The sequence below is a fragment of the Ambystoma mexicanum genome, chromosome 5p, assembly GCF_040938575.1.
Source record: "Ambystoma mexicanum isolate Mex_15411 chromosome 5p, UKY_AmexF1_1, whole genome shotgun sequence".
Classification (NCBI taxonomy): Eukaryota; Metazoa; Chordata; class Amphibia; order Caudata; family Ambystomatidae; genus Ambystoma; species Ambystoma mexicanum.
In genome coordinates, this window is record NC_090930.1 from 989,110,523 (window position 1) to 989,254,701 (window position 144,179).

Sequence of the window (144,179 nt, forward strand, 5' to 3'; positions counted from 1 at the left end):
AGGGTTGTAAAAGGTGAGTGACAAAGAGTGGAAGAAAGAGAGAGGAGTGGGATTTAGAGAGAGTGAGAGTGACAACAAGAGTGTATGGAAGGAGGGTGTGGAGAGAGTGCAACACAGTAGTGGAAGTAAGGGTGAGGCTGGTGTGAATCAGGAGGGGCAGTTGGAAGAGATAGGGAGATATAGAGAGCATGGAAATATTAGGGCATAGAGGCATAGATAGGGGATTCGGAGTAGTAGAGAGAGGATGAGGGGAGAAGAGAAGGAGAGTGGGGATCATAGAGAGAGACATGAGAAGAGATTCGGAGCAGAATGAACGCAGCTAGACAGAAAGAGAGAAGAAGCAGAGAGAAGAGAGGTGTAGGTAGTGCGAGGGTGGTGGAAAAGAAGGCATACGAGAAGGAGAGGGGAGCAGATAGGAGAGGGGAATAAAAAGAAGTGAGGGGAGAAGAAAAGAGGTATAGGGAGAGAGAAGTGAGAGAAAGGGAGAGAGAGAGAAGTGAGAGAGAGAGACGAGGATGATCATGGATGAAGGTGACAGGAGATAGAAGTAGGGAGAGAGACAAAGACTGAGAGGGAGATAAAGTGAGTGAGAAGGGGAGAGACTAGAAGAAGAGACCTGGTGATATTGGGAATTTCAAAAGACAAGCGTTATCCCATACAATTTCCCAGAGGCTGATAGGTAGAAAAGGCCACAGTCTTAAGGTTTTCCAGTCTAGACATGAGAAACTAAGATAGTAGGGGTTACCTTGCTTTAGAGTACGTCTGTGAGATTCTGTGAGACCATGGAGACATTGAGAGAGCCAAACAGACCCCCTTAGATTCAACTGTGCCAGTCTTCTCAGACCAATTGGTCATAACTTTAATGAGACTCCTTGTATCTACTGTCTTTGTGGGTTTGTCCATGTTACATTGGGTTTTCCAGCCTCTGCTGGGAGCCTGGCTTGAGGATATCGTTGGTCTCGAGGACTTGGGGATGTCACCTCCAGGTCCATGCGATGATGGCCTTGAGGTCACTTTGTCACAAGTCGCTTCCACTCTTGCACTCTCTTCAACAATTTCGACTGATTGGTGTTCTTATTTCAGCATCCTAGCACAACACATTGAATGTCTATGTAGCTCCGGGATTCAGGACAGACCTTATTTACACAATGACCGGGAAGCCCGTACTTGTTCTCCACATGTGTCTGGTTCTAGGGGATACCTCAAATCCTGGAATGTACGTTCACAGTAAAAATCCCTGGATATTTCACGTTATCACATGGTTGTTGGACTGCCTTTTGTTCTAATGAAGTTGGTAATTTCCCCCAGTACAGAGGACAATTAAAATATTCACTTTTCAAAATGGTCAGCAGAGCATGATGTCTCAATACCTTTTGCTCAGCCTACCCACGTCTGGATTATTTTAGATTCTGTAACATATTTTCTGAGGTAGTTTAGTAGGTTGCCACACGATCTGTGTGATACCTAAATCCACAGGCCTGAATCTGTACAAGGCTAAATCAGCCTTTCAACCCTCTGAAGTTGCTGAGATCAGTACCTCAAAATCTCTAATAGTAGGAACTGCCATTTGTATTGCAATTACATTGCAAGATTGTGGCCACTGAGTAGCTACTCAATTAAGATGTATGAATAGAGTTGTACCCCTTTTGTTTTGCAACTGTGCCTAGGGCTAATGCCCAGGCCAAGCACTCGCGAGGCTTGTGGACCAACCCAATACAAGTTAAACTAGTATCCCCCCACCAAGAAAGGAGGCCCCTCCAGTGGTGCTGACATTGTTGGGGTGGGAGGTTTTGCCCTCCACTGGACTATGGCAACTACAGTGCCCTTAAGCTGAGAGTGGCTGCACTCCAGGTACTACGGCCAGGGATTGCTTGTTTGGTCTAGTCAGTGATTTAAGCGCTGCAGTCATTAAAGCACAAATCAGCGAATGAGATGAGAGGCCATTTTCACCTTTAAACGAGGTAGTGCATTGTTGCCAGATAGGCTACCTCGAAATATCGAGAAGGATCCTGTGCGTTTTACTATTTATTTTTTAAACCAAAAAGCTGCACTGTTTATCTTTCCAACATCTCCATTAGAGGTTACAACTATTTTCGCAAATTGAAAATCACTAGTTGATTTCTGCAAGTTATGCATGTTTAGGTTTTGTGAGAATGGAACTTTCATTCACATCATGCAGAATAAGATTGATCACTGGATCAATCCATGAATATCAGCAGGTGATGTTAACACTGATGTATAAGCCAGGGGAGAGATTAAAGACAGCTTGAGTTGGCCCATGCCAGCGATATGCTCAGACAGTCCAGGCTTTTAGACTCCCACCATATTGAACAGTGGTATTTATGTCTTTATAGTGAGAAAATGAAACAATATATATATTAAATGTGTCTGTGGGTTTGTGGCAGGATTTGTGGGTTTTTGGCTTGGCGAAGGGTTTGTCCTTATACAATTCCACACTGTTTCATCAATCTACACCACATTTGGATAGTTAGCTGTCTGGCTACATGACATTTTGACACCCCACCCTGTTCCCCAGATTTCAGGCCAAGTCAACATATGTTGGTGGGTTTGTGGCTTGGCGGTAACATTCTAGAAGTTTCCACATTTTTGCTACATCAGATGAAATTACTTTTCCAGAAGATTTTTGCGAGATGGTGCCTACCGATGAAGCTGTAAACCATGTTCACGGGAAGGAAAACAAAAAATATTGTTTCTAAACAAGCTTTACAATGCCGTAAACCATGTTTACCGGGAAGGGAAACAAAACTGTTTGCAGCATCAGGTGAAATTACTTTTCCAGAGGTTTTTTGCGAGATTGTGCCTGCCGACAAAGCCGTAAACCATGTACACCAGGAAGGGAAACAAAAAAGAATGTTTCTCAACCGGACCGACGCGAGGAACAAAACTCGAGGTCCCACATCAAAAACCACGTTTCAAGGCCCTGGGATGAACGGTTACTGAGATATTTGCAATGCACTACAAAAAATGGCACCCCGCCAGAGTGAGGCGGAACAGCACCTACAGGATCATTCATTTTCAACAATTGATGAGAGTGTTATCATGCCTGTCTACAGAACCGTTCGGAGAATGGGTACTTCTGCTAGTAAATACTAATACAGAATGACATGAGCTACAGATGCTCCGTGTTATCAAAACATCCTGAACCTTGCCCAGACCAACCTGAGAGCTTCTTTTCTCATATTTTTGTAAAACTTGGTGTAAGCAAGCAGAGCTTTCAGAGGGTTGGCCCTTTGTTGACATTCTTACAGAGTTTTGGAATATTTGGGAAGGCAGGATGGAGAACCATAGAATATATTTATTTCAAGTACAAAAAAAGGACTCATTTGAAATCCAGGCACACGTTGTTCCCATGCCCTTTACGGCTGCATTTAAATGTTTGACGCCGACCCTCCTGTCCTGTGATGCCACTTGCACCTCAGAAAAAGGTTGTGCTTTAGGACAAAGCCCCCTCTGCCTAATACAGAACATCTACAAGTTGGCCCCCATACACAGAGCACTGGCATAATTCTTGCCAAACCACTATGTATGTAACAATGCATGTTGATACAAATCTAACGATCGACCATTTGTAATCTGAAGCCTACAAAATGTCTGCTATTAGAAAACCTGTGCTCGCAGCCACACCTCAACACTTGGCCAGTCACTGACAAGTGATTCTGCTGGGTGTGCACTGTACAGCATACCTCATTCATACTTGGTTTAATAGACTACAGTGTTGGCCCCACATACAATAACAATAATATTGATAATTTACATATTACACCCCCTAGGCAGAATTGTCCCTTACTTTGATAATTGCTCATGGCACCATCACATGTGAGCCATGGTCCTCTTCTAGCAGGAAAGTGAAATAAATAATGTTATGCTATTGAGTATTAGTCAATACTCCTCTGCCATTGGATGGTCTGGTGGCGCTATGATAGTTTATAAAATAGGCAGGCTGGGTTTGATTGGAATGGATAGAAGGAAAATCCAAGATGGCTTCACTGTTGCCTTGGTGCCTTCAGGTTGGAAGTAGCCGAGTTCTGCTTGTAGGTGTGTTTCTAAGAGGTTTGTGCCGTACGTGCTTGAGGTGTCTATTTCCAAAGGGGAGCCTTGTGTGCCCACAGTGCCAGTGTGGATTGGTTTGAACTGTGTAAACAAAGTTCATGGAAGAAGTGTAGTGCCGGTATTTTTGTGTGCGTTTTGGAAAAGGCGATTCATTGCTGTTTGTGGGTGGCTTAGTCGGTCTGCCTATTATGAGGTGGAAAGTAGAATTTTTGCGTGTTAGGGAGGGGAGCAGGAAGTGGAGGCCCCGATGGGCATGTGAAGTATCGTATCCGGTGTACACATACAGACGTTTTAGTAGTGGTGCCCCTTGAGAGTCACAGAGCTCCCTGCAGTGGGTGCAAATAGCATTGCTGGCAGGACCTAAAGCACAATCACAATCGAGCAAAACAATGGTGTATGAGATCCAGGAACAAGCAATAACGGGGTTCCCCAGGAACAAATCACAGTGGAACAAAATAACGGTGGGTAAATACAGGGTTGTACTAATGTATTATGTAGACAAGGGGCTTGCATGGGGTATGAGACATGACTGTGTAGAGAGTCTGCAAGCATAGTTACTGTTACTTACCCCTCCTTTTGCCTAGGCCATGTGGGGGTGTTTGCCACCTGCCATACATTTTCTCCTCTTTCTGCCACCACCCAGGACATGTGGCGCCCACTACTGCTCCCACCTTTGCCTGATGGAGACTCACAAAAGTTCCCCCAGGTATTAAACCCACTAGCAGCTCCATTTGCTGCTCCCACCGGCACCCAAAGATAGGAAGGCATGAGCCATCTCAATGTTACTCATTTTGTCAAAATGATGCAATTGATGTTTGCTGGCACATCCAAGATACAAACTAGTTAACTGAAGCTTGCTTACAGATATCTGCAACAGGTGCTTCAACAAACTGCGGAATCTTACAAATTACATTCAAAGTATATATTCGGGAATTTACCTAATGAAGTATCAGTGAACAGAATAAAGTTGGCACAGGAAAATGTAATTTGGGAGGAGAGAGTGGAGTAAAATAAAAAGTTGATGACTGCAAGGCTTTGAATTAATCATTACCACAAGCAATCCTCTGGGCAGCCTTCCATGCCATACGCCTTTAGCCCGTCAGTTCTGTTATAGAAGATGACTCCCCATAGGCAAATACGTCTTGGTCCTTGCACCAAGAGGTGTACCTTAGCCTAAACTGCTTAGCTACATTCCCGCTACGGTGGAGCACAAGCCACACCAACAATTGTTAGGCCTTGTTATCTAGCAGTTTGGGCAGGACCACTCACATTAGTGACAGGACCAAGATTGATTTGTAAACAATGGTATGGAAGGCTGCCCAAAGCAGTGCCAGTGGTCCTGATTGATAGAAAGCCTTACATCCATCCCTTTTTGGTTTTAGTTTGTCTACTTAAGTAATGGTTTACATGTTTGTATGTGGACATCTTGCTTGCTATGTCTCGAGAATCAATCTGGGCCTCACTAAGTAGGTCCAACAAGAATGGGATGGCAAGTATGAATGAACCCCTTTCAGCTTGTGACATTAAGCCGCTATGTGTAGTAACGTACGGCAAACATGACACAAGGATGCTAATGAAAGACCCTACCCTTCTGGAGGTCATTATGCAGGCAGCCAGCCTCCCACAATGTATGAGTAGCACAGGAGGCAATTGTCTCCTTGCATGCAGGTGCGGCGCTGCTATTCAGTCATCCCACCAGCAGGCCGGAGACGACTGAAGTCTAGCTGAAGCAAGTAACCTCTCAGCATAGTGGAGTGCATCACCCGCTTGGAGAGGGTGATTAAGGAGCAATCTAGGCCCACAAGAAAGGTAAGTGGGCCCAAAACAAATGACAAAAAATCCCATAAAAACGAAAAAACAAACTGTTGTCTGGTGCTCTGTTCAGTTTGAGTACTGGTGCGGCACGTGCCTGACTGAGATCATATGCGACTATGTCCCATCTCAGAAGTTAATTGACTGGTGGATGAAGATACAAGCTCATTATCCACTTCGTCAATGGTAACATGAAACAGTCACAAGGCACAGCTACACTATGGAAGTGGTAGGACACATACAGCCATTGCAACCCTTCCACAGCTCTGCTGTACCAGAATGTGATGTTTCAGGGCCTCCGTACACATTGTGTCCTCAGTGGGCATTGCAGAGAGAGTGTTTTGTTGCTGTAGGTGTTGCAGATGACAACCCACAAAGCGACCTTCCTCATGGTAATGGACCCTAAACTGACACAGGCCTAACTATTTCACCCCATGGTGAATATTGATTATGAAAGATTCCAGTTTAGACAGGGCCAACAGAATCCAACAGAATCTCTTGATGCTTTTTACACAAGGCGTATGCATCTAGCATGTGCCTTTCCAGATGTATAAGGGAAAATAAGAGGCCAAAGTATACACAAAAATGTTTCCTCACAATTGCAGTAGCAAATATTTCAAGAACCAGATCTGTAGTGAATACTGTAGTTGCAGATTAACAAGGGGGGTCCTGGGAGTCCCTCTGCCAGACATTAGTCCTGGTTACGAGAGACTTACCCAGAGTCTTTAGCTCACTATCTTTCACAAAGAAGAAATATCCCAGACATATCAGTCTTTGTCCTGCCCTGGGGCAGTCCAGCACCGAAATGCTAGGCAATTCTCCTCTGAACAAGAGTACCAACAGAAACCCCAGACACGTGTTTCGGTCTGGTTGGACCTCATCAGTAGGGTGGATCTGTGCCTCTCTAAGAATAGTGAGCAAGGGGTCCACGTCTGGATTCCCCTAGTAACTTAGGGTGAGACCCAAAGTTACTTAAATATGCAGATTAACAAGGGGGGTCCTGGGAGTCCCTCTGCCAGACATTAGTCCTGGTTACGAGAGACTTACCCAGAGTCTTTAGCTCACTATCTTTCACAAAGAAGAAATATCCCAGACATATCAGTCTTTGTCCTGCCCTGGGGCAGTCCAGCACCGAAATGCTAGGCAATTCTCCTCTGAACAAGAGTACCAACAGAAACCCCAGACACGTGTTTCGGTCTGGTTGGACCTCATCAGTAGGGTGGATCTGTGCCTCTCTAAGAATAGTGAGCAAGGGGTCCACGTCTGGATTCCCCTAGTAACTTAGGGTGAGACCCAAAGTTACTTAAATATGCAGATTAACAAGGGGGGTCCTGGGAGTCCCTCTGCCAGACATTAGTCCTGGTTACGAGAGACTTACCCAGAGTCTTTAGCTCACTATCTTTCACAAAGAAGAAATATCCCAGACATATCAGTCTTTGTCCTGCCCTGGGGCAGTCCAGCACCGAAATGCTAGGCAATTCTCCTCTGAACAAGAGTACCAACAGAAACCCCAGACACGTGTTTCGGTCTGGTTGGACCTCATCAGTAGGGTGGATCTGTGCCTCTCTAAGAATAGTGAGCAAGGGGTCCACGTCTGGATTCCCCTAGTAACTTAGGGTGAGACCCAAAGTTACTTAAATATGCAGATTAACAAGGGGGGTCCTGGGAGTCCCTCTGCCAGACATTAGTCCTGGTTACGAGAGACTTACCCAGAGTCTTTAGCTCACTATCTTTCACAAAGAAGAAATATCCCAGACATATCAGTCTTTGTCCTGCCCTGGGGCAGTCCAGCACCGAAATGCTAGGCAATTCTCCTCTGAACAAGAGTACCAACAGAAACCCCAGACACGTGTTTCGGTCTGGTTGGACCTCATCAGTAGGGTGGATCTGTGCCTCTCTAAGAATAGTGAGCAAGGGGTCCACGTCTGGATTCCCCTAGTAATTTAGGGTGAGACCCAAAGTTACTTAAATATGCAGATTAACAAGGGGGGTCCTGGGAGTCCCTCTGCCAGACATTAGTCCTGGTTACGAGAGACTTACCCAGAGTCTTTAGCTCACTATCTTTCACAAAGAAGAAATATCCCAGACATATCAGTCTTTGTCCTGCCCTGGGGCAGTCCAGCACCGAAATGCTAGGCAATTCTCCTCTGAACAAGAGTACCAACAGAAACCCCAGACACGTGTTTCGGTCTGGTTGGACCTCATCAGTAGGGTGGATCTGTGCCTCTCTAAGAATAGTGAGCAAGGGGTCCACGTCTGGATTCCCCTAGTAACTTAGGGTGAGACCCAAAGTTACTTAAATATGCAGATTAACAAGGGGGGTCCTGGGAGTCCCTCTGCCAGACATTAGTCCTGGTTACGAGAGACTTACCCAGAGTCTTTAGCTCACTATATTTCACAAAGAAGAAATATCCCAGACATATCAGTCTTTGTCCTGCCCTGGGGCAGTCCAGCACCGAAATGCTAGGCAATTCTCCTCTGAACAAGAGTACCAACAGAAACCCCAGACACGTGTTTCGGTCTGGTTGGACCTCATCAGTAGGGTGGATCTGTGCCTCTCTAAGAATAGTGAGCAAGGGGTCCACGTCTGGATTCCCCTAGTAACTTAGGGTGAGACCCAAAGTTACTTAAATATGCAGATTAACAAGGGGGGTCCTGGGAGTCCCTCTGCCAGACATTAGTCCTGGTTACGAGAGACTTACCCAGAGTCTTTAGCTCACTATCTTTCACAAAGAAGAAATATCCCAGACATATCAGTCTTTGTCCTGCCCTGGGGCAGTCCAGCACCGAAATGCTAGGCAATTCTCCTCTGAACAAGAGTACCAACAGAATCCCCAGACACGTGTTTCGGTCTGGTTGGACCTCATCAGTAGGGTGGATCTGTGCCTCTCTAAGAATAGTGAGCAAGGGGTCCACGTCTGGATTCCCCTAGTAACTTAGGGTGAGACCCAAAGTTACTTAAATATGCAGATTAACAAGGGGGGTCCTGGGAGTCCCTCTGCCAGACATTAGTCCTGGTTACGAGAGACTTACCCAGAGTCTTTAGCTCACTATCTTTCACAAAGAAGAAATATCCCAGACATATCAGTCTTTGTCCTGCCCTGGGGCAGTCCAGCACCGAAATGCTAGGCAATTCTCCTCTGAACAAGAGTACCAACAGAAACCCCAGACACGTGTTTCGGTCTGGTTGGACCTCATCAGTAGGGTGGATCTGTGCCTCTCTAAGAATAGTGAGCAAGAGGTCCACGTCTGGATTCCCCTAGTAACTTAGGGTGAGACCCAAAGTTACTTAAATATGCAGATTAACAAGGGGGGTCCTGGGAGTCCCTCTGCCAGACATTAGTCCTGGTTACGAGAGACTTACCCAGAGTCTTTAGCTCACTATCTTTCACAAAGAAGAAATATCCCAGACATATCAGTCTTTGTCCTGCCCTGGGGCAGTCCAGCACCGAAATGCTAGGCAATTCTCCTCTGAACAAGAGTACCAACAAAAACCCCAGACACGTGTTTCGGTCTGGTTGGACCTCATCAGTAGGGTAGAGTTGGGCAGAGCTCATGAATTGTCAAGCTCAGTTGCCACCCACACGAAAGAATCTATGAATGGCTTCGAACTATAAGAAACCCATGCTACTAGAACAGGCCTCCGAGACGCTCACGCAACAAAGACCGAACAAGAGGTGGCATTGTGGATTAACATCGGCAAGAACCAACAAAGAACCTGTGTGAACTCTGTGGTGGTACACTTCCTCACTCTCATGGCTGTCCAGCTGTGAGCCGGCAGTGTGGCTGATGTGGAACATTAAACCATTTTGTTAGTGTCTGCAGAGTGGTTTGGCCTCTGTAGTCATTTCAGAGACAACCTTCCCAATCCAGAGGTCGCCCAGCCACGGTGGCGGTAGTGACTCAAGATACACTAAACATTGACACTAGACTGGGAGAAGCCTTTGACACTGCAGATGTATTTTTCATTTCGGCTATAACTCCTAGGACTCAAGGAAAATGAAGACAAACTGTTACATTTCTATCAGCCAGGGCACCATTGTAAATAGACACAGGGGCATCAGTGAATATGATGCTTTCAGCACAGTTCCACAGATTAGAGCCTATGCCTCGTTTGGCAATGCCCACCAATTTGCATATTCACATACGGGGAAAACAACCCCTGCCACTGAAAGAAGTGTTCCATATGCATGTAATGCCTGAATATATATCAACACTAGCTATATTCTATGTCACCAATGAAGCAAAGGATATGATGCTCAGTTGCAACACAGCAGAGGATTTAGGGCCGGTCTACTTTGCATTCAACGTCAACGAGACAGACATTGAAGGATTGCGGGTTCAATATCAAGACCTCTACCATGGTGTGGGTTCCCCACAAGATCAAGAAGTCCTGTTCCACATAGATCCCTCTATACAGCTCACATCATTGGGACATTGCTGCATCCCGTTCCAACAGAGGAAGAAGGTGAAAGAAGAACTAAACAGCTTGGAACTGGCAGATATAATTGAAAGGGTCAAGTGCCCTATAATGTGGCTCTGCCCAATTGTAATTGCAACAAAACAGCCTGGTGAAGTCTGCATCTGTGTGGACAGGCATATCCCCAGCCGGACTATCCAAAGAGAACATCACCTAACACTGGCATTGGATGTCATTCTGGCTGACCTCTAATATGCAACAATATTCTCCCACATTGATCTACATTCTGGCTATCATCAGTTCTCTCTACGTTTGGACTCCCACAATCCAATGACCTATGTTCTCACATAGGCCTGTTGTGCTGCAAGAGGCTCAGCTTTGGATTGTCATTAGTGGCTGGGGATTTCCAGCACGCAGTGAGGGGTGTACTATTGGGCCTAGATGGAGTCATCAATGTAAGTGGTAATGTTTAGATATACTCTAAAACAGAAGTGTTCCAATGCCTGTGAGAAATGTCCTGGCCTCTGCCCTGGCCTCAAATGTTAAACAATGTTGTTTTCTTCAATGGAAGGTATAGTTCTTCAGTTTTGTATTTCAAGGCACAGGTATTTCAGCGGATCCTCAGAAGATATCACACATCAAGGACTTTCCTCCTACTTCCCTGGCAGAGGTAAGAATCTTTCGTTCTGGTGATGATCAACTTCTGTGGGAGATTCACCCCAAACCTGGCCATGATCACTGAGCCGCTATGCAATCTCATTTCGAAAAGAGGGAGTGGGAGTGGAATGAAATCACTAAAAAGGCATTCGAATACTCTAAAGCTGCACTTTCAGAAGACACCACAATGGCATTCCTCAACTCACACAGACAATCAGAAATCCTAGTGGAAGCCAGCCTGGTTAGCCTGAGAGCAGTGTTTGTACAACTGGATGAGGAAGGTGTATGGGGCCCCATGGCTTTCGTGAGTAAAGGGTTGACTCAGACGGAAAGGGAATACTCCCAAATCTAGTGAGAAGTGCTTGCAGTATTATGGGGATGCCGGGAATTTCACCTGCATATATTCAGCCATTCCATCACGATCATCAACACTGATGCAGAGAGTGATCAACAGAGTGCACTTGGGGCATCAAGGCAGTAAACAAAACAAAAGCCTAATTGAGGGAGAAGGTGTGGCTTTCCGAACTGGAACAGAAAGTTGACTCAATGTTGGCCAGCTTTCAATGGTGCCAGACAACAGGAGAACTAATGAGACCACCCCAAATCGAATCTCCCATCAGAGCATATGTCCCCTGACAGGCTGTGAACATGTATTTTGGGACACTCCACAAAAATAAACTCTTTCTGGTGCTGCTAGACGAATACTCCAGGTATCCTTAAGAAAATGGTGCTGCCAATCATTAAAGACATATTTGCAGCTCATGGCCTGATGCAGACTCTACATACCGACCGCAGACCACCATTCCAGAGCAAAGACTTTGAAGGATTCATGTCTTTTCATGACATTAAGCACTGCCACATCACTCCGGCTGGCAACGAATAAATAGTGATGTGGAGAGATTCATACCAACCCTGAATAAGGCTTTCTGCATTGCCTACGAAAAAGGGACACCTATGGAAACAGCACCGTCTGCATTTTGAATAGCCTACAGAACAACACCACACACTGCTACTTGAATGGTCCTGGTTGAAGCGTTCCTCAGACAGAAAGTCAGATTGCTATTGCCAGAACATGTCTAAAGACAGAAACAGAACATTGATATAAAGCTAGTATTGCATAAATAAGTTGTCAACAATGACAATCAATCATCCAGAGATGACGGCTGCCACCTTCAATACAAACAGACGATGAGACACTCATACGCAACAGGAAACCTAGCCATAAATTGTGCATGCTGCATGAATTATGCCGCATGAATCACCTCCATGGACTGTCACAGAGAGAAAGGCATTGATGGTCATTGCAACTAGACAGGGTAACGAAGTTACCAGAAATTGCAAGTGATTCAGAAAGTTGTCATTAACGGAATCAGATGGACATTAACAGAGGGAGGAGGCTGAAAAGAATAGGCAAACTGACAAAGGCCAGTAACTCACTGATAATCTAAGACTTGTTTGTTTGTTTGTTTATTTATTTGTATGGCGCACCCAACCAGGAGGTATCTGGGCGCCTTTCAAAAAAGATTAAAAGTATACTTTCAGCTTAGTTACAGTAGATACAGTAGACACAGTGAATTATACAAGAAAAGGCGAGGGAGGAAATATATACATAAAGTGCAGGTACAGTAGCGAATACATTGGTAGTCAGGGAAGAGGTTACTTAGCAGAATCAGGAAGTCAGATATCCTCGTATGTACTGGAATAGAACTATCCAGATGTGTCCTTAGTAGCAAGCCAGTTTATAGTGTTACGCCTGAACATGAAAAAAGGTTGGATGGCTCTCTGTGAGGGAGGTAAGGCGTTCCATGCTTGCGCTGCCAACAGGGCAGCTACTTCCCGTGCTTTTTTGAGTTTAAATCTAGGCACGACCTGACAAGATGAATTGACTGTCCTTGTGGGTCCTGAGGTGGATTTATTAATGATTCTCTCAGAGAGGTAGTTAGGGGCTGCTTGATTAAGGCATTCATACGTTAGAGAGAGAGTTTTAGCATAGTTTTGTCCTTAGTGGAGAGCCATTTGTTCTGTCTCCTCAAGTGCTAGATGTGTTCTCTCTTTGGTGTGCCATGAGCTGCTCTGAGAGCATTGTTTTGCAGAATTTGGATTTTATTATTGATGTATTTTCTCACCCCCAAGTACAAACCATTACAATAATCCAGTTTAGAGAGGATAAGTGCTCTGGCAAGGATCGTACAACTTTCTTTGGACAGAAATGGTTTGTAGGCCCTAATCGGTTTACTGGTATATGCTGTAGAGGATGCCATGACGTTGACTTGTTTATTGAGTGTAAAGGCAGAGTCGAGGTAAAAACCTAAGGTTTTTACTTCTTTTACCACTTTAATGGTGTTTCCATCAATGTTGAAGGAGGTATAATTTGAGCTCAGTTTGTTGAGGTTAGCTGTGGTTCAGAGTATTAAGAGCTCAGTCTTATCATCATTCAGGCATAGCCCGTGTGCGGCCATCCATGCCTGGATGATAAGGTATATTTTATTCATTAGGCCAGATCCTTGTCATACTCTCCTGTAAGAGGTATGAGGATCTGGGTGTCATCTGCATAGTTAGTGTAGGTGACACCCAGATGGTCTAGGTCATCGAACAATGGCTTTGTGAATATATTATACATTGTTGGAGAGACACAAGAACCTTGTGGCATACCACAGGTTAATGAGATCGGATCAGCAGCCACTAGTGGAGAGAAGTCTCTCATATACTGTTGTTCAGAAAGGATTTAATCCAGGTGATAGCGTCTTGTGAAAAGTACGCCACAGAGGCAAGGTGTTTACAAAGTACTTGTTGATCCACCAGATCGAAGGTGGCAGAAATATCAAGGAGCAGTAGCAAGGCTGTTTATCTTTAAGTTCATCGATCTGAGTTTTTAGATCTATTAATGCCGTCTCAGTACCACAACGTGGTCTAAAGCCAGATTGGCGGACTCCAAGTGGATGGTTGGTCTCTCGGTACGCTTGTTTATCATGGATCTTGAGTAAGAATGATACGGTAGTGATTGGCCTGTAGTTGGTAGGGATTGAAGGGCCCAGTGATTGTTTTTCAGGAGGGATAAGACCCAGACTCCTTTAAGTTACTGGGGACAGTGCCAGATGTGAATGAAGCATTAATTAGTTTAGAGATAAATGGCGCCAGGTCTCTGGAGGTGTCTTTAATTATCTGCGCTGGGCAGCTGTCTCCTTGACTCCTTGATGGTTTGATGGAGGAAATTATTTTTTCTACTTCATGGGTGGAGACTTGGGAGAAGCTGAATGTGGAGGTTTGCTGAAAGAGGCTGTGGCTGTGCCATGGTTGCCTATGATAGGTTGGTTAGCTTTTTTATTTGCAATCTTACTCTGGAGGAGAAACATTTTATTCACTAGGGTGTTCTGGATATTCGTGCACCACAGTTTGTCCTTCAGACACTCGTCTGTCTGGGGTATAGGTGCTTCCATTTCCCTTAGAATGGTAAAAAGTTCCTTGGTGCTTGAGTTAGCTTTATTAATCCTATCATTCTAGGTATCCTGTTTGGTGCATATTATTTCCTTTTTGAAGAGGGAAGCTAGGTTGATCAGGTTAGTTTTGTTTTCCTCTGTGTGAAGGAGTCTCCACAGAGTTTCGAGTTTTCTTTTTTCAGTTCTCAAGGATTTTAGGTAGGGGGTGAACCATGAGTTCAGATGAGCTTTAGGTTTGCTTTGCCATATTTTGAGTGGAGCAATAGCATCTAATGCTTTAGTCATGGTAGCGTTATAGGCATCTACTAGACTATCTGGGCTGCTTGAGTAAGGCAGTGAATTGAGAGTGGGCGTGATAAGTGGTATAAGCTTATCTGCGGTAATGTTCCTTTTCTACCTCGTAGGGAGGGGAGGTGCTATAGGATTGACCTTGGAGTTGGAGGTATTAGCTGAGAGGGTAAAGGAGATCAAGAAGTGATCTGTCCAGGTTTGAGGGGTAATAGATGTGATAGATGCTACGCAATTGAAGTCCGCCACCCAGTCTAGGGTTCTCCCTTTGTCATGGGTGGTTTGGGACTCTCTTTGGCTGAACCCCAATTCTGTTAGTACATTGGAGATTGCTAGAGTGTGATGGTCGTTAGGATCATTAAAGCCTAAGTTGAAATCTCCTAGCAGGAGTATTTGAGAGGTCAGTTTGGTATCATCAGGAAATATTACAGAGAGTTCTTCTTCGAATGAGCCAATCGGTCCTGGTGGTCTATATATTAAGTATATTGGGAAGGTACCAGAATTAGAGGTTGGTCACTTAACTGTGAGTAGTTCACAGGAGTTAACATCAGGAGAAGGGGCTATTCTCATAGCTAGGTCAGATTTGGCATTGAAAGCAATGCCTCTGCCTCTAGAGTCAGCTCTGTTTGTTCTTATAATATCGTAGTTATCAGGTACTGTTAGTAGGAGGGCAGGGCCTGCAGCAGCGGGAAGCCACGAGACAGTTATAGCGAGGAAGTCGAGATTGTGAGCTGGGATCAGATCCGCTATTTCTGTAGCGTGCTCCAACAAGGATCTGGAGTTGGTTAAAGCACCCTTGATATTAGGGTGATTAGTGCAATTAGTCGCAACATGAGGTTTACTCTGGCACGTTTTGAGGTGTGAACCTGGAGTGGTAGTTAAGGCAGATTTTATATTTCTGTCATGGATTTTGGTTTTAGTGTTGTTCCCCATAATAGTGGGATTTATTTTATTGAGAGTATTGGTTGGTAGTTCATGGAGTCTAGTTAGTCTAGCCCAAAGTCTAGAGTTTCTGGCTATAGGAGAGCATGGTACATTAGTTTTACTAATAGGGTAGTAAGTCTTTAGATTGGTGGGTGTCAGGTGGTTAGAACCCATGCCACTGGAATGTTCTGGAAGAGTAGGCTGAGTAACGGAATTCGAAGATGGTAAAGAACTAGGGTGTTGGATGGTTAATGGGAGATTGTCACATTCAAGCTGAGGGCGGGATGTAGGAGATTTAGTTACTGTAAGAGTTTTGTTGTCCTTGATAGCCATAGAGGTATTATGGTAGTCGAGGTAGTATAGGGCTAGTACATTCACTTGTAAGCCTACAGCCAATGAGGCGAACAGTAGTTTTAACAGCAGAACATTTGAAACATTCATAATGCTAGTGGTATGGCACATTAGATGACTACGGCATGGTAGTGAAATAAGTAATCAACACCAGTACTAGGTTGCAATGCCAAGTGGTAGGTGGAGATAATATAATGGTTATAAACGGGGTGGACAGTAGTGTTACAATCTCAACAGTGGAGGCAGAGATAGGGTAAGGGTAATAGTAGATAGTATCACATCAAGTCTAATACAGAAGGGATTCACAGCTTACATCCGGCAATGAATTGGTAATATTAGTGGTGTCATGAGAACAAATCACAATCACAATGTGCTAGATATAGCAACGCATAACACACTAAAGTAAAAAACTAGCTGGCACGGCTGAAAGTACAATAAGAGGAAGTAGCAAATTATCGAGCGATGATCACAATAGGTTAGGCGTAACGTGGCACTTAGAGCAAACTGCGTGGGAATATGAAAGCAATTACACGAGTACAATACATAAAAGGTTGCAGCATTCCTAACTAGCGTGCGAGTCGTTAACAGTTTACCCAGAACTAAGTAAAAGATATATGTGTGGAACGCTACGTGCAGTGCTTACAGTGAATAATGATTTGATTTGATTTATAAGGTGCATGCCTTACAAACTTAATCCTATATATACACCTCACACTCATGATAACTGCCTAAACCGTGAGACAAGAATTGTCCATAGCCTAGATATGTATCAACAGGTGACCACCTGAGGGTCCCACCTCATTACTGCTCTAGCTCTGATATGGACCATGTATATGTCTACCATGAACCTGCTGTAACGCTCACCTGGTATTCACAGGGACGTCACTCAGCCTGTTCTGACCTCTTACGACCTCGAACCCTTCCCTGGAGGCTATTCGACTGGAGACTGGGCCCGAAACACAGGATTGGTAGAGTTTAACTCCCTTTAGTCTCTGTGTGCTTGAACCCCTTCTTCCCCGGGGTCCAACCTTCCCTTTGATCCACAGCTCACCTTGTTTTCTTGGATAGGGTGCTCTCCATCCTGCTTTCAGTGCAGGGGCGCATTGATTGATGCAGGCTCGTTGCTGCCTAGTTACTTCACTGGCAAGAGTCCGACAGGTAAGTGTAATGAGTCTTTTGAACAGTTCTCTAACTTTGTTCCTTTCCTTCCTTAGATGATGGCCGGCGTCCGGGGATGGCGGCGTGCTGCTGAGATGAGTAGCGCTGAAGGTTAGTGAGAGCGCGATGCGCGATGCACCCCTTTCGTATTTGTATTGAACTGAGTTCTTTTTCTGTGTATTTTAGGTGCCGCAACGTTTTCAGCGTGAATGCCGGTTATGAAGAACAAATGTGGTGGGTAAGCGTGGGTATGCCGCACCTCTAGATGTTTCCACGCTAACCTGGAGTGTCTTTTCCCTCTTGCAGATGGATGATAATTTCCGGAGACAGAGTTTCCCCAGAGCGGCTGGGATTTAGGTAAGCGTTTGAAGCTTGTACAGTATTTAAAAATAAGCGAAGATCTGCAGAATGCTTACTAATGCCTTTTTTCTGTTCTTTTGCCTTTTTCTTAGGAAGCGGCGTGCCGGGATGGGAATGACACCGCTGAAGATGCCCGCAGAACAGAAGGAGCGATGAATGATGGGCAGAAGCTCAGCAAGGTAAGGCTGTTCCTAACGGTGTTCTTGTTCTTGCAAGAGCTGAGCGCAGAAGAAAGATGCAGGCCTACTGGAGACCGATCTGAACACGGTGAGTGTCACGCTGCAGGTGCAGAAACGCAAAGCATGTTTCTCAGCCTGGGTGTGGCTTAAATAGTCTCTGGGTATCCCAGGTGTCTCTGGGCTGAACCACACCCAAAAGATTAGACCGCACATGCAGTTCTGGGAACCGAAATATGTGGGGGCATCCATCTTGTCCCCATCAATGCACTACAAGTCCAATCCCCAATGTTATCCTATGGGAGTGAGTGAGTCTGGTGCCACAAGCGCCAAGTCTGACTCTAAGTGGGTCTTTTGACGGATGGTGAGGCCCTTGAGGGACATGTAGGTGATCGTGGCCTGCCTCCAGCCTGACATCTTGGAGGGCTGGGGACATGAGGGGCAGGAATCATGACAGCACTCCCCCCCAAGGCCCCTCTCAAGGTGGCTCTTCTGTCTGCTCCTGGTTTGGTTGGATGGTTTTGATGAAATCGTCTAAGCAAGCGAGGTGCATGGATGTATGATATGATATGATATTTTATTTGTATCGCGCTCGTACACAAGTGTTTCAGAGCGCGACTAGGCAAGGGAGGGGAACAAGGGAGAACACAGCACAACATAAAAACGATCTTACTAGGCCCAGTGACATTGAGAACGCGCAAGTGCATGGGAAAGGGAAAAAGTGCATGTAAGGGGGAGAGTGGAAAGTGCAGAAGCCGAGGAGCGCAGATAAATAAAATAAATAGAAATTTGAGGCAAACTGTGGTAGTGCAGCCAGCAAGTGGCAAGTGCTGTGTTTAAGGCAGCAGACTGGGTAAGTCTGAATAAGTGCAGAAAAAGAAGAAAAATGGGGGGGCTGTATGGGTACAGATACAGTCCCCAGTGCAAGGGGTGGCCAGGAGGCAGTGCAGGAAGGTGGCAGGGTGAGCAGGTACCTGGGCCCAGGGAACAGAGGGTGGCCAGGTGCACAGTGCCAAGAGAGCAGATCAGCGGGGGAGAAGGGGAGCGAAGGCAGAAGCAAAGAGGAAGGTTTTGAGGTGCTTCCAGAACCAGAGATGGTTCTCCTCAAGTTTTAGAGTGGCAGGGAGGCTGTTCCAGAGGGAGGCCCCAGCCGAAGATAGAGATCTACCCCCAACTCGTTTCTTTGAAATACGACTGACCGTGAGGGAGTTCGAGGTAGAGGAGCGAAGAGCTCGAGAGGGGAGGTATTTGCGGAGGGATAGCTGAAGGTATTTTGGACCCAGACCCCAGAAAGCCTTGTGGACAATGCAGAGGGTTTTGAATTTAATCCTTGCATTCACTGGGAGCCAATGGAGAGATTTCAAAGCTGGAGAGATACGATCCCAGGGCTTGAGGCCAAGGACAAATCTCGCAGTCCTGTTCTGGATAAGTTGTAGAGGGCGGAGAGTAGAGGTAGGTAGATTTAGAAAGAGGCTGTTACAATAGTCCAAGCTAGAGAGAACCAGAGCTTTGGATATCATGAGCTTCTGGGGGAAGGAGAGGAAAGGCAGAATACCTCTGAGGAGGTGCAGTCGGAAGTTTGACTGTTTAGAGACATCAGAGATATGGGCCGAGAAGGAAAGTGTGGAGTCAAAGATGACGCCAAGGTTCTTAGCCTCACAGGTAGGGGTAGGAGGAGGGCCAAGGGAGGCCGGCCAGAGAGTGAGGGAAAAGGATGGAGATGGTGTGCCGATGAGGAGGATCTCCGTCTTGCTGGCATTCAGACAAAGATCATTGGCGGCACACCAATTTTGAATAGCAGTTAGGCAGTCAGAGATGAGAGAGTGAGAGGAGGTGGCCGAGGGCAGCCGGAAAATGAGTTGAGTGTCATCAGCGTAGCACTGGAAATTTGAGCAGAAAATGGCAGTGCAGTTAGCGAGAGTTGACAGGTATTGGTTGAAAAGCCAGGGTGAGAGGATAGACCCCAGGGGAACCCCACAGGTGGAGAGGAAGATAGATGATAGGAAAGACCCCAGTTGGACCTGGAAGGGTCGATCAGAGAGGAAAGAGGTCAGCCAGACCAGAGCCTGATCAGTGATACCCAGATTATCACGGAGACGGTTGAGGAGGATGGTGTGGTTGACCGTGTCGAAGGCAGAAGAGAGATCAAGAAGGATGAGGACAGAGGGAATGCTAGAGTCAAGGTTGGAGAGCAGGTGCTGACGGATGTTCAGGAGAGAAGTTTCCGTGCTTCTGCCAGCTCTGAAGCCAGACTGATGGTCATGGATACAGCCAACAGAATCGGAATGAAGGTTAAACTGAGAGATGGCCAGCTTTTCTAGGAGTTTGCCTAGAAAGGGGGTAATGGAAATTGGACGATAGTTTGCCGGACAGGAAGGATCAGCTGTGGGTTTCTTGAGAAGAGGATGCACAAGGGAGTGCTTCAGAGGGGAGGGGAAGGATCCTGAGGCAAACGAGTGGTTGCAAAAATCAGCAAGGGCAGGAGTGAGGGTCTCAATGTGGTCCTTGATGGTTTTGGAGGAACAGGGATGAACTTGTTTTGACGAGGCTTTCATAGATCGGACTTGTCTAGCGACCTCGTCAGGGGAGAAAATAGGAAAGGAAGAGAAGGATGGTGATGGGGTGCTTAAAGGGGGGTCTCCAAGCACAGACTGAGAGGGAATAGGAGGGGGAGGGGAGGCGAGGGTGGACAGGATGTCCTGGGTTTTTAGAGATAAAGTGCGAGGCAATGGCATTGCAGAGAGCCTGGGAGGCAAGAGGAGGGGAGGAGACTGCTGCAGGGTTGGCAAGCTCCTTGCAGATTTTAAAGTGTTTGACTGAGTTGTTGGATGCCGCAGAGACACAGGCTTGAATGTGGGCTCTCTTCTTAGTGCGGACAGAGAGTCGGTATTGCCTTTGGAGCAGGCGACAGGCCAGTTTGTCAGAGGATGAGCAAGAAGACCTCCATTTCCTCTGAGCCACCCTAAACTTACGTTTAAATGTAGCTAGGTCAGAATCATACCAGGAATTGCACTTGGCTTTGGACTTCAAGCGGATCCTCATGACAGGGGCAAGAGCATCAAGAGTATCAGAGATGGAAGAGTAGAGAAGGGACAGGGTTGTGTCGGGGTGTGAGTCAGCCAGGGGAGGAGGAGGGTGTTACACCTTTCCGTCATCGCTCCTTTTACATTTGCATAAGTGGAGACTGTGCAGTTCCGCGCTTTGTTGTACGGCAGCGCTGTCTATTCCTGTCAATGCTAACAGTCTCAGCGGTACTGTTGTTCCGCGTTGCCAGCGCACGTCAAGAATAGGTCACATGATTCTTCCACGCAACCAGCTGACTCTTACGACAAGTCATGTGACACTATTTCAGAACCGAAGGCTTTCGCCCTCTCGCGTCGCTACTGTCTTACATGACGCTCCGTAAGTTCGAATTCTAGGTACTTCTTACTCCTTACTCTCGTGTATCCAAGCTATCCTGACTGTGACTATTTATTCCTTGTTTTCTCCTACCGTTTAGTGTTCCCCTACAGCGCTCCCTTCCAGCTAATACTACCTTTCAGCCTGCATTTCCGGGAACCCGTTCGCGATCCTATCCCAAGCCTTCATTACAGAGTGAAAACAACGGAATCCCAAGTCTTCCTGACTCGGTTAGTTCCTTCCCCGGTCCTCCGTTTCTTCTCCGTTCCTGGTTAGTTAATTACCCGTTCTTTCCCGCTCCTGTTTAGTAATCTTTCCTCTCATTACTACAGAAGTTTCTGAAGGAACTAGAACTCCAGTCATTACCTCCCTTTCTCTCCGAGAGACCTCCACCTCTCATCAACCGCTAGAATCTACCAACAACATCCGTAAGAACATACTCACCTGTAATTATTCTGTTCTTCTATTCCGGTTTCCTCCTATATTTACCTGTTATTTTCTCCCGATAGAACCTGTGATACCGCCATCGAGTCAGGAGTTCTGTGCCTTGGATAGCCATCTTTCTGCAAGGATCTCCGACAACGCGTCCAGGGTTTTTTTCCTCCTTTGGGGGTTTCCCTGGGGGTCCTGCCTCTCCCTGTTGAGGTTTTCTTTCCTCCTGAAGGGGTAGAGGGCTCAGGATTCTCAGGGAGGCTCTTCATTTCCGCCGTTGCTGTCCCGGTTCCGACGTTCTGACCAGGTTGGTGGAAACTTGTTTATACATTCACCCGCTTTTTGGGTTATGTAGTTGATTTTCCGGATCAGATTGTAATAGTTAGCGACGCCCGAAAGTTCATTAACCTGGTCGGAGCGGTAGTGCTGGGATGGAACAGCAAATGCAGCAATTGATGGCTGCTATGCAGTCCATGTCTCATGAAATGCAGAGTCTTAAACAGGACAATGCACAGTTGAAGCAACAGTTTGCTCGGGCCTTTTCTGAAACCCCTCCCGTTACCCTCTCAACGGGCAAATATGATGGTGACCCTCATAGGTTAAAAGAATTCCTTGACAGTTGCACCATCCAGTTTACGTTTAAATCTCGATTCTTCCCCACTGATAAGGACAAAGTGGGCTTTCTTATTTCACACCTAACGGGCCCCGCTCTTGCTTGGGCTACTCCGTTAGTCACTTCCGGAAACGCTATATTGGATTCCTACCCAGCGTTCTCCAACAGTCTCAGGTCCATGTTTGGTCGGCAAGAGATTTCAGTAGCCACGCAGGAAAGGCTTTTAGATCTGAGGCAAGGTAATAAGGACCTTATGTCTTACATTACCCAATTCAAACAGTTATCTTCCGAAACCGGTTGGCCTGATGACGGACTACTCACCCTCTTTCGACGAGGACTTGCTGAGGATTTGAAGGATGAGGTGTCCAAGATTCCACGGCCTGCAAACCTGGCTGAGATGATATCCTTGACTATGCAAATAGACTACCGTCTCCAAGAGCGTTCATTAGAAAGAAAGAAGGGGAAAGGCCCTCGTCTTAACCCAGATCTCATGACCCTTCCACATAAGACCATTCCTTCTGAGGAACCCATGCAGATAGGATCAGTTAGGGGTCCTATTTCAGCAATAGAGAGAGAACGAAGGAAAGCCTTAAATTTGTGTATGTATTGTGGGTCTTCTTCCCATTTGTTGCGAGATTGTCCAGTCGTTCCTCCTCGCAGATCCAGACCTTTGCCGTCGGGAAACGCCAAGCCCCTACCGTAAGGGGAACCACGGTAGGAGTCCAGCTTCAGGGTTCCCCGACCGAAGATGAGTCCACTCTTGGACCGTTGGCTCATAACCCTTCCATGATTGTACTTTCATTAACCATCTTGTTGCCTGACCGGAATTTGATGGGTATACCGGCTCTGCTCGACTGCGGAGCCGCTGGAAACTTCATTGACGATAAATGGGCAGCCAAGAATGGGATAGACAGAACTCCTAAGTCCTTTACTACACCCATCCTAGGAGTAGATGGAAGTCCCTTAAGCTCGGGACCTATACGAGAACAAACCAAGCAGCTAACTTGTTTGATCGCCTCTCATAAAGAGACATTGGTGTTTGATTTAATCAGAGCGGCTCACTTCCCCATAATTCTTGGTCTGCCTTGGCTGCGGTTACACAACCCCTACATAAACTGGAAGGCAGGAACACTTTTTCTGGGTTCAGAGTACTGTGTCGCTCATTGTCTTTCACACAATTCAGTAGGCATCTATATTCCATCTGAGCCTCCTCCTGCCACCGAGTTGCCTTCCATCGGTCACTTGGGGCTGATTCCCGAATGTCACCAGCACTTTCTCAGGGTTTTCTCTACTCCCCGGTTTCCAACACTCCCACCTCATCGAAGAGATGATTGTCATATAGACCTGCTTCCAGATCAACCGGTTCCGTTTGGACGCATGTACGTGTTGTCCCAACGTGAGAAGAGTGCCCTTCGAGAATACCTACATGCTAATCTCCAGAACGGTCTCATTACCGAATCTAAATCTCCTGCTGGAGCTTCCTTATTTTTTATTCCAAAGAAAGATACAGAAGAATTGAGACCGTGCATCGATTACAGAGGACTTAATAAGATCACTATTCCTGACAAGTATCCAATGCCATTGATTAAAGACATTCTCGAAGCCGTCCGTGGAGCGGCACTTTACTCTAAATTGGACCTTAGGGGGGCCTACCACCTCATTCGAATCGCTCCTAATGACGAATGGAAGACGGCCTTTCGAACACCTTTCGGACACTTCCAATACCAAGTCATGCCCTTTGGTCTAGTTAATGCGCCTGCTGTGTTTCAGCGGTTTATGGATCACCTTTTCGCCGATTTGCTTCTCCACTGTGTCGTCATCTACCTCGATGACATTTTGATATTCTCACCTACGCTTGAAGACCACATCCAACACGTCAACCTAGTCCTGAGTCGCTTACAGACGAATCATTTGTACTGTAAGGCGGAGAAGTGTGAGTTCCATCAAACTCAGATAACCTACCTAGGATTTGTCCTGTCAGCAAACGGGATCTCCATGGATCCAAGAAAAGTTTCTGCTGTGCTGGATTGGCCAGCACCTTCCACAGTAAAGGAGGTTCAGCGATTCCTCGGATTCGCAAATTTCTATCGGAAATTCATTCCCTGTTACTCTGAGACTATCCTACCTATTACTCGTCTACTCAAGAAGGGGATCGCCTTCTCTTGGAACCCTTCAGCCCAACAAGCCTTTGAGACTTTAAAGGGTTTATTCATCTCTGCCAGGGTTTTACTTAATCCGGATCAATCTCGTCAGTTCATCATTGAGACGGACGCTTCTCACCATGCTCTAGGAGCCGTCCTTCTACAAACAACAGATTCAGGGGAGGAGAGACCGGTGGCCTATTTGTCAAAAACGTTTAGCTCCTCGGAACTCCACTACTCGGTACTTGAAAAAGAGTTATTGGCCATTAAGAAGGCCTTCGAAGAATGGAGACATCTTCTACTAGGCTCTCCCCATGCCATAGTGGTCCGAACGGATCATCAGAACTTGAAAGTACTACAACAGGCTCAAACCACAAATAGTAGACAAGCACGGTGGGCGTATTTTTTTTTGCCTTATCGGATCGAATTCACTTTTCTCCCAGGAAGCCAGAACCTAAGAGCCGATGCCTTATCCCGAAAGACACCACATGTTTCTCAATTCTGTTCAGAGAAGTTGTTTCCTCAAGCAAGATTTGTGGCAGTCATTTCCGACTTTCTCCATTTACTAAAGCAGGATACAATTAAGAATCAAACCAGATGTGAAAATCTTCTTTCTACTCACCATCTTACAAGAGACCGAGGATTATATTTCAATGCAGAACAAGTTCTAATTCCTTCCAGCGTTCTTCAATCTGAGGTCCTTCGGATGTGTATTGACTCTAGAGCGGCAGGGCACCGGGGAATACAGACTACTCTGGATTTGATAAAACGATATTTCTGGTGGCCAACTCTTCAGGTCGATGTTCATGATTATGTAAACTCTTGTGCAACATGTATTCAGTCTAAATCTTCACGAACTCCTCCTTTTGGTTTACTTACCCGCATGCCTATACCAGAGAAACCTTGGCAAATCATCTCCACCGACTTTATAGTGGATCTTCCGCCTTCCTCAGGTTATACAACCATAATGGTCACCATAGACTACTTGACCAAGATGGCACACTTCATTCCCTTGGGCAAATTGCCAGGGGCAGCCCAAATGGCAAGGATCTTCATTTCTGAAGTGTTTTCCAGACACGGACTACCTGAAGTCATAGTCTCTGACAGAGGGCCCCAATATACTTCACAATATTGGAAGGGAGTCTGTCACTTTTTAGGCATTAAGAGGGCACTCAGTTCGGGATATCATCCCCAGACCAATGGGCAGACGGAACGTCTTAATCAAACGTTGGAGGGATACCTACGTTGTTACGTCTCCGCAGCTCAAGATAATTGGGCTGAGCTATTATCAATGGCAGAGTTTGCTTACAATAATGCCAAACACACAGCTCTTAAGACTAGCCCCTTCTTCTGTTCATACGGATTTCACCCCTCTTTTGTTCCTACTACTACTCCTTCCTCCTCTAAACTACCAGGGGTAGACTGTCTGATAGACAACATCCAGTCTGGCCAAAGGAAGGCTCGTTTGGCTCTTCAAGAAGCCCAGGATCGAGCCAAGCAATATGCAGACCAACATCAACGCAAATTTCCAGAACTACAAGTAGGAGACAAGGTTTGGTTGGCCTCTCGGTTTCTTCCAAGACACTTAGTCCCTTCTAAGTTATCTCCTAAGTTTTATGGTCCTTTCAAGTTGTTATCCAAAGTGGGCTCGGCAGCGGTTCGACTGGCTCTCCCAGCTACCTGGTCCCGCATTCATCCTGTTTTTCATCTATCTCAAGTGAAACCTACTGTAGCCGATCGTTTCCGACGCTCTACTAAGACCATTCCACCTCCGGTAATCACTGATACCGGGACAGAATATGAGGTGGCCGGTATCTGTGATTCCCGCTACCACAGGGGTAAGCTACAATTTCTCATTGTTTGGAAGGGGTATTCTCCGGCTGAAAGAACATGGGAACCTGCTTCTGGGGTTCACTCTCCTCTTTTGGTTCGAAGTTTTTTCCGTCTACACCCCGGGAAGCCTGGATCACCCCCCAGGAGGAGAGGGCATACTGTTACACCTTTCCGTCATCGCTGCTTTTTACATTTGCATAAGTGGAGACTGTGCAGTTCCGCGCTTTGTTGTACGGCAGCGCTGTCTATTCCTGTCAATGCTAACAGTCTCAGCGGTACTGTTGTTCCGCGTTGCCAGCGCACGTTAAGAATAGGTCACATGATTCTTCCACGCAACCAGCTGACTCTTACGACAAGTCATGTGACACTATTTCAGAACCGAAGGCTTTCGCCCTCTCGCGTCGCTACTGTCTTACATGACGCTCCGTAAGTTCGAATTCTAGGTACTTCTTACTCCTTACTCTCGTGTATCCAAGCTATCCTGACTGTGACTATTTATTCCTTGTTTTCTCCTACCGTTTAGTGTTCCCCTACAGCGCTCCCTTCCAGCTAATACTACCTTTCAGCCTGCATTTCCGGGAACCCGTTCGCGATCCTATCCCAAGCCTTCATTACAGAGTGAAAACAACGGAATCCCAAGTCTTCCTGACTCCGTTAGTTCCTTCCCCGGTCCTCCGTTTCTTCTCCGTTCCTGGTTAGTTAATTACCCGTTCTTTCCCGCTCCTGTTTAGTAATCTTTCCTCTCATTACTACAGAAGTTTCTGAAGGAACTAGAACTCCAGTCATTACCTCCCTTTCTCTCCGAGAGACCTCCACCTCTCATCAACCGCTAGAATCTACCAACAACATCCGTAAGAACATACTCACCTGTAATTATTCTGTTCTTCTATTCCGGTTTCCTCCTATATTTACCTGTTATTTTCTCCCGATAGAACCTGTGATACCGCCATCGAGTCAGGAGTTCTGTGCCTTGGATAGCCATCTTTCTGCAAGGATCTCCGACAACGCGTCCAGGGTTTTTTTCCTCCTTTGGGGGTTTCCCTGGGGGTCCTGCCTCTCCCTGTTGAGGTTTTCTTTCCTCCTGAAGGGGTAGAGGGCTCAGGATTCTCAGGGAGGCTCTTCATTTCCGCCGTTGCTGTCCCGGTTCCGACGTTCTGACCAGGTTGGTGGAAACTTGTTTATACATTCACCCGCTTTTTGGGTTATGTAGTTGATTTTCCGGATCAGATTGTAATAGAGGGAGAGGGAAGGTTGCAGCAAAAGCCTCAGCTGACACACGCTTCATAGGTCGGATGTCAGAGAAGGTAAGTGGAAGTGTTGGGGTGTGGTTGGCTTGGGGAGAAGAGAGTGAGAGATGGGAGGAGAGGAGGCAGTGGTCCCTCCAGGAGAGAGGAGTGGTCAGAGGAATAGAAAGGGGGAGGCCAGGGGAGATCAAGACATCAAGTGTGTGTCCTGCAGAGTGCAACGGGCCTGAGGGGAGGCTAGAGAGGGAGAGTGTATCGCAGAGGTTGCGAAAGAGCAGCGATGAGGGACAGTGAGAATCGAGGTGAATGTTGAGGTCACCAAGGAGGAGGAGTTGAGTGGTTGAGGCCAGGGGGGAGGAGGAGAGGTCGGCCCACTCAGAGAGAAAAGAGGTGATTTGCCCGGGGGGCCGGTAAAGAGTAGCAACAGTAAGAGAGTGGCTAGGAGAGAGTGAGAGCCTGCAGACAAGAATGGGAATGATAGTGGCAGGCATCCACTCAGGAAAGATCAGGGTACTCACAAGGCTCCCATGTCCTGTCTTGTGGACCATACCCCTTCCAGTCTACTAAGTAGTATAATTTGGATCTGACGTACTTTGAATCTAGGATGTCCTTGACTTCGAATTCTGGCTCCCCAGCGACTACTACTGGCTGAAGTGGTGTTGCTACCCGGGTCCCAGGTTGAACAGGTTTAAGGAGAGACACAAGGATGAATCTGCATGTTTGACGACAAAGCTAGTCTGACCGCCACAGGATTTATCATGGAGGTGACGGTGAATGGACCCAGGTATCTTGGACGGAAAGTTCGGGTTCCTTTAATGGACACGTGTTTAGACGCCAGCCAGACTTTGTCTCCCACTTGGTAGTTGGGGGCCTTTGCTCGGTGTTGATCAGCAAACCTCTTTTGGCGATTCTTAGCTTGAAGTAGGCGTTCAGCTGCCCTTTTAAAGGTTTGAGAAATGGTTGTGTGCAAGGTTTTAACTGCTGGCATTTCCAGGGTTGTAGGAACGTCCAACTCAGAAGTACGTGGGTGCCTGCCATACATGGTATAACAGGGTGTCTGCCCAGTGCTGGTGTGTAGGGAATTATTATAAGCATATTCAGCTATCCATAATAGGTCGAACCAGCTTCCTTCAGCTTGGTGTAACATGCAACGCAGATACTGCTCGAGTGTCTGATTTGTCCTCTCAGTTTGACCATCCGTTTGGGGATGGTGACTGGTGGATAGCCGGATGTCTATCTGGGCCCTAGAGCAGCATTTTATCCAGAAGTTAGATACGAATTGAGTACCTCAGTCTGAGACCAAAACTGAAGGAAACCCATGGAGCCGTATAATGCCTTCAAGAAATACCTTTGCCAGAGTGGAAGCATTTGGGAGCCCCTTAAGAGGAATGAAATGTGCCATTTTTGAAAATAGGTCCACGACCACAAGAATAGTGTTAAACCCTTGACTGGGTGGTAAGTCAGTAATAAAATCGAGGGACAACGTGTTCCAGGGTGCTGGTGGGATTTCCAATGGTTGTAATAGCCCAGCCGGTTTCTGCTTGGATGACTTGTTTTGAGCACACACTCCACAAGATAGGATGAATTGGATAATGTCTTTACACCACGTGGGCCACCAATAATTTCGTTTTACCTTGGCTAGGGTTTTAGCGATTCCGGGGTGGCCCTCGATCAAGGAATCATGATAACCGGATATGACTTGTTCTCGTAGTTTTTGGTTTGGTAAGAATAAACGATTCCTGAAGTAGGGCAACTGATCTTTTATCATGTAATGTTCTCCTTGTGCACTCCACGCTTGTAATTGCTCCAGACTCATCAGGTTTTGGATTTCTTCATGTAATTCTTTCTGAGTTATGGTTGCTGTGATTCCTAGGAGCTTGTCACTCGGGATGATTGCTATTGGGTCAGGGGTCTGATACCCTTGCTCTTCTACCCCCATACGGGAAAGGGCATCAGCCTTCCTGTTTTTCACCCCTGGTCGGAATGTAATCACGTAGTCATATTCAGAAAAAAAAAGAACCCAACGTAGTTGTCGTGAGGATTGGGCCTTTGCCGTTTTTAGGTACTGGAGGTTCCGGTGGTCAGTTATTACGGTGATTCTGTGCCTGGCGCCCAAGAGGTAGTTCCGCCATGCCCTAAAGGCTGACTTAATGGCCAGTAGTTCTTTGTCTGTGATAGCGTAATTGAGTTCAGGGGGTGTGAATTTATGCGACCAGAAGGCAACAGGGTGTAACTGGCCCGTTTCGGGGTCCTTTTGTGAGAGGATGGCTCCCATGGCCATACTTGATGCGTCCGTTTCCCCCAGGTATGGGAGATCAGGGCGAGGGTGGCGTAAGATTGGGGCAGATGTGAATCTTGCTTTGAGTTCCTGGAAAGCCTCCTCGGCTTCTGTTTTCAACTGGAACTTTTTGTTGATTTTCCTTAGTAATGACGTGATGGGATGCACGATTTGCGAAAATCCTGGGATGAACCGGCGGTAGAAGTTTGCAAAACCCAGCATACTTTCAACCTCCTTGAATGAATTTGGGGATGGCCAGTTCAGGATAGCATCTACCTTGTGTACATCCATTTGAACTCCATTCGGGCTGAGAATAAAGCCCAGGAATTCCACCTCTCAGACGTGGAATGAGCACTTTTCGAGCTTGGCGTAGAGCTGGTGTTGACAGAGTTTCTCCAATACGGATCGGATGTGTTTAATGTGGTCCTTCTTTGATGCGGAATATACTAGCATATCGTCGATGTACACTAGAGCACAGACATCAATCAATTCCCGTAGGACATCGTTCATGAAGTATTGAAATGCAGCAGGTGCGTTGCAAAGGCCAAAGGGCATTACTTGATATTCGTACAAGCCGTATTTGGTGCGAAAAGCGGTTTTCCATTTGTCCCCCTGTTTTACGCGAACAAGCTGATATGCCCCCCTCAGGTCCAGTTTTGTGTAGATTTGGGCATCTTCGACTTGATCAAGCAATTCAGGGATCAGTGGCAGGGGGTAGCGATTTTTTACGGTAATCTGGTTCAGTGCGCCATAGTCGATGCACATTCTCAAGTCCCCCTCCTTTTTCGGTATGAAGAATAGAGGACTGGCTGCTGGAGACTTCGAGGGACAGATGAACCCATTGGCCAGGTATTGATCAAGATAGGCCTTCAGGTGCTGGTTTTCTGGTTCCGTGAGTGCATAAATTCGCCCACAAGGGATTGGTGCGCCGGGTCTCAGGTCGATTTGGCAATCTTATGGTCTATGCGGTGGCAGGGTATTAGCCTGTTCTTTCTGAAAGACATCTTGAAAGTCCTGGTATTCACTTGGTAGGGTGTCGATTGTCACAGTCGCAAGCGTGGAGGTTCTGGTGTCTATTGGTTGTTTCTCTTGGCGATAACATGTGTGGGCGCAAGTCTTGGGAAAGGCCGATTCTTTTGCTCGCCAATCGATTCGAGGATTGTGAGCTACCAACCATGGCATTCCCAATATCAACCGGAACTGTGGTGCCTTAATCAGGTCGAAAACGATAGATTCTTGGTGTCCATCCTGGCACAGAAGGGTTAAAGCTGCAGTGCATTGGGATACTGGACCAGAAGCTATTTCCGTGCCGTCGACAGTGGTAACAGTGTCGGTGGTTGATTTAGGGCGTAACGGAAGCCCCATCTTTGCCGAAAGATGCTGGTCGATGTAATTCCCAATGGCTCCACTGTCTATGTACGCTCTTACTCCGTGCATCCGAGATGGGTGTTGGTGATTGATCAAGACCACAGATAGTGCAAAATGGGAGGTCTGTAGTTCACTTTCTTCGCTCGACACGTGGACCCCTACACTTGCCGGGCTGGGGAGTTTTCCGATTCCGTGATGGTATCTTCCTTGTCCGTGGCCCCTACCGTCCTCCTCGGTGGCTTCACAGGGCACTCTTTAAGGAAATTACCTGACCTTCCACAGTACAGACATAACTGCTGCTGTCTCCTTTTATCCCTTTCCGCTTTAGTCAAGGGGGATCTGACCCCCCCGATTTGCATTGGTTCTCCTGAACCTTCTGTTGTTCGGGCAGTATTGTCCTTTGAACGCACATACATAGGGCGAGGGTCCGGTCAGGTTCGATCTGCTCTTCGGTCCTGCAACCTATGATCCAGTTGAACAACAAGGTCAATGAATTCTGAGCAGTCTTTCGGGGGGTTCACTACTTGTGCGAGAACATCCTTGAGCTCCCCCCGCAACCCCTGATGAAATAACGTGGTTCTCTTCTCCGCTGGCTATTCTGCTTCAACTACGAGTCTATTGAACGTGGCTATGTATGTTAATAGGTATTGATTCCCTTGGCGTAGGGACAGAAGTTTGTTGTTTAATGCCTGCCCATGAGAACGACGGGCGAACAGCTTTTCCATCTCCTGCTGAAAACCCCTGAAGTCATCCAGCAAAGGATCGTCTTGGGCCTCAAAGAATACAGACCTGCCCGCGGTGCTACCACTCAGGTAGGATAGCACAAAAGCGACCCGTGATTGGTAATTCGGAAAGGCCCCTGGCCTACAAAGGAAGTGCAGGTGGCACTGGTTCATGAATGTTGCAAACCTCTTGGGATCCCCCGTAAATCGTTCGGGCGGGGCCAAGGGAACTGCCCCAGGAAGGGTTATCTGAACGGGATTGGCTGATGGTGCTGGCATTGAGGGCACGCTTCCCGGCAATGGTGCATGCCCTGCTTGTGACTGGAGAAGTTGCCAGCTTAAATCTTCAGTGCGTTCTTTGGCTACTATCAGCTCTCTCCTCAGGGTGTTGGTCTCCTGCCTGGCTGAATGTACTTCGGAACGTAGCTGCCCCAACATGTGGGCTAACTGGTCGGTTTCTGACGTTTCCATGACGCCCAGGTGGATTTTGATGTGAGGCTTTGCGTTCTGTAACGCTCTCCTGGTATCCACGGGGACGTCACTCAGCCTGTTCTGACCTCTTACGACCTCAAACCCTTCCCCGGAGGCTATTCAACTGGAGACTGGGCCTGAAACACAGGATTGGTAGAGTTTAACTCCCTATTGTTCTGTGTGCTTGAACCCCTTCTTCCCCGGGGTCCAACCCTTCCCTTTGATCCACAGCTCACCTTGTTTTCTTGGATAGGGTGCTCTCCGTCCTGCTTTCAGCACAGGGGCGCATTGATTGATGCGGGCTCGTTGCTGCCTAGTTACTTCACTGGAAAGAGTCCGACAGGTAAGTATAATGAGTCTTTTGAACAGTTCTCTAACTTCGTTCCTTTCCTTCCTCAGATGATGGCCGGTATCCGGGGAGGGTGGCGTGCTGCTGAGATGAGTAGCGCTGAAGGTGAGTGAGAGCGCGATGCGCGATGCACCCCTTTCGTATTTGTATTGAACTGAGTTCTTTTTCTGTGTCTTTTAGGTGCCGCAATGTTTTCAGCGTGGATGCCGGTTATGAAAAACAAATGCGGTGGGTAAGCACGGTATGCAGCGCCTCTAGATGTTTCCATGTTAACCTGGAGTGTCTTTTCCCTCTTACAGATGGATGAGAAGTTCCGGAGACAGAGTTCCCCCAGAGCGGCTGGGATTCAGGTAAGCGTTTGAAGCTCGTACAGTATTTAAAAATAAGCGAAGATTTGCAGAATGCCTTTTTTCTGTTCTTTTCGCTTTTCCTTAGGCGAGGCGTGCCGGGATGGGAATGACACCGCTGAAGATGCCCGCAGAACAGAAGGAGCGATGAATGATGGGCAGAAGCACCGCAAGGTAGGGCTGTTCCTAACGGTGTTCTTGTTCTTGCAAGAGCTGTGCAAGAAGAAAGATGCAGGCCTACTAGAGACCGATCTGAACACGGTGAGTGTCACGCTGCAGGTGCAGAAAACACAAAGCATGTTTCTCAGCCTGGGTGTGGCTTAAATAGTCTCTGGGTATCCCAGGCATCTCTGTGCTGAACCACACCCAAAAGACTAGACCGCACATGCAGTTCTGGGAACCGAAATATGTGGGGGTATCCATCTTGTCCACATCAATGCACTACAAGTCCAATCCCCAATGTTATCCTATGGGATGAGTGAGCCAAGTCTGACTCCAAGTAGGTCTTTGGAGGGATGGAGAGGCCCTTGAGGGCCATGTAGGTGATCGTGGCCTGGCTCCAGCCTGAAATCTTGGAGGGCTGGGGACATGAGGAGCAGGAATCATGACACCTGCAACTTGATTTGTTATACAAGTCAAGGAGCTCTTGCTCGGCACTGCACTTGCTGCCACCTTTCTCTACATCTATCCTGGTAACCTATTTATTAGCTAAAACACCACCTGCACTGGATAAGAATATTACCTATGTTTGAACTACAACTCCTTTGCATCTGCAATGAAGTGACATGATCTGTAACACAAATCCAGCACCTGGTTCTGCACCGCACTTTGTACTACACCTCTTGTCTTCATCTATCATTATAATTTTATTTCAGTGTTTTTTTGTAACCATTGTTTTACACTCATGTTAAAGCGCCCAGATACCTCTGGGTTTGGCGCGCTATATAAGTAAATAAACTAAACTAAAATATTTGGGCACAGATGACTCATCAAACTATTACTACAGCACATAACCATCAAGGTTTAGCCCCTATACCATATACAAGAAGGGATGAATACATCCTCACTACACAGTAAAGTTTTTCAGAAGAGACTGCGTGATTTAGCTGCTTGAATCTCTATGCGTAATCTGTTCCAAATTCTCGATCCATAGACCGAAAAACTCCAGTCACCTCTGGACACACAGGAGGATGATGGAATACTCAACAGCAGTTTATCCTCATCCCGGAGCGAGTGAGTTAGACCATATCTGTGTATTTTTCTGACAAGTAGGATTGAGCTAGTTTGTTTAGGCAGTTAAAAACAAGACACAGAACTTTAAATCAATTCTGTCCTTCAGGGCTAACCAGTGCAGGGAGCTTCGAAATCCTGAAATATGATCGAACTTCTTTGTCCTCACCAACAATCTTACTGCTGCAGTCGGTGGCATTGCTTTGCTGGAATTCCTGCAAGCAGACTGTTACAATAGTCTAATTAAGCATTTACCAATACTCTAACCGCTACCGCCTGCTTGTCTGATGGTACATAGGATGAAACTTGATGCAGCAGCTGCGGGTTACAGTAGACCAGTGGTCTTCAAACCATTTTGGCCTGGGCCCCCCCTGAGCAAAATTTGGGCAGACCAGGCCCCCCCAAAAATGCCAAATGGAAAGTATGTACAAATGGCTATGAACTATTGCACGCTGTCACCGCACCCTACTTCCAGTATAGTCCCTGGGCTCCCTCACCTGCTCCGATTACAGCTCGCTAATCCCACTCCAACCCAGTCCCTGGGCTCTCCCCACCCCATCTCATACCCTCGGCTCTCCCCATGCTGCTCGCACCACTATCCCAGTCCTCCCACCCATTCTGCTCCCACTACAGTCCCTGGTCTCCTCCCACCTCATTCCCAACACAGTCTGAGGGCCAGTGGGAGCTGTTGAGTTTTTTTTAAATGGAGGGGCATAAACATTTCCCACAGAAATGACATAGCGACCGAGCGCATAGAGGGAGCCCAAACCACTCAAGAAGGGTTCAGGGGGGTTTCACCCTGTGAATTGTTTTTAAACAATGGGTTAAAATGTTGCATTTTAGAGCATACTAGGTAAAAGGCCAAACAGTTTGCAATTGGCACTGGGGGGCCAAAGGGGAAAGCATGGTATTTTTGACTGAACATCTATTATAGATATCCAGTATAAAAAAAAGCATACCATCCTTGTCCCCTTGGCTCCACAGTGCCTCAGAAGGAGAGCTGATTTTGGCAGGTGGGTAGGGGGATTGTGCAACAAAGGCATTTTTAAAATGCCTTTGTTGTACAATCCTTCTTCCTCCTCTACCCCCCACTCGCCAAAATCAGCTCAACGGTCCAAAACAAACACACACACACAGCAATCACTTTCTCATTCATACAAGCGCCATTACCAGATCACTCATAACACAAGCATACACGCATCCATACACATATTTAAATAAAAAATAAATTAACATTTACTTACCTTCTGCAGGGGCCTGCGTGTGGGTGCTGAAATGCCCCGCTCCAGGTTGCTCTGTCCGTATGTGCGAGGAGGTGCAGGAGCTCCCCCTCGCACATACAGACATGCAGTGCCCCAGCCAGAATTTCCAATGAGCTATGCAAAGATGGCAAAAACTCCCCAGCCTTGCATGGCTCAGTGAGCATGTGCGACTGGGGAACTGAACTGTCAAAGGGAAACATTGTTTCCCTTTGACTGTTCAGCCAGCCCAGGACCACTCCCTCAGCTGGAAGAAGCATCTGAGGGAGTGCTCAGTGTTTCACTGGGCTGGCTCCTCAGCTCCTCCATAATGGGTGAGGCGGCCACTGGGTGGAGCCCTCTTGCCCATTATGGATGAGCCGCCAGGTTTGAACTGGCATATAGGACAATAGGGCATGCCTGTACCAAAAATGCAAAATGCTAGTGTAGGCCAGTCAAAATGGGCCACTTTTCTGGCCAACGTGGGCCAGTTTGATAAGTTACGACACTGTGCAGATAGTAGTTTTGACTATTGTTGCTGAATAAATATTCTTTAAATATCACCATTTGCTTACATTTTAACAAAAAACACCCCCTTGGGTACTATTCAAACAGTCTGTGACTAAAGGAATGAATATCCATTTGCAGCTGCGGGACGCTTTTTCATTGGTGCCTGAGACAGTTTTACGGTCCAGTCCTATCATGTGATCCGCCCCTGCCCATTTCTTACAATCTAAAAAAAAAAGGTTTTGCACTTTTTTTTACACATTTTATGCTGGGCTCTTGCACCGCCCTGGGATGCGGCTGCGTCCCCCTGGTGGGGCGCACCCCACAGTTCAAAAACCTCTGCAGTAGACAGACTGTACCTTGGCACTCACATGAGCCTCACTGTTCAGATTCCCTGCCCAGATGCAGCCCAAATTCTTAATCTTAGCGGCTAGTGGAAGATCCGTTCCCAGGAAGTGGGGTATTTGAGGACAGTTACCTGCTTCCAAAAGATGTATTGGGCCAAACGGGGCCACCTCCGTTTTCTTGGCATTGAGCTGAAGCCAGCTAGCTGACATCCAGCTACTAACCTCTGCCAAACAACCCTCCACTCTAAGCAAGGACTCTTCCACGTTGCCTATATTGACATATAACTGGGTATCATCAGCATAAGACGGAAAGTTAACACTATCCATCAGTGGGCTTAGGTATAAATTAAATCAAATGATGATGCCCAGATGAGGACCCCGATTACGTCACGTCCCTGAAATGAAAATGAACCTGAAGGATGTCCATGAAGCTGAAGTAGTACACACTGGAGAAGTAAGCAAAATACTCCTTGATGCAAAAGTGAGAAGTGATGATACCAGTGGTTATGAACTCTGTTAAGATTTAAATATACTTGGTTATTAGTACGTTACTTAAACATTGTTTCTTTGTTTATGGTGAAGGATGGGTGTTGTAAAGTCAAGCCGTCACTTGTAGTAACGTGCAGAAGATATGATGGTCGGACACTAATAAAAGGTCCTGCCCTTCCGGAAGTGGACGGGCATTGGAACACCTCCACCATTACTGAGTTTGTATTTATTGAAGCAAGGTCACCCCGTGCTTATCAATACAACACAGTGGGCCTCATTACGACCCAGGCGTTAAGGGGTTAAAGGTTGCAGCACCGTTAACCCCTTAACGCCTTACTACGAGGTCCCTTTGCGGCTCCCGACCTTAACGGCTGGTCTGTACCAGCCGTTAAGGTAGGGACCCGCAAAGGGACCTTGAAGGTAATTACGGTACCGCAATTTGCGGTACCGTAATTACCGCCTTCCCCATTCCCATTGAGCCCTATGGGGCAAAAATGGGAATGGGGAAGGGCCAATGGTAAATGGGGAATTACCGCCCCGCCAACCTTGGAATGGGGTGGTAATTCCCCATTTCACCATGGCGGATTTGGTAAGTTAACGGCGTTAACCATGACGCTAACAGCACCATTGCTTAATGCCAGGGTCGTAATGAGGCCCAGTGTATGTCTGTCTGTGTGGAAGCCTGCTCTGCCAGAAGTTTTCATGGTTCGGATTAGTAAGTAATGACGTGGTAACCTCATTTTGTTTCAATAACTGTTAACAGAGCCTGTGTGAAACAGAATGTATATTGGGGGACATGTTTGGGAAACCTATATCATGTAGTCTTGGGGGTTTAGGCTACTCATGCACCCACATCCAATGCAAACTGCGTCCCCCTGATTGCAACCCTGCCTCAATCACATAAAAAATACTCTGACGGGCCTGCTAGTACCACTATAGCGTCTAGTTGACACTGTCAGCGTGTGCAGGTTTATCGCTGTCACATGCGAACGCGAGAACGCAGTTAGTCCGCGAACATTTCGCGGCAAATGTGACTTGAGAGTGGTATGGGAGAAAAGCAGCAGGGTCCTCCGCAGGGCCGGCCTTAGGGGCAGCAGCGCCCTGGGCAAATAGGCGCCCCTCTTCCCCCGCGCGCCCCTGGTCAACAGAGGGTGGGGCCAGGAAGTGCCACTGTATAGGGTGCATCAGCGCCCTGTTGTTGTTGAATGCCCGCCGCCACCGCGGGTGCATTTGGTAACATATAGGCGCCTGCCACGCCTTCGCCCACTATGCCAGATCAGGGGAGCCCTTGAAAGACTTCCCTGAGCTGGCGTGGTGGGGGGCTAATGGCGCCTTTTGTTGTTGAAGGCAGCCGTGGCAGAGGGGCGCATTTTGTGACAATGGGGTGATGAGCACCCTATTGTCATTGAATGCGCCCGCCTGCCGCGCCTTCTCCCGCTACGCCAGCTCGGGGGAGCCCTTGAAAGACTCCCCCGAGCTGGCGTGGCGGGGGCTAATGGCGCCCCCCCCCACCAAGGCCGGGCCTGGTCCTCCACGCTCCCAGCACCGCTGCTATGCTGCTCACATAATTAAGCTGATACAAACCGAATAATGTCAGTACATCGCAGGAAACAAATATTTGCACTGGCGCTTTAATATGTTAATGTTAAGGTATTTGTAATGCGCAACGTCACCAATGGAATTGGTCCCCAGGTGCTCTATGAAAAATAATCCTTAACAACCTTATTCTGATATTGGCACAGGCTAGGGCCTAGGTAATTTAATTGGCAGGAACCATCTTGCGGGATCCAGTGATACGCAAGGCTGAAGTTTGATTACTGGAAGTCGGAGCATTGCGACGGGTAATCCTCAGAACTCGCCAGAGAGGCTTGCTGCTGAACCAGGATTTATTGCGCAGACTGAGTTCACATGCCAGAGAGCGCAGGGCCTCGGCAGGATGGATCAGGCTCCAGAGAGACACAGATTGTATAATGTGACCGCTGTTTCGCTCTGCGCCACTGGAATATCGGCTACACTTTGAGAGCCACACTTCATAGTTCAAGGAGCTCCTCCGGCGCCTGTCCTGTCAGGGCGAACAGTGTCAACAGATGGGAAAGGAGAACTTCCTCTCACGAGTATCTGCAGCGCGCTGTGCTGATAGAGCGCCACGGGCAAGGCTGCGCGAGCCTGGCTGGCAGGTGGCCGACATGTTTTTTTCTATGCCGCAGCTTGAACGTGTTTTCACCTACCCTAAAATTGCTTCATACTGGCCTTAAAAACAACGCACCTGCGTATAAACAGCTAAGATAAAATAAAAGGTCTTTGAGAGAGATCGAGTCCTTTGGAGTTCTGCTTTTATTGGTAAACTGGGCTTTGAACACTGAACAAAAATGAACGTTCGCGTCAATAGATAAGGTGCCGTCCGTGCGTTATATTGGCAGATTCACGTGTCATGGTTGCACAACTATTCAGATGTGGTCAAATGGCAGCGTGTGTTGGACCTTTGTGCTGGCCGTGCGCACCGATGACGTACAAAGATAAAAAAAGTTTAGCCATCTCACATTTCTCATTTAGTTCAGTCCTCGTATCAGAACACAAAACGAAACGCCTTCACTCGTGTGATCAACATCTTGTATGAATTTGGGCGCCATAAATTTGACTACATCACAGCAGTTCCACCCAGTCAGTCTCTGGTGTTAGAAATGTATAGCTATTTTAGTCATTATTACAGACAATGTGCATGTATGTATGTACGTATGTATATGTATGTAGGAATGCATTTATTTATTCTATTGTGGAACATAGTGCTTGGACCAGTAGTAGCACGTTACGTGTTTGTTTACAGTGCTTATCTAGAAGGTCCAAGTGAAAGTCAACGCATTCCCATTCCTGGGAGCTTTGCCTAGCACCTGCTGTAGATGATACATACGGAGAGGCGGAGGGGACAGCATGTGGGAACAGAACAGAAGGACATTACTTGGATCCATGGAAACTGCAATATTGACGGATATATACAAAAGCAAAGACTTGTTTGTGGGTCATTGGCTGTAGGGTGTAGATGAGCCCACCACATGTTGCTGGGCTGCGTTCCAGAGAGACCAGTTGCTTCTGCCACAAGAAGAATATTATATAGATTACTCGTTATCTTCACCATTACGTTCACCTACACTATCAGCAGTGTCCACCACAAGTATTGTTCCCCTGACACAATTACTCTTAGACCAACTTTCTGCTGCATTTTTCAAGCTTGCTTGTGATTTATTTATTTATTTAGGCATTTGTATAGCGATGTGGGCATCAAGCTGCTGATAAAGCCTTCTTTACATTCAGCCGCCACTTTCTTTCCCCATATTTCTATTGCATGTAGCATTTGCTCCTCCACATCCCTAGGCTGGGGTTGGCTCAGCTTTTTGTGGTGTAGACTGAACTTTCTTGTGTTGTGTGGGGATAGCATGAGCAGCAGGGCTAGCATCCCTGCCATTTATGGTGCTACAAACTTCCCTTGCTTCCACTCCTCTGCATATTTAAGAATCTATAGTTTCCTGTGGAAACCCAGCACAAAAGAGAATGTATTATTATTAGGGTCTTTATTTCACGTAAACTTAGCTTCAGGAATCAACAGAGCGCTTTCTAATCCTAGGCGGAAGAGCCCGGGGGAAGGGAGTAGAGAAACAGGAAGCAGAAGCTAGCAACAGGGGAGGAGGAGGATGGCAATTTGGCTGCAAGGGATCTGCAAGAAACCATTGGAGGATCAGTGGGGAGCAGATCACCCAGTCTCGAGTAGGGTGGGGAGTTGAGGCTGTTTGGAGCAAGGTGTAAGAGAAGGAGCCATACCTTTAAGGGGAGGGTCTTGAGCTCCTTCTTGACGTGTAAAGGCAGTGGGGCAAGTCTGATGTTGATGGGGAGGAGGATCCAGAATCTTGGGGCATAAACAGAGAATGTTTGCCCTCTGGTTCTTTTGTTACTGCACCAGCAGAGTTCAAGTCTGCACATTTTCTTACTTCTGGTGGATCACAGGCCTCCAGAAATGCTGAATTATTCAGTGTGAACCGGGACAGCCGACCCAGCCCTTTAAGAAGAGTTAGCAATACCCTGGAGATGAATGGGGATGCAGAAGATACACAAACAGCAATAATCAAAACAACTCAGGAAGTTGGCAAAGATTACTATTTTAATGTCAATTGTCTAAAACAGGGAGTACAACCGGCATCAACGGACGTCTCACAGCATGGTCTCAAAGCAAGTTATAAAAAATGTCATCTTTATAGGAAAAGGTATTTAAAGCTGATGTTAACCTACGTATTTGCTAACATCATCCTACGTGGTAAACTACAAAAACCTAGTGGCAAATGTGATAGGCTTAAGGGGAACATTTAGGTATAAGTTCCATACTAGTCTGAGAAAGTGATAGGCTCCTTAACGTCAGGTGGGACTACTAAGCCCACCCTTGAAACAGGTCACTATGAACGTCACTAAATACACAATGTCTCATTGGCTACACAAACTATAGGGCTCTTAATTACGTGCCCTCCTACAATTGGTTGGCACTCTTACATCCTTCAGTACTTTTCCACCCACGTTAGCAGCATGCAGGCTGGACTTCCAGGTGCTGGTGAGCTGGTCATAACCATAGCTTCCCACCAATTAGCATATCATCACCTCAGTGGTCTGCATGTCAATTAAAGCTTTGAACCTGGCCTTGGAAATGTTCTTTGCTCTGGAGAATACAGGGGAGTAGAGGCACGCTCTGCCTCTCTGCGTAGGTGTGGTTCGTCATGTTTGTCCAGTTCCATCCATCCACGTGACTGAAGACCACATATGTGAGCTGTGGTGCATTTAAAATACTACTACTTAATGAACCTCTGACGTCTTCCTTGTTTTCAGTAATGTCTTCTGAATGGGAGTTTCATTCTTTCACACAAGTGTAACTAATTTCTGCTCATCCCTGTCCGAGAAGACTTTGGCTTCTTGGGGCTGATTCAGCCTCGCCTTTCTGAGATTAATTTCTCTAATTCAATTGTTTCTCAACTGTGACACACTGAAAAAGACCTTCCTTCTCTGGACCAGTTCTGCTATAATACGTAGTGGAATCATTCATTATTTATTTACTCTCTCTCTCTCTCTCTCTCTCCCTATATATATATATATATATATATATATATATATATATATATACATTGGCGCATGCCGCAATCTATCTACTACATATCTAGTCTCAAGAATACTTTGTTTGCTTGCGTTTCTTTGCTTCTGTAGATGTGTAAAATAACTTGATATCTTCATCGTTTCTGTAGCATAAGCCTTTTCATCTCGAGCCCGAGATGTCACTTATCTTTGATACTTTCTTGATGCGTTATAGACTATCTTCACTTTCGTGTCCCTGCATCTCGTCTAGGTGCGTCAGTTTTACTTCGTGCGACGTCACCAATCTGCTCTCTTGTTCTTTTTTCATGCTTCTTCTGGGATTTCATTCAAATGGCCATCATACTGTCTTGTATGCAGGTATGGCTTTCTCAATGGGAGCCCTCCTTCCAGGATCCTCCTTGGTATCTGTATTTTCAGTGGTGCTGCACGTGTTTCACACTCTGGCTCCCAACATATAGGCAATATGGGCAACTGCTTGAGGTGGGGGTACTTAGCTCCTTTTCCACAAGTGAGGTAGCTTGGGGGCTTCAGGGTGACAGCGTTGTAGATGACACAGCAGGATTTGAATATAAAGAATGTGTTTAGGTTTTGCAAAATTCCACAGCACTTAAATGCTTGAATGATGAAGTGGATGGTGACGGGGTATGAACGGTGAAGTAAACATTGATAGCGATGTGGGTAGTGGTGTAGAGGTGAGTTTTCTTGTGGGTTTGGATGTGCATGTGGGTGTTGACCTGGATGCAGGCAAATATGTGTGGATGCAAGTATAGACTTGGGTGTGGACATGGAGGTGGTTAGGAATGGTGATGTGGATGGTGGTACTGATAGCAACGTGGAAGGTGATGTGGTGACTGATAGGGGTGTGATTGGGGATGGTGATGTGGATAGTGATGGGTATGTGGTGAGCTATGTAATCAGTCATTTGGGTGGTGAGGTGGAAAGAAATGTAGACAGTGATGTGTGTCAGGAGTGTTGCGGTGATGTGGATGGTGAAAGTAATGTGGACGTTGCTGTCCTTAATCCAACCAGGTAATCATAGGACGGGTGTGAATGTTTCTTTGAAAGAGCAGGCACACACGTGCAATTGCTTTGTATGCTTAACTACACCTGTACTCTGTGTGTTGTCAAGAAGCAAATGAACATTGGGGCATTTAAATGATTTGATCAAGTTAAAACATGTAATTGTTAATATCATTATTAAGATGAGTCACATTTTCAAGTTTCACCTACGATCTGATTATATTTTCGGAGGCCTCATCAGTCCTACACTACACTGGCCAATGTGCTGACTTAAAGCTATGCTCAGGATAGTTTGCTTCCCAGTGGAAGGAGCTATGTTCATTCTGGTCCACAAAATGGATTCCATGTGATGTTGATGGCGATATCAGATCCCCTTGTTCTGTGTGAATGTATTCCTCTTCTGTGCCCAACTAGCATGATTATCTCAACGCATACTCAGCAAAATATCCAAGCCCAGTTTACTTAAACAACCACTATAACCTTCTAGCCTCACTGTTTTGTGAAATGAAGGCTGTAACAAGTTTTTATTCCACTGTTGGAACTCTGCGAAATTCCTAAATTTACAAAAATACAGGTTTGACGTTCTGCAAAAAATGTATTCAATTTGTATTACGCCTATAGTAATGTTTTATGTACATATATGTATGCATACATATATATAAATAATTTGTATAAGCATTATATGCACATAGTAAGACTTTTCTACACAAAGTAGCCACTCGGGAGCCTCCCAGTTTATGTTGAATGGATTTGGAAGCGACAATGAGTGAGATGTAGTGGACAGAAAAATATGGGTTAAGGTGCGGCAGCACAGCTCAGTCTCTCTTCCCATGTAAATGGGTCGTGGAACTGTGGAGAAAGGTCTGTGCTCCATCTGCTGGACTGAAGAAACGTGCACATGGTGGCTTAGGGGCCTCTGATGGTCTGCTTCCTCTGCTGTTCTGGACATTGAAGCATAGGAGGCCGCTACAAAAAAAAGGGGTTGGCAGTGGTGGCTGGTGAATCTTTTAATTGGAGAGGCATAAATATTTTCCACAAATATGCCAGAGTGAGCGTAGCTAGGGAGCCCAAACCAACTATGGGGAGTTCATGGGGGTTGCCCCTGCCCACCGAGATCATGTTTTGAATAATGTGTTAAAAATATGCATTGCATAGCACACTTTCTGTAAATAAATGGGAAAAAGACATACAGTTTGCAATTGGTTTTGTAGTGGGACTCCATTCTATACATGTAATAGATGCAAGTCACCAACAGTGTGCAGGAGCATTTCACAACATATGATGCCTTTGCCCACAATATATGCCAGTATACAAACATTTTCACATTGGCTGTGCTCATACATTTCCATGCTGGCTGCACCAATATATACCTGTATCCCCCACCTAAGAACATACTCTTGTTCGCTTTGCCTTTAAAAATACAATGCACAATAAGAAAACATGCCCACACTGGCTGCCCAATTAATGTAGGGCAGTCTAGACAAGTAATACAACTTATCATGCCTGTTGTATTAAAGATGCCCAGAAAAAAGTCATACCACACAAAGAAATGACTTGAGTCCTGCCAACTAGTAACACTTAACATGCTTACTTTATGATAGATGCCCTGAATAAAATGTCATACCAAAGTAAGGAATGGCTAGACTGGCTGCCCCAAAATGCCAGCCCAGTCATGCAATAACACCTAAAAGGCTTGCTTTATCATAGATGCCCAGACATAAATGTCATGTCACAGTAAGAAATGGCTAGGCTGGCTGCACCAAAATATCAATCTAGCCACATAATAAACACAACATGTTAACTTAATCGTAGATGCCCAGAAATAAAGGCCATGCCACAGTAAAAAATGGCTAGCCTGGCTGCCCCAAAATGCCAATCCAGTCATGCAATAACACCTAAAATTCTTGTTTTATCATAGATGCCCAGACATAAATGTCATGTCACAGTAAGAAATGGCTAGGCTGGCTGCACCAAAATGTCAATCTAGCCACATAATAAACACATAACATGCTAATTTTATCGTAGATGCCCAGAAATAAAGGTCATGCCACAGTAAGAAATGGCTAGAGTGGCTGCCCCAAAATGCCAGTCTAGCCATGTAATAACACTTAACATGCTTTATTTATCATAAATGCCCATGTTCCGATAGATCAAGAATTAAACACTTTTGTTAATAAATCGGTATTCCTAAAACCATTTTGTAAGCATAGACACGATCCCCAGGTACAAGAAAAGAAAAGAGAATTAGGAAGTGCCCTGAAGGTTTTAAATAGAGGTAATATGGTAGCTTCAGTAAATGAGCAGAGGAACTGAAACTTAAGTTCAAAAACACTGGTTAAGGGGCTACAAAGTCCATTTAATTCAGAAAGATGCTGAGTCCATGTTGGCGGCTCTCGCCTCTAACGAACTGCTGAAATTGGAAAATTAATTAAAAGTTATGATTTAGATCAGGCAGCATTACAAATTAACCCAGTACCTGAAGAGGCTTGGGTCCGACACTTTACAAATGTGTTTGAAGATATTAAGTGGAGAAAAGGTGTAAAGTTGATCTCGTTGGTAGAAGAGTGGCCTCTAACTTTTGAAAAAAATGACATAGTTTGAGCGCATCTTAAAATGTAGTAGTTCAAGAGCCCGTGGCTTGGATGGACTCTCAAATTTTATATTAACAATGTTTCCAGAGACGTGGGCTAAGGTTCTGTTCAGAGTGTTTAAGTCAGTTATGATAAATAAACAGATTCCAGCCACATGGACTTCCGCTATATTTACACGATTTTTAAAATCAGAGTGCGGACAAGCCCAGCTAATGATCAACTTAGAACGCTGTTGGATGCTCCGGGGAAGCTTTTTGCTTCCCTAGTCCTTGAGAACCTGAGACAGTGGATAAAAAGAACCTTGACAATTGATGTAAATCAAGCTGGATTCATGAAACTGCTCTCAATGGGTCAATTATTTGAAGGTAAGAGCACAGAGATTGGGTACTCCCACCTATTTGGCATTCATTGTCTTTGCGGTTGCATTTGACAGTGTTGACATAAATCTTCTATGGGCTAAGTTAAGAGCTTAGGGCTGCCTGATGGGGGTTTTAGAGATCATAGTCCAACTGTACAGCGATACATCCCTTTAAGTTAGATTGAACCAGCACAGCACTTTTTTTTTGGGGAGAATATACACATAAAGAGGGCTAATGAAGGGGTGTATTCTTGCCCCAGCTTTGTTCAATTTGTTTGTATCAGACCTAAAATAAACCTTGATAACAGCCCAAGCGTTTACACCTAAACTAAAGGTCCAACCAATTCATTGGTTATTGTGCGCAGACAATCTAGTGCTTTGTGATGAAACATCGAAAGGTCTGCAGAGGTTGTTAAATGCTTTACAACATGATGCCTTACAAATACCCTCATGATAAATGTTGCTAAATCAAATATCATGATTCAGAAGTCGTCAGAGAAAAAAACGGAAGTGAACTTTAAAAGGTGCTTGAACAAAATCATTTTTGGAAAAGTGAATTATTACTGCTACTTGGGATTTAACATGTATAACGATACGAGAGACCGGGTGAACAGTAAGTTGCTAAGAATTAAGGCTGAGGTGCTAGGGGCCCAGGGTTTAATACTACTTCGCAGGTATTGTACATTTTCTCTGTGCCCACTTATTCAATTTTGCAAAATGTAATTAGTTACTACGTTGACATATGGAGCTTAAACAGCATTATGCACCCCAATACATATTTGGAATGTTTTAGAAGGGGTATTTTGGAACAGGGTGTTTGGTCTTCCGAAAAGTACTCCAATCCAATTAGTCCACTCAAATTGTGTCTGTTGTCATTGTGTATAATGGGCCAATGGTAAACAATGACTTTTTATCGTAAATATCTGATTGCGGAGGACAACATCCTTTTCCCTATCTTAAAACTGGCTATAACTACAGATACAGATGATATTCTTTTCAGATGGGAAAGAACCGTTCAAGAACTATTGGTGGAAGCTGGTGACGATAAGGCTGTTTTGATTGTCAATCCGCAAGTAACAAAGAAGAAAGTATGACTGCATGATTGGATAAATACCCTATAACAATGTAAATCTTATAAGGCTGTTGCTAATTTTAAAAAGGAGGCTACAGATTTAAATCAATTGCCAATGTATTTGTTGAAACCTCTGACTGCATCTTTTAGAAACGCATTCATAAAGGTTATATGTGCAAGAGCTAAATGGGATACACAATTGTGTAGTTGTAGATTATGTGGCCCAACTCTAGAGTTAGAGATAATAAGGCATGTTCTAGTAGAGTGTAGAGTAGGAGGTACCTGTCTTCTCCAAAGTTCCTGCCCCCTTACCACCATCATATTGGGATGACAGACGAAGAGCCATGATGGGGAACCCATGCCTGAATCCTTGCAATGATGCTACATCTTGTCGAGTATATGAGAGACGATATGCACTCAGCCAATCCTTCAGAGTGTACCCGCAAGCTGACATAGTGGAGGAAAGTTACTAAGAAGGATGTACTTTGCCAATCTGTCGAAATGCAGCCATGAACAAAATGGATGTGTGTTAAAACAAAGTCTGATGACAGCAAAAGAATGTTATAAAGAATTTATGAGAACCTATGCTGAAACAATATGAAAATACTTAAGAACGACGATGTAACTGTAGCACTAAGAGAAACATCTACTCCATACGATGCAGTGCTTATGAACACGAAGAAGAATGAAGTGACTCATTGGTCAATAACTGTAAATATGCTGAAACACAATGTAGAAAGAATACATAGAAGCTTGCGTATGAGAGGTACGACCATTAGAAGAAAATGGACAACGGCTTATGTCAATCAACCCAGCTATCTCAAAATACGAGCCCAGGATTTTAAAGTGGAAAGATGATGAAGAAGCTGTTTTCCCCTTGCAAAATAGAGGAATACATTGGTTTGGAACCAATAATGCTGTTTCGAGAGATGAAGGAAAAGAACAAAGGGAGAGTAACCAGCAGACCATGCTTGAGGACATATTTCCCAAAGATTAGGAGGAACAAGAACATTTACAGATGCCAAATATTGGACAATTAAAAGGGCATGAAGTTTATATGGGATAGAGTGAGCACATTTCTAAAAGCCAAGAAGAGCAACTGCACCCAGCACAATTGAATCAAATGGTGCGAAAGGCACCATCGATATGAACAATTTCATGGTCTCATAACACGTGACAAAGAGCTCGCAAACAAGGGCTATTCATTAAGTCTGAAGCTAAGATAATGGTGTGCCTACACTCCCTCAAATGCCCATAGACAGTGCTGACTGGCCAGGTCTGCCTTCAAACAGAAGACACTGGCATGAGGCCTACCAATGAGAGAGTGTAGATGAATTGGGAAAACAAGGGGAGAGCTGACGTATCCCCAACCACCTGGGTTTCGTTTCAATGTATGTGCTGCTAGTAAGCCAAATGTCCAAGGTTGGATTTCGGTTGCCAACCAATTAGAACAGCCTTGCCATGAATGTTTGCATACACTATTGCAAAGTATTATTCCACTGCCATATTCTCTGCCATGGCAAGAGCCTTACATCACGTGTATAGAAGTAGCACAGGGTGTGTCTCACAGACAACAGACCGCCAATGAGGGACTAACACGCATATTTTCTATATGTATACATGTTCCATTAATCCAATCCCACCCCTCGATAGGTTTTGCGTTGTGCCACATAGGATGACTTCATAGATGCCGCATCTAGCATTATATTAGCATAATAATTGAAAAGACAGTGTGATTCTGCATGAATTGATTTGATGAGTGTGTATTCACCTTGCTTTACTTCTTTGAGATTAAAATAAGTATTTTACCATCTTCTTTGAGTCTGTGCGGTTATTTGGTCTGAGCATTTTATTGGTAATTCCATCTAGCACACCGATGCCTCAAGGCGCGAGAGCACATTTGGTAGCAGTGCGGATGATTCAGTTCTAATCAACCTAGAACCCAGACCAAGAACTTAGACCTAGATTCCTGGATGCTCGACAGCTCCCGCCACAAGCCAGACGAGTGGATAGTTTCTTGTGGTGAGCAGTGCACAAGAAGTATCACGTGATCAACATATAGTCGAAAGGTCCCCCTTTTTGAAATTCCTGTCCGGTCCCCGCAAGTGCCCCGCGGACGAAAGGCAAACTGGTCGATTGCGGGAAAGTCGATGCTGGGGGACTCAAGCTGAGTGCAAGACTTAAGCAGACCATTGCAGTTGGCAAACACATAAGGGGAAGGGATTGTAATAGTGCTATGTTGTAAATAAAAGACACATAAAGAGTAACTGGATTTTTGGGGATTATAAAAGGAAGAGATAAGGATACCTCAAATTCACGGGCTCAAGAGAGACAGAAAGGGTACACGCTGAAGGGGGCGTGGCCTAGGCTCATGCGATAAGGACGCAACTTGCTTGAGCTCCAGCTTCGATGCTACTAATTGATACTGAATTGGGCGCTCTTTGACTGGCTGGGGAGATCTGCTGATACGGTTGTTGAGCTAAACTCCGGGAACTTGGTCTGGGTGCTGCTCCCAGGATTATCTGTGCTCGAAAGCTGGAGCAAAGATACAGAGGAGAGCATTGAGTGCGGCATCCAAAGATGGCAACCGCGGCAGTCCCACAATGATGTGGGACTCGCTCAAGGCACAGCATCGGTTGGGCTACACTGATCTGGCTTCATGATCCTATCGCTACCGGGGAGCTCGGCGAGGCGCAGGGGCACCTCACTGAGGCTGACGAGACCTGTCGACTGAGTCGGTGCCTTTGCTTGCGACACGCTCTCAGACGGGAGACGGAGGAGTGGAGGCGGGCCGGAGCGGCTCCCCGGTGAGACAAAGAGGAGCGAGAGACCTGAAAGTTGGAGAGGGTGCGGGTCCCCCCCGAGCAAGCAGGGCAACATTCTATTGCTAAGACCCCATCAGGAGTGGGAGGACTACCTGCTGTGTGCACAAGTGGCAAGCGAAGGGGTTGCCGGAGCAGGAGTACAGAACCCTGGACATCAGCTTGGTGGTGGCGCGAGGGAAGCCCCCAAACACTGACGGAGTTGGGGTGCCAAAACGGGGGCTCACAACCCGCGGCCCTGGCATGGTAAGTGCATGACCCCATTCTCTCTCCTCCACACCAGGGGCTGCACTCGCCTCTGGGAATACCGAGGTGAAATCTATCGCAGCCCCCACAAGGACCACAGGTCGGGGTGGAGATTTCTGAGGGGGCATAATGCTGTGCGGGCACTGCGGCAAGCAAATCAGTGTAGCCGACCTGGGACTGAGCGTAGCAAGTGAAGGGTCTCCGAGTGGACTGCCACAGTGTTCCTTCCTGGTGAGAAGCAAGAGCTCGGCCTACACTGAGGCGCCATGAGGCGGTGCAGATACCAATACTGATATGCATCCAATCACCCCTGAGTGAGGATCACTGAAGGGGGAGAAGGTACTGGACACATACATTTCGGTTACTGCCATAAGGGAGTGAAGATACCGCCTGCTACTCTGAGTGCTGGGCTGGGGTCCGGGTGAGACAAATTGCACGTAGGACTAAAGTGCACAATCCCACAACTGAGCAATAGACCAGGGGCGGCTGACGGTAGGGAGGAGAGAAGCAGAGGCAGCCACGAATGGGAGTTAGATTGCTCCTCAGCAGTTGGTTGGACACAGGGAAGGCACCTGAGGCACTGCTACTTTGTGAAAACTGCTGAGACACAAGGTCCGCGGCTAAGCCCAGACACACAGTGGGGGGGAGGTGCTTAAGAATACTTGACTAAACTCATTGAAACAGAGCTCTGCAACTTGCGCATTGGCATGCCCTGCTGGACCCCGAACAGACGGTGGTGCATGTGGACACCACAAAAGAAAACAGCATGAAAGCGGTGGGCCAGGCTGTCGACTGCACAGGACTGGGGGTTTCCCCTCAGTGTCGCTGTAGAGCGGGTACCAGGCAACCATGCATGCCTGACAGAGACAACGCTACCAGTTACTTGACAAGTGCCGGAAGGGGAAAGCCAGGCAGACCATCATGGAGGCCTATGTGCAGAAGGACAGGAGCAGCCTGCCGCAGCAGGGCGAGGGGGTGAAGGCTGCTCCGGCGCCACAGGTGGACGTGCAAGCTGGAGGACCAAAACTGCGGCCATAGCTGAGTTAAAACGCTGCTGGAGTTCAAGATTGATGCAGTCATTGTGGACGTGGGGTTGCTCCGCCAAGATGTGCGTACAACGGTAGACCGCCTGGGCATGGCGGAATAACAAGTATGGGACAATACAGGAAACATTGCTAGTGATTAGACTTAGATCGCAGAATTGTTGGACAGAGTGAAGATCCTGGAACACCATACAGAAGATGCAGAGAGGAGGGCCCACGGAAACAACGTCAGGATACTGGGACTTCCTAAGGGGATGGAGGTAACAGACCCTGTGACATACATTGAGAACATGCTGCTGCAGGAGGTGGGTCAGGCACGCTGACCCAGGAATTCACGGTAGAGAGGGCACATAGATTGCTGAGGAAGAGACCACTGCCCGGCATCCCGCCAAGACTGCTGATTGCAAATATTTTAAACTACAAGGACAGAGAGCGGATCCTGCATTTCTCTAGAGAAGTGGGGGCTATCACAAGAGGTTCCCGAAACTGGTAATATATCTTGACTACACAGCACTGGTCCAGAAGCAAAGGGCACTGTTTGGACTTACCAAAGAATGGTTGTGAAGAGAGAACTTGCGCTACATGCTGATATACCCAGGCAGGTTGAAGATCCTATATAATGGGAGTTCACACTTCTTTGAAAACACGGCAGAGGCACAATCTTGGATGGATGCACAAGGGATACCTCAGCTCCAGGGCAGGAACAATAATGGTCCATAACATGAGGGCTCCGACGTGACCTGGGAGTACAGCCTCAGAGTCTCCCACTTTCACGGGGTATCTACCCATATAAATGCCAAAACATTAATTGAACACAAGCAGGAGCTCATGAAAGCACAACACAGAGCAGAGGGGGGAAGCCTTAAGCGGCAGTTGTGAAGAGCAGGCGCCATGAGCCCTGTATTTAGTTACAGATGCCAGTTCTAAGGCATCAAGCTGCTGCACGCAATCCGGGAGGGGGTGGTGGGTGTGAGAGAAGCGGCTTGGCCCAAGCAGGGGACTTATTGTTGAGCCACTGTTTCGTTGTGTGGACTGTTATTTGGTGGCTCCAATGGTTGTTGGAGGGAGGGTGGTGGGTGGAACGGGTAAGCAAGGGGTCGGGGGTATGTTGCGTTATTTGACTGGTTGAACTGCACCAATTGGACAGATGGTTGGTAATGCATTAACAATGGACAAAGGTCATATATTGAGTGTGCAGGGGGCGATGATACATATGTACATGTGGGAGGGGTGGCCTGCGATGAGGGCCGTGGGAAAGAACGCCCCTCGCCTGCTGCAGGAGGCCTGGCAGCGCAGGGTGGCTTGCCAAGGCAGTGAGAACAGAGGAGCTTGATCCTTTATACATATGTTGAAGTATAGTGGGATGAGTGTAAGTACCTGAATTGTACGGGACCTCAATAACTATGTGAAAAGACTATGCATACATACCTACCTGAATAAAAAGGGCATTCAAGTGGTGATGCTGCAAGAAACACTTTTAACAGCTGTAGCCAAGAAATGGGGAGGCAGGATGTATGAATCACATTTCTCTGCGTACGCCAGGGGTGTCATTTATTTATTTATTTTACATTTATAAAGCGCTCACACAGCCCGCAGGCATCGAGGCGCTGTTACAGGAATTGTTGTTTTTTTTTCTTAGTTGTGTAATTTTGTTTTTGTCTTAGTTACGTATTTATAACGCGCTTAAACATCCAGAGGTTTAAGCACGGACCCGGGGATCGAACCTGTTGTTTGCTTCGTGTTGTCTTGCTTGCAAGACGCGCACGCTGCCCCTGAGCTATCCTCCGTCATCCGTCATCATTTGGATCGCTCCAGCTGCCCCCTTCCAACTGATAGAATCCTAGAGAGATGAGGGTAGAATGGTGGTGGTGCACGGGCTATGGGAAATCAGGGAAGTCTGTTTCATAAACCTATATGCCCTGAACCGTAATGCTGCAGTATTCTTTGGAACACTGTATTCACAACTGGCTACATATAGAGAAGCGGCATGGGTCTGTGGGGAGACTTTAATTGTACCCTTAACCCTAGGTTGGACAGGTCTGACATAAAATGTACCAACCTGTAACGCTGGCTTGGGCCCTGCGCTCCCTCTTGTGGAACTTGAGGCTCGCATACATATGGAGGGAAACACACAGTGAAACGCAAGGCTGTTCATTTTTTTACAGCCCCCCACGCTGTGCACACAAGGATCAATTACCTTTTTACAGAGAGGGAAACCCTAGGAGAATTCATGCACATTCATGCAATGGATATAGGGCTAGAATTTTCTCTGACCACACGCCGCTTATGGCGATATGGCAAGTTACCCAGAGTATCCACCTGGTGGCTGAGGTCGGAAGCACTATAAGATGAAGCATTTAACGAATACCTGAGGTTACAGATAGGGGAGTACTTTGAAACTAGCAAAGACAGTGGAGAAAAGACAAGTATACTGTGGGAGGCATTCAAAGTGGTCATTAGGGGGGCGTCGATGGGGAAGATGTGGGGTTCTAAAGCAGGAGATATTGAGGGCCCTGGAGGACATTGGAAATAAAATAGAACACGTGGAGACCAAGGAGGCTGTGGCACCTGGGGGATCCAGGGATCTGTTGGGGCTGCAACAAAAATGCATGGCAGAATGGGATAGACTGGGGTGATTAGCCTTTGCAACGTACACCAGAAGGCTATACAACCAGGGTGAGAAGCAAGGAAGACTGCTTGCATGGCTGTTTAAATGCGAGGAGCCAAGGGACATGATTATTGTTATCACTGATGCCAATGGGGAGTTAGTCAGGACCCAGCGCGAGATCAATGAGGTGTTGTCAAGCTTCTACGAATCAATATACTCTGAAGACACTGTTGTTGTGATGAAACGGTTGTAGACGTACTCAAATTGACTTACCAAGGCTGACAACGGAACAGGTGGACATGGTTGACGCTCCATAGACACAGGAGGAAATAGAAGGAGTGATAAGAGTACTCCCGTCCGCCTAGGCACCAGGACCGGATGGGCTCCGGGGAGTTTTATAAAGCTTACACTGAAATACTGGCACCCAGAATGCTGCTAATCTTCACGGAAGCATACAATGTGGGAAAATTGCCCGACAGCCTGCAGGAGGTAATCAAGGATGTCTGCGGGCTCTGGCGCGATACAAACTGACAAACAAATCAAAATAGTGCCCATCCTTAAGCCAGGCAAGCCTCGACAGAACTGTGGGTTGTACAGACCCCTCTCAATGGTGAACCAAGACTGCAAAATATTGACAACAGTACTAGCGGGCAGGCTAAAGAAGGTAATTGGAGAACTGGTTCACACGGGCCAGACGGGATATGTCCCAGGGCGCAGCACCATCTGGAACCTGCAGAGTTTGCACCATGTTATAGACAGTACCAACCTGTCAGGGAGAGACTTCGGGGTGGCCTCACTAGACAGAGTAAAGGCCTTTGGCTCAGTTAGATGGGAATGAAGGCTGCGAACCTGGTAAAATTTGGGATTGGTAAGGGCTTTATGCGATGGGTGAAGCTGATCTACACGACACCTGTGGCACAGGTGAAGATGATAAGACAAATCTCTGAAGCATGGGGGGTGCACAAAGGTACTAAGCAGGGCTGCCCACTGTCGCTGATGCTGTACATTTTAGCATTAGAATTGCTGGCAGTGTTCCTAAGAAAAGAGTATATGGAAGCAGGTATCGAAATAGATGGGGTAACACATCCGGTCTCCCTATATGTGGATGACATGTTGCTGTACGTTAGCTGACCAGAGGACAACCGGCCGCACTTATTAGACGTTATAGACCAATTCGGCACCTTCTCAGGCATTAAGGTGAATTGGGAAAATCCTGCTTGTTTCCACTCGTGGGGCTCATGGGCTTCAGTGCGCAGCAACTGCAGAGACTGGGCCTACAATGGGAAAGCGATACGTTTTGCCATCTTGGTGTTAATGTGTGGCATGATCCAGCAGATGCGGACAACACATTAAAGGCCCTAAAGGGGGTGGGCAACTCCATGGGATTCTGGAAGAAACTTCCCCTGAGAGTGCCGGGCAGAGCTGCACTCCTGAAGATAGTTGTACTCCCACGACCATTGTATTATTTTGTTAACATACCCCACAACATACCAGTTACTTTCTTTTGCCAATTGAATTCAATAGCAAGAGCATTCCAGTGCGTAGGGGGAAGGAACAGAGTCGCTTTGTGCACACTGCAGAGATATTGAAGGCAGAATGAGGATACCCAATTTCGAATAGTACTATTTGGCAGGGCAAGAACAATTCACAGTAAAATGGCTGGGAGACAAAGATACGCAGGAAACCCTGTTATTGCAGCCCAGGATAGGGCGATAATCTTTAAAGGAATTGTTGTGGGCTATTGAACTCACCCCAGAAAGTCCTTCCGGATTACTAAAACTTGGTAAGGAAATATGGAATAGGGCCTGGAGGCACCTGGGAGCGCTTGGCCCTTGTTCTGAGCATGTCTCGTTAGCTGGTGTCCTAGGAGAACAACAGCGAGCTGTGGGACGATATAGGAGGCACTGGAAAGTAAAGGGATAGCCACGGTAGGTGACCTGCTAGCAGAAGGCAAAGTGTTGGACTTCCAAACCCTAGTGGGCTAATATGCAATTCATGATGGGCAATATTTACTATATTTAGGTATGGCCAGGAGGATAGGAGAGAGATGATCGGGATCGCAGGATGAGGCGGTGACCAATACGACGCTCGATACTATGTATGACGTAGCAGAATGGGGACACGTGGTCTATAGAATATATTACTTGTTTCTGAGCAGCTCTGCCATAGCGCAACTAAAGGCACGTGGAAACTGGGAGACAGACGTGGGGAGAACTTTCACGGATTGCGAATATAAGAGGGCACTACTGTACACCAAGCAAGTTTTTCTCGAATTGCCGGGTTCAGGTTAACCCAACTATATGTCACACATAGGGCGTACATGACCCACATAGACTATTACATGGCTGTGGGATTGAACCACACGTGCCCGAGATGTGCGCAAGAAGGCGCAGACATGATACACATGTTTTGGACATGCCCAGTAATTGGGAGGTTCTGGGGGAAAATGGTGGAGAGAGTGGCAAGAGGGGGTGTTCAGCTGCAGGCTTGGCACCCAGAGTTTTTCTTGCTAGGGTTGTTCCAGAGGGGAAGGAGGAGCGAAGCACACCTCGCTAAAATGAAGGACTTGATCTGCATGTTGGCAAAACACAGTTAGCCATGGCTTAGAAGAAGGCAGAGGGTCCCAATCTTGAGATAGTCATTAGCAGAGACAGCAGTGTGGTAGAGAGCGCTGAGGCAAGGAATGCATGAGGCCAATGGAGGCGTCATGGCCTGGAATGCACTGACACAGGCCATGTTTACTACTGAACTGGAGGAGTTGAGCTCACGGAATAGGACTGTTGAGAGGGAGAGGAGAGGGAGTGTTGGAGGCCTTGATCATGAACTGGAAGGTCACTCACTAGCAAATGGACAATTCTGTGACACATGATGGGGTTTGGTGGGGAGGTGATAATAAACAACTACAAGGTATATGGACTTATACACAACTTATACTGATTGATGCTCGAAATATGTACCGTCATGACAAAACCTGTCTTTGTGTTTATTTGGTTGTATGTTAAATGCAATAAAAACTTTTTTTTTTAAAAGATAGGGTACAAGCTATTGTTCCATATCAGAGCATTAAGGATTCCTAAGGGCAGAGCCTATTAGAAGAGCATGTATCAAACTTCCAGAGGGAGTCATAAAAAGAGAGGAGAATACATCCACTAAAGCAGTGGAGAAAGACGTACGTAAAGGGGAATATATATATATATATATACATATATATATATATATATATATTCAGTAAAAAAACGTTGTTAAAGGGACGTTATGGTTAAGTTACGCTACTAAAAACCTATGAAATTCAGTGAAAAAACTTTGTTAATGGGACGTTATGGTTCAAAGTAAAACCGAAAAACCCCTGAAATTCGGCAGTTATGGTAACATAAGCAACCATAACTCGCGCCACCGTGCACTGCTAACACTAACACCCAGGACATCAAAGATGACATCACAAATGTCATTGATGACATCACTGATGACATCACATGTGCATTTACTTTTCATAAAAACTCTGTACAAGGGATTCTTATAATGCTGACCAAAAACTGTCAAGGATAATTGGGATAAATATCATGAGCTAATTAGTGCATTAAGCAATGCATTGATATAAATAGCATTCTATTATGAAGTTCTATCCAGTATACTAAGCTACTCATGCAGAAACATAGGCAGTGTGTGCAGCATACATGATGAAGGTGCCATATTCATAATCTTGCCATGTTGAATACTGAAATGATAACTGCTTTCTTATTAGAGTTTTGCGTACTGTGAAACATGTAATAAGTAGATAATAAAACCCATTTAATACATAATTATTACAGACAAAACACAAAGAGACAACAACACATACAAATATGAGTATATACAGGGACAGTGAAGTAAACAAAAAAGCAGAAGTAGTAGCAGAAAGAGTTCATAACCTAACTGATTGTCTTTATGCAGAGAAACTATTGCTCTGTTTCAAAGCTGCTACTTACCATATGTATGTGCATCACATGATGTGACTGCACCCAAAGGAAAGGAGAGTGAGTATAATGTATACAAATATGAGCATATACAGGGAAGGTAGAGTAATAAAAATAAAACTATGAGAAAGTGCTGATAACCCTAATGATTATCTTCATGCACAGAAAGGATTGCTCTCTTTCAAGCCTGTGTCTTCCGCTATGTATATGTTTCATATGATGTGACTTGACCCTAAGTCTACAAATATAGTACCTTTTCAATTTTTACTTCCTGACTGTTACTGAAGAAAACTATGTGGCTTCGATATGTCAGTAAAGGATAAAAAGGGAGAGCCAGCCATGTGATGTCATCAGTGATGTCATCAATGACATTTGTGATGTCATCTTTGATGTCCTGGGTGTTAGTGTTAGCAGTGCACGGTGGCGCAAGTTATGGTTGCTTATGTTACCATAACTGCCGAATTTCAGGGGTTTTTTCGGTTTTACTTTGAACCATAACGTCCCTTTAACAAAGTTTTTTCACTGAATTTCATAGGTTTTTAGTAGCGCAACTTAACCATAACGTCCCTTTAACAAAGATTTTTTACTGAATTTCATAGGTTTTTAGTAGCGCAACTTAACCATAATATCCCTGACTTAATATACATGTAACATAGAACATACTAACCCCCTCGTAGTGATTTTCATGTCCGCGGACTACCGCCATGTCCGCGGACATATCGAAAATCTGAGCATGGTGAATGTAAATTTAAATAGTGTGCCCCATTTCCCCTTTGAAGTTGGCTCTGAAAAGAGCCGTTTTTTTTGTTTTTTTTACAGATGCTTGACAGACACCTGTTATTTTGTATTTTTTTTCTTGTTTTTTTTCTTACTTTACTCCTAAAATCTTCACATAACCTTCTCCAAAGCAACCCTTACATTCCAAAATAGAAAGGCATTTCCCGTAAAAGATAAAGAAATGCCATCTTCTTTAAAATTAACAGCATTACTGGCATCAATATTCTCATTGTTACAGAAGAACATACCAGACTAAGCATAAAGGCACACATGCCTCGGTTGATGACACATCTAGCAATGTTTTGCTGAGGACAACAAACTGAACTATTATCCCATATTGCCCTAGGTAGTAATCCAGAAAAAATTACTTTCGCATTTGGAAGGATCTTCATTACGGCTTGAACCAAGCATTCCAAATCAGCCTACAAAGTAGGGGCACTGACGTTGCCCAAATGGAAAGCACCATAGTGCAAGACTACCACATGCGGACTGTTCATCGTGGCCATATCCTCACAAACCTGTACAATTCCCTGTACATTGCAATCAGGCACAGTGCTCCACACCACCTCCACTCCTTTCACATCAAAGTTCTTTGCAACATGCCTGCATTGAGCGTACTGTTGTAAACCATACACAAACATATCTCCAAGCACCAACCCCCTGACTTTCTCTACTTCTGCCATCTTCACCACACACAGTCTCTTTGAACACAAATCCACAACCTCGACATCTGATTGGCTGATCCGTACAGTCTTCTTTCCATGTTGGATTTCCTGGAAAAACCCGGATGTAGCACGCCCTGTCCACGAACAGCCGCGGTGTCCGCGGACGGCGTCCACTTTACTCTCTGTGCCATTCCCTCATTGCATACAGCTAAGCAATCACACAATACGAATAACGTCCTCAGAACACCCCCATTTTGTGAATTTTCGAACATTTCAGGACAATTATCATTTCATTATTCAACATATTTACATTACAAATATTGTACTTTCATCTTGTACTCTGCACACAATGCTATGTTTCTCCATTAGTAGCTCAGTATACTAGATAGAATCCCATAATACAATGCTATTTATATCAATGCATCGTTCAAAGCACTAATAACGGTATGATATTTATTGCAATATCCTTGACACTTTTTTCGCAACATTATAATAAAAATCCCTAGTACACAAATTCCATGAAAAGTACATACACATGTGATGTCATCAGTGATTTTAGCAATGACATTTACGATGTCATTTTTGATGTCCTGGGTGTTAGTCTTAGCAGTGCACGGTGGTGGCGCGAGTTATTTTTCATAGCTTAACATAACTTGCGATTTTCAGGGGTCTTTCGGCTGTACTTAGAACCATAACGTCCCTTAAACAAACTTTTTTTAATATCACGCAAACAATATACAAACATGGCGTGCAAAAACCAACTTCTCACAGATAGCTTTACACATAATGTTGCAAAGTAAGAATTTATGCTCGTTCACAGTGAAGGTCAGCTGCTTCCATTTTTTTTCTCGGGCCCCGGAGAGGCTCACAAAGCGGACTATAAGGTTATATTGTGTTTTGACCTTGACAGACAGATATTGTGATGACTTCTCTCGAAGGAGTGTTGCTAAAACGTAAGAGAAGATAAGGATGAAATTCCTGAAACGAAACCACTTTTATATATTATATCACTATGCGAAAGATCGTTCGCACACGCGGAGTCGTATTTTGGGACTGCACTACTCGTAGACAATGGAAAGTGCAATTGTACTGTAAGTAACCCTTTAGATTATTTTATCCCAAATATAATTACAATAGCGTAGCATTAAAGACCGCTCAAGTTGAACTTGTTCGTTGAAAGTGGCATACATTTTTCTACCGCGCACTATCACCGTGCTCTGAAGGGCTCTGAAAAAGGCAGACGACACAGGGTGGGTTAATAGAAAAAATGTAACCAGTCTATAGGCGGTCAAGTGCTCTACTCGCTGTGCCACTTCACTGTAGCCTGTCAAGTGGCACAGCGAGTACAACGCTCGCTTTGACATCCGTGCACAGCTTGCTAACGCAAGTTTGAATCCCGGCAAGGCCAAACTCAGCCTTTCATCCTTCCGTGGTCGATAAATGAGCACCACACACCGTGGTTAATAATAAGCACCGCTTAGATACCTCACGGTTCTTAGCGCTATATGAATGGAAAAATATTATTATTTTATTAATAACATACTCCGTTGCACTATCTTCGATAGCAAATAGTTTCACGCCCTAATAAATAAAATGATGATTTTTAATGAAGATCGGCTGGTGAGACTAATTTATGTTTTTTAAAACAGGTATGTGGCCCCATTTTGCCTATGTCACGATTTACAGACTCCAGCGGATGGTGTCTTCAACTGCCAGGTGCAGGTCCAAATATGCAACTTCATGACCCTCACCATTTTATGGGACAATCGCCAAGGACCAATATGCCCTTACGCAGTACTAGCGGCTACAAACAACATACCAACCAATAGGGTGGTCTAATGGCTCGTTGTTGGAGCATCCTTCCGATTATCAGAGCGACCATTTACTGCTTTTATCATAAACCAACAGCCTATCTACCACAAAGGAACAACGCGTGGCTCAAAATAAACTTTTGCTGATCGACAGCAGAGACAATAGCAAATCGCTGAATATTCACTAAACATTTCATGTGAAATAAATGTACTTTACCAAATGTACAATCCTGCTGTTTACTTTTAAACCACAGTTTCATATTCCGAATTGTGGCGCACTGAGTTGTAAGCTGATCTAACACCCTCTGTACCGCAAAGGAACATCGCGTGCTTCAACATGAACTTTTGCGGATCGACAACAAGGACAAATGCAAATTGCTGAATATTCTCTAAACATTTTATGTCAAATAAATGTACTTTACAAAATTTACAATCTTGCTGTTTGCTTTTAAATCACTGTTTCATATTCCGAATTGTGGCGCGCTGTGTTGTGACATAATATGTGTTGTCTTCCGGGTTCTGTGTAAAGTCACTTAGGACTGCAGAGGACTGGGCGCGTTTGATGACGCACCCTGTAACGTCACGCAGAGAGGCGGGGAATATGAATGCTTTGATAATATCAGGCTTAGGGGCGGGAGATATGATTTAGTGTCGCAAAAGCAAGTCAGCCAGGTCAATAGCGCCAGTCATAGGATTATCACATAATGTCGGCGCACACCAGCCAGATTTATCGTTTCTTTAGTGGACAAAAAGTTGGTTGACGCCCATAGGAAATTGTACTATTAGTGGACAAAAGGAGTGGTCTTAAAACACTTTCACCCTGACAATGAACAATACAAACAACGTTCTCAGAACACCCCCATTTTGTGTAATTGCAACCATTTCGGGACACCGCGAGTGTTCTTAGAACACATTCAACTAGACAAATTACAATACGGACAGGGTCCTGAGGACACCCCCAGTTTGTGTATTTACGAACAATTAAGTACACCGTGAGTGTTCATAGCTCATTTTTACCTTCCTTGCGAACAAAAATGACACATACGCCGTCCTCTAAACACCCCACCATTTAGTTTATTTACAAAATGTCAGAACAGCCGTGTTCTCCGCGGACAAATCAAACGCAACAAAAACGTCTAGCACATAAAAAAACAAAACATTGAACCTATCTCATACTCCCCCACGCTCCCCAAACATTCTTACACACCAACACACGGCACTAAATACAATTTTTTATCCACGTTTCACTGCGCTGTATGCGGTCGACGGCGAATACAAGATCGCGGGCGCCACAGAAAATCTGACGCGCTCCACGCCCCTCGCCGTCCAATCAGCGAACACGTTGCATGTCCGCGGACATGACGCAAGGCCATGGGCCAATCGGGGTGCTGTCCGCGGAGCGAACAGGGAAGTCCGTCCGCGTAGCGAACACAGATATCACTAATTTTTTTGCCTTACGTTTTGGTCATTTTATAAAAAACTACTGGACGGATTTACACCAAATTTGCAAAAGCACGCTTTCGGGACCAAGCCCCCGCTCCTGCCGCAAATGTGGTGTAAATCCGTCCAGCGGTTTGGCCTGTGGCCGTGCGCAAAGTTTTTTCCCATTATGTCTATGGGAAAAAAAAAAGTTTTGGGACCCCCCCTATAACTTTGCCCTCCCTGGACGAATCCTCACCAAACTTTGCAAAAAAATTCAGAGTGACCCAAATACCTTTTTTTGCAAAGTATGGTGAGGATTCGTCCAGGGAGAGCGAAGTTATAAGCCGCCCAAAAAGTGCTCTTCCTATGGAAACACCAACTTAACCATAACTACATGGCCACTACCGTGGCCATGTAATATATATATCTACAAGCAGACACATCCATCATAATAAGATCATCAGACAAAGGTGGTAATGTTGTAGTTCTCAACACTAAGGACTATCAAAGAGAAGCGGAAAGACAACTAAATGACATCAGTAATTACGTCAAACTATCCTGTGACCCGTATCCAGAATACAAAGTACAATACGATACAATGTTGGATAAGTGGTATAATTTGGAACTCATCTCAATTAAAGAGAAACAATATCTAACCAAAAACCATCCTAAGATTCCAGTTATACACTTTATACCCAAAATTCATAAATCGATGACCAGACCCCCGGGGAAGCCTATTGTGGCATCAATAGATTCCCTATTGGAGAATACCTCGAAATTTGTAGACAATTTTCTGTTCCCCTTTGTGGAAACTTTACCATCCTATATCAAAAATACAACTGCATTTCTGAATCAAATAGCACACATCCCTTGGCAACCTAATTTTCTTCTAGTCACGCTGGATGTAGTGTCTTTATATACTTGTATCACACATTCTAAAGGCATACAAGCAGTAAAAAGGTTTTTGTCCACCAGATCTTTAAGCTATCGAGAACATTCACTTATGCTTTTGGACATGCTTTCGTTCATTTTGACCCATAACACCTTTATGTTTGATTCTAAGTATTACAATCAAATTTGTGGAACGGCAATGGGCACAGCAGTAGCTCCTACCTTTGCAAATCTATATATGGGTGCATGGGAGGAAGAACTTTTTTCAAATGACAATCAGAAAGAACACACAGATAAAGTCATTATGTGGCAGAGGTACATTGATGATTTATTCATCATCTGGAACGGGACGGCTATGGAATGGACAAGTTTCTTTCATACTCTGAATCAAAATGAACAGAACTTGCAATTTACAGAACATCATAGCAAGACAGAAATAGTCTATTTAGACATAAAGGTGAAAGTTATTGAAAATAACATCAGTACAGAATTACACAGAAAAGAAACAAGTACCAATACACTGTTACATGCTACAAGTGCACATCCACAGTGTCTCAAAAACAGTATCCCGTATGGTGAATTTTTACGTATCAAGAGAAATTGCAGCGAAAACGAAGTATGGGAGACCAATGCTAAAAAGACAGCAGCCAGATTTGTAAAGAGAGGCTATAAGAAAAGAACTATAAATAAAGCCTATGATCGCAGCTGTAACAAAACCCGGGAGATGATTTTGGCCAAAAACAGCAAGTCTAAAGAACAGACCAAAGATCCACTAAATGAAGATTGTTCACTTAGGTTCATTACCACATTCAATTCTGGAGCTAAAGAAACCAAAAAGATTTTGAACAAATATTGGTATCTTTTGAAACGAGATTCTGACATTAGCCCGCATTTGTCGTCCCATGCCACTGTAACGTATAGAAAACCATCATCTATACAAACTAAACTATCTCCCAGCATGTTTCAATCACCCAAACCAAGCATTAACACCTGGCTGACTACCAAACCATCAGGTTTTTATACCTGTGCCAAATGCAAAGCGTGCCGCTGCGGAATAAACACCAAAGCTTTTTTTACATCCTCGAACTAGGAAAGAAGTTAAGATTAAACAAGATCTGAGGTGTTCCACTCAATTTGTCATTTATGTTATTACTTGTGCATGCAATCTATGGTATATTGGCAGCACCAAACTGGAAGCCAGATTACGAATACTACAACATTTACGTGCAATCAAGAATCACGACATGTCCTACCCACTTGCCAAACATTTTGAAGATGCCCACCAAAATGACATTTGCACATTCAAGTATTTCATCATTGACTCCATCCGAGAGGAGGGGACAGATTGCGAACTTTGAGACAAATGGAATCAAGATACATAGTTGATTTTAACACCAAACACCCGGGAGGTCACAACCGTGATGAAGAATTATATGCATTCCTGGGGTCTTAAATTTGTGTTTTTCATGATTGCCATACTATGTTGTCGTGCATTTTCTCCTATTTTTGACCAAGCCCTTTTAAATGTGATAATTTCCTGACCTAAAATTTCCTGATCATCTTCTTGTTCTTTGTATATATTGTGCAACAATATGAAAGGTGAAGTTACTTAGTACACTAGGTACGATTTGGACGCCTACTCAGCAGAAAGCAGTTTTCTGCATCTATATCTTATTGACTTTTCCGATAAGTATATTTTTATCAGAGTTTTATATATGCACCTTTTTTTTGCAGAAAATAGGAGAGAAGGGTAAGCAGTTATAGACATGGTGCCCTGCTGTAAATAGTGCATAATTTGTATTAGTGTTAAATATAGGTGATCTCTATGGGAAACAATTTTTAAGAATACAATTATATAGTAAAGAGCCCTCCACAATGACCAATGAGACTAAAAAAAAAAATAAAAAAAAGGGACAATGTGATAAACAATCTCGATGCCTAAACACTGACATTTCAATGCTTTAAACATACAGATTTTATAATTGTACTATTTAACATCTTGTATCTTAATCTGTAACCCCAGTTGTTTTTAATCATCTACCAAGTTTATTTGTAAAACTGTGGGCTATTCATTTTAATATGTTTGTGGCTTCATTATGAAATATCATTCTCTTATAAATAATATTATGCAGTCGTTTATACCAGATATGGCACTTCAATATTAGGAGGGGGTAACACATGGTCACAGTACCTATTACGGTTGCCCCTCTTCCTTTTAATTACGGTTTTATATTTTTCTTTAAACTATAAGTGTGATTTTATGTCAGTGTTTGATCAGAGCCAGACACCTGCATGGACAACAAACTGTATACGTTTAGTTTGTGGCAAAATATCTTAATTCTCCACTTGTTCCTTCTCTTTTGTTGTATTTAGAAAGTTGCATAGGTGGGTTAATTTATATTGTAGAGGCACCCGCAAGGGCAACATACAGCCTCCATTGTTCTAACAAAACTACTTAGGTCTTAATAATAGCCCAAGTTTCCGATTATGGCACAATATTACCAATTTCCCTGCCACTGTTCAAAAGTACTTACTTAGGCAGGTTAATCTTTACTGTAGAGGCACCCGTGAGGGCAACATGCAGCCTCCATAGAACCATGAGAATCGTCTGGGCCCTAAGATTCTCAAAAATCTTTTAAATATCTTTTAGTATTCTGAATATTTTTAAGCCCACACAATACACACTTAGACCATAGAGGCACCCGCAAGGGCAACACACAGCCTCCCAGGTCTATGTACGAATCACGTATATATTTTTCTAACATGCAATGATAGCACATAGCACTTTATTACTGAATAGTCCATCCAGGTTTATATAGCACACAACACTTTAGCATTGAACAGTTCATCTGTGTTTACATAGCACGCAGCACTTTAATATGTATTGAGGTATATCAATACACATGAATCGCCCACAGTTTTACAACATGTATGTTGACAAGTATCCATTATCTTGATGTATTATGCAGCACTCAGTTATAAAATTACCCACTTGGGAAGACAAACAATAATCAAAATCACAATATTAAATAATTTAATAATTTTAACAAACAGTGAAATAATTATTTAAACATCATCAAGCTCAAACCCACTTGGGATAATTATATTCTGGGTTGATTCTATGCACAGTCATAATAGTGAACTGCTATTATTCTACACAAACACAGACATTAACAAAGAACAGAAGCAATGTTCACTTTGTTTCAATATGGCTGCCTGTTTGTTTATTTATTTACTGAGTGCTTTTCAGTCAACTCACTTAAGTGTAAAACACTGAAGATGGACTTACACATGATTGTCTATAACACTGCAGTCCTCTCTCCATGTCACATACCAGACGAAGCCCGAGCAGGGTGAAACGCGTCGTTCTCTTTTTTGTTTTAAACTTCTGCTGCCTTCTTTTGTCCATGTACTTTTATTAATAAAGGACGCTTTTGGCTGCACTGAAAAACATTGATTGGTGTCGGATTTATGAAGAAGAGTGATGTTTTTCCTCCTGAGCATAGCCTGAGTGCCGTTTCTCCCAGGATTGGATTCCAGTCCCTTTCTTTTTTCAAATATATATATATATATATATATATATATTGTAGAAACAAGAGGAGAAAGGGGAGACCGCACTCTCCGCGGATCCTGAGGCAAAAATCCACACAAAAAATACATGAGCGCAACTCACATGAGGAAGTTCATAGAAAAGTATTCAATGAGATAAACACAAAATAGTGTAAAAATACGGCTGGGAAAGCAGCAGAAACAGAGGCAGGACGCCTGTGAGCACGACCTGCTTACAACGCGTTTCACGCTCAACTGAGCGCTTGGTCACGTAAAGGAAAAAAGGACCAAAGCCTAGATATACAAACATGTAGCCCTTTTACTGTATCAGTGGAAGTAAGGGTGCATGAGGGCATGGATTCAATGGCAGCCATGTTGGAATAGAGAAACAAATACATATACCCATAATGGAACCAGGGAAGTTAAGCACAAATAAGCCGACCAAGGAAGAAAATAGGGAAAATAGGCGAATGAATGAGGTGCGAAGTGCACACAATGCAAGGACAGCACTGGAATCATAAATACAGGGGTAACCAGGCAAGGAGTCTAGGCCACATAAACCATGCCGAATGCACCGCAGCTTCCACTGTGAATTACTGGTCAAAGTAAGAAGGTACACAAAAAATGAGCACATAGTGCAATGCAAAGGTGGTTAAAATGAGGGTACCACATAAGGTAAAATGAAATACATTAATGTTGGTAAAAAACCATAATGTGTCCAATCTATGTCAGACTAAAAGACAATAGAATCATGTATAAAAAAGGTTAAAAGCCAGATGGTGGATCATACTGAGGCCACATTTGAAAAGAATAAAGTGCAATTGCATGCCAAAAATAGCAACATGAGCTTGTGCAAATAAGCAAAACAACTGTAGCAGCCAAGAATAGCAACAAGGTTTTGTGCAAATAAGCAAAACCACAATAGCAGCATAGACATGTGCAAAATTGCAAAAGACATCGCTGACAGTAAAATACATGGCGACAGCAAAATCCACACATAAGCCAGATAGTATGTCATACTGAGACAAAAGATGGAAGGAATAAAGTGCAAGTGCAAGCCAAAAATAGCAGCATGAGCTTGTGCAAATAAGTAAAACCTCAATGGCAGCCAAAAGTAGCAGCAAGAGCTAGTGCAAATGAGCAGAGCCACAATAGCAACATACACATATGCAAAATTCCAAAATGCATCGCTAGCAGTAAAGTACATAGCATCAGCGAACATCTGCAAAAGAGCAAAGCCAAAATAGCAATAGCTACAAGTGCAAACTTGGCAAAATACAGTTATGACCATACAGTATATACATGGTAACTATAGAAAAAAAGATGAAAAAATAAGCCTGACAAAACAACTGAAAAAAAGAATAACAGTCTCAAAAGTACCAACCAAAGTTTGGAAAATGTGCATGTGCAAATGTACACTATCAATGAAATTCTACCATATAATCACAGCAAAGAGTAAATAATACATCAAAATTATGAGAACCAAGGACTACAAAAATTGTTTAAAAATAAAGCTGGTTTCCTACAAAATCGTGACAGCAGCAGCCAAGGAATGAGACCAATGCCGGTCTCAAGCAGGTTGAAATGATAAAAACACCCGTAAAATGAGGTGATAAAATAATACTACATACAGACCAAGGAAATGACAGTGAAAGAACGATCAGGAGATGAAAGGGAAAAAGACAAATCTGAGGAAACAATGAATTCAAACAAGTAGGCAAACCCATCTATAAGGATGAGCCTCAAGTACCCAAAAATGTATAGAGCTCCTCGTCAAGGTTGTGACCATTGGGGAACTTGGTATCGAAGTCCAAAATAAACCTCGTCTCCAATTGTCTGAGCTTTAAAACCCAGTCGCCACCCCTTGGGTGGATTGGAATGTGTGCCACTGTGAAGAATTTAAGCAGAGTCGAGTCATTCTCATGTTCCTGCATGAAGTGTTTGGCCATGGGGTATGCGGGATTTGAATTTTTATCGCCCTAAGGTTCTGTAAGATTCTTAATTTTAGCTTGCATGTGGTACTCCCGACATACCACTTCATGCAGGGACATGAGAGAACATAAACTACAAAGGCAGTATCACAGTTTATGGAATACTTAATAATCTGATTGTAGTTGGTGACCGGATGTATAAAAGATTTGCACACAGTGGCATGAGCACAAGCTTTACATTTAGAACATTTAGTAAAGCCTGTGGGGGAGACCGCCAGCAATTGGTGAGAGAAGGACTTTTGTTGATGGGTGCCAAAAAGCTAGATACTAGCTTATCTCTAAGTGAGGGTATTCTTTTGTATGTGATGGTGGGACGTTTGGAGAGCAGAGGGCATACATCTTTGTCTAGGATGAGAACACGCCAATGGCGTTCAATGATTTTGCGGACATGATTAGAGGCATTATCAAATGAAACAATTAGTCTAGGTTCATCATCAATGGTAGTCCTGTCAGACTTGATGCCATACAATAATTGATCCCTGCATAGTCCACAGGCCTTGGTATAGGCCATTTCTATAGTTCTTCGCTCATAGCCTTGTTTCACAAAATTCAAAGCCGCCTGGGCACAATGATGGTCGAAAGATGCCAAGTCTGTGCAGTTCCTTCTGTAGCAGATGAATTCACTGTACGGAATACTACGTTTGCATGATGTCGGATGGCAACTAGTGGCATGCAACGGTAGACCGGTGTTAGAAGGTTTTTTGCGTAGTGCTGTGTGAAAACCAGATCTTTCAAGGCTGACAACAACATCCAGGTAGACGATTTCGGTGGTACTGTGAGATTCAGTAAAGCGTAGATTGACCATGTTGGTATTTATATGTTTCACAAACAATTGCCAATCGGCTTCAGTTCCCTTCCATATAACAAAAACATTGTCAATATTTCGCCACCAAGCGACAATTTGTGTAGAAAAGCTGGATGCGAGGTAATCACTAAGAAAAGTAACCTCCCTCCATCCCATTGTTAGGTTTGCATATGATGGGGCAAAGGTACTACCCAATGCAGTCCCCCTCACCTGCCAGAAAAAGGAACCCTCAAACAAGATCACATTGTTGGTCAAACAAAAGGACAGCATTTCCAGAATCATAGAACTATGGCCATAATGATTCAATGAGCGGGTATCTAAAAAATATTTGCAGGCTCCCATTCCCACTTGATGATCAATGGAAGTGTACAGAGAAACAACATCGAGGGTCGCCAAAACAAGACCGTCCTCCCAAGCTGTATTGGTGATGTGTTGCAAGTAATCCTTAGTGTCCCGCAAATAAGAAGGCAAAACTGAAACAAAAGGAAACAAGGTTTCATCAATAAACTGGGCCAAGTGCTCCAGCAAAGAACCACATAAAGTAACAATGGGTCTACCGGGTGGATGAGTAAGAGATTTGTGGGTTTTAGGTAGAAAATAAATGGTGGGTACGGTATGGCAGGAGGGAACAAGAAATTTAACTGTATCATCATCGATAAGGCCAATATGAACCCACTTAGTGCAAAGGCTATTAAGCTCAGACTGTATGTCACCAAAAGGATTTTTTGGTAATTGAGCATAACAGAGGCAATCCTTGAGTTGACGATTGGCCTCAGTGACATAATGGACTCTGTCCTGAACCACAATATTCGAGCCCTTATCGGCCTGCTTGATAACAATGTTCGACAAACTTTGTAGTTCGCCGATGGCCTTAAGTTGGGAAGTGGTGAGATTATGTTTTTTACTGATAGCACACCTCCGTAATTTTCTGAGATCACTAACACACAAATCATAAAATGCTTCAATACATCCACCAACTGGAAACTGTGGATTAAATTTAGATTTATCCTTGAGCTTGGTATGTATATCCCAGTTGGGATTGATATCAAAATCAGTGAGATCGGCATTAGAGGGATCAAAATCAAAATCTTCAAGGCAGGCCAAGTCCATAAGAGATGGAATATCAGAAATCAAAAGGTTGGTACGGCCTGTAAGAGGTACCGAGGGCTTGGTCACAGTGGGATTTATGGAAAAAAACGTCTTCAGTTTAATCTTACGGACAAACGTGTCTAAATCTAGACGTGCCTGTACATAGTCAAAAGCCTTGGTGGGACAGAAGTTGAGGCCAAGGGAGAGGACCGAAGTTTGGGCCTTAGTGAGAACATGAGAAGACAAATTGATGATTTGACAAAGCTTCATGTTGTTGATGGTTATTTTTTGGCTCCAGAGCGCATTGATCTGCTCTCTTGACACGCTCCTGAGCCGTTTCCCACGCCGGCCTCGGCGAGTTGTATTCCTCCTCGTGATTTCTGTCCTTTTCCTCTTCCTTTTCCCTTGCCTCGACCTTTGCCATGTTTTTGATTCTTCCCGTCTTGGCATAACAGCCGCATCTCGTCTAAAAAATTAAGCCTAACAAGAGGCTCATCATTCTCAGAAGCTGAGACATATATATTGGAAGTGCCTATATGTAAAGGCTATAATATGATTGTATAAAAGATAACATGTTTAAAAAATGAAAAACAAAAAACTAAGAATGAATAGCATAGATAAATACATAAATAAATACAAATGTCTTTCCCTACACTTTTTTGACAAAGGACCAGTTTAAAGATACTGAAAAACCAAGAACGATATACAAATAATTAATGGAAAGTGTAAACAAAGGAGCTAGAATAATAGTGTCAAATACATTTTGTTTTAAAAAAATAATAAACGAAGGTAGGAAAAATATTCCGATCTCCTGGAATACGAGTGGCGATTGATGGTGCCTACTCAAATATATTGAAATTATATATTTAATTAATTTGAAAGTAAGAGGAAAATTGAGTAAGTATTGACAGTCTGAATTGGCTTGCCATATTGTAGGAAACACCTCTCACACACTTATGCAGAACACTGCCAAGATATACAGCCAAGATTATGCAGTACCATTCCGAATGGCTTAAGGGCACGACCAATAAGACATTTATGCCCTGGCCTCCACGATGCTCCTTGTCAAATACAGTATTACAAAGCCTGACAGCATATTTACATGCCACACATAAGGGAAAGAAGCTAGAGAAAAGATTGGCAGTACTAGAGCTTTGGAAAATGTAATAGAATGAGAAAGAAGACCCAGTCTATAGGGAGTGGATGCTTAGTCAGCATAAAGGGGAAGACGTAACGCCTTCAGCACCTCTTTCCCCTCCTGAGAAACAAGACATAGAAGGTAAAGAGAAGGGATTTTACCCTCTAAAGGAACTGAAAGCAGCATCAGGGTAAATTAATCCACCATATGATCCCTTTGCCTATACTAGTGAAGAGGCAGAGGAAGAGAGCAAAAGTGGGGAACACAAATGTATACAGACACGCGATCAAAGAAAACAGCGTGATGAGAAAAAGGATAGACAGAACAAACAGATAAAGATAGAAGTAGAGGCAGAGAAACAAAGAAGAATAACAGATGTTGCTAAGGGTACGATAATAGTACAGAACAAACGGATGGGAGGAAAAATATCGCTCAAACTAGATGACAAAGGTATTGGTGGAGTTCAAGAAAGAGAGGAAAGAGAAGAGCAAGATGAGAAAGCGAAAGAGAAGGAAGAAGAGAGGCTATATAAACAAGAAATAGAAAAGGAATGTAAGCGAAGGGAAGATTGAAGAAAATATGTGGCAAAAAGAGAGAAGGAGAGTTTGGAAGAAGAGAAATGAGATGAAATAGAAGCCCAAAGTTTGAAAGCACATAGGTTACAAAGAAGGTGAGAGAAAGAGGAATTAAGGTAAACAAGGAGAATGGAGGAAGAAATTAACAGAAATAGAGGATTTAAAGATGATGCGATTTAATATTTATGCCGTAGAAGCATGATACCAATAGAAACGCAAGAGCGAACTGAAGAGGAGAGAGGGTCACAACCGTTTCGAGGAGGGTGGTGAGGACCATTAGATATGCCAACATGGAGAGAAGAAGATACAGAGAGCATAGGAACAAGAATGGGAAACAATACAGACAAATGAGGGATAAGGAAGGGTTTAGAACTCAAGAGGGCAAACAAGGAGCATCCTTTGGGCGAACAGGAGGAAGCTTGGATGATGGCATAGTAGACGATCATAGAACTATATGCTTAAGTGGGTTAGATCTTGAGGACTCAGAAGAAGACAATAGTCATACAAGTTGGGGCATAATAATGTCAGATGAGGAAAGGAAACAAAATGAAAAGACAAGAGAAGAAGGTGCATATGGATTTTCAAGAGAATCAAGCATAGACAAAGGGGTAAAATGGTTAGATCTAGAGGACCCTATAAGAAAAACACCAGAACCAATACCATATACTGAATACCACAAGTACGATCACACAGTACAGGGGATGCATCCCCGCCCTATGTAAGCAGACTAAGGGAATTGCCAGGGAGAAAACAAGCAGGCAATGATAATGCTGCTTGGAAGACAAGGAGTGTAGGTGGGTATGACAAAGGATCAGGGTTTTTACAGTTCCCACTCTTGGAGAAAGGAGGGAGACAACAACAATATATACCATGGCCCCAGATAGATATGGATAATTTAAAATGCACAATGCCGAGTTTCACTTCCGGTGCAGCAAAATGGATTAAGGAATTAGAGAAATGCACGTCAAGAATGACGTTAGCTATAGGCAATATAAAAGGCCTAATATCAGCCATCCTAGGGGAGAGATCTGATGACATTTGGTATCCAACAGTAACTGCGCAAAACACAGTGCACAATGAAGTGTTTTTTATTAACTACCTCAACCACTCAACTCCTTCTTTGAGACTTTAGCATCCACCTGGATGCTTCCTGTCCTTCCTCTGGACTATTTCACAACCTTTGCGATTCTCTCTCACTCTCTATTCTCCACTCTGGCCTGACTCACTCTGCAGGGCACACTCTGAAAGTTCTGATCTCCTCAGACCTTCCCCTTTTGATCCCTCTCACCACTGCTCTCTCCTGGAGTGATCACTTTCTCCTTTCCTCCCAGCTCACCCTCTCCACCGCTCAGGCCAAGCCAACTGCAGCACTGCCACCTACATTCTCGGTTATCCGACCCATGAGGTATGTGTCAGTTGAGGCTTTCGCCACCACTTTCTCCCCCCCTCGATCCTCCCTTGGCTGACTCACACCCTGACTCAGCCCTCTCCATGCTCCACTCTGCTATATCTGATACTCTCGATGTTCTTCCCCCTGTCATGAGGATCCACTTGAAGCCCAAAGCCGCAAGTGCAAGGTGACTGAGGGGAAATGGCAGACTTTCGGTGCATCCTCTGACAAACTGGCCTGCCGCCTGCTCCAAAGGCAATACCGGCTCTGTGTCTGCACCAATATGAGAGCCCACATCCAAGCCCGCGTCTCGGCGGCATCAAACAACTCGGCCAAACTCTTTAAAATCTGCAAGGAACTGGCCAATCCTGCTGCAGACTCTACCTCTCCTGTACCCTTCCAGGCCCTCTGCACAGCCCTGGCTTCTCATTTCATCTCTGTGGGCCTCATCACGAGTTTGGAGGTAGCCATGCGGCTATTAGCGCCATGGCTGCCTCCAAACTCGGGTCCGGGTTCCTTCAATGAGGAATTACTGGGCCATTCCAACCTTGGAGGATCCGGTAATTCCTCATTGAAGGAACCCATCCCCATTCCCACTTGAGCCCCCATAGGACTCAAAGGGAATGGGGAGGGAGCTAATAACGGGCCCGTTAATAATGGGCCCGTTATTAGCTCCCTGGTCCCCTAGTGTGACCCGCAAAGGACGTCTGGTCTGACCAGACGTTCTGAGCGGGTCCCGCTAGGGAACCTCGTAATAGGGCGTAATGGGTTTACCAGCACCAACACCATTACCAGCGCCGTTAAACCCATTCCGCCCACCTTGTAATGAGGCCCTAAATCTCAGGACATCCTGTCCTCCCTCTCGTCCTCTTGCCCTCCTCCCTCTACTCCCTCAACCTCTGGCCCTTCTTCAGCCACCTCTCCTCCCTCCTTTTCTGCCTTTCCCCTGTTCTCCTCAGATGAGGTTTCCAGACAAGTCAGATCTATGAAATTCTCATCAAAACAGGTTCACCTCTGTTCCTCCAAAACCATCAAGGACCACATTGACACCCTGGCTCCTGCTCTGGCTGACTTCTTAAATCACTCCTTCGCCACTGGAATCTTCCCTTCCCCTCTGAAGCACTCCCTTGTGCACCCTCTTCTTAAGAAACCCTCTGCTGACCCTTCCTGCCCGGCTAACTATCTCCCAATCTCCATCACTCATTTCCTGGGCAAACTCCTGGAAAAGCTGGCCATCTCCCAGCTTAATCTTCACACTGAATCTGTTGGTTGTCTCCATGACCATCAGTATGGATTCAGAGATGCCAGAAGCACGGAAACTGCTCTCCTGAACATCTGTAAAGACCTGCTCTCTGACCTTGGTTACAACACTCCTGTGTCCTCCTCTTACTTGATCTCTCTTCTGCCTTTGACACGATCAACCACGCCATCCTGCTCAACCATCTCCATGATAACCTGGGAATCACTGATCAGGCCCTGGCTTGGCTGACTTCTTTCCTCTCTGATTGACCCCCCCCAGGTCCAATTTGGGTCCTTGCTCTCCTTTATCTCTGTCTCTACCTGTGGTGTTCCCCAGTGGTATAACCTCTCTTCCTGGCCGTTCAACCAATACCTGGCACTTCTTGCTCACTGGATTGCCACTCTCTGCCCCAACTTTCAGTGCTATGCAGATGACACTCAACTCATGTTCAGGCTCCCTTCCACCACCTCATCTTCTTCTCTCATCTGTGACTGTCTGTCTGCTATCCAGGAGTGGTGTGCCACCAATGATCTCTGCCTTAATGTCAGTAAGATTCTCCTCGTCGGCACACCTGCTCCCTCCTTTCCTGTTACTCTCTGGCCGGCCTCTCTTGGCCCTCTTCCTACTCCCACCTGTGAGGCTAAAAATCTTGCAGTCATCTTCGATTCCACACTCTCCTTCTCTCCTCAAATCTCTGACATCTCTAAGAAGTCACACTACCAGCTGCACCTCCTCATAGCTATTCTTCCTTTCCTCTCCTTCCCCCAGAAGCTCAGTGTCTCCAGTTCTCTAGTTCTCTCTAGGCTGGACTACTGCAACAGCCTCTTTTGAAATCTGCCTGCCTGTACTCTTCGCTCTCTGCAACTCATCCAAAACAGGATTGCGTGACTTATCCCTGGCCATATCCAGGGATGGTATCTCTCCAGGACTGAAATCACTGCACTGGCTCCCTGTTGCAGCGAGGATTAAGTTCTAAACACTCTGCATTGTCCATAAGGCCTTCTGGGGTTTGGGGCCTCAATACCTTCAACTCTCTCTTCCTAAATATCTTCCTTCTCAAGCTCTTCGCTCATCCACCTCCAAATCCCTCAGGGTAAGTCGCTTCTCCAAGAAACAGGTTGGCGGCAGATCTCTTTCTTCTGTTGGGGCCTCCCTCTGGAACAGCCTCCCTGCCTCTCTGAAACTTGAGGATAACCATCTCTGGTTCCGGAAGCACCTCAAGACCTTCCTCTTTGCTTCTGCTTTCTCTCCCCTGCTCCCTTGCTGATCTCCTGATTGAAACTGAAACTGCTCTGGTTTACCTGGCTACCCTCTGATCTTGGGCCCAGGTCCCCTCGCCGCCAGTTGCACACCTGCACTGCCCCCTGGCAACCCTCACACTTGGGGACTGTTCCTGTATCCATATAGCCCCCTACCAGCACTTGACACCAGCTGGCCGAACTTGCCACCAGCTGGCTGCGCATTTTATTTATTTATTCATTTATCTTTATTTATTTGTTATGGTTATTTTATGTACTGCACTGCCCCCTCCCCTTAACCCCATGGACTTCTCCCCTTCTTTCCCACTCCCCTGCACTTGCACAATCTCAATGTCACCTGACCTAGTAAGATCGCTGTCTCTGTCTTCCCTCTATTCCCCCTCCCTTGCCTCATCGCTCCTTGAAACACTTGTGTATAGGCGTGTTATAAATGCCATATCATATCATATCACTGTAGAGCAGACCTATGGCGAGCGCTTAGAGTACAATATCCAGATACATCGGATCTTGGGGCAATAATGACTAGGAAGATGAGGGAGAATGAAGACCCCATTGCTTTTATTTAGGATATTTAGGATTGGTGGAGTGCGGAGGCGCATGAACCGTGGGATAAAACAGTAGCATTATTTTACCATATATTATGTCAGGGACTGCCAGAACTAGTACAGAAGCAGTTAATGAAACAGGTGGGAATGGAAGCAAAACCATGGCCAGAGATACAATTGGCAATCGTGCATTATTGCAGAATGCTAAAACCGAAATAAAAGAAGAAAGTTGAGGGTAGAAAGCAAGAAGAGGCGAAGTTTAATAATGATCAATGTTCGCCATAGAGGGAGCAGTGTTGACAAGTAATGAGGGAAGCATGGCGCAAATAGTGCAGTTCCCACAGCAAAATAACATTCCCAGTGCCCAAGATCAGAATGGGTATAATTACATGCCAAAAGGCAGAGGGAATGGGCCCTGAGGTGGAGAACGAGTAGGATTTCAAAAGAGGAGGATTTCAAAAGAGGAGGATTTAATGGTGGACAGCTCTGGACATGTTGGAATTGTGGAAATATAGAACATGTGGCTAGAATTTGCAGAAGTAGAGGAAGCATGCGACAACAGAATTGGCAATCTCCAAGAGGGGGGATAGGATGCGTCACAATATAATACAGATTCACAAGGATATTATGCCCAAGATCACACACAATTCCAACAAGCACCAATGCAGACACAGTCTTTACAGGGGCAGTAACAGCAAACACCTATGCAAATGCAATAGGCACCCACTCAACAAATACAATATATCCCAATGCAATGAACAGGTGCATCACAATGGCAAATGGACACACAACTATGTATGAAGATGATTAAAAGATTTGAAGAAAGTGGCAGGGTGATGAATGTTGGTTAAAGAAGGATTTAATATGATGTACATTGTACAGTTAATTTACATACAAGGATGAGCATCACAAGAAAAAAAGGAACCATGGAAAAAGCAGGGGGTTCTTTATCCCCCAATAAGGCAATTTGGAGATAGGACAGTACAGGAAAGCTGGTTATACCTCTAGCATTGTTGAGAAAAGCATTGAAGCAGCTCCACTATCCAGCACATGTGACTCGAGAGAGTCTAGCTGCTACAATAGCAGAAGACTGGTTTATACCGAACCTCAGAGAACATGTGACACAGTTCATTGTAAACTGTTTGTGTGCCATAAATGTACAGCGTGGGTAAACCCTGCAAACGGTAAAATGAGTTATCCCCAAACCTAATGGAACCTTCCAACATCTGCATATAGATTATGTGGATATGTTGCAAACATGTAATGGTTACTGATACATTATAGTTGTAGTTTGTCCCTTTTCCAGATGGATTGAAGCAGGTCAGTGCACGCATCCTGATGCTGCATGCGCTGAAAAGTCTTTAGTCCACAAAGTATTTCCAAGATGGTCTGTATGTGAAGCTTTGCGATCCGATAATGGTGCCCATTTTGTGAATTAACTCTTTGAAAATGTAGTCTCACTTTTAGGCATCAAGCATAAGTTTGCCTCGGCCTATTGCCCGCAAGCCAATGAGGGATGTGAGAAATTGAATGGTATTCTGAAGGAATTAATAGCAAAGCCTAACATGACATTGAAGAAGGGGTGGCTGCATAGACTACCCCTTGCATTATATGCACTGTGTAATCAACCTGGTTCAGATCACCATTTAATGCCCCATGTGGCAGTGACTGGATGCTGAATAAGAACTCCTCTTACCCACCCAACAAGGGGAAATGCATACGTCCACAGTGTAGCGAGGGCACTAGGTAATGAGATGCATGATTATTTAGAAATGATGACTCATAGTATTTTATTTCTCAACAGATCAAACACCAACAGGATGGGTCAAAAGTGAGTGAATCAAACTATTTTCCTAATAGTTTTGAAGACTCATTAAAACCTCCAATATTATACTCAGGGCACAAGGTTCTAGTACGTCAGTTTGCACGCACCTGGAATACACCATGATTCAATGGTCCTTTTCGAGGTGGAAGAAATAAATACTTCTGCCGCAAAGCTCAAAGGCAGACAGGCGTGGATCCATGTGCATGATATCAAGCCCTATAAAGGTGCAGCATTGACCTCTCCTGCACCCATCCACAGTGAAGCAAGTGCTCACAGTGAAGTAAGAGAAGGGCGACAAAGAATGACTATGCGATCAATGGCCAAGAAGCTGGATAAAGAAAGTGAAACGTTTTTAGATTAGGGTTGACTTATGCACTAATTCATTTGCATTAATCATGGAATATTTTCCCTAAGAATAAATAATAATGTTAAAGGAACAATAAGAGAAGAGCTCGACCTATGAAAGAAAAGAAAAGAAGAAAACCATGTTCTAATCGTCACCTATGATACATGTCATTACATTAGTATATACATTCTTAGTTATCCTTGTGTCTTACATTTCTGAACCCTATCCAGCTTTGATCCAAAGAAATGTAAATATTGCCACATTCCTGGAGAATCCCAACAATAGTTGGCTTGTTGGGAGAGTGATCATAGAGACAATACTCCAATTTCTGATATAAAAAGGATTATAAAAGAGGTAATACATTTGCATATTCATACAATGGAGAAGCTTCAACAGATTAGAAATTCATTGCCTTTCAAGAAATCGATAGGCTTTTATGTAGTATTAGCAGTAATCTCTATCAGTATTATGATCTGTGTTTTCATCCTTATTATAATGGCATGTAGAAATGTTATAAAAGATGATAGCATAATGAATGATACAGAAACATCTACTATTGTCCCTGCCGAAGATACAATGGCTAGATTTCATAATATAACAATGCACCTGTTTTGACATAAAAGAAAAATTGGTGAGGATCATGAAACTATAAACTCTTATTTAGATAATGTGGTGCACTTAAAGAATAACCTATGGTATCAAAACATGAAAGAAGTGGGAAGGAGGCTTTCAGACGAAAATTTCTGCGTATGGTCCTTGATCCCACACACCATAAGTGCAACAAGACCTTTTATTGCAAAAGAAATGTCACCATATGATGCCAAATGTCTCATTCATCTGGCAGAATGCACAACCAGAGGACAATTTGAAGGAACATGGGCGATGTTGCAATGGAGAATGTTAAGATGAATTTCTAAACTCTGACCTGGTGGGCAGAAGTTTAGGAGGCCACCCTAGTTTAGTGGAACATGGCAACCTTCTGGAAAAACCAGACCAATCTACGGTAGCTTGGCAGGCGGTCAAGACTAAGTGTAAGGAGGGGTGAGAGTGATCGGAAACCCATAAACTCCACAGATTACTCTTAGACAGATGTATATCAAAAAATACATTTATTATAGGCCTTTATAATAAAACACGATTAAACCACAGTATCAATAAAACAGTTACCACACATGCTTATCCACTATGTAACATGAACACAAAATGCGTTTAGCCTAATGCTGATGAAAGGAGAGAACATAACCACGACCTGCAACCGAATGGAGTAAGTTAAAACACAGATATCACATTAGGCAGTTCTTTGAAGTCAATCCCTAGCTTATGCACTCCAGCCCTAAGAAGTGCAGAGCCTTATGCTCAAAGTACAGCAGAGCATTAACAACGCGTAGTTGTGCGTAAAGCGGGTTCTCTTCAGAGCTGTAGCTATTCAGGAAGGGGGTTGCGGTGATGAAGAATGAAGCCATAATCCTTGAGAAGCGTCTACCCTTGCTGATAGCATAACCTTTGGGGTTCAGGAATAGCTGGGGTGCGCAGGCTAGCACAGGTAAGGTGAATATCTTTTAAGGGATTCTTGTGCGTAAAAACAGATGGATGCTCCAGGGGGCCACCGGTAAGTGATGAAAGTACTCACCGACCCTCAACACAGTCTGAATCAAACTTTGCGAGTTTAGTCCAATTTGCTAGTATGTTTTACCTCTGCTGTTACAGGATGCTTCAGCTCTCCACGGCTGCGTGACGGGACGATCATCCGTGGTGGGACAGTAGCCTTTTCTCAGCTCTGGAGGGAAAGGAGAACAATAGTTCTGGTGCAGCACGTCTCAGGACATGGTGGGGCAGGTCTGCAGGCGCTTACAGTTACCACAGCAGGGCGAGACAGGGACCGCAAATGCTTGCGGCATGGTGCACTCTCATAAATCATGACACATAGGAGCTAGAACAATGAGAGTGGGCCCAGGACCACAACCAAGTGATTCCCAAAGTCCCGAGTCTCAACTCGGGATGGCAGCGTTCCTGTGCAGTATCCTGGGTTCGAGCTGGTCAGTTCACTGGATGGCCCAGGAACACTTCCGTAGAGGCTCTTTCCAAGGGTAAGTAAGAGTTGCAGAGTGTAGTTATTCTCACTACTCCAAAGGGTCAAAGCGCCCTTGCAGGCCTTCTTGGTATGATGCAAAAGCCAGAGCCTGATGGGACAGCAGCAGGGTCTGGGTGCCAAACCTTCCTAGCACGTCTCCGGCAGTTCCTCAAGTCTGCTCTTTTGTTAAGGATACATGGCTCCTTCTGTAGTTCGGTGTGAACTTCAGGTGATCAACCTGGAATGGATGCAGTGCCCCTTCTCTTATCGAAGATTCATTTTGCACCCTAATCTTAGACAGTCAATGGAAAATGTGCTCTCTCGCATGCATGCCAGGCGTGGGCCAATCGTGGCCCACAGTTGTTCCAGTTATTCAGGCCTACTAGACATACTGGCACAGTAGTGTGAATTGGGGCCAGACAGTCCCAACCCTCTTCCTGGGCACTAGCACACATGACATGCAGGCACGCACACAAGATGCGGTTTTCGTGGGGGACTGCATGCCCAAACAAGGAATACCCAGGTCTCTGTACTTGGGGGATGACAAAGGGACAAAATGGCCAAAGGACAGAACAAAAGACTTTGTGGCATGGCGGCCATTTTTGGCACTGGCCACAGTCTTGGGCCAAATGCAGTAAATGCGGTATGGTCCATAACAATGAAGCTAGAAAACTTTAAAAGTAAACTGCTGCCACCAGTTTGTCCTAGGCACACTTGTACAAACACAAAAAGGGTGGCTAGGGCCATAAAACAAAAGGACCCCTATGTGCGGTACTGTCAGGTACTTGGCACATTCATAAAAAGTTACCAAGAAATGGCAACATAGTTGAAGACCAAGGGAACCATAATGACCCAGTACTGACAGCCTGATGGACATGTCAGTGTCCTCATAACAAATGAGTGAAAGCCCAGAGGAGTGCATCTGAAGGCTATGCTCCACTGGGAAAAGTCAGGTTAGGTAAGCCAAACAAAAGCAAAACATTTGGGGGGGTTCATAAATGGAAGGAAAATTGCACATAAGGGAAATCTTTCCTAATAATGAACAAAAGTGGCATTCCCATATGAAGATACCAATGTGAAGACAAGAAAGATTGAAAATGGATTATGATGGACAACCAAGAAGCTCATGCATCCATCCCAGATAGGAGAATTAATAAGAGTTGTCCAGATGGATAAGTTGCATTTCTCAGACATCATTGACAAACCAGGAGTGCCAAGATGTGGAGAAAAACTCAGCTGGTGGTATATGGACGTGTTCTCACTAGTACTGGATGGGAAGACGGGCTATTGGCTTGCCCTGCACATCTATTGAAGGATGAATCAGCCAGTATAGTGAAGATAGTGAGTGACAACTGTCTGGAATCATGGGCCAAGTACTAAAAGTTACTCACATGGGACGAAAATGAAGCAGGACTAGTTACTATAATACCACAAAAAGATGCAACAACGTGCTTCAGGAACAATGGCCTTATCCTGGTTGGGACAAATAAAGGATGTACACATATAATTGAAGTCCCAGGAATGGATGGAGGAACTGCAGTATTAATGGATCGATATTGGGCCTGTGGATCCAGAGCCTATAGCCTATATGCAGTTGCCTAAAAACTTGGCAGGAATATGCTCCATAGTGATAATACATGTACCCGCATTGGTGATACCACAAAGTGATCTCCATATTGACGAGTTTCCAAAAATGAATGACCATTTAAGAAAGAGGAGATCACCTGAATTTCGTCGATTGAGGAGAAGTAATTACTTTTCAGCAAAATCAATGGAGGCTTATGACAATATTCCAGATGAGCATACATTGTTCAGGAAGACGGCAATGATAATTACATCTATATTCTTGCCAGGACTTCAAACTGCAGTAAATGCTAAATGGCTCCAGATTACCAGATGGCAGCTGTTGCAGAAAATCTACTCAACAATAAAAGGACTCAATGCAATTAGAGAAGAATTGATAGCCATTCGGCTGATGACTCTACAGAATAGGTATGTCCTGAATTTGATTACAACATTGGAAGGAGGTGTGTGCGCCAAGGTCAGACCTTCTTGCTGACCTTCTCATGATGCCAAAAATTGAACCTTAACTGAAGCAATAACCACATTAACGACCCTGCACATGAAGATAATGGAGGAAGTAGATGAAATAGAAGATGATAATTGGCTTTACATCTCTGTTTTCATGGATTCCAACTTAGCTAGCAAACGCTTTCTAGGTGTTTGGCGCAATACTAGTGTTCGTATTGCTAGGATTCTGTCTCATAACAATCATCGTGGGACAATACAAGAAGACAGCCAAGAAAGATTCTGGAATGAAGATAATGGTTGATATCAACACTGCAACAATTGAGCAAACTGAACCAGCACCCGAGAGCACATAAACAAAACCCTTGCACCTCCAGGAATTAAGTATCATTATCCCAAGGATCGGAAGAAGTATGTGGGATGATGGGTATTCTGTTCACCAACAGGAGATTGCACATTCATGACCTGGAGTGTGGATGAACAAATACAAAAGGCTGCCAACCTGAGGGGGTTGATGAAGATATGGGTTCAGAAAAAAAGAAAATATCATGAAATGGTAGAAGAAGACATAGCAGGAGTGGCAGAAGAAGAAGCAAAGAGTTTGGTCGAGAACTCAACCATAGGGGGGAATGTAGAGGAGGAGGTGCCTGTCTTCTCCCTAGTTCCTGCCCCCTTGACACCATCATATTGGGATGATAGATGAAGAATCATAATGGGGAACTGTGGGATGTTTTTACCCATGCATCCGAGCCCTACCTCAAAAACTGTGCAGTACTGGCATTGAAAACATCATGATGGCCAGAACTTCCCAGAAAATGCACAGGGAAAGGCATGAAGAATAGGCTGCCACCGATTTTTGCCGATGTTATGGGCACAGAAGGGCACTGCCTAAAACCACCATTGGACTACCCACACAGTAGCCTGAAACCATTGGGAATGGCAATGCTGATTGCCAAAAGCAACCTAGAATTGTGGGGAATTCATTTTCTTAAATCCCAAAAATGGGTGCATTACCAGTACTCACCACTATCAGAAAGCCGGCGTTTTAAAACAACACCAGACTTTTTTGTGTTAAACGGAATAAATTACCCCAAAGCAGGCCAAAGAAAGACTTACTGAGAGGTGGATACAATGTAAAGTTATATTCTGAAGTGACTTGAAGGTTTATAACAAGACTGGCTGAGCTGTAGATTTCAGCAGTTTAAGTAAATTTGGACTGAAAGACACTAAAAATCTAAATGTTTAAAAGAAATGAGTGACCTACTTTGAGTGTCACATAGGTTGCAATTGTTTAAATGTCATAGTTTTAAACTTAGAATCAGCATTCTAGCTGCATATGTAAAAATTGTTAGTTTTATTTGAATGCAGAAAACCAGGTAACTAAAAGTGACATTAGCTGGGGCCTGGCTTAAGGAACTGAATTCTGCCCACCAGCTACCCCCGACAGGAGTTGAGACTTGCACAACAGCTGTGTTCCCAGGCCTAGCTGCCTTTTGCTGTTCCCACCAAAAGGGATATGACACTTCTCTGATTGAATTACCAAGGGACTGCTAGAGACTAAACATAGGACCCAGGCAGAGGGTTTATTGGGGGGAGGCCATAAATGGCTTCCTCTTGAACAATGGGTCTTCCAGGACCCAGGCAGATGCTTTATTGGGGGGACCGTAAAACAGCTTTATCTTGGCAGAAGCTGGGAGGGGCAGGGTCTCTGAGCTTGGCAGAACTGGAAAAACCAGAAATTCAACCTTGTGCTGGGGGGAAACCACACCCCTTTGGGGCCAGAACATAACTCTAAAAAGATGGATCATTCATAGAGCGGACTTGTGAAAATTATTTAAATGATACCATAATTCTTGTGATTTTTCTGCCTACATTTTAAGAGGTTTTTACAACCGGTGGTATGATCTGGGGGCAAGCTAGCAGTTAAGAGGGTATTACTTAAAATGTATGCATGTTACAAATCTGACACTTCATCAATTAATGTCCATACTCCTTACTCACATGTGTGTAAATTTGGGTTAATGTCCGATATTGCAAAACCAGTTAAAAAGTGCAAATGTTGCCATTTCTCAATGCAAGCTCTCAGCAAGAGCAGATTTGGACAGGGTATACCTCCTGTGATATGTGATGGGTGCATGTAATTTTAAACAAATGTGTACCTGTGCAAATATGTCTTTTGGGTCAAAATATAGATTGTGTGTAATTTGACAGGGGTGGGTTCTCTGTATCATAAACAGACCTCATCATGATGACACTTCATTTCATTCCCCCAATCAAGGGGAAGAGGATGAAGTGGCCAATGACAAGTGGAGAGGGGTAGGGTCTAGAAAGCTAGCCTTTCCACCCACTTTCAAAACACATAAAAGCTGACAGTCAGGACAGATAGGGACATTCAATTCCATTTGCTGCAACGCGCTCTGCCGGACCACAGAACATCCAGAAGATACTAGATTCAACACTTAGACTTTAAAACTCCAAAGAACTTGATTCAGAACTCAAAGCAAGGGCCTAAACCCACAAACTGAGAACTCTTCTCAGTGGGCCTCAGCATCCAGCAAACCTAACAGCGATAGCAGCATCCAGGAGCCGTGCAGATCAGCGCTGGGTCCAGAGAAAGCTGTGCAGAAAGATCCAGAAGCAGTGCTGTACCCAGAGAAAGCAGAGCAGTATCCAGAACCAGAGGCAGAGCAGAGCTGACCCAGACCGCTGTTCGCAGAACCAGAGAGCTGACCCAGACCGCTGTGCGCAGAGACCGTCCGTGGCGAGTGAAGAAAACCTGACCAGATCCGTGGCGAGGCCCATTCTATTTCTAAATATATTGTGAGTACCTAGCAGAACTGTGCAGAACCAATCTCTTAGTTAAAATAATATAATTCAATCTATTTTAATCTAACCAGAACTGTCTCCTAACTGTCACCTGTCATTTGCAAAGCTGTCACCTGTCATTTCTAGTTGCTAGCTGTAACTTGTCACTTTGAACTTTTAAAATTTCAAGTCTGGAAAACGACCTTTACCATATCGCTCATATCTCTGTGACCGTTTGTCTTAGAGACTTTGTCTTAGAGACTTGCAGTAACTTTCCTCTGAAAGCTGGGAATCCTGGCTTTTCAACGAACCTAGAACCGCATTCCTATTCCTATATACTTTTGCCGCAATCGCGAAAAACGCACTCGCGAATTTTACCGGGATTTGCAAATTTCTCCACGTGTGAAAACAGCAGCTTCCTTGCTTTCATTTGCCAAAAATTCGTTTAACCTGCCAATCATTCCTAGAACATTGCTAAAGTAAGCCTGAACTTATTTAAACCAACTAATCCTCAACCTGAACCTCCAGAGGGAATTAAAATCATTTTAGCACATTTTCCAATATATTGCTATCACATTTTAAAGCATTTTGAGCCTGTGTAAAACTCATATCTATTCTCCTCTAAGCTTGCTGGGAAACTGGAACTCTGTATTACATTGTGATTGTATACCTGAACTGTGTGCTCTTCCTTCCATTTCCTTACATTGTATAGGGGGGGGGGAATTGCCACAAAGGGAAAGTGATTACCTTGTCTTTTGTGAAACCATATCAGTTTATCTTCTATACTGCATTTCATTAATTCAACATTGCATTTCCTTGAACCCTATAAAGCATTCTCTACCACATTATTCTTCTGTCCCTATTTACCAGTGTGCTACCTTATCCATTTCATGTCAACTCCTTAGTGATTATAAAGAAGTGTGCTAGTGCCAGATTCTCCGTTGTTAATCTTTATCATATCAGATTAAGTGTGATATTCAATTATTAATTTATTATAAAGTGTGATATATATATATATATATATTGTTTAAATTCTCAAACCTTTTAACTTGCAAAACAGAACTACTTCTTGGCTCAGTGGGGTCAGGGGGATTCCAAGAGAGGGGTGTTATATAGGGGTAGTCATCCAGAACGCATGAACTGGACATAAAGATATATCAATAAGGGTTTCCATTCAGTATCCCAGACTAGGCATTGACTTAGCTGTAGTGTTGAATTGAATCCTCTTACAAATTGGGGGCTCGTAGCCGGGGATTCCGGATTAGATCTATCACTTGTGCAGATTAATACAGTGTGCCAGCTGACCAGATACACATATCCGGTCGGATCACCACGCTGTGTTACGCTGTAAAGCACTCCTCAAAGGAACGCTCTAAGGAAAAGGTCTGTTTTGCAAAAATAAAATACAAACTTCTGTAAGTCAGGAAGGAACTCAAATTCCAGAATGACGACCTTGGTAGATATGAAAATAGCCAGAGAGCACTTCTTACATAAGCTATTTGTGAGAGGTGAGTGGACTCATCAGGACCAGACGGTCTGGTTGCAAGCAATCGCACCCCAGATCACGGAAACAGGGTCAGATATATGGAGAGACCAGGGCCCCCTTACATGTGGCCCTGAGTGAACTATATATGTCCTCTAAGGCCAGGGATGAGCACAACAAGATTGCCAGGGTAGCGGCATATTTATATTTACATATGGGAGCCATGCAGGACAAATGTGCTGAAGGCCAAGATCTGGCGAGTAGGCAACTGCTGGCTTTACAGAAGGCCCAATCTGATCTGGACTCTTCTGAGCAGAGGCTGCAGAGGAGCCAGGAGTCAGAAAATGATAGTAGGCAGTATATCATTAAAATAAAAGAGGACATGGATATACTGCAACAGGAAAAGGCTGACCAGGATACTAGACTTCTGGCCCTGCAGAAGGAGCACCAAGACAGTTTGGACTCCTTACTGCAGAGCCAGAAAAAGCTGGAGCAACAATTAGACTTTAACAGGGCATGCACGGAGCAGGTATCCACCCTGCAAAGTCATCTAGATAGAGTGAAGGCAGAGAGCAACAAGCTGATTTTGAAAGTCCTGGATACCCAGGCAGAGTTTGATGAAGAACACCAGAAAGCTGGTGCCTTTCAAAGGCAGAGGGACGATCTGGCGGCACAAATGCAGGCTCTTAGTCAGGAAAGAGACGCCTTAGGCCAGGAAGTCTGCCATTTAAAAAGAAAAACAGAAGAAAATCACTTGGCCCTCCAGGGGCTGGGTGACCTCCAAAAAGAACACCAGAACTTGTTAGAACACACCAGGAGGGTGGAGGATGCTCTGGCAAGAAAGGAGCAGGCCAATAGGGACACAGCTCAGGAGGTAACCCTCCTGCAGCAAAAACTGGCCCAGTGCTCCAGGACCAATCAGGAGGCACAGAGAGAGAATGAGGCTCTCTGCCAGCACAATGATAGACTCCAACAACAGGTAGCGATGCAGGAGAGACTGATAGAGTCTAGTAAGGCCTTAACTGAGGAACTGAAGGCGCAGGCTCTTGCATTGCAACAGGGAGCAGGGGCGGATAGAGATGAGGTTCGCTGGGAAAGAGAAACTCCTGAGCATAACCCCAGGAGCCCTAGTACCAGAGGCCTTTATCTCTCTCAGTCCCTGGACTCTGCCACCCCCATGTCCCCTGGCGCACATGAGCACAGGGCCACAGGGATGGCAGATTACTATCCAGCCAGAAGCATGGGGCTCATAGGCCAGTATCACCCAGGAATGGAGGGGCGGGCATCCGGGTATGGGCACCCAAGCACAGTGCAATTTAATGGGGAACCCCAGGAGAGTAGGCCCATTAAGGGCATCCTGAAAACCTCTGCCCAGTTAGGTCAGTGGGGGGGGTACCCATCAAATCCTGGCAGCAAGGAGGGATCTGAAGACTCCTCTGAGCGGTACAGGACACAGGAGACCAGGTCCCCACATTTTGCCAGCCATTCCCAGGCTCGCAGAATCCGGGAAAACCTGGAAGAACAGACGGGAACCTCTGGGAGCAGTGCCTCTGAGTCAGAAGATGAATGGACCAGGGTTACCCGGACCAAAAGGGCCAATAAGACAAAAAGGGCCTTGCTTAAGGACCCCTTAAAGCAGATTAAGGCAATCAGGAGCGTCATCACGCCTTATCATAAGAACGCCGAGTATTCTGTTTGGGAGCACTTAGAGTTGTTTGAGAGTTGTTTGAGCAAATGATGGAGACTTTCCATTTGAAGGACAGCCAAAGCTGTATTCAATATGTAAAGTGGACCTTCTCCCCGGAATACTCCAGTTTCTTTGCGGGGCTGGAGGACCAAAATCATTTAAGATGGTCCACCTATAAGGCGGCCATCTTGAAACATTTTTCTACTCATAGAAATCCTCAAGAGGCTCGCAAGGAAGCCTACAATTTACAATGTGGGGAGGATCAGGCCCCACAAGAATTTGTGCAGGAGTTAAAGCGTGCTTTTGCACAGACCACAAGAAGGGTGCGCACGGATAGCAGAGAAATTATTAATACGTTTTTCCATGCCTTGCCCAAATACATAATGACCCAGCTCGTGAGGGATTTTCACGAGAAAAGATCTTTAGACTGGGTCATTGAACAGGCGACACGGATCTATGAGGTGCAGAAGCCAATAGAAAATAAAAATAATGCGCCCAAAAACCCCAAAGCCAACAACACCCCTGCTGCTGCCAAGGTGGCAGAGGTAAAGGTCACCCCCGTTTTAGATTTGGAGATGGGGGGGCCTAAAAACCTACCTGCACCTAATAATGCTAGGCCCAGAAGGTCCTCGGGCCAGTCACAGACAGGGAGTGAAAAAGGTAGTCCCACAAATGGGGTCCCTCGCTCTCCTGACTATGTAAGTCCCCGTTACAAGGGAAATCGACCCATCCTGGGTTATGTGTGGACTCCTCCAGCCCAAGGGGGGGGATCCAGCCAAGCACCTGACCCGGGGAACTTCCCTCCTAACTTCCCCCAGGAGGGCAGAAATTCTCCAAATCCTGGGCAGAACTTTTTCCCCAGGTATCCACCCAATTTCCAGCCTCAAAATCATCCATCCTTCTTTCCCCAATTCCCTGAGCCCAGACAACCTAATCCGGGAGAGGGGAGGCCAAGGGTGGAGGGGTACCAAAATCTTCCCAACCAGGGGTACTACCAGAGAAGGGATAGCTACCCTTCCCGGGATCAACCCAGGGGAGAAAACAGGGCCCCGTATCAGCCTGAGCGGGTTTCCCAGTTAGAGCGCCAGGTTCAAAACATGGCGCGGGATCTGGGTCACATACTGAGGGCTCAGCAGAACCCTCAGATCGGCATGCCGGCGCAGAACGCACCCAACTCTGGACCTGGTGCTACAGAACAATGACGGGGGCAGCACCCCGATAACTCACCGGTTCCCAGGGAGGAGGCACAAAGGGAAGGGGGGTGTAAAGCCTTGGAGGAAGCTTCCTTCCTCACTTGTAAACAGCCCCTGGAAACCCAGGAACCGGAAACAAAATCTCTTGCCCCTGAAAGTCTGCCTCCTAAGGAGCAGAGGGGGGGTAGGAGAAACAAAAGACCCAAACAGACTCAGTTTGAGGAGGAGGTACAGATCTTCCAATTTGAGGGAGAGGGATCCTCAGAGGATCCTGGGAAAAGGATCTTCTCCTTCAGAGAGGTGGGAACTCCTCCCAAAGAAAAATGGGTCCCTAGGGATGCAAATCCAGACTGGGGAGATGTGAAGACTGAGCTACCGCCGCCCACCATCTCATCCCAGAACCAACAGCAAGAAAATCCCCTGGTTCAAACCCATCCTGGTGACTGCCTCCAAAAAGGGGGGGGCGGCCCGGAACCGGAGCCAGGGGAACCCACAATGGCTCTGATCTCCAGTTGCCAATTTTTTCTTTCAGATTCCCAAGGCTCTCCACAGAATTCTGCCCAAATCTCTTCGCTAGCGATGTCCAAAACCAGAAAGTTAGCCAACCAGTTGTCCAAAAATGTGCATTATCTGTGTCCCCTTGAGGAGAAGGAGGGAAGATACTATGCCCCGGTACAAGTACAGGGGCAGGGTACAATTTTGGCACTGGTGGACACTGGATCTCAAGCTACCCTTCTGTCCAGAAGGGCCTTTGACAAACTGAATGCAGGAAGGGGAGAGAATTACCAAATTCCTCTCACCTCTCTTCCTGGACAACTGCAGAACTTTGACGGGAAGGAAATTCCCGTTGAGGGGACTGCAGACTTGGACATTAAGATCGGGCGACACAAGGTGAAACACCCGGTCATAGTAGTGACTCCAGAGGGCACCCCTTGTTTACTGGGGAATGACCTCCTGAGGAGGTTGTCACCCTTAATAGATTGCATAAACAAGGTCCTCTGGACAAAGACTAGCCGACCAATAAAATTAAAACAGAGTGTCAACCATGTTAGTTTAAACGGCACCTGCCACATGGTTGAACAAAAATCTGACCAAGTAGAATTTCACTTCCAGAACAACCAAATTCCAGACGTGACAGTAATAGCAGTAGGACAACAGACTGGTGATGGGGGGTCCTCTCTATTTCTGAAAATCAACCTTCCTTCCAGTTTAAGGTGGTATTCCACACTGGAAGGAAACACCCTGAAATTCTTTACTAATCCACAATCAGAAACTCCCACTCCTATAGTCCAGAAAGATGTGAAATCAGCGCAGAGCCTGGCTGATATTCAGCAAATTGGAGAGCAGTTGTTCATCCCTGTTCAGTTAAATGATGGGAAGGACTCTGTTCTCGCTCGAGTGTGCGTGAACAATGGTAAGAGCTTCATCAGCGAAGCCATGTTTCGCCAACTCCCAAAAGATCCAGCCATTCCCACCTTCAAACTGATAGACAAATGGGAAATGGACCTGGAAGCACCTAATTCCAAACATCTCCTGCCAAGCAGGTGTATGCTCAAAATCTCCATTGGCAACAAGAGCATAGTCCACAATTGTTGGGTCGTGCGAGACGTCCCTGCCGCCTTTTACTTAGGCAGTGACATTCTCAATCGCTTTGCCATTAGTTTGGACCTAATAAACTTCAAAGCTTGGTCCCGATTAGCGGATAATCCCATGGGCTTTGATGATCCAGAAAAAGCATTTAGGTCAGCTCAATTGCTACCTTATGCAGTTGAAATTCAGATCAAAGAGGAAGTCACCATCCCAGAAAGGACCTGACAATTCTCCCTGGAAGTGAAAGCTAAAAGAGGACAATATTTGCAAAACCCTGATGCTTACATACGTCTAAATGCTTCTCTCCAACAGCAAGGGTTAGAGGTAAACCCAACACCAGTAGTCAACATAGAACATGACACCATTCTAATAGAGGTGGATAACAGCGACTTAAAGAGTATTACTCTAGCCGCAGGCACCATTATTGGAATGGCGGTTGATGACCGACATTTTTCCATTGATTTAGGTAATGAACTGTTAGGGCCAATCCCCAAGGACTGCGTTGACAGTGACAGTGAGGACAATACAACACCAGACAGGATTTTTACCCGGCATGGGGGGAACTTCCTGGTGTACACTTCCTGCCCCTATGGTAAAGAAGATGTGACTTGTGACTTCAGGAGGGATGAGGTGATTTTCCAGGTCCATGAGGGCTGCCTTTCCCACCTGAAGCCTCCGGTCCAAATCAGCACTCTGACCAGGGACTTCTCCACCCAGCTGGAGGAGGCCGCGGAGATAGCCAAACCAGAAGTCTTTCCAGGCTTCAGGCAGATGGTGGAAGATAGAGTCAACCTAGCTGATGCCTGTGTGACTCTGGAACAAAAGCAAAAGTTGAAACAAGTTTTCTTGGATTTCCAAGATCTCTTTGCGGTAGACTCATATGACTATGGTCACGCTGACATCCACACAACAACAATCCCCACGGACCCTGGCATGACTCCTGTGTTTGTGAAGCAATATCGCTTGCCTCTCGCATCAATGGAGTCCCTTACTGAAATAATTAAGAACCTTGAGTCCCGGGGAATAATCCGTCCAGTCCACAGCACCTTCAATAATCCGGTGCTGGGAATATTGAAGCCAAACGGCCAGTGGAGACTCTGCGCCGACCTCAGGGAGCTCAACAAACGGGTCCATACTTCCCGATGGCCTCTGCCCTACATTGACCAAGGGCTGGCCCAGATCCAGGGGTCACAGGTATTCACTGCAAAAGACCTGACCAATGGATACTGGACCGTGCCGGTCAGTAGGGAGGACCAATACAAGCTGGCTTTTACCTTTGGGAGCCAGCAGTATACATGGACCCGGACTCCCTTCGGATACCTTAACTCCGGTAATGAGTTCAATATTTTCCTACATAAGGCCATGCCCGACCTGGGTGCGAGGGGTAACCTGGCTCATGTAGATGATGTCCTCATCAAAAGTTCATCTGTGGAGGAACACATAGCGGAGATCCGTTATGTTCTGACGCAGTTGAGGGCCGCCGGAGCAAAACTTTCCTTTCAGAAAGCACAGTGGTGTAGAACCCGTGTTAATTTCTTGGGGCATGAGATTACTCCTCAGGGTCTCCGTCCCCAGGAAAAGAAAGTGGAAGCACTTCAGAAACTGAAAGACCCCACAACTCTGCGGGAACTAAGGAGCCTCTTTGGACTGACTAATTACAGCAGAAAGTTCATTGAGGGCTACGCAGAGATCACCAGACCCCTGATTCATCTCCTGAAGGGGGGTAAAGTGGGAATGGGGTCCAGAACAAGCCGAGGCAGTAAAACAACTCAAAAGAAGCCTCTCAAAAGCGCCTTGCCTAGATTACCCTGTCAGAAACAAGGAGTTCTTCCTGGAGACGGGTTTCTCTAATACGTGCTTGACGGCAGTATTATACCAAAAGCATGACAAGGTCAATAAAGTAATCTCCTATGCGAGCAAAACTTTATCCTCTGTGGAGGAAAAATTCAACGATTGTGAGAAGGCACTCCTGGCAATGGTGTGGGCATTGAAGAATTACCGCCCGTTTATCCAGGGGGAACACATCATAGTGGAGACTCCACACCAGCCTCTGCAATATCTCCAAAGTGACAGAATCCGGGCCGGAAATGTGAGTAATTCCCGAATTACTTCCTGGATTCTGTCAATGCAAGGCTTTCCTGTGGAGGTCCGATATGGCCAAAACAAGAAGAGTCCCCTCGCGATAGGTCTGGCTGACTTGCATGATTGTGCCAGAGAAAACTGTCTCGAGGACAAAGTCTAAAAATAAAGGACAACATGGAGGCATACCTTAATTCCCCCCACAAAGTCTTTGAAGAAGCCAAGTGTGAGGGAATGCCCACTGTGTATGTGGATGGATGCTCTTACCACGTTGACAACGACGGGGAGAAAGAACTGGTGGCCGGCGTAGGGAATGCATAGGTGAATGAGTCCCCAGAACCCTCCGCTGGATACAAAATTGGTCCCAGAAGTAGTCAGGTGCCAGAATTGATGGCTGTGCATCAGGCCATCCTCACTGCTGTCCAGCATCAACTCCACGAACTGGTCATAATCACAGATTCGGATTATGTACGGAACGGGTTCGTGGAGCACCTGGTTAATTGGAAAACCAGAGGCATGTTATGTGCTAACAACAAACCCTTGAAACATGGGAAGTTGATCCAAAACATTGATGATCTGGTCACCTCGAAAGGAATGACCAACTATTGGAAGAAGATCAAGGGTCATTCCAAAGTAGAGGGACCAGATAAAACTGGAAATGACTTAGCTGATCAGCTGGCCAAAACCGGGGCCATCCAAGGGGATCTAATTGAGATTGAGTCCCTGTTGGGGGAAATCCAGGTCATTGCTATCACTAGGTCCCAGACAAATGCTCACAATGATCTTTCAACTGCCCAATGGAGCAAGGAGACCCCTGATGCTGATTTGATTACAGCTCAGAAGGGGGATCCAATTATTGGTAAATTTTACCAACACCTTGAGGACCCTGAGAACTTTCCCCTGACGGATACCGATTACATTGGGAAAGAGGACCTAAGAGTGTTGATGAAATGTCCAAAAATGTTCCGGATCCAAGACGGTTTGTTGGTAAGGAAATCCAAAGCTGGCCACGATCAGTGGGTGGTTCCTACCTCATTCCGAAGCCTGATGTTAAGTCACGCCCATGATGCGGCCACCGCCGGTCATAGGGGGTTTCACACAACACTGGAAATCTTAAGAGAGGTTGCATACTGGCCACACATGGGGCAGGACCTTGACCAATACTTGAAGGGGTGTCTTGTGTGTGCACAATTTCAGCCAACATCCCTCACACACCGGGCGCCTCTCCAAAAGAGGGGGATGACACTGCCATGTCAGATTTACAAATCGACTTCGTAGGCCCCGTGATTCGCTCTGCTAGGGGGAATAAGCACATGTTGACTGTGACATGCTTGTTTACCAAGTGGGTGGAATGTCTCCCAGCCCCAAACTGCAAGGCAGAAACGGCAGCTGCCTTGATGATTAACCACATCTTTTCCCGTTTTGGTCTACCTCAAAGGATTGAGTCGGACAGAGGTAGCCACTTCACCAGTGAAGTGATGACAAAGATGTGGGAGATACTGGGGGTCAAAAGGAAGTTGCATATTGCTTACCGGCCAGCTTCTTCTGGGGCAGTAGAGAGATATAACCGAACCATTGTGAGCATATTAAAGAAGTTTGTGGCAGATTCTGGGCCAAGTTGGGATATCCGATTACCTCTGGTCCTAATGGCCATCAGATCTACCCCTTCATCTGCAACCAAAATGTCACCATTTGAGTTGATGACTGGGCGCAAGATGGTGCTTCCTCAGCATTTGCTCTACAGGACCCAAGAGCAGACACTAATAAATGCCTCCACAACTCATGAGTATGTGGAGAATTTAAGGAAACACCTTCAACATGCTTTTGCTTATGCTCAGCGGAATCTAGAAAGATCAGCTGATAGCATGAAGACCCACTATGACCTGAAGACTTCCAGGAAGGAATATCAGGTGGGGGACCGGGTCTATCTATACAATTTCCAAAGGAACCAGGCCAAACAGCGAACATTTTTGCCTACATGCAAGGGACCCTTTGAGATTATAGACAAGATCTCCCCTGTGGCCTACAAGATCCGCATCCCCAAAGGCGGTTTGGAAGAGGGGGAAGACAAGTGGGTCCACATTAACCAGTTGAAGTGTTGCCATCCCAGGCACACTCTGCAACAACTGGAGGAATCCTCTGGAATCCTAGAGGGTACTGTCTCAGATTAATTCAGTTCTAACTTAAAATATCCTACATATCGCCTATCAAATTCTGAGTTTCTCAATGTGGGTGTTTTGGTTTTTGAATGCAAAAAGAAATGTGCATGTTCATATGTTTTGACTATAAATTTATATGCCACCCCACTATATCAATGGTGGGGGAGAAATGTCCATGAATAGGTATTGCCGCTCTTCCTTTGTCGTCCTAGGAGAAAGAAAACCTGGAGACGGGCCAAGGAGGACGATCCGGAGACCGGGAGCAGAGACGCAAGGGGCCCAGTGTACCGCCCAATACTCCCATCAGGACCGGCGGGGAGAACCGATCGATCCGACCGGATGGAGGAAAAGATGCTGAACTGTGCCATCTATTGGAAGAAGATGAGGAAACATCCCAGGTCTTGCGAGTTCCATCAGTGAAACAGAATGGCCATCGCAAGAGGGGGGCTTGTGGGATGTTTTTACCCATGCATCCGAGCCCTACCTCAAAAACTGTGCAGTACTGGCATTGAAAACATCATGATGGCCAGAGCTTCCCAGAAAATGCCCAGGGAAAGGCATGAAGAATAGTCTGCCACCCTTTTTTGCCGATGTTATGGGCACAGAAGGGCACTGCCTAAAACCACCATTGGACTACCCACACAGTAGCCTGAAACCATTGGGAATGGCAATGCTGATTGCCAAAAGCAACCTAGAATTGTGGGGAATTCATTTTCTTAAATCCCAAAAATGGGTGCATTACCAGTACTCACCACTATCAGAAAGCCGGCGTTTTAAAACAACACCAGACTTTTTTGTGTAAAACGGAATAAATTAACCCAAAGCAGGCCAAAGAAAGACTTACTGAGAGGTGGATACAATGTAAAGTGATATTCTGAAGTGACTTGAAGGTTTATAACAAGACTGGCTGAGCTGTGGATTTCAGCAGTTTAAGTAAATTTGGACTGAAAGACACTAAAAATCTAAATGTTTAAAAGAAATGAGTGACCTACTTTGAGTGTCACATAGGTTGCAATTGTTTAAATGTCATAGTTTTAAACTTAGAATCAGCATTCTAGCTGCATATGTAAAAATTGTTAGTTTTATTTGAATGCAGAAAACTAGGTAACTAAAAGTGACATTAGCTGGGGCCTGGCTTAAGGAACTGAATTCTGCCCACCAGCTACCCCCGACAGGAGTTGAGACTTGCACAACAGCTGTGTTCCCAGGCCTAGCTGCCTTTTGCTGTTCCCACCAAAAGGGATATGACACTTCTCTGATTGAATTACCAAGGGACTGCTAGAGACTAAACATAGGACCCAGGCAGAGGGTTTGTTGGGGGGAGGCCATAAATGGCTTCCTCTTGAACAATGGGCCTTCCAGGACCCAGGCAGATGCTTTATTGGGGGGACCGTAAAACAGCTTCCTCTTGGCAGAAGCTGGGAGGGGCAGGGTCTCTGAGCTTGGCAGAACTGGAAAAACCAGAAATTCAACCTTGTGCTGGGGGGGAAACCACACCCCTTTGGGGCCAGAACATAACTCTAAAAAGATGGATCATTCATAGAGCGGACTTGTGAAAATTATTTAAATGATACCATAATTCTTGTGATTTTTCTGCCCACATTTTAAGAGGTTTTTACAACCGGTGGTATGATCTGGGGGCAAGCTAGCAGTTAAGAGGGTATTACTTAAAATGTATGCATGTTAAAAATCTGACACTTCATCAATTAATGTCCATACTCCTTGCGCACATGTGTGTAAATTTGGGTTAATGTCCGATATTGCAAAACCAGTTAAAAAGTGCAAATGTTGCCATTTCTCAATGCAAGCTCTCAGGAAGAGCAGATTTGGACAGGGTATACCTCCTGTGATTTGTGATGGGTGCATGTAATTTTAAACAAATGTGTACCTGTGCAAATATGTCTTTTGGGTCAAAATATAGATTGTGTGTAATTTGACAGGGTTGGGTTCTCTGTATCATAAACAGACCTCATCATGATTTCATTCCCCCAATCAAGGGGAAGAGGATGAAGTGGCCAATGACAAGTGGAGAGGGGTAGGGTCTAGAAAGCTAGCCTCTCCACCCACTTTCAAAACACATAAAAGCAGACAGTCAGGACAGATAGGGACATTCAATTCCATTTGCTGCAACGCGCTCTGCCGGACCACACAACATCCAGAAGATACTAGATTCAACACTTAGACTTTAAAACTCCAAAGAACTTGATTCAGAACTCAAAGCAAGGGCCTAAACCCACAAACTGAGAACTCTTCTCAGTGAGCCTCAGCATCCAGCAAACCTAACAGCGATAGCAGCATCCAGGAGCCGTGCAGATCAGCGCTGGGTCCAGAGAAAGCTGTGCAGAAAGATCCAGAAGCAGTGCTGTACCCAGAGAAAGCAGAGCAGTATCCAGAACCAGAGGAAGAGCAGAGCTGACCCAGACCGCTGTTCGCAGAACCAGAGAGCTGACCCAGACCGCTGTGCGCAGAGACCATCCGTGGCGAGTGAAGAAAACCTGACCAGATCCGTGGCGAGGCCCATTCTATTTCTAAATATATTGTGAGTACCTAGCAGAACTGTGCAGAACCAATCTCTTAGTTAAAATAATATAATTCAATCTATTTTAATCTAACCAGAACTGTCTCCTAACTGTCACCTGTCATTTGAAAAGCTGTCACCTGTCATTTCTAGTTGCTAGCTGTAACTTGTCACTTTGAACTTTTGAAATTTCAAGTCTGAAAAACGACCTTTACCATATCGCTCATATCTCCGTGACCGTTTGTCTTAGAGACTTGCAGTAACTTTCCTCTGAAAGCTGGGAATCTTGGCTTTTCAACGAACCTAGAACCGCTTCCTATTCCTTATACTTTTGCCGCAATCGCGAAAAACGCACTCGCGAATTTTACCGCGATTTGCAAATTTCTCCACGTGTGAAAACAGCAGCTTCCTTGCTTTCATTTGCCAAAAATTTGTTTAACCTGCCAATCATTCCTAGAACATTGCTAAAGTAAGCCTGAACTTATTTAAACCAACTAATCCTCAACCTGAACTTCCAGAGGTAATTAAAATCATTTTAGCAAATTTTCCAATATATTGCTATCACATTTTAAAGCATTTTTAGCCTGTGTAAAACTCATATCTATTCTCCTCTAAGCTTGCTGGGAAACTGGAACTCTGTATTACATTGTGATTGTATACCTGAACTGTGTGCTCTTCCTTCCATCTCCTTACATTGTATAGGGGGGGGGAATTGCCACAAAGGGAAAGTGATTACCTTGTCTTTTGTGAAACCATATCAGTTTATCTTCTATACTGCATTTCATTCATTCAACCTTGCATTTCCTTGAACCCTATAAAGCATTCTCTACCACATTATTCTTCTGTCCCTATTTACCAGTGTGCTACCTTATCCATTTCATGTCAACTCCTTAGTGATTATAAAGAAGTGTGCTAGTGCCAGATTCTCCGTTGTTAATCTTTATCATATCAGATTAAGTGTGATATTCAATTATTAATTTATTATAAAGTGTGATATATATATATATTGTTTAAATTCTCAAATAAACATTTTAACTTGCAAAACAGAACTACTTCTTGGCTCAGTGGGGTCCGGGGCATTCCAAGAGAGGGGTGTTATATAGGGGTAGTCATCCAGAATGCATGAACTGGACATAAAGATATATCAATAAGGGTTTCCATTCAGTATCCCACACTAGGCATTGACTTAGCTGTAGTGTTGAATTGAATCCTCTTACAGAACCCAGGCCTGAATCATTGCAATTATTATACACCTCGTTGAGTATATGAGAGATGATATGCATTCAGATAACCCTTCTGAGTGTACCCACAAGCTGACATAGTGGAGGAAAGTTACCAAGAACTTTGCCAAGCTGTCAAAATTCAGCCATGAACAGAATGGATGTGCATTAAAACAAAGTCTGATGACAGCAAAAGAATATCATAAAGAAGATATGAGAACCTATGCTGAAACCATATGAAAATACTTAAGAATGTTGATGTAACTGAAGCACTAAGAGAAAAATGTACTCTATGATGCAGTACTTATGAACACAAAGAAGAATGAAGTGACTCATTGCTCAATAACTGTAAAGACGCTGAAATCCAAGGTAGAAAGAATACATAGAAACTTGCTTATGAGAGGTATATTTTCAATGTTTAGGACGACTATTAGAAGAAAATGGAGGACGGCTTATGTCAATCAACCCAGCTACCTCAAAATACGAGCCCAGGATTTTAAAGTGGAAAGAGGATAAAGAAGCTTTTCCCCTTGGAAAATAGAGGAGTACATTGGCTTGGAACCAAGAATGCTATTTCGAGAGATTAAGGAAAAGAACCAAGGGAGTCTGACGAGCAGACAATGTGTGAGGACATATTTCCCAAATATTAGGAGGAAGAAGAACATTTACGGATGTCAAATATTGGACAATTAAAAGGGCATGAAGTTTGTATGGGATAGAGTGAGCAAGTTTCTAAAGGCCAAGAGCAGCAACTGCACCCTGCATAATTGAATCAAATGGTGTTAAATGCGCCGTCGATATGGACAATTTCATGGTCTTGTAACATGTGACGAAGAGCTCGCAAACAAGGGCTATTCATTAAATCTGAAGCTAAGATAATGGTGTCCCTACACTTCCTCGAATGTCCCAGGACAGTTCAGACTGGCAAGGTCAGCCTTCAAACAGAAGACACTGACATGAGGCCAACTGATGAGAGAGGGTAGATTAATTGGGAAATCAACGGGAGAGCTGATCTATCCCCAACCACCTGGGTTTCGTTTCTTTGTGCCTGCTGCTAGTAAGCCAAATGTCCAAGGTTGGATTTGGGTTGCCAACCAATTAGAACAGCCTGCCATGAACTTTTACATACACTGTTGCAAAGTATTATTCCGCTACCATATTCTCTGCTATGATGAGTGCCTTATACCACATGTATAGAAGTAGCTCAGGGTGTGTCTCACAGACAAGAGACCTCCAATGAGGGACTAACACATGTATTTTCTATATATAGACATGTTCCTCTAATTCAATCCCACCCCTCGATAGGTTTTGCAGTGTGCCATCTAGGATGACATCAGAGATAATGCATCTGGCATTATGTAAGCTGAGTATAATAGAAAATATAGTATGATCCTGCATTTATCGATTTGATGAGTGTTTATTCGCCCTGCTTTACTTCTTTGAGATGAAAGCAGTATTTTAACATCTCCTTTGGGTCTGTCTGGTAATTTGGTCTGAGATATTTAATTGGTAATTTCATCTAGCACAGAAATGCTTCAAGGTGCTAGAGCACAAGAGTGTGATAATCTGGCGGAGTGGAGAGGTGTGTTGTTTGATAGATTCATTCAACAATACAAACTGCTTACGCCAGACACATGGTGGGCCATTTTTTATTAGCGGACAACGTGTCGGACTCTCCTTAGCATTGATAAAAAATTTAAAGCTATTGATTATGTAATATTAAAGTGTTTTATGTTTTTTTGTTGTTATTGTGAACACTGTATTTATGATACATTGTGATATATGGATTTTGTTCTAGTTAATAAAATGTATATGCTTTGTTTGAAATTCATCAAAAGGTGTGCTTGTACAAGCCAATCACTTAATAACATAAAAAATAAAAAATGCAGAGAAATAAATGTCATGCCAGAAATGGCTAGACTGGCTGCACCAAAATGCCAGTCTGGGCAAATAATAACACTTAACATGGTTATTTTTTAATAGATACCCAGAATAAAAGGACATGCCACAGTAAGAAATGGCTAGGCTATATGCCTCAAAATCCTAGTCTAGCCAGGTAAGTAAAAACACTTAACAAACAAACCTCGTCATAGATGCCCAGAACAAAAATGCCATGCTACAGTAAGAAATGGCTAGATGTGTTAACCCTTAAGTACCAGTTTAGGCATGTAATAACAATTACCATGCTTGCTTTATCAAAGATGTTCTTAAGAAAATGTCATGTCACAGCAAGAAATGGCTGGACTGGCTGCCCCAAAATGCCAGTCTAGCCACACAATAAGATATAACATGCTTGCTTTGTCACAAATGCCCAGTTAAAAAAGTCATGCCACAGTGTGAAACGGCTAGACCAGCTGTCCCAAAATTCCAGTCTAGCCACGTTATATAACTAATCATGCTTGCTTTATCAAAGATTTCCAGAAAAAAAACATCATGCCACAGTAAGAAATGGCTAGACTGGCTGCCCCAAAATATCAGTCCAGCCATGTTACAACAAATATCATCCTTTTTTTCGTTTAATGGGAATTTTACTGGTCATCTATGTTAGGTGGGGAACTAAACTGTCAAAGTGAAATCACGTTACCCTTTGACAGTTTAAGCCAGCCCAGAAGCACTCCCTCAGCTGCAACAAGCTCAGTGTTTCCATTGGGTGGGCATGACTCCTCCATGGTGAGCCAGGGTTCTGGCAGGTCAGCACCCTCTCGCCCATTATGGAGTAATAACAGACAGGCCTCTCCTGGAGGTTGGGGATTAGGCCCAGTAACACAATACAGAATGTGAGCCTTTAGTATGTAATTTATATGATTACTTTTAAATGTGTTTTTTAAACAAATGTTATCACGTGGCATCAACATTTCTTGCATTGTCAAATTGTTTCGATTGTGTATGTATATGTATTTACTGCTGATTCTTCTTGATATGCTTTTGTTAGTGCCAAAGGCACATTGTATAGCTAAACACACTTCATAATAAAAAAAGCCCAGCACTGTGAACATTTGAGACTACACTCGACATGTGAGGTCAGCACTAGGACATGTAAGCCTGTACTTTAGATATGTTAATGTACCTGGAAAGTGAGGCTTTACCTGGTATAAGAAAGCAGTACTTGGGGATCTGTGGGTGCACTTGGCATATGTTCACCTGGGCATGTGAGACGTTGCCAGGCGTTTGATTACTCTACCTGAAATGTTAAACTCAAACATACACTTATTTATTTTTTATTTTGCATTTTAAAAGCGCTCACACAGCCCGTGGGCATCGAGGCGCTGTTACAGGAATTGTTCGTTTTCTTTTTTTTTTTTAGTCGTGTAATTATTTTTTTTTTTTGTCTTAGTTGCTTATTTATGACGCGCTTAAACACCCAGAGGTTACATGTGATGGAAATCCCTGTATATATGAGTGTACATCTGGCATATTATGGCAGTGCCTCAACAAGTCAGATTATATTTAGTATAGTATGACTATACGTAGCATGTGAGGCTATGACGGTCATGTGTTATTAATTGACCATATGAGGCTAAAATGGCAAATTAAGGAAGTTCCCCTTGCCTACTACACAAACGTTTATGGGTGTAGCTCAGACATATTGTAAGTATACTGGCATATCATGACAGCACCCAGTTTATCATATGCTTGTTTACTAAAACAGCCTTTTCTCTGCTTTATAACAAATTAATATTTATTACTTCTCTTTGTATTGTCATTTTCTTTAACTGATCCCACTTCCTGTGATGTCATCAGGATCAAATACCATGAAACATGAATTCCTGTGATGCATTTGGGACAAAATCTAATGTTATTTCACTTCCGCTACACCCTAAAATCTTGGTGAAATTACGTCCATGCTCACTGCATGCCAAGTCCATATGCTTGCCTAGTACTCACACTCCCCTCTCAACTCCTTTTGCACTCTCTCTCTCTCTCTCTCTCTCTCCTTCTTTCTCTGCCTTACTCTAAGTCACGGGGCTTATTGCAAGTTGGCCGGTTTGGTATTAACGTGCCAGTATCAACGCATACCGACACATTACCGCACAAGCGAGTTTGTCGGTGAGATTTCGGAATGACCTCCAGCTAAGAGTTGGAGGTCATTCCGCCACCTTACCAGCAGAAGTCACTGGTATTACAGGCGTCAGTAATACCGGCACCTGTAATACCGACAAAATCCCCCATGGAGTACAATGGGACTCAGTGAAACGGGGGCTTACACAGGCTTCCGCCACTCGTAATCTGGTGGACATTCCACCGGACCAGCTGGAGGTATCGGTCAGTTTGTTTGCCGGAATTCTGGAAGATTTACCACCAGAATACCAGAAAACTTGTAATGAGCCACTCTTTTCATTTGCATGCAGGTGAGAGTTGCATTGCCAGGTGGGCATTTGCTAGAGCGATTCAGATATTGCTGACAGTTGCAGGACCAAAGAAAAAGGCGAGCTGGGGCTTTCTATTGTTTTCAAAGGGAGCAGAAAATAAACAAAAATGAAATTATTTAATTGTAATAGACAAATAATCGACTTTTACTGTGTTTATTTCCAATGTTCACTTCCAGTATGTGTTTTAGTCTTACTACAAATGTTACACTTTTCTTATTGAGCAAAGCACATGATCGAAACCTAGATATTTTTTGACAGAAGGTTATCATTCCAAGAAGGGCAGTCTGGTACACTCATATTTTACAATTTCAAAATACCACTAAAGGGAAGGACCAAATATCAGCAGTCACAGTTCCAACCAGCTTTCCATAAAACCAAAGAGCATTTTGGCAACATAAGCATAGCCACAAATGTTTATATTGGACAAATATGTCTGATCAAAAGGCTGTATGTTTGAATCACTAAGCACATAATGCAGACTGGGCTCAGTGCTCAATTCATATTTGACAACACTCACCCTAACATTCAAATGTTTGTAACATTAAATCGTATATGCAGATTCGATCCGCCTCAAGCTTAGGACGGGAGTGTAAAATCGCTGCAACATCAGTCACTGCACTTGGGTCCCATGGCCTCTCCAGAAATAATATTTTCTTTCCGGATGCAGAATTATAGGCAGGTCTGAGGGTAAGGTTGGTTGTGCACACGCTGAGTGCCAAAGCGCACAGACATAAGAGAAAAACGTATCTAGGATTCAAGATGCCCCTGGGCTGCCAGTGCGCTTTATAAATGCAAACAATTAAAAATAAATAAATAAAGAAGCCACATTGTAAGTAATGAATCCAGGACTGGATACACTCTCAAAAGACATGTGGCGAAGGTGAGGGCTCTGCACAATAGGGCACGGGCTAATTATTTGTTTCCCATTGAGCCAAATCAGTGATAGTGTATTTGAGAGGGACGGGGTACACTAGCACTAACACAGGGACAGGTATGGCACCCACACTAGAAACACCAACCACGTTTCACAGAATACTCAGAACAATCACCAGCAGGTGTCAGGGTTCGAACCCTTGGCTCTATGCGTTTACCTGGATGTGTACTGTTTTCGACTGTCGTTTGTTGTCCTTTGTACAGCTGTAAACTACAGGTACACACATTAATCCTCATTGGATGAGTTTGTGTAAACAGGTAGAATGCGCAATGTGCATTCACGGCCATGCACAGGCCAACATCAATAAAGGGACGAGTGGTTGAAGTTTCCTGGCGCATTATTGTCCTTCATATGCTGTGTGCCTTCCTATTTTTCTTGATGTCATAACAGCTCATCCATTTCCCGCGCCTTTCCATATTCCCCCCTGCCTTTTCCTTCTCACCAGGAGTTATAAATTGTGTTTGAAACCACAGCCTTGCTGCATAATTGAACGGCTTCATTCTGCCTCTCCCATTCTTCTCTACCAAACCACTGTGTATGTAATTGTCTTGTTAGGGCATAGACGCTAAATTATGGAAATGATCCAGTGCAGTGTGATGTGATGCAGGCGAGCAGAAAGTCCTTGAAGAGCCTCAGTACATTTCTCTACAAAAGCAGTCATCCATAAGCAGAACAGGCGGCCATGCACTGAAGACTACATTTACATTGCCTGTGTGGGTAACATTGCATTTTCATTTAGCAAGAGCTCATGCTAGCAATTGCCAGCGATTAAAACATACAAAAGAGTTAGGCGAGGCATGTTGCATGAATTGAACGCCCAACTCTGAAATTGACCCATGTCAGGGGAAGGTGGCCAATCTAGTCCTGTTTTCTATTTTGCATTCTGGGATTTGTAGTTCTGTATTCATAAAGATAATAGCAAAAGGGCAAGAATGCAAATCATAAAAACAGGACAACATCTGCCTGACATGGGTATAGTTGAGATCTATGAGAACAATAATAATTACGACCGCATCCATCTTTGTTGCCACAGTGCATACACGTTGAGGGGAATCCACACCTGGGGACAGACCCTACTGTAACTGTATAATAAAAAAATAAAATGACATTCACACTTGTGGCCCTAATGTATGCAGTGTATAAAGCAGTCCCCATTCATTTGTTTTGTCTGCATCCTGGTGGTCGCGCACTGTGTTGGATCATGTTCAGATGTGCGGCCTTGATGTCGTTCTTAGTTTTTGTTTCAGCTATCTATATTTGTGTTTGTGTTTGCATCCTTTAGTATAGCAGGCTCGCACTGATTGGGCTAGGATGGGGTACTGTGCGACAGAGTCTGGAGGCCAGAAGGGCTTGAATGGAGCCTTTATCCGGCTCACTTCGTAGACATAATTTGTCTGAAGGCATCCATCCAGTAAGGAGTTAAGTTTCTCCCTTCTCACATTTTCATCTTCCCTTTTCCACTGCCCAGATTGGATCCGGACACTGCCTCATAGGGAGGTGCCTACTGCAGGATAATGCACCTCCCGGCTCAAAATAAACACACCTGCTCAGCCTTCACAGTATAGGGGTCCAGTTTCACCTATACATGGACAACTGATTGCTCTGTGTCCTTTGCCTGGATTTGGTTTGTTCCTTTACCAAGTTGGTATGCAAGCTATTGGAGTATCCCGCATCAGTAGTTAGCCTGCAGACATCTTGGCTGTTGCCATCCCATCATTGAGGATTTGTACTGCGATAAACTCATCCATAACCTACCCGAGCACGTGGATGATGGCCCAGGGGCAGAAAGGGGAGGATACCTTGTTTATCCAACCTTAATCCCCCATCACTGGACAGGAGACAGTCACATGCTGGACAGAAGTACTACTGGCCCTTTAAGGGCTTTGCCAGTAGTCTTCGGCCATCATGGCGGACAATGCACCCACTTCCCAAAACAGACTCAACAAGATACAGGCTTCAGCCTCACCAGAAGTTATCGTAACAATTCCAAAGCACTGACAATGTTTACCATTGTTCCCACAACATAGGCGACTTCTCTGTGATCTGTGGTCAGCTGTGCACATGCACAATTGATACAGGCAAGAGATCCAAGATGGCATACTGGTCACACGGGTCACACATCTGGGCAATTCTGGGCAAACCTGAACTTATAAAAGTGTTGCGTAGTTGCCTCTATAGGTATACATAGCGTTCAACACTGCATGGGTGACACAGGTGACGTTGGTTTCTAGAGAGGTATATTCTAATTGGTTACTTTTTTTTCTTTTCTTTTCTTCTTCCCATTGGCGTTCTCTCCAAGGATACGGCACTGCAAGGTTATTGATTTATTGTATTGGTGATGATACTGGATACCTCGGCATGAGCTCTGCTTTAACCGGATTCGGATGTAAGGTTCAAGGGGGCATCTTTATTGAACCTCTCAATGTGTCTTTCAATTTGACTGTGCATTTTTTTAATCTGCCTGAGGGAATAACTTTGCTTTGCATTATTGTTTTTATGGGTAAATGAGGGTTCATCCATGTTGATGGCACACATTGTCCTGAAACGTGTAGGACCTCTACAACAAAACGTATTGTATAAATAGTACTACCACCAGGTGTCTGCAAATGTGGAGCCTGTCCGGTGGCATAAGGCTGCACTTATATGTCTTGTATGGTTTCACATTACAGGGTGAATTGGCAACAATATTGTTTTGGTTAATAGAGAGTCTTTGCTCAATGATGTATTTGTTTATTGACACAAGACTAGTTGTGTTTAAGTGTTTATATATAAAATTATTTTTTTGTATGTGAACATATGTTGTTGGAAGTCATTAAGGGCTGGTCGAACCGTTTTAGGTTCACACATTGGGAGCGTGCAGGCTGCGTTCCGGGCAGTTCTAGCTCAGACATTTTGGTACACTTCTTAAAACCGTGAGCAAGCCGCCGCTTCCATCACATGCTAACACATGCGCTACACCTGCGGAGGGGAAACAGTTTCACAGCAACCAATCACAAACTAGCTCTAATAAGGATACACATGTGTAGGTCCTAACTCCAGACTGACCCACTAGAGTAAAAATGGGATGTCCCAAGAAGGGGAGGCGCTTACATTAGGAGCAGAAGGTTGGGGCAGGAGTTTGGAGCAAGTTAGCAATTCAGAAATGAGACAATGCAAAGAGGTAGATGAGAAAAAGAGCGGAGGAAGAGATCAGGAGGTGGTAGGAGGACACCAGGATGAGACAGGCAGATGACATCAGGAGGAAGTAGGAAGAAGACATCAGGAGACGGTAGTAGGGAGACATTTGCAGGTGGTAGGAGGAGGACACAAAGAGGTGCTATGAACGAGATATCAGGAGGAGGATAAGAACCAAGGGAAATCACAAAGGGCCAATCAGGGGCTAGCTGGCGAGAGCCGGTAGGAATGATGTAGCGGCTGATGGTTCCAATGCACATATTGGGAGACAGGTGTAGGCAGGCACATCAATATAGGTTTATGACACTTGTATCTTAACTTTAAACACTTAATCTGCCTCTTAGCTGTCTCCACGCCCCACTTACCTCCCTTACCTACGTTTGTGAATCACCTTGGTGCACCTCTCTGGGAAGTGAAAGCAGGATGAAAGGCTAAGGTTACAATTCCCCAATACCCTGGGCGGTAAGAAACACTGGCATAAAATAACTTTCAACACACAAGGAGAGTTAGACGACGAAATGCTGGTGCATCGTTGCTTTAGCTGGCATTTTGATTAGTTATTTCCTTTCTCCCAGTACACCAGCAGCTTTTTAATATTTTTATATAAAAAGGGGGAATAACAAGAGAACAAAACACTATATAAACTTACCATATACCTATACCAGCTGCATTACGAAACAAAAGAATGTAAAACACTAAAGAGTCCTTTTTTAAAACAATAAAGGTTCTTTACATATGTGAAAGAGTCCTTAAAATATATACAAACGAGTCTTTATACAGTCAACTGTAAACTACATATAAAAAGCATTTTTTTGTGACCGCTGGGCAAGGGCTTCTTTGCTGTAGTCCCTTCCCTCGCCTCCTCTTCCCTCCCCTTCCATCCCCTCCCCTCCCCACCTACTCCTCCCCTAGCCCCTCCCCTCCCCATCTCTCCTCTCCACTCCTCTCCTCTCTTCTATCTTCTGTTCTCTAAGGTATTTCTCTGGCAGTCAGGACAGTAGCAGCAGCGTGTGGGTGTTGCTACGTTCTGACTCAGCGCTGCAGCGCCTGGGGAGACAGAACGTTGGAAGCCTTGGAAGTAGGCTGCAGTGGCGCAGCTTCGGCCGGAGCTAAATAACACACACCACACGTGGTTGGTCTCACTGCCGGGAAATGCCTCCCATCCGTGGGGGCGGGGCTTTTATTTAGAAGCCCTGGGTCACCGCGTTGCGGGACGCAGGGCGGATACAACATTCCTCCTTTATTTTAACTTAACTCAAAATCAAACAAAACATGTCATACATATCTGCAAATACTTCAACTGCAACCAGGGTGCCTTCCCTTCTTATAGTCCTCACGGGGCCGACTACCACACATAGTCATTGAGCCGAGCTGGCGGCTTTGGGGTGCTTCTCAAACCATATCTCCCACCCCTGGAACTGGGCCCCACTGTCCCATTGGGTGTCTCACCTTCCATGTCCAGCTCACCCATTTCAGGTTCATTCCACTGCTCCCACGCTCTGTCATTCACTTCCTCTTCTCCATAAAGGTCTTCAGGTTCTCCCTCATTCGTCGAGGGGTCTTCCATCTTCTTGGGGGCATTCCCCATCATTCCATAGGTTTTGTGGCACAGCCTTGAACCACGACGCATTTCGTGTCACCTGTCGGTGTCCTCTTTGTGCAGTTATCATGGTTCCTTGTCTTTCACTGACAGTCCATGGGACAGACTCATAGCGAGAGTCCAGCTTGGATTTTGTCGGGTTTCGCAGCATGACTACCTGGTCGCCCACCTCGTGGTTGGATGGTTTCGACCTCCTCTTGGCACTCATGTGTGCATTGGCTCCCGTTCTCCTTCTTTCAGTTTGCTCATTGTCAAACCTGTCCGGGCTTCTGCTTGGGTGATGTGGTATGGAAGACTTTATGACTGTGCCAAACATCAGGTCAGCTGGCGGGATGCCAGTCGTGCTATGAGGGGTGACCCTGTAGTTTTGCAGAAAATGATATAGGTCAACTTTCCAAGGGCTCACATTTGCTCTTGATACACTCAGAACTTTGTTGAGTGTCCTCATAAATCGTTCCACATCCCCATTCGCCTGTGGCCACTGTGGCATGATGTGGTGGTAACATATGTTCAGTTCTTGCAGGTATTGTTTGAACTCCTCCCCCTGGAATGGGGGGCCATTATCACTCTTGATTCTTGTGGGCAGTCCATGCGTCGCAAACATCTTCTCAATCACAGGGATGACCACTTCTGCTGCCGTAGAGTCTACAATCTCGACTTCGGGATATTGGGAGTGGTCGTAAATGGCCACTAGGAGGTACAGGCCTTCTTGCAGTTTGCAAAAATCAATGCTTATCGCATCCCATCTGGCAAGTCCTCGCTCTGCTGAGCGAATTGGTTCTGGGTCAGGTGGAACTCCGGTTATCTGGCATGGTAGACAGGTGTTAATTTGTCTCTCGACCTTCTCATCTGTCTGCAGAAACCACACTCGATGCCGGATGCGAGCTTTGGTACGGGCCATCCCATGGTGGCCTTTGTGGGCTAACGCCACTATTCTGTCCTGAAGGCTCGGCGGGATGATTATTCGATTTCCCCTAAGTAGTAGTCCCTGTTCCGTGATGGATAGATCCTGCCGTATGGTGAACATCCCCGTGAGGAACGCCTTCACTTCCGTTGTCCTGTTGTGGGTGTTCTTCATGAATGACTTCCAATAGTGTTCTTTACCAGGTCGCAACACAGGTCTTTGTGTGTTTCTTCTGCAATGTCATTGATGCTGACGGCCTTTGGTCTCATGGCACGCACCACCTGGCAGATATGTTCCTCGGCCTCCTCGGCTACTTGAACTTCCTGTGGAGTCGCCGTTTGAGGGTGCCTTGAGAGGAAGTCTGCCGGGTTTCCGCTTCCCGGCTGATAGGCCAACTCAATATTGTATTGTTGGAGATGTAATAGCCATTTGGCTATTCTGGCCGACGTGTGGGAGGATGTGCCCATGAAAATAGGCAGCAGGGGTTTGTGGTCTGTACACGTCGTAAACCTTCTGCCATACAGGTATAGGTGGAAATGGCGACACCCCCACAGTACGGCAATTGCCTCCTTCTCAATGTGGGAGTATCGTTGCTCCGTCATTGTGAGAGCTCTGGACGCGAATGCAATTGGCCTTTGCTCACCCTCTTTGGTCACCTGTGTGAGGATGGCCCTTAGGCCTACTGGGCTGGCATCCACATATAGTTCAGTTGGGAGCGTGGTGTCATAGTACGCCATCTTGGTGTCCGTTGACAGTGACTCTTTGATGTTTTCAAAAGCTTCTTGACACACCGGCCCCCATTCCCACTTTGTATTGATCTTGGTCAGTTCTCGAAGGGGTTCCGAGAGTGTGGCCAAATTCCGGATGAATCTCCCACAGTATGTGGCCATCCCCAAGAAACTTCGCACTTCGGTAGGTGTAGTAGGTGGACTTGCAGCCTGGATGTCTGAAACTTTCTGGGGGTCCGGTGAGATGCCGGTGCTGCTGAACTTGTAGTCAAAGAACGATATTTCCGTTTTGAGGAATTCACATTTTTCTTTGTGAATGGTTAGTCCAGCTCCTTCTAGTCTGCCAAGGAGCATATGCAGCCTCTTCATGTGTTCTTCTCTGTCATGAGCATGGATCAGGATGTCGTCACTCACATTCAGGACACCTCGTGTGCCCCGGATGACCTCCTGAATTGTCTGTTGAAAAGCCTCGGCAGCTGAAGAGATCCCAAAGCTCAGGCGCTTGTATCTTCGCAAACCCATGTGTGTCGAAAAAGTGGTTATGTCTCGGGATTCCCTATGCAACTTGAGCTGATGATATCCTGCTTTCAGATCTACCTTGGAGAATATCTTTGACCCCGTAAGATCAGCTACGATTTCGTCCAGGGTAGGCCTGATGTGGCGTTCCCGCCTGGTGGCAGCGTTTGGGAGACGCATGTCTATACATATTCAGACTTTTCCAGGCTGTTTGGTTTTTTTTGTGACTACCATCGGGGAAACCCATGGTGTAGGTCCTGTTACTTCTTCTATTATGCCGGCATCCTCCAGCGCTTTGAGTTCTTTTTCCACTTGTTCTCGCATTTGGAATGGGGTCCTCCTGTGTTTTACGGCCTTTGGCTGGACCGACTCATCAATGTGAAGTCTGATTGCCTTTCCTTTTAAACATCCTATTCCTTTTTGCAGGTTAGGATACTGTGCCAGGATCCTCTTGACTTCTTGTGCATCCTTTACTTGACAAATGAAACTTACTAGCCCCAAGTTTTCTGCTGCATCACCACTTAGAAGGCATTCGATGCCTGCATTCACCACGTAGATCTTGGGCGGTAACATGTTTTCACCATGGCTGAGGTGGTGCGGAATCTGCCAACCACTGGTAGAGGTTTCCTGCACCCATATGCGAACAGCAAAGTGTCTGTGTCCTTCAGGTTTGGTTGTGGCTGCAGTGTCTGAAATGTGCTTATGTGCATAACATTTACGGATGCCCCTGTGTCTATGGTCATCCATATTTGCTGGTTTTGGAGTGTGACCTGCCACTTGCGCCTCCTGAGCCCTTTTCTCAGCGTGGCATGTCCATGATTAAGGGGTGATACCAGGTAGACTTTTCTCCCTTTCTTCCACTGTTCTTTTCCAGACTCCTGTTGGGCCCCGGTCGTGTCATCCCCTTCTTCTTCGGTCGAAGAGTTTGTTGTTTCCGCTCGTCGGGCACTAGCTTGCTTCTTCTTCTTGGTCCCGCTCTTCTATTGAGCATTTTGTGGTGCCGGTTGTTGGGTGCTCGATGACCGGCACACCTTGGCATAGTGGTCCTTCCTGGCACATGCTCCGCATGTTGTCCCTTGCGCCGGGCAGTTCCGCCATCCATGTCGCAGTCCACCACACCATCCGCACTCCATGGGTCCCGGGATTCGTGGCTGCCATCTGGCAGGTGTGTAATTGCCACCAGCCTCATCCCTCGTCAACTGTCTATTGGTGACTTGGGCTACCATGGCTGTCATGAGGGCAGGCTGCGGTTTTTGAAGTGTAGTGCCCATGTGAGCTACCCTAGCGTGTGCTAATTCTCTTTGACGACCCAATTCCAGAATGCGTGTTAGAGAGATGCCTTTTTCACTCAATACCATCCTTCTCAGTTTCTCTGATTGGATGCCGTTGATGAGCTGTCTGGTGCGGTAGGCATCTAAGGTCGCCTCTTTGGCTTGAACGGTGGTACAGAATATACAAGTTTCGTAATCAGGGTTGAGTGGTGGGAGAAAATGAGCCGTCAAAGCATCCTTCGCTTGCTGGTAAATGTCCTGGCCATAATCAATGGTTAGCGAGTTGAAAATACGTAGCACTTCATCCCCCACATTTAACAACAGGTGTGATCTCATTTTTCTGGCGGTAGTTATGTCCTTGCATTCCATTGCCATTTCAAATTTTTGGATCCATAGTTGCCACCGGGGGCCAACTGATGATGGATCCGTGAATGGGTCAAATGGCTGTATCATTACAGAGGAACCCCCTTGTGGGTGGGCTTGCGGTGTTGACACCGACAGATTGGCAGCAAGTCTAGATGGTCTGCCGGGCCTGGGGGTGGACGTGCTGGTCGCCATAGCAGGGCCTCACTTCCCTCTGATAGGGTTATTCCCCTCACCTTGGTGCGTGGCTGCAGGCGTCTGTGGTCCCCTCTGTGGCTGAATCCTCGTGCTTGCCGTGGATAGGTCTGCTGCCTTGATCCAGGTGCTCACAATGTCTGGTCGCTGTGATCACATGTGCATGCCGCGTGTGTGGTGCCTTTCCGCATTGTTCCATGTTGCATTTGACCCCTAGATGTCAGTGGTCAAATTTAGCAGTTCCTCGTGGCCATATGTGGAGGCTGCATCTCCGTTAGCGATTGGGGCGTATGGAGAGATTAAGAGAAACATTTTTTTTTAATTTTATTTTTGGGCGGGGTGGGTTTTGTGTGCCCCCCCCCCCACCGGGTGTCCAAAAATTACTCGTGTCGCCGCTATGGCAAACAGCTGACAGAGCGTGGAACGCGTGTTCTGGGTCCCGTTTCCCTTGTCGCCAGTGTTACGTTCTGACTCAGCGCTGTGGCGCCTGGGGAGACAGAACGTTGGAGGCCTCGGAAGTAGGCTGCAGTGGCGCAGCTCCGGCAGGAGCTAAATAACACGCGCCACACATTGTTGGTCTCACTGCCCCGGAATTGCCTCCAATCCGCGGGGGCGGGGCTTTTATTTAGATGCCCTGCGTCACTGCGTTGCGGGACGCAGGGCGGATACAACAGGTGTGAACAAAATCCTTGTTGGCTGTGTTGGATTTGCCAGGTGCAAATCAGCAATTCAGCAGCAACTTGGTGGAAGTCCCTTTTATATAGTCAATTTATCATTATATGACAAGGCTGCGTATGTCAGGAGCAGCCCAGCATTGCTTGCAGTATGGGTGCCCTCCAAATGACAACATGGGCCGTGTCTGCTAACAGCAGCAGTACAAGGAGTCCACGTGGATTGCCTGGCAGGGAGGGCGGGCCCTTTTACAATTCACATGGCGCTCCACTTCCTGGGTGGATAGTGTTGCGCAATGAAGGAGGAGGCGGGGCAGGGTGGCGTGGTAGCAGTGATGAAAGGCACTCCTCTTTGGGGGAGCAGCTGTAAGCTGGGCCACAGTGGTTTGGGGGCACGCCAGGGAGGCAGCAGTGAGTTCGGACGCTCCTGTCCCTGTCAATGTAGTACCACCTTGGCAGCTCGAGCAGCAGCGGTGACAGGAGACAACAAAAGGGGCGCTGGCTCGACCCTCCATTGTAAGGGATAAGGCTCTACTGTTTATCGGTGCTCCGCTCACACCGTGAATAATAGTTTTCTTTCTTTAGTTTAAAGAATCCCCTGCACGGTATTATGCATCGCTGGTCCCTTATTTTCTCTCTCTTTTGATTTGAAGATTCGCCTATGCTGCTTGTCATACCAGGGATCCTTCATTTGTTTTCCTTTCTGTTTTATTTTTCTTTTCCCCCACAGGGGTTGCATAGAAAGGTCAAGGGGTAGATGTGAGACCCCAATCAGAAGGGGTTACGCCCAAGGTGGGGAGAGGAACAATAGAGATGTTTTGCAGAGGGCGGAAATCAAGGCCCTAAGAAGGGTAGTGGCAAGGCCGTTTTACATTGCGCTGTGGAAGCTGGACAGGCAAGCCCAGTTGGCTTTTTTAAGAAGTCAAAGAAAAAGTCCACCTGTACCTGTAGCTTGTGGAAGAGTTCCAGTGACAAATTGGAGGACTGTTTGAGAGAAACCCCTAGTGACGTTAAGTGATGGGGAGGTGCGGTGAAGTCTTGTGAACTTTACAAATAGAACTTTGAGAGTGTGTACCATTTCTTTTTGTTGAACTACAACTTTGTTTCGTTTCCAACAGGCTAGGGAAGGAGAAGCCATCCTGAACTGTCCAGAGAGGACATGATTTTGTTGGGACTATTAATCATGGCGGACAAAATTTTTGATGATCTATTAAACAAAAAATTGGTGTCACAGACTCTCAGCATTCATTTCTTTCCGATTTGCCTTGCAAACATGTATCTTCTAAATATAGGTAACATTATGGTCATGAATGAAAATGCACAAGTTAACATTAGAATTAAGAATCATGAGTATGGACTATACGGTTATCATTCTTCCCACCTTGGCCAAACACATGTAGGGCAGAGGTTTTGCTTGCTTTTATGCTTTCAAGCGTTATGGGTGAACATGTGTTTTTCTGGCTTGACAGCTGCATGTGCTCCTGCAGAGCACTTCAGTCTCCAGATCACCCTGGCTTCTTCTGAGTCACGTTATTCTATTCTAGTTATTCTACTTTCTTTTTATTTCTCCTAGCAATGTAGACAATGTGCCTTGTCAATAGACCCGAAAGGTTTTTATAAAATAAAGAGCAGTTTTGCACTAAAGTTTCAATGTGTGGTTCTACTGGTTAGGCTTTTCTAAAGCCAGCGACTAAGATGTCAGTAGTGTATAATCAGCTCACCAGCACAGGAGTAACTTTAAAGGTTATGTAAGCAGATGCATGTGCATATGTTCCGGCCATGGCCGTTTCCCGCTAGGCATGATCCACGTCAATCAGAGGTCAATCAACACAGCGCAGAAATGAAGAGCTTGTTTGGCTCTTTATGTTCATGACATATATTTTTAAACAGCTCAATATCTCCAAAACAACAGTCATTAATACAATCATTAATATATGTGGTGGCTTTGAATCAAAGCTCCAAAAATAGGCTGAATTATCCCAATGATGACTCCTGCATTGGAGAGGGGTTCAGGGTTGGATGTCTTATTGATCCCATTCTCTGTGCTTGACGTATGGGCCACGTAGCCATATATTTGCTGGTTTGGTCCAGTGTGTGACCCTACTGTTTGAATAAACAATTCCTCATTTTCCTGAGAGTTTTTAGGTAGCCCTAGCAGGGGATGTGAAGAAATAAACTGTATTCAATGTATTAAAACTTCAGTGAAGCATCATAAATGTACTATTATTATTGTGTGAAAGAAATGATGATCATATACAATGGATTGCCTCATGTCCTATTCCATGGGATCCACAGATCATTGGTTACCATGCAAACTGATGTCTAAATGCTGGCCTACATGTGTTTCCCACTATAAGGCTGACAATATTGCCCATAATGCTTCTCCAGACCCCGAACTGAGGAATTCTAAACTATCTGTAATATTGTTCCCAAGTAAACCAAATAGTCTACCAAGCATTCTTCATTCTGTATAATTGATACATAAATGTAATACTGCTCTTATAATCATCAGGATATTGTTGTGATATTGAGGCTGCTGTGCACAAGAATTAGCAGAGATGGCTTCTATATACTGTCTGGATAGACCTAACTCTAGCTGTAATTCTGATATTGGCCTGGTGTTGAATCTAGCCTGAAATTGCATCTAGCTGTAACTTTGAATGTAGCCTTGTATTTCATCCAGCTGTAACCTTGAATGGGGTTGCTGTTGGTACTTTTGTTCAGAGGAGAATTGCCTAGCATTTCGGTGCTGGACTGCCCCTGGGCAGGACGAAGACTGATATGTGGGGACATTTCTTCTCTGTGAAAGGGACAGTGAGCTAAAGACTTGGTAGAGTCTCTCCCAGGGGTTATTCACAGAAGAACAGGTAATTGGGCTGTGTTCGTGCTGGTAGAGAGATTCTCAGACCCCCCTTTGTTTTGCATGAATTAACTTTGGGTCTCACCCTAAATTACCAGGGCAATCCAGACGTGGAACCCTTGCTCACTGTTCATAGAGAGGAACAGCTTCAACTCACTGATGATGCCCAACAAGGCTGAAACACGTGTATGGGGTTGCTGTTGATACTCTTGTTCAGAGGAGAATTGCCTAGCATTTTGGTGCTGGACTGCCCCTGGGCAGGAGAAAGACTGATATGCGGGGACATTTCTTCTCCTTGAAAGGGACAGTGAGCTAAAGACTTGGTAGAGTCTCTCCCAGGGGTTATTCACCCAAGAACAGATAATTGGGCTGTGTTTGTGCTGGTAGAGAGATTCCCAAAACCCCCTTTGTTTTGTAACCTTGAATCTAGCCTTGTATTGCATCTAGCTTTAATTTTTAGATTGGCCTGGTGTTACATCTAGCTATAATAGCTTTGTATTGCATCTGGCTATAATTATAAAGCTAGCTTTGTATTGCATGTAGCTGTGCCTTTAATGTTAGCCTTGTAGGGCACCTATTTCTGATTTCAATTTAAGCCTTGTAGTGCATCTAGCTGTGATGGATACAATTCTGTCTAGCTGTACAATGTCTCTTTTACCTCCTCACATACTGTACACAGCACCTCTGCCATTAGAATGCAGATATCCCCCAGAGTAAATTTGGCCTAGCTCTTACGTGCTCTGCAGATTACCTCTCTGCACCCATCCACTTGCATGCTCAACATGAGTGACTAGCAGGGACTCTGCCACCCTTACCCACCTTCCAATGGACTAAAATGTTCACATGCATTCTATGAACTCTCTGACGAATTTCCCATACCTGGACTTCGGTCTCCCAAGGGCGTTCCACCTACAGCGCGTTGAGACCATACCAATGGTGAAAGGCGCTATAAAAATGCCCATTACATTACATTTGACACTTATTAATATTGACAATCGTATCAATGATTAAAATACATTGGGAATTTGCATTCAGACTCATGTGATAGAGGATACTCTCATGGTTGTAACTCATTTTTCCATTTGATTCCAGTTCATATATTTGCAGATTTATATGGAACCAGTTTTTATATGCATGAATAATGCTGAATTTAATTGGCCATTACATTTCTGTAGCATGGTTCCATTCTTAAACTGCATTTCTTAGAATTGTGAAACCCTCATGTTAGCATCATAAAACATACAAACAGATCTCAGTGACCCTTTTCCATTTTCCATTTCCAGACATCTGGTCGGCTTTGTTGCCTTAACCGAAGTCAAAAGGTTTTTTGAGGCTGAGAATTAGGGGAACGGGGCTCTGATCACCTGTACAGTTTAGAGCGTTATTTTTGAAAATACCATGAATTCAGGCTTCTTGGAAAAATATATTTATCAGAATATGCTCCTCATTGTGAATGGGATATGTCAGTTTTATTCAGGGATCTTGATCCAGATGGCCCTTTCTTCTGTGAACCCTAATGTGCTCTCTTGCAAAAATACATCAATGCAGAGAGTTCCATTTTGAATTGGGGCTTTCAGCATTTCCTGATGTTAATTTATAGTTGGTTAACACCCAGTCGCTGAGCCAGTTCAAAGGTATGTTCCTGGTGTTTCTGAAACTCTTTGTTATTTGTAGGGTGCTGTCTCTCAGGGTAACAGGGCAGGTGCTACCCTGCAGGTGCACCCTTTTTGTGGTAGCTGGTGAGAAGCACAAATCATTAATGAAGCAATGGTTTATTCCAGTACCTCTTCGGTTAAAACTTGAGGCAGTCTCCATGGCTCTTAATTTTTCGTACACAAAAATAAAATCTCGTGAGCACATCCACAATGGGAAGCCAGGTAGCATTTTCTGTTTTCCTTTCTAAATCACACATTTGTCTCAAATCTACTCTATGATGATATTTCACATCGGTTTCTAATTATTAGCACACTATATTCAACTATATTGTAGCACCTAGAAATGTGCAGTAATCTTCTTGTAGACGATTCCAATAGTAGTAAAGGTGTATTTATATGTTTTTAGTGGCAGCTGGTGGTCACTCCTTTTGTTCTATTCGATGTATAACATGTTTATTTTTCTTCTAGGGTTAATCTTTGCTGAGGATATGCATATATGTGTAACTGATAAACCATCTCTCCTGTTGATATACTTTTCCTCCTGCCAACAATACTTTCTCTTTTGATGGTATATTATTTCTGCCAAAAATATCCTCACCTCTGGTGGTTCCCTACCCTTCTCCCTATAATTGTTCCTGCCACCCAGGTCCTCTCATTTCTCTTCTCCATGGCAGCCCTCTCCTCCTAGAGTTTGGCTTTCTTCCTGTTACCCAAGACCAATCTCTAACCTGGTCTCCTTCCAACTAATATCTCTCTTCTCTTCTTCACAGATGCTACCCCTCACTTTCCAAGGTGATACCCATCTCTCTCTGCTCCCAAACAATCTCTCTGTGTCTCCAAAAATCCAGGACATCCTTCCTGCTCTGTACTACTATTGCTCTGCTCCTCTAACACCATCACCTCTTCCTCCAATCCAACCTCGCCCTCTTCTTCTTGATAAAAACCCTCACTCTCCCCCCTTCTCCAAGATGGGATCCCTCACCTTCTCCTTGTAGGTGGCATCCCTTTTGGTCTCCTCCACGCACATCTCCTGCCTTCCCTCCAACAATAGAGGTCTGCTTTAGTCTTCACAGCAATATTATCCTTCTACTACCCATGCTTCTCCAATCTCACCTCTCATCACTAGTTCCTTATTCCAGGTCTCATCCATCACAGTCTGGGCACTCCAAGACTATGGTTTCCCGAACACATGCTGTTTCCCTTCAACCAGCTCTCTCAGGGATTGGCAGGGCCTGAGAGGGCTGGCTGCCTTTTAAAGGATGGTCTCTCCTCTGTGGGCTCTGTGGGCTCTGTGGGCTTTGGTTTGGCCATACAGTCTGGGTCATTCCGGTTGAGATGGGGTGGGCTTAAATTTATTTCAAGCCGTACCACAATTTTGGATTTTAAACTGTCCTCCAACATATGGGTATTCTTCCCTCCTGCAACTTGGCAGCCAAGTTCTGCTCTATTTTTTGTGCGCCTGTTTCCTCAGGATGCTTTTTGAAAGCCAGGAACCTTTTAGTAAACAATGGAAACTGTTGCTAAAACTGACAATACTTTTGTCCTGGGAGAAGTGCAACATTGCACCTCCTGTGATGCTAGAATAACCAGAAGAATAAGGGGCTTCCATGTCCTTGCCCGTGCTGGGAACACACATACCTTCTCTTTTTCTCACGCACTGTGAGTGTAATTTTACATCATGCGAGTTGCACAACCTCTGCAAACGATAAATAAATAATAAATAAATAAATGTACCTGTGCACCTGCCTGGGAGGTCAACCAGCCGCCGCTCGGATCTCTTATAGCAGAAGACTTTCTTTTCTGCTTCAGTATCCTCGGTCTGGCCGAAGGTATCACCAGGCCCCCTCCACAATCAGGGGATTGCTACCTTTAGTTTTCTTGGGTTGAGGGTCTCTTCGGGTCGCCCGAGGGGGTTGCGTAGGGCCCTGCCTGTGACTGTTCCATGCCCAAAGCCATGGAACTTCATATTAGTGGGCTCTGTAGATTTGCACATTTTTCAAAGAGTTCAGGGGAAATACCACAACTGTGAGTGAAAAGTTCCAAACAGGTCACTTCACCATGTGAGCTTTTGGATTTCTTAAAAGTGAAAAAATCATCTATACATTCCAAACTGCATATTACTAAGGTTAACGTTTCCAAATGTTCTGTTACATTATCATCAGAGACATATATATCATCAACATGCTTCTAGCAAGTTGAAACGTCTGCTAGGAGACTTACCTGCTAGAGAATGCAACAGGACTCTTTTTGTATCTTTGCGGTCGAAATTAAAGCAAAAATGCATTCCTCAAAATGAGCAAACGTGTAGATTTTTTCTCTCGGATGATGTGCAGAAAATCCCTTCCCTGAATCAAGGGCTGTTTTATATGTGCACTTTTGGATGTTAATTAAACTACTGCACCAGAACAGGTTTGGAACAGCTTCGTTCCAGGAGAGTGCATTCAATCAGGGAGCTTGGATGCTTTAGTGTGACTCCTTTGTCTTTTAACTGCTCAATTATTCAACTGTTATTTGAATATGTACTAGCGCTTGTGTTGTTATTAGATGCTGTTTTGTGGTGCCAATGTCGTGTGTACCTGAGCTTTATGGGAAATATACTATAAATCTTGTGCCAACTGATTTCTAAACAATTGACCAGCGCCTAGTGCTGCCCAGCGTTGTGCATATTTTTGCATTCATTGTGTTTTCAGTTCTTCTGAAAATGTAAACATAATACATCTTCACCTCTGGGGGCTTGCCTCTCTTATTAAGGGGGATAATTTGAGGAATTAAGAGTCATTCTTGTTTGATATGCACATGTTGCCAGGACAGTGTTACCAGTTTGTCAGTAAAACACCGGTCATACCGGCTTGCCAGTGTTACCGTTTCCAGCGGGGTGAGCACCGGATTTACCGGAATTAGTGGCGCCTCACGAGCAGATATGTGCCGGTGATACCGATACCGGTACACAAACTGCCAGAATTACAGGCGCCGGAATGACCGGTACCTGGAAATAGTATCACCACCAGAAAGGGAAATTCGCTGGTGACCATTTTTAAAACACAATCCATCCTGAATCTACCTTTCCTGCTGCCATCCACTAGGCAAAAAAGTTGCCATTGTGATGTCTGATGCTAAGAAGACCCGTTTACCAGATCTCAGGCTGAGCAAAATTCACAGCTGTTTATCTGACTACCATTGGGTTTTTCCTCATGTTTATCTGGACATGTTTAGAATTAGGTGCAAACCCCCTATTTCTTCAGACTACCCTGTAGTAGTGCTTGTTGGAGCTATGCCTTGCTCTGGTAGCTACAGAGTACAATTACGGGCATTATCAAATTTTTCTTAGAAGTTCATCATTCTGCTGTGCATAGGGACTAGTTCTGTTATGATGTAGGTAGATGATTTAATGGCATCTATGGTGTGGTTAGGTATTCCCGGCTCCCGAAATAGCATCAGCGCCAGAATGGGAAGTTCACAGATGGCCATCTTTAAAACACAATCCACCCTGAATCTACTATTTCCTGCAGCCATACACTAGGAAAAATGTTGCCATTGTGATGTCTGATGCGAAAAAGACCCATCTACCAGATCTCAGGCTGACAAAGCTAAAATTCAGAAATTGTTCTTAGCATTTCATACTCCTGTTGTGCAGAGGAACCAGATCTGTTATGAAATGACGTAGCTAGATGATTTAATGGCATCTATTGTGTGGTTAGGTGGGCCATGTAAAGCCATTGTGGGAGGATAGTTCAGAATGTAAGGCCAGTGCTGGATATTAATATGGTCTAGACTGAATAACATCTAGGAATTGCCTTAGTGTAGGATTCCACAAACATTATTAATTCTAACAACTGCAGCCTTCATGCGTGTAAATGATGTTTCTTCAGGCAAACCTCCTAACTGCCCTACTGCTACTGTAAAATTGGTATATCTTGCAGCTACACCTTGTAGACATTTGATCACAGCTGTTCGGCAATGTACAGTAATAGGACTATTGGTATGGCTTTGACTTATTTTGATCAAATACATCTTTTTTCCTCCTGTGAACCCTAACTTCATCCAAATGAATCCTCTGCAGTAACCAGGGAGAATAGAAAGTGTTCTATTTTTAGAAACTCTGTCAGGACCACCCAGGTGTGTCATGTCATACAGTTCACTACGATTATCCACCACCAAGGTCCACCAAAACCTCCAAAGTATGTATGTTACCCAATCCTAGGGACTATGAAAGATCCTGCGCTAAAGAGCTCATTGCTGTGTCTTGTTCGTGTTTCAGACATGGCTCCAGGTTCTTAGGCCCTTTTGCTATTCTTGACCTGCAACAGATTTGATTACAATCGTCTTTTATAGTGGCCTGATTACAGTGTCTGAGTATATTGGAATCTGAATTGTGATGTTTCCCTTCTAAGCATCCTTTTGAAAAGGTGTTATTTCAAACATGCATCTTAAAATTATAGGTAGCATTACAGGCCTAAAAAACACACACAAGCTAAAATTAGAATTAAGTGTATAGTTATCATTGTTCCCACTTGCTTTGAACAAACACAGATATAAAAGAAATGGTTACCGACATCTACGAATTTTAAAGCTGTGTGGGCTGCCTTATTAGCTACATGTCGGCCTATTTGCTCATATAATGTATCTCCTGCTAACGCATACTCCCCAGATGACCTCTCAGCACCCATCCACATGCCCGCTCGACATGGGTAACTAGCAAGCCCTTGGCGGCCATCCCTACCTACCTCGTATTGGCTAAAAGGCAAACGTGCATTCTACAACTCTGTGACAAATTCCCATGCCTGAACTTCTGGCCCACGAGGGGCGTTCACCCCACAGTGTGTTGGGACCATACCAATGTGAAAGGCGCTATACAACGGACAAATTACAGTACATTACATGTGATGACCCAAGAGCAATGGACTCAGCATAAAGGATTGTGGAATTGGTAGACCAGACCAGGACCAGAGTCTGAGTCTGATCATCAGCCCTTGCAATTTTAAATTGATTGTGACTCTGCAGAGAATTTATTGGTCAGATCATTTGATGGCCCTGTGTGACTTGTCATAGTCAAGTAAAAAAAAGGTCCATTTTGAAATGTGTCTTAAATTTAGTTATGGCTGTGTCTCCTTCTCCAACACTTTCTAATTTATCTTCATTAAATGGAGATCATTTTATGGTAACTTAGATATTCTTACCGTAATGGACTCTCTTGTGCCTAAATATTTTTATCTGAACCCTTCTGCCTCATGATTTTCTGAAGCTCTTAATTCGGAGAGCCAACTAATTAGATGGCATGAGTACTGTTGTCATTTCTTCCCATCTGTGCAGAATCAGATTTTACTAAAACAAGTTCAGTTAATCCATTCCATAGGTACACACGTCAAAGCAGAGCTATTATGAAAACATGATTGTATCATCATTTAATAAACCCATGGTTCTATTTTCTCGCTTGAAAGTTATAAAAAACCCATATGGGCCAACGGCTTTCCTGTGTGGAGAAATAATCCGAACAATTGGCTCAATTTTTCTCAGACAATCTCTCACGTTCATAAAGAGATTCCTCTGGCATCTCTTGTGAACTGTGTGCTGTTGAGCAAAACTCTGGAAATGTGTGATACTTTCCTTACCTTGGACCTTGATAAAATCCTGTCTTTGATGTCAAAGATGATCCATGCCTTGCTTAAAAACTCAATGGGTATTTACATTTCTTTGCTTCTATTGTTCTTAAATGTCTCATGACTTGTCATGTTTTTCCTCTGTTAAGAAAGTCTAATATAGATCCTGATTGTTTATATCATTTTCGTCCAGTGACTTCTATGCCTTTTTTCGGTCAATTCTTGGAATTTGTGATGTCTCACCGACTGAATTGCTAGATTAAGGAGTAGCATCTTCTGCCCACTTTCCTGTCTGTCTTTCAACTGGGCTGCATCAAACAGAACGCTACTCTGCAAGTACTCAATGATGTGCATAGTATGTTGGCTGGTGAGGTCACTTGTTTACTTGTTTTGTTGGATCTCTTTAAGGCTTTCGAGATCATAAGCCATGAGGTACTGCTTGATATCTTGGTTCATCAAATGAGCATAAAGGGGAGCCCTTGAGTGGTTTTGTTCCTTGCAATTAGTGTCAGTTGGTCATTGTGGGATAGGCCTTCTCTGTTTGGGTTGCCCCATGGGCCGATCCCGCTACCCATGTTATTTAATCTTTACATGGAGGTGTTATGGGATCGGGTTGTTGGTTCAGCGTCCCCATTCACCAGTGTGCTGATGATACTTAGCTTTGTATTTATATCTCTTCTGAGGGCTATATCCATCTTCTCCATGACTGATTGCTGAGAAATAAAGGCTGTATGGCTTCTCATTTTTTTTTATTGAATGCTTCTAACAGAACAGAATTTCTGTTCTTCTCTAACTGCAATCCCCAGGCTTCTATTTCCCCTTGTTTTTCTGATGCTTCAAGTTCTAATCCCAGGCGTTCCCTCTGAGTTTGTTTCTTCTGCTAAATCTTTGCCGAGTATGTTGGATTTTCATCTTTTTTAATTTCTCATGTTAATTCTTTGATGCAGCCCCTTTTTTTCATTGCAAGCTCTAAAACCTTCTTTGTCTGCTGCTTATTTTCGCCTTTTAATTCAGCATATAGTTCTGTTGTGTGTTGGTTTTGGCAATTCCATATATGTGGTGCTCCCACAGGCTGTTCTTGCCTCTTTGATAGTATTCTTCCATGCTGCTGCTGCTCAGTTACTCTCTGTTGCCAGAACGTTTGAGTGCATTCACTGGCTTCCTTTGGACACTAGGATTTCTATTCAACTGACTTGTCTTTCTCATAATGTGGTTCGTTATCAAACCTTGGGTTATCTTTCAGATAAACCCGTGAGTTCTAATGGGTCTAGAGGCCTTTGGTGATGGAAGATCTTTCTGTTGGAAGCAACCAGATTTCATCATTGCTCCTCTAATGAGAGATATGTTTCCGCTGCACCTGTCTCATGGTGGAATTGTCTACCTTCTAATGGTCGTATGATTTCTTATTCCCTGAAACTCGGGAAACTATTGAAGTCTTGGGTTTTGGAAGGTTGAATTTTTTGTTGTTCGTTGATAGTTTTAATCCATTGTTTTATTTGCTCTTATCTGGTTTATATGACTTTAAATATTGTATGTTTATTCATCCTAAATTGTTGTGCATTCTGTATGTTTTTTTAACAGCGCTCTGATGCACTTTTGCCATGTTCTAGCACAGCAGATGGAGGCAATGTTAGTTGTAGTAGACAGGTATGTACTTCAGAGTCTTCAGTGGTATACCCTTGCCAATAATGTACCCTACTCCTGTCCTTTATAGCTGCAGTGCTCCTACCTGGGAAGGGAAGAGGATTGATTATATTTATAGCAGGTTCTGCAACAGCCAATTATGGCCCAAGCCGGCCACGTCGAGGAGGGGGGTATCAGATTGCCTGTGTCCAGGAGAGCTCCAGGAGGTGGAAGCCTTTTTTTAATGGCGTTTCTTTTATGCTTTTCTTCTCGAAGTTGAAATGTACTTGGCTGTGGACAATTTCGAATGAAAGAGGTAGCCATATATAAACCCTTGCCCAAATGTGCCTGATTAGGTATGAGCGGGCAGGGGATGTTACATATCCATATTTTAAGCCCAACAGGGAAAGATTGAAAGCAGGGATAGAAATAAAGACATGCAGGTTTTATTATTAAAGTTGATGTCATTAATGTAAATGTGTGTTCATGGTGCACTCATCTGACCACTGGGTTGTAGCATGGTGTCCCCCATAAACGGGGCACATAGAATGGTGAGGCAAACAACGCTGTGCAGGCCTCCACTGCCATGCCACAGTAGATTGAACTGTCAAATGGAGTAACTGTTACAGCTGGGAAACAGCGTTAGAAAGAAAGGTTGAGGAAGGCGAAAGAGAAGGAGACACTGAATGGACACCGTCTAAAAAATAAGGGATACCTGGTATGTGTTTATGATCCTCCAGGTAAGTATACACGATGAAAAACAGAAAGATTGACCAATAGAGCAAAGATCACAGGATTTGAATTCCGTTATCAAATTTTAGTAATACAAAGTATTTATTTTACATGCCACATACAATTTGAAAAAACGTACACTAAAAGAGGCTCAACAAAAAACTATTCCCATCATACATCACTCATTCATGACTCATACATACCATCTTCATACTAACATATATTCTGTATAAACAGGTGGATTAGTGTTTCCATAACAAAATCAAAACTATGAGTTCAAATTTAACAATCTTGTATTTTCTAGATGTGTCCCTCTGTGTTTTTCCAGGGGTTATATGTCTGTCGACACGTGTTTCGGTTGAAGTCCACTGTGGGCGGAAACACCTTGCCCCAAAGTTCTAGTCAACCTTCATCAGGACGGAGTGCAACTTTCCAATGAGCATTGCCTCTTGATAGATAGGGATGATCCTCAAAATCTCCACTAGGTGTTCAGAGGACGGTGGCTTGATAATGGGATGTATCCCTATTGTATATTCTGTAGCGTGGTGTAGTGCAGAGCTTTAGTCGCTCTTAGAATGTTTTCTGGCAGGCGTGAATCAGGCGTTGTAGACATTCATCCATCAGATAGATAAACAATGGCTTAAAGGTAGCGCCAGCCGCCTTGATTAACTTTTGGCCCCAAAAAACATGTGCCCACTTGTGAGTGTATCCCCCGGTTGTGTGAATGAACCTGAGTGCGCTGTGATCACTGTGGTTACGGGCGTGGTTACTGCGGGTCCCAATTCGAAATGATCTTAAATCAAAAATGTCAGCCAAGTTCGTGTCTGGGTAGAGCTCCCGCTCTTTGATTTAATGTCATTACAAATTCAAATTTCAAAGATAGCGATAGAATGGTAGATAAGAGGATAGATATAGACAGATAAGATGGGCAGATAACTAGATTACAGAGTCAGCGATAGTGATGCCACGCTTACAATAGAGATGGACTCCCAATTGGAATGGTAAAGGGCATGCCATACAATGTAATTGGCATTGGTGTGGGTCAGTTCTGTGATCATTTTCTATTCAGTGTACGTTTTCATTGTGCCTGCCATTTTGTTTCGGTCCTCAGGGTGGCCGACAAGAAGGTTGCTCCATACAGAAGATTAGAGGGTGATAAGGGAAGAACCAATCCTTAAGCCGTCTCTCCTGTCGCCATTACCTCCCACTACACAGCACTCGTCACATGGAGTACAATCCTCTATATTTATTTATAAATATATATATTTTTAATTATTGTTTGGGTGTTTTCTAACAGGCATTCTTTTCCAGGGCCCATCTTGCACCTTGACTGGCATTTGTTGCACGACAAGAGTGACTCTGGAACAAAGGGAGATCAAAGACCCGCCCGCTATGTTCTGCCAATTTCAATATACTTATATGGTTACTGATTAAGTAACTCTTCAGGTGTTTTGGACTGCAACCTCCATGAACCTTCACCATTGACAATGCTGGCTACAGAACTTGGGATAATGAGAAGCCATGCTATATTGTATTAAGAGCGATGCAGGATAAAATACTTTTATAGACTCCGCCCTCAGACTGTACTGGACGTTATGGGCCCGTATACCTCATTATATATCCCAGCTGCTCTCAGGTCTTTGACTCAGTCTTCAGGACCATAACCTCTGGTACCACCGTCGGGATGGCTCTACAAAGCTTAATTATAACCCATGGAATGTTCACTTAGCATTCTTAGTGGACATTCTGTTGGCTATACAATGCAGTATTGCCCACAGATTAGTTTGTGTTGCATGCAAACTGTTCAGAAAACGATATGCCATGGCTACCTACAGCCCGATCTGACCCCAGCCATTTCCCTGTAACTGCCCCGGTGGATCTAAGTATTAATACCTTCATGTAGTTATATATATATATATATCTCGTCACCCTTAAACGCAAGTGCAGGGTGGCAGAGAAGAAATGGCGTGCTTCATGTTCATCCTCTGACAAACTGGCCTGTCGCCTGCTCCAAAGGCAATACCGGCTCTCCGTTCTCACCAAGAAGAGAGCCCTTATCCAAGCCCGCATCTCTGCGGCATCTAACAATTCGGCCGAACTCTTTAAAATCTGCAAGGAGCTGGCCAGCCCTGCTGCAGTCTCTACCTCCCCTGTCCCCTCCCAGACCCTCTGCACGGCTCTGGCCTCTCACTTCATTTCAAAAACTCAGGACATCCTGTCCTCACTCTCCTCCTATAACCTCCCCCCCTCTATTCCCTGCCCTTCCTCTGGCTCTTCTGCAGCCACCCCTCCTCTCTCCTTCTCTTCCTTTCCCCTTTTTTTCTGCTGACGAGGTTTCAAGACAAGTCCGATCTTTGAAAGTCTCGTCAAAACAGGTCCACCCCTGTTCCTCCAAAACTATCAAGGACCACATTGACTCCTTGGCTCCTGCCCTTGCTGACTTCTGCAATCACTCCTTCGCCTCTGGAGTCTTCCCATCCCCTCTCAAGCACTCCCTTGTGCACCCCCTTCTTAAGAAATCCTCTTCCGACCCTTCCTGCCCAGCTAACTATCGCCCAATCTCAATCACTCCCTTCCTGGGCAAGCTCCTGGAGAAACTGGCCATCTCCCAGCTTAATCTCCATGCTGAATGTGTTGGTAGTCTTCATGACCATCAGTCTGGCTTCAGAGCTGCCAGAAGCACGGAAACTGCTCTCCTGAACATCCGTGAGGACCTGCTCTCGAACCTTGACTCTAACATTCCATGTGTTCTCATTTTGCTTGATCTCTCTTCTGCCTTTGATACTGTCAACCATACCATCCTGCTCAACCGTCTCCGTGATAACCTCGGTATCATTGGTCAGGCTCTGGCCTGGCTGACCTCTTTCCTCTCAAATCGACCCTCCCAGGTCCAACTGGGGTCTTTCCTCTCTGACATCTTCTTCTCTACCTGTGGTGACCCCCAGGGATCTAACCTCTCTCCCTGGCTGTTCAACCAGTATCTGGCACTTCTCGCCCACCACATCGCCGCTCTCTGCCCCTACTTTCAGTGCTATGCGGATGAGACCCAGCTCATTTTCAGGCTACCCTCGGCCTCCTCTTCTCCTTCCCTCATCTCTGACTGTCTTTCTGCTATCCAGGAATGGTGTGCCGCTAACGACCTCTGCCTTAATGCCAGTAAGACTGAGATTCTACTCATCGGCACTCCCACTCCCTCCTTCCCTGCTGCTCTCTGGCCGGCCTCTCTGGGCCCTCTTCCTGCTCCTACCTGCAAGGCAAAAAACCTTGGGGTCATCTTCGACTCCACACTCTCCTTCTCTCCTCACATATCCGACGTATCTAAGAAGTCACACTACCAGCTACACCTCCTCAGAGGTATCCTTCCTTTCCTCTCCTTCCCCCAGAAGCTCACTGTCTCTAGAGCCCTGGTTCTCTCTAAGCTGGACTACTGTAACAGCCTGTATCTAAATCTGCCCGCCTCTACTCTCCGCCCTTTGCAACTCATCCAGAACAGGACTGCAAGACTTTTCCTTGGCCTCAAGCCCAGGGACCGTATCTCTCCAGGACTGAAATCACTACACTGGCTCCCAGTGACTGCGAGGATCAAGTTTAAAACCCTCTGCATTGTCCACAAGGCCGCCTGGGGCCTTGGACCAAAATACCTTCAACTCTCTCTTCCTAAATATCTTCCTTCTCGAGCTCTTCGCTCATCCGCCTCCAACTCCCTCAGGGTCAGCCGCTTCTCCAAACAACGAGTTGGGGGCAGATCTCTTTCCACTGCAGGGGCCTCCCTCTGGAACAGCCTCCCTGCCTCCCTGAAACTTGAGGAGAACCACCTCCGGTTCCGGAAGAACCTCAAAACCTTCCTCTTTGCCTCCGCTTTCTCTCCCCCTCTCCCCTGCTAATACTACTGAAACTGCACTGAATCTGCAACTGGGCCATTCACCGTTCTCGGCCCAGCCACTCTCCCCTGCACTGCCTCCACGGCAACCCCTGCACTACGGGACTGTGTCTGTATCCATACAGCCCCTCTTCCCAGCACTTGTCTGCACTTACCTCGCACTTGCCACCAGCTGGCCCTTGTTATTTATCCTGTATGCTGCATGCTAATAACCCTGTACTGCACTTTCCCCTCTCCCTTTCCCCCATGCACTTTTCCCTTCCCCTCTACCCTTGCACTTGCTCGATCTGAATGACACCTGGCCTAGTAAGATCGTTGTCTGTCTCCTCTTGTTTCCCCCCTGCCTCGTCGCGCCTTTAAACACTCGTGTATAGGCGCGTTACAAATGCCTTATCATATCATATCATATCATATCATCATATATCATATCATATCATATCATATCATATCATATTTCATACCATGGTTTCTGTTTCTGAGTCACCCCGATGTTTGCGACTACAACTCCCATGGTCTTTCGTCACTGACTTGGCTGACTAGGTCTAATGTAAGTCAAAGTCCAAAGCATCTGGAGGGACACCTAAAGAACAATCATGATTTGCACTATCACCAGCGACGTGGGTTGTAATCATTTTTTTGTCCTCGCCCTCGGGCATACTGGTTTTATTATTAATTCCCAAAAAAATCAAATAGTGATGTTTGATAGAGGTGGTCTTAATCTGATAGAGAATCTAGATAAGTCCACAAAAGATCTCTCAGATCTCCAATTAACAAAATGTTGTACTCTGGGTCACTTTAAAGAGTTCCTGTGGGATATTAACCCCCCGGGCCAAGGGAGTTTGAAACAGTGTAAGAATCATAAACATCCTTTTCAGGCCCAAATTTTGGATAAAAAAGGAGAAAAAAGAGCCTTAAAAGCATCATTAAGGAAAAGAATGAGACAGGATGACTCCCGATATGAGGCTGAGATGAAAATAATAAATAATACTTACAGGAACTGGATGAGGTCATTGGATACTCCAAAAAGAGGGGGAAGAAATGCTAAATGCTACTTCGAGGAACAATTCTAGGGATTTTTGGACAATTATTAATTCCATGAGGAATTCTCCTAATCAAGCACAGTGTACAATCATTCAGGAACAATCCTGGATCGATAATTTTTCTAATGTTTATGGACCACCGGAAACTGAGGAACTGGAAATCATTATATACTCAGAGTGGTCATTAACATATTCAAGAGAAGACATTAGAAATATGATTGAAAAGTCATCGGCATCTAATGCCTAAGGTCCTAAAGGACTCAGTAACACTGTTTTGAAACTAAATCCGCCCCTCTGGTCGAGGATCTTAAAGATTTTGTTTGATAATATAATCAATTTTAAAACAATTCCTGATTCTTGGAGTTTGTAAATAGCAGTACCCATTTATAAAAAGGGAGAGAGATTGGCAGTGTCTAACTACCGGTCAATCTCTCTCCTGGATGTGGATGGCAAAATCTTTGAGGGACTAGTACTGGGTGATCTGAAAAATTGGCAAAAATAAAAGCGATTATCCCAAAACAACAGGCAGGATTTAGAAAGGGAATATCTACCTCATTAAGCAGACTTGTTCTTAGTTGTATTATGGTTGATTCTTCCAAAAGGAGTAGTACACCTGTATTCGGGGCGTGGATACATCTATCCCAGGCTTTCGATTCAATTAATAGAAACCGCTTGTGGAGGAAATTGCAAAGCTGGGACGTTCCGCCTAATTTGCTTGCAATTATAACAGAATAACATTGTAACTCTTTACTTAGAATAAGATTTACCACCACATGGTTCCTCACGCACCCAGTAGGTATAAAGAGAGGAGTGTAACAGGGCTGTTTTTTAGCCCCACTCCTCTTTCTTTTTTACCTCACGGATTCACTCCTGTGGCTTAAGGAGATTGGTCAGATCAGTCCGAAGGAGGGTAATATGAAAATCAACTGGATAGCATATGCTCACGACATTGTTGTACTAGATAACACACAGAAAGGTCTGCAGCATATTCTAAATGCTCTGTCTGAATATGCATCTCAGAACAATTTGAAAATCAATCCCAAAAAGTCTAACATAATTATATTTAAACCTCCATTAAACATGTTTTAAACGTTTGCTTGGAATGTGGGTGTTCAAACTATTCCACTTGTCACAGAAGTCATTTATTTAGGCACACAGATCAGAGCTTATCCTACTAAAAAACATCTATTGGAATTACTGGAGCTAAAAATCATAAATTTGTGGTCCCAAATGAAAAGAATTCACCTCCAGTATTGTATGTTTTCTATTGTTCCCATGATAAAATTTTACATTGGAAAGGTGGTGCCAATTATATTATATGGTCTTGAACATAACCTGCAGGCTTTTGATATCGATTGGGATAGAATAGAAGCAAAGATCTGGAAAAAATAATTGGCAATTCCCTGTTGTATTGCAATGGCCTGTATAAGAAATGAGTTGGGTCTTGTCTCTCTGCTTTCGTACTTAGAATGGAAATGGATTGCAATGTATAGTTTAATTCTTGAACCGCCTCCTTCCTCATTATATGAGGAAGTTGCTATATTTATGCAGTCAGCAGATAATCGATTTTTGAATATACTGAAAGAAAATGTGATAAAATCTTGCACAATGCTGATACCGATATTGAAATGTTGTTGCAAAATCCAATGAAAGTAAAAGAAAAATTGAAAAGAATGGACTGGATAAGGACTATCGAAAAGATGAGAAGTCCAAAGCTCTCACCCAGTCTTTCCCGATTAGATAAACCCAGATCCTATTTGTCAGTATATTTAAAGAAATCATCAGATCCAAGAGATCGAATACAATTTTTGAGATTTAGATTTAACTTAATTCACACCAGTGACGTTTTACATGCTAGAGATGAAGAGAAATATCATTCAGATATTTGTGACAAGTGTGACCAAATGGAGAGGCAAACTGAGATTTCAAAGATTTCGTAGGTTTGTATATGATGTCCGCTTATTGGACTCTATTACCTTTTGGGACAGACTGGCAACTGGTCATGAAAAATTTCTCACACCTGAAGTCATTAATTTTTTAAGAGATTTGGGTTTAATTGTTTTAATGATTAATTAAAATTAGTTTAGGGAGATGAAAAATGTTTCTGTATGTTTTTCTTTTGTGTATATGTAAGGACTATGTTTTATTTTATTCATTTTCTATTCTGTTTTTATGTTTTGTAATTTTAATTGAATGTGTGAAAAGTCAAGATTTCTCTTTTTTTGTTCTTGGCTAATACACAATAATAAAAACAAAATCATGATTTATATTATCACCAGCAACGTGGGTTATAATAGTTTTTTGGTCCTCACCCTCGGGCATACTGGTTGGTATGGATCTGTACACCTTGTTAAATGTCTTTGCTCGGCTCATGTTAACAACGCCCATAAGGCCCTTGGACTTGGTCTAAAAAGCATAATTAGAGCCTTGTTGGTTGTGGAGTAGGTTTCAAAGTTGAGTAGCAGACGTTTGCAACTACGGAGGGATTGTGTGGTTATCTTACCAGTTTCTTGGTGGGGTCCGGACAATGGGCCAGAGAAGAGGACTCACGAAAAGTGTCTGGGAATGAACCCTTTGTTCCAGACATTGGCGGCTGGAATGCCGTTGTGGCTAGTTAGCAGGGATTCTGGATGGAGATGGGTAGGCTGCTGTGGCAAGCTGATCAAGATGGGGAGACTTTCCTGTAGGATTGCAGAGAGATGATGTGAGAGAGACTTGGTCCTGAGCCTGAGATTTTGAACCGGTGGCTGCGATTTACATATCCTGGACATCTCCTGGTGATCGAGATCAGTATCTCTTTTTGAGATTGTTGTTCATTTGGGGAAAGTCCCTTGCAGTGTAAATGGTGCACATAAAGAGTTCAAGGAGGTGGCATGCTTCCAAGAAGGTGTCCATTGCAATCTTCTCGGGAGGATAGCTCAGGGGTAACGTGCTTGCCTTGGAAGCAAGACGAAGCAACACAGGTTCGATCCCCGGTCTGCGCTTAGAAACCTCTAGGTATTAAGTGCGTTATAAATAACCAATTAAAATATTAATGTGTATTGTGCCTGAATGTTTGACTTTATATAGGGTTGTGTTAGCCTGACTTTTAGATGCAATCCAAAACCTCTACCATAGGACCACGTCTGCAGGGTACTGCAACCCTGTGTTCTTCTTGCTGAGTGCCACTGCTCTTCACTGCTCTCTTTGCATTCATGAATGGTGCCGGTGCATCTGGTCTCCCCATTCCTATTGAACCAATGGGACTCAAATGGGAATGGGGAGTAATAATTACCGGCACCCGGCAATGGGGATATACCGGTTCCACCGGGGCTTTAATGCCCCGGTACGTCCCCTTGCCGCATGCCGGTAAATTCATGACTCCGGCGGCAGTCGTGCCGGTATTTACCAGCACGGCTACCGCCCAATGTACTGCTTTCTACTGGATGCCTTGCTGCTGACTAATAATGTGTGGGGCCCATAGGGTATCCACTAGATGGACCACAGCACCGGCTCCCGGAACACGCTTCTCAATGGAAGGGCTCCTGGAACTTGTGGCAGGGTTCAGCACTAACTCCCCACTGTTCTAATGAAAACAGTGTTTTCCAGGAAACATCACCATACGAGGAGAAGCTAGCTACTCTCACACTTAAAGAGTGGATCAGGTGTCTTTTAATTTGTGCAGGTTCAGGGAGTGAAGTGTCTGGGAATTCGTGGAAAACAAGAGCCATGCCAAATTGAGCTTGAAAAGTGTTGGTTTCTATGACAAGTATTTTATAAACCCTCTTCATGGGTTCTGTCGATGTCATGTTCAGGCCTCATCCCGCTTTTGAATGTTGTGTCTAAAAAACAAAGAAGGGATTGTCATTGGATATAAAGGCAATTTCAGTGCTTAGAATCTGGAGGAATCTGGAGGAATCTGGAGTGGAGTGCTATACAAATGCTTAATGTTATCGTGGCTATATTGGGCCTCAGAGTATGGTTGATGCCGGCAGAATTAAGGGTATTCAAAGTTACTACTCCACCATATTCACTCAAGTTTTCCACCTGCGTAAAGCTGGCAGAAAATCTGCCTCTCTTCATCCATTGCAAAGGGCAATGGTAGATTTTACACCAGCGGAAAACCAGTGTAGAACTGGTGGAGTGAAACGGGTGTAGAGCTGGTGGAGTGAAACCGGTGTAGAGCTGGTGGACTGAAACCGGAGTGAAACCGGTATAGAGCTGGTGGAGTGAAACCAGTGTAGAGCTGTTGGAGTGAAACCGGTGTAGATCTGGTGGAGTGAAACCGGTGTAGAGCTGGTGGAGTGAAACCGGTGTAGAGCTGGTGGAGAGAAACCGGTGTGGAGCTGGTGGAGTGAAACTGGTTTGGAGCTGATGGAGTGAAACCGGTGTAGAGCTGGTGACGTGAAACCGGTGTAGAGCTGGTGGAGTGCTGACTTTAAATAGCCTTCATTCTGCTGGTGGGAGACTGGCGGATTTGAGCCTCTGCCATACTTTAAATGAGGCCCATTATCTGCAAGTATGAGTCAGGTGGCAGCTCTAGAAGCCGTGGTAAACTCACCCGGCTGAGAGCACTGGGTGCAATATAGGTAAGTAAAGTTTTGTGCGCCGTGTGGTTTCTGGATAGAGTGTAAGGGGTCCTTGGTTGCCTGCCTGGTACTCTTGGTGGGTGTCATGGAAACCCTTTACTACTTTACCTGTCCTTCTTGGAATTGCCTACAATGCCTCTTGATCCCCGTACTTTCTCTTCCCGTTCTTTTGTTCCCCACCAGGGAAGCAACATATAAAGCAGTGCAGAACTCATGTTAGAGCAAACCCACGTTACACATTCATACTTCATGGTTTATTTTTCAGTGATTGTTTTACTCTGTGTCTCTTGTTTAATGTGGTTATAATACATGGCAGATTGCAAAACCCATATACAATCCTGTAAATACTGGTCTTATTACAGGCTAGTTGTGACCTCACTAGTGGCCTGTAACAATAAAATGATATCATTACTGCAAAGCAATCCTTTTTCATGCTTCATTTGTGACATCGCAATGCCTGCTGCTTGAACTAGCACTGAGCAGAATTCCAGCTGCCACTGCAGCACTTAATTTAAGCGGTGACGCATTTTTCTAATTGGAATCGCACACAGTGACACCTTACAGATAAGGAACTGTTATTGGTAATTTTGGGTAGTATTTTTATTTTATGTACTACTAGAGTTCAACACCTAGGAGCAAGACCCTGACTGCATTGTATTTTTTATTTTATAGCACATAATGTTTTTGATGTATTTTATTAAACTGTTTTTCTGCAACTTGTTAGGAGCTGCATATACGTTTTTTAATCCTGAGTCTACATTGTTTATATGTATCAACAACTGGAACATGTCCTACATTAGATTAAGCAATAGGACGGGTATTAAACGGGATGACAGCATTTGACCAAGTATTGTAAAGAATAAAATATCCCCTACTATACGTAAAAAAGATTTGCTAGTTCAGTCAGAGGCCTGTGACTACGTAAAGGAACTCAACCTACTGCCTTGTTTCTCTTTGTGGTTATGGAGCTCCTTGGTGACTTGCAATAAGCGTATAATGTACAGTAGTGGGTCCTTTATCCTATATATTTTTTTGCTTTCAACGTTGTTCAATGCAATTATTTTAGTTCGCTTGTAGCCTGAGGCTTACCACCAATCCCACTTTACCATGCCCTTATTGTTGCTTGATGCTTGTTTTCATTTCTGAAAAAAAGACAATTACATTACTCGATAAAGGGGGAGTAAACCACTTCAAAGATCCTCTTTATACTGCTTTTAATCTTCAATTCTCGGTATCACTCTCCCCCCAGGACCTCCACCACCACTTGGCTTCCTTTCCCTCTCTTCCCCGACCCTCCATTTCCTTTTCAGCTAACTTCAGCCTTCTAGTTGGCTCCTCACTCCCCGCGCTATACACCAGCCTCTAGGCTCTCCTTCCACCCTCCCACCTCCTCACACATCTCATCAGCACACTATTTTCTCCCACCCTTCGAGCATCTCTACATTCCATTTTCCTCTGCCCTGCAAAGGGGTGCTTTATTGCAATTAGTGGTTTTAATACCCTGTGCAAACGGAGAATAAAATGGGCTAAGTTGGATCCTGTGGGGACACAGTCTTCCGTTTGTAAAGTAAACAAAGAGGAATTTAGACTTATCCTGTCAAATGGATATCCCCAGGCCTCACAATCTTAGCATCACAAAATATTTGGGCTTCTATGTCTAATATCTTTCAAAAGGATTTTAAATTGGGAAAAAGAATTCGGAAACCTGGTTTGACGCACCTTGGCGGTCAGCACAGAAAAACCTTAAAGATATTCTGGCTGCAACAGATAGCACCCGACGGGATATAATTGCTGCCCGGGCACACTATAAAAGTGCCCTTGTCAAAATGAAGTGCCATCTAGAACTCCTACAGGCTGTACAGTCACGAGATTCTAACATTTTTTGGGAATTTGTGGCCATTGGGCCTCCTCATAAAAGACCAAAAACCTGTAAATTGAATACTGTTAGTGCTCTGGCATGGTCCAATCATTTTAGCACTCTATGTAAAGCTCCTCCCTCTCCTGGTTATAATGGACCACGTGGCTCTCCTTTCCGCCTAACCATTAAAGAAGTAGAGCTGGCTATAAGTAAGCAACTCCCTAATCATGCACCCCAGACCGGATGCCATTCCCGCTGATATTTTTTGTAATGAGGTGGTTTTGTGCGCCCCATTACTAACTAAGTGCTTTAATGCATATTTAGAACTGGGCACCTATACGGCTACATGGGGACAGGCTATAATATTCTCTATTTTCAAGAAGGGTGACCCTGGTAGCCCTCTTTCCTATCGTCCAATCTCCCTTCTGGACACCTCATTCAAAATCTTTGGTAGGCAGTTTTGGCACGACTTGAACAATGGATCACTGATTCGGGGGTACTTACAGAGACACAATATGATTTTTGTCCAGGTTTGGGAACTAGGGACCAGGCTCTGAACCTGTATTTGGTGGGTGCCTCATCAATTAATGTTAGGGGTGAGCCATTATATTTGGCTTTCATGGACCTGAGCACCGCATTTGACAAAGTGGACAGGGTGATGCTCTGGGCTGTGCTCATGTCCATGGGCTGTCCGGAGGAATTGGTTAAGGTGCTTCAAATAATCCATGAAAACACATCAGCTTGCGTGAGATTTGGTTACCAGGGACAGTGCACAGCTTTCTTTGAGACCTTTCTGGGTGTTCGCAAGGGTTGTGTTGTGGCACCTGTAGTATTCGCCTTGTATATAAATGGTTTTTATCAGGCTCTTGTTAACTCTAACGCTGACTTTATTAGGATAGGAGGTGTTCCCCTTCCTGTCCTAGGCTATGCTGATGATCTGGTTATCACAGCTCGTACCCCCAAAGCCTTACAACGCCTGGTGGATGTTTACACTGAATTTATGGCCACTCACAAACTCTCGGTGAACTCCAAAAAATCAGCTGTTATGGCTTGTAGGAGCTCAGGCGTCCAACATCTCAAGATGCAGAAGATACTGAGTGGAGGAGAACCTATTCCTTGGGTTACTAGTTTTGTATATTTGGGAATTTGTGTCACTGAGAACTGGCAAGGGTTTGCCATGTGGACAAACAATGTATGAGGATGAGACAGGTATTGGGGGGCCTGTCACGTTTTAAAAACGACTGTCTAGGGCATCCACTCAAGCTAATCCTCGAAGTCTACAGGTCACAAACCAAAACAACCACTAATTATGGGGCCGCACTGTGGGGCATGGAACAGATCCCAAGTATTGAAAATGTTGAGAACACTTTTCTAAAAAAACTAATTGGGCTTCCGCAGTCTGTGCCAAACTATGGCACACATTTGGAACTTGGGTGCCCCCATATTGCCGACGAGTGGTTACCTGCCCCTGTCACGCACTGGCTGGCAATATGGTCAAACCAGAAAGTCGTTCTTTCACATAAAATTATAACAGCATTGATGAGAAGTACGGCTGCAACAAAAATACTGTGGCTCATTTACATTCAGAAATGTGTCAGTCAGCTAAACTGTGCTTGCCTCATTTGTCCTCCAGCCTTTTTGACCTTGTGTGTTGTAAGGGCCCATAAGCAATTGTTTAAATCCATCCTTGTGTCAAATAGAGAGTCCTCTGCCTTAGCCACTCCTGCAAACAGAAGGCATGTTGTTTTAACCATTGCAGACACTATTCAGCCGTATTTGTTACATAGTGATAAACCTTATGACCGTTGGACACTCACAAGAGCGCAATTTGATTGTCTATGGCTTGGGCCCGAACTAAAAACTGGTCTCACAATGTACAATTTCTGGCCTATCCCTGCTGTATGTGCCCTGTGGAGGACCTTTTGCATTTTGTGCTGTTTTGCCCAACATACGCGGACTTAAGGAGGAAAACACTCTTGCCCCTACTGAGGTCTGCCGGAATGTCTCATGCTAGGCCGGCCCTGTGTTATCTACTCTCAGCTGCCACGTTGTCTGTGGCCTGGGCATGGTGGACTATTTGTGAAAGGCCTGGCACTGGAGAACTAAAATCATTTCTCAAAATTTGACTGGTTGATATGCTAATGTCTATCCTGGTACCCTTCGGAGGATTTTAACTGGCATACACACACGCACTTTTCAAATACAATTTTTTATTATGCTTACTCTGTGTAATGTAATGTGCTTTTTTCTCTGTTATGCATTTTTGTATTATTGCATTTTGTCTTGTATTTGCAGTTTATGGAAAGATGTGTTTTCAAATAAACGTATTGACTTGCTTGCAATTAGAACATTCTCCCCAAAAAGTGTACAATGTTTTACTTATAACAAGGAGAGACAAAGGAGAAACTCTGGAAAGTTGGGGCAAAGGATTTATACCAGCCTGCTAACATTCCAATGTTCTAATATAGCGTTAACTCCCACGTTCGGGGGGTGGGTGGCGAATGTCCCTGCAGCCCAAGTTATCAGCCTGAGCGAAACGAGGGCCAATAACGAGGGCACCGGGCTGCTACTCCCTGTTGCAGCCCTTGGAACCAAGGGTTTATGCTATTAGCACCCCAGGCTACCAAAACTGTAACCCGGGGTGCGTCCTGTTGAATGAATGAAAATATTTAACCAAAATGGCCATCATGGTTACAGAAGGCAGGGCTCCGTACAGAGCTCCTCTTCTATAACTATGGTGGCCGGAAAAAAGGGAAGCCCCCGCAAAAGCTAAGTGGGGATGGGGAGGTGGGGTTGCAATATTTTTTAACAAAACATACAAGAGGGCAGGGGGGAGATGGCGGCCCATGGCAGGGAGGCAGCCTGCCGGTTCCGTGGAAAGCGAGCTGAGATTACAGGTTTCAGCCCAATATCCGTGGGACCTGATTGGCTGCCCCACCCACCGCGGGTGCTAATACACTTTCTTTCCCTTCTCCTTTATTTTCTTTCATCTCTTTCTATGCATTGAGACCCTGACCACTCCTTTTCTTTTTCATCCTTCTAAAGCAGGTCACCTCCCAGCATTAGACCAATAGTCATTGACACAAGATTGCCGCCACTCTAGTGCCTTTTTGTACCTCATTGCAATCTTTTGAAGCGACATCACTGGTTTTTCTGCATTATACACCCACCCGCCCATTTCTTTTTTTATGACACTCCTCTGACTATGGCTAATTTTCCCCACGTAGGCATGCAGTCTACTAGGAACCACCAAGATTTTATGTATTTTACAGGCACATCCATTAGCCCAATCATTAGCACTAAAGAAAAATAATGGACCCTCTAGGGGTATGTATCGTGAATTTATGGGCAGGAGCTTGCCATTGATCTCATGCCATGCTATCATGCATGTCCTCAGCAAAAGGATTCACCTAACCTATACCTTGCTATGAGAAGAATACAGGGTCACTCTGCATCCTGCTTCTTCACTTCAGTGCCACCAGAGACAGCCATTGTTCGCATCCTCTTAGAAATTATAGCCACTGTTGGGGCCCACCTCCCACTTAAGAATGCTACCAACACAGGGGTACATGTTAGGCTATGGTGCAGTGCGGAAATCAGGAATTGATCCTAAGAAACCCTGCATTGTGCCTCTTCACTTCAGCGCTGGTCCAAGTGCCACTTGAAGCAGCTTCTGTTCACTCTCTCTGCAGACTTAATGCTCCTGTACAAGACCACAACTTAAGGAAGTCACTCCCTGACACTGTCCCAACTGCGGTGCCATTTTACATTGATGCACATTGCTGATAGGTCATTAGCTATCTACATAACCCCTATTACCAGGCTTCACATCGCCTGCCCTATCAATCGACAGCTTTGTACTGTTTGGGCCTCTTAATATCTGTTAGGTCCTTGTATCTCCCCTATTTTCTTACTGATTCAGATATCTAAAGTCCCTCGACCGGTCCACCATCACTGTCATCCGCCCAGTCTACTACTATCCATTCCATGAGTGCTACTATTTATTGGTCATCCGAACGCTTCTTTTGCATCTCATCAAATATCACACAGCTCGATAGAGTACCCTGGCTACCCACTATCAGCTGGTTTATTGTTTATTGGTAATCTCTGACCCTGTATAACTTGATTGCTTGCTTTTTGGACACCTATTGCCCTGTATGACCTGCTTGCTTACATTTTGGTCACCAATGGGCCTGCATGTCCTGATTGATTGCTAGTTGGTTGCCTATAGCCTTGTATAACCTGTTGTACTGATTATTGATTTGTGCTAGTCCTGGAGAACTCACATCTTGAGAGCTTGTGGTCCTGCCTTACATACTTAAATGATACTCTGCCTTTGAAAACCCCTCTCTGGCATTTATAACCCTCTGTCCTACGACTCACTCCCTAGTCCTCCACCTTAGGTACATATTCCTGTAAATATTTCCACATTGCCTCCCAAACCTACTTTACTGCTTTTTATAACTCTCTCCTTGAACCTATTTTACTCCCAGAAAACTGTTTCTCCCTTGACCATCCAACATCTACTCCACCCTTCTATCCCCCGCTTCATACAACATTCCTGCCTTATGCCTCAGCCACAAAAGTCCCCTTTACTGACTAACCTTCTCTAACCTCATCTACAACTCTTTCTCTCTTCTTGCCCCCACCCTCTTCCACTACTCTTCCACTTGAGCTCCACAATGCCCAATACATCTGCAAGGAAACCTCCTTTATCACTGTCAATTGGACTCTTACAACCCCCCTCACCCATCATTATTTACATTACTCAAACATCAATCTCCATTCACAACTCAGCTACCCCTGATGGCGGCAGGTTTTTGCCACTGATCAATACGGCTCACTCCTCTGCCCCTTCCACGTGACAACTTTCTACCACTTGCCTTTCACTGTTAGATAACTCCTCCCACCCATCTTTCTCACTACCATCCATATGTATAGGCTCCCAGCTCTCCTCATCTCCCTGTTCTCTGACCTGCATCTCCTCCGCAACTCTGTCATCCCAAAACCTCTGCTAAGCACATTGTTGACTTCAACCCCCACAAAATCTCCCAGACCCACAAACTAGATTCCCTCCTCTCTGACCAATCTAACCTACCTTCATATATTACCCATCCATTCCCAACGGAACTCTCTTGACCTTGTCTTCCTCTCCTCCTCAAATTTCACTTTCAATCTTACCATTGTCCCATCCCCCTCTGATGACTTCAACTTCTACTTAAGTATTGCCCTTCCCTTTCCACTCTCTCCCTCTCTCATTTCCACCAATCCTTAACATGAATTTAAACTGGACACCATACCTAGATGAAGTTATATTCATCCTTTTTTCTCTCTTGCTCAGTCCTCCTCTCTTGAACAAGCCTTCTTTGACGTTAGCATGGAACGCTCGTCCTCTTTTGAGCACCACTATCGCTCTTGTTTTCACTCCACCACCTAATGCTCACAACCCTGTTTTACCCCTCAGATCCGCTTCCTGAAAATGGACATGCAACGCTAGATTTGAAGTTGGTGCTAAAACAAGGATGTCCTCCTCTCCAACACTACGGCCCTATACTCAGCCAAACCCTCCCACACTTTGCCTATATCATTACTAATCTTCAATCTCATCCTAACAAACTCCCCTCCACTCTACAAGGCATTCTGGCTGCTCCCCATGTTCTTCCTTTCACCTCTTCCCTATCTGCTAATAACATTTCTCTCTACTTCTCGTCTAAGATTGTTAAAATCCATAACACCCATATGAACTTCTTCTTACTCCATCGCCCTGCCTCGTTCTTCAATTATACCATCATCCTACTTCACACCTATGTTCTTTCTTCCTAACTTCTTCACAAACACATTCTAAACTCCTCTGATGAATTTCCTGTACCTTGACTTTGGTTCCAGAGGGCGTTCAACCTACAGCGTGTTGTGACCATTTCACTGGTGAAAGGCGCTATACAAATGACAAGTACTACTACTATTCTCCCACTGAATTGGCACCCATCCTC